The 121,896-nt window shown below is 41.4% G+C and overlaps 1 long non-coding RNA gene and 1 pseudogene across 4 annotated transcripts; one reads left to right on the top strand and one right to left on the bottom strand.

Annotated features, from left to right (window-relative positions):
• Nucleotides 1-1,421: 1,421 nt before the first annotated feature.
• LOC132683014 (uncharacterized) lies at nt 1,422-61,953 on the bottom strand. 4 transcript variants are annotated; one of them, XR_014138148.1, is made up of 7 exons: nt 61,834-61,953; nt 59,709-59,800; nt 55,158-55,258; nt 7,654-7,840; nt 5,223-5,366; nt 4,900-5,124; nt 1,422-1,687 (listed from the first exon to the last, which is right to left on the bottom strand). It is a non-coding gene; the product is annotated as an uncharacterized LOC132683014 (long non-coding RNA). The 4 variants fall into 4 exon arrangements; XR_009611999.3 differs by having other exon boundaries at nt 7,654-7,855; nt 55,171-55,258; XR_009612000.3 differs by having other exon boundaries at nt 4,900-5,052; nt 7,654-7,855; nt 55,171-55,258.
• Nucleotides 61,954-101,780: 39,827 nt separating this feature from the next.
• LOC132684141 (inosine-5'-monophosphate dehydrogenase 2-like) lies at nt 101,781-107,973 on the top strand (annotated as a pseudogene).
• Nucleotides 107,974-121,896: the final 13,923 nt, after the last annotated feature.

Below are 121,896 nucleotides of genomic sequence, written 5' to 3'. Positions count from 1 at the left end.
GTTGGTCACATACCTTGTTTAGAATTCTTCAGTGGTTCATAATAAAACCAGAACTTTATCACACAGCCCTATAAGTCTCATTATAATCTGTCTGCCTACTTCACTAGCCTCCCCCTCTGTGATTTCCTCTTCTTCTAGGGTCTAGCCAAGTTTAGCTGTTCATGGTTCCCCCAAATTCACTGCACTCTTGTGCTGCTTACTGGGATACTTCCCAGAAAGGATAACCCCAGGTTCTCCTTACCTTTTAGGTGTCTCTCACCAACATCCTCCCCAAATCACCTTTCCTAACTCACTAAGGACGATTTCCTTCCCATTTCCAATGCTCCCTACATACTGCCATATGGCTATAATCAAACTAGCATTTGCATGGTGAACTCAAGTGTGACCATCTAAAGGCTGAGACCATGTGTTGGATCTTCAACTCCCTAGCACCATACCAGACAAAAGGTGCTCAATAAATGTCTTAGGATGAGAAAGGAAAGAGCATTTTCTAAGCACCTAAGATACGACAGGCTCCGTGTTTGATTTCGGGGAGGTGCAGGACAGGAAGGGAAAGTAAGCAGCCTATGACTTACATCTGGGAGAGTGATAAAAATAATGAGAGGATGGGCAGAGATATTAATAATAATAAATCACGCATACCGAAAAGTCAAATAAGCCAGAAAGTCCTCAAGTCTTGGGTAAAATTTAATAAATCACGGAAAGGAAAGCAAACTAAGGGTAATATTAAGGAAATCAGAACTTTGACTCCAAATGACTCCCCCTCCCTCAGTGAATGAAAGGCCCCTGGAGTTCTCACCATTAAAGCCTCCTGGCATATTTGAGGATGGCCATGATAATCAAGCATCTAGCATAGGGGCTGGATTAGAAAATGTACATGTTCCATAACAGGGGAATCCTAGTAATCATTTCTCAATGATCTGTGGAGATATTGAAAGGAATTCTTAAGCAGATGGTTTTATACCTATAGAATTTAATCATAGGTCCCAGCAAAATCATTCTCTTATTCTCTGTAGCATTGAAGTCTGACTTTTAGTGGGTAGTGTTGGGAGGTGAAGCAGGACAAACAAGTAGCAGACAGGAAATTATAACGAAACTTGAAGACTGTATTACGGAGTTAATATTTTATCAGGAACCACTAAAGAGTTTTGAACAAAGTATATCACAGTTACATTTGCAGGCTAGGAGTCTGACGCTGTATGCAGGATGGATGGGCGGTGTAGAGGGGTGGGGATAGGGAGAGCATTTAGGACTCTAGGACAATATTCAAGGTGAGAAATATCAGTGTTTAGAATCAAGACAATAGAAGGGTGGATGGGGAGACATGTGCCTCTAGAAGGAGACAATTCTAAGGTCTAAGTTAAGTCATCTAATGCTATCTAAGTGACACATTATATGATGGACTCCAATTTCCCCTTCCACGTGCTAACTCAGTGGGGTGTCCCTAGCCCATCAAGATTTCTATGGCCAACAGAACCCCAGCCCCACTGTGACAAGTGCAGTTGGCTGCCCAACCAACTTTTCCTCCCCACCATTCTTACAACAGAGCCCATACCTCACTGTGGGAGCTGCAAACCTGCTTTCCCAGCAGACTTTGCAGTGAAGGATTAACATCACACATGGCTGCAGTCACTGGAAACTAAGGGGAAGCGTGGTGCCAGGAATTTTTTAGTGAAGGCCTTTTTCCCTATAAAAAAAGAATAACAAGAGGAGAAATATCCCTCTTCTTCTACTGATCATGCCCTTTGTCATGCCTGTGTGTGACGCCTAGAACTGTGGCAACCATCCTGAGACCATGAGAGAAAAGTGTGAAGACAGAAGCCATTATGTCAAGGATCGGAGAAGAAGAATGGAAAGAACCTGGTTCTTTATTGAAGTCATTTGAGCTTTTTAAACCCACCCTGAAACCACATGTCTCCAAACTTCTGTTATATGAAATAATACAAAGCCTAGTTTTAAAAGTTCTTGCTACTCAAAGGGTGGTCAGTGGACCAAGTCTCTCAATGTAAACTGGAACCTGTTATAACCAGAGAATTCTGTTGTAACCACAGAATCTTGGGCACTAGCCCAGAAAACCTGAATCAGAATCTGCATTTTAACCAGATCCCCAGTGTCAGTTTAAGCTCCTTTTCATTGAGTATTGTGTTACTTTCCTTGAAGCATCCTAATTAATATATCATTACATACAGCTCCCCCTATAACTAGAAGCAATTGTGTTTTGTCCTGTTATTCCACAATACTTGACCACCTCTCTGCCACAGCATGCCTTTTATTTTGTCATATATACGTAGTAGAGTTAGAACTATCTGTGGCAGTCTGATCGATACAACGTCATAAATTCCTTAAGAGAAGGCCCTATATCCTACTGGCCTTTCTACTCCCCCTTCTGCCCAGCATTAAACTCCGTGAAAGCAAATATTCAAGTATTTATTGAATGAAAGAATAAAAGGAGTAATAATTTCTTTGTAATTCTTCTTGCCAATGAGAATTTTAGAACCTCCAGTAGATAGACAAAATGGACTCAGAGGTATGCTCATGATCTGCCTCGGGCTATAAATGTATTTTGTTTTCTTATTCAACCATTTTTCCAGGTAGAGCCGTGCTCAACAGAGCTCTTCAGAGGCAAAATGCTCCATAAATCTGGTTTTTTCCTCATGGTGGGCCACATCCTTGCCGTCTTTCTAAAGCTTAATTGCCTTATTGTCATTGGAATAATGGAAGTCATCCCAGGGTTGGCCCTGTCCAAGTCGCCAGATGCAGCCCTCTGGGGACCACTTTTTCCATATGCTGATTAATTTATAGCAATCAATGCCATAAATTAATCCACCATTTAGCATCGAACGTTGACCACTGAATATGGCCTGGAAAGAAATTCCTGGCCATCTAGAAATCAGGAAAAGCCAAAAAGAGGCAGGCATATTTAGCTGACTCTGCTTTCCTTAAAAGGCTCTGGCGGTGGCCAAGCTTAGAGAAGCTAGAAGGCAGGGATAAATATAGAAAATTGATTTATCTTTTTCATTTAATAAAAAGCATCCATAGATTCTATAAAGTAGAAACTCTGCATATAGGTCACCCAAATAGAGGACGCACACGGGGAAGAGATTTTAGCCTTCTCACAACACATACAACAAATAGAGAGCCATGTGGTTTGACTTTCTGGTTTTTCCATGATTTTGTAAACACACCTTCACAGCCCACTGCATATCGGCATGCTGGCCTCCCCCCTCAATATCTGGCAAAACGGCAGTCACTGTAGGTGTAGTGAGCAAAACCCAAGACCTAAGGCAAAGAGGCTTAGGATCTGGTCCCAACTCCATACCAATTAAAGGTAAGAGGTGAGCCTATCCCAGCCTGTTGGTGCAAATGAGTGCCATCCGTTTGATTATGGACACTCCTCAATCCCAAATTTTAGGGTGGATAAGAAAAACCATATACTTATTTAAGGGAAATAGTTTCACAAAATTCACGGAGGTTGTATGAGATCATTTAGAAGAGGTCGTACTAAATTTTTCCATCTGTTCCAACAATTTCATTTATTTACTGACAGCCCTAATTGGGCAAAGGAGGGGAAGACGTGATGTAGCAAAATAATCCCTAGCAGTGCCTGCCATAATTCAACATTGTCCACTGAAAGCTAAACTTTATTGGACCAAATTGCCCAATAAGGCCCACAGAAAACCACACATGGACAGCTGTGGTTTTAAGTCCCCAATTGACTTTGCAAATAGGAAAATTGCAGAAGCTATTTCAGAATCTGGGAATGCTTATTAGCAAATTTTGCCTGTTCAAATTATGGCCTAGATTGAGAAAATCAGTCTTATAATTGTTGGGGGCATTTTTTCACTCCCAGAAGAAAAACTAATTTTATGTTTATATTAATAAGATTTTTTGAGACACTGTTCATTTCAAATTGAGTGGAAGTTAATTCCCCAGAAAGGAGTTGGTTAACCAATTTATAGACTTACCAATTTGGGTTAACAGACATCGTACTCATACTTCTGATAAATGCACAGCAAGAAACAGAGCCCTGAGCAGTTAGTGGCTTGCCCAAGGTCACTCAATTAGAGGCAGAGCTAGGACCACAGCCTCATTACCTCTTTTAGAGCAGTGGTACTCAACTGGTGGTAATTTTGCCCCCCTAAGAGACACTGAATAAGGTTTGGATACATTTTTGGTTTCACACTAGGAAGAAAGTATTACTCACATCTAGTGAATCGAGCACAGGAATCCTAGTACACATCCTATAACGCACAAAATGGCTCCCCAGCATAGTAGTGATGAGGCTAAGAAACCCAGGGGTGCAAGTATCAATTAAATAATAAGGCTTGCATACACACACACACACACACACACATGCAAACACAGAAATGACTAGAAGATAAGATAGCTAGCTACATTACTTCTAATACTTCTTTATAAGCAAAACGGGAACAGAAATGACAACAGAAAACCTTCGACTTTTCCATAACTTCTCCTCTTTCACCCATCTTACTTCCAACACCAGCCCATCCTGCCAGCTCCTCTTTCAAACAATATTCCCAAAAGCAACGGCTTTGGGCCACCTCCACTGATACCTCCCAGACCTGCCACCATTCTCTTTCCCCGGGTCTACTTCAACAGCGTTCTCAATGATTTATCTTCAACCTTCCACCTGTTCAATCTGCTTTCTGCTCGGCAGTCACGGTAACCTTAACAAAGCAAACCTGATGGTGTCACTTCTTGTCGTAAAGCTTAGTCTCCACTGGGACTAATTCCACACATAGCCCAGTGTGCTACTGGAAATAAGTAGGGACGTATGTTGGCTTGTCCTAGTAAGTGGGGAGCTACTAGCCTTTAGCACCTGGGGGGCGGAGGAAACGTATTGCCCCATAACAGGAGGGCTGTGAAGAACTGACTCACCCAAACTGTTGAGCGCCTCTGGTAAGATCCTGTGGCCTCACTGCCTCACCCGCTCGACAGGTCACTCTTGGTGCTCTAGCCAGCGCACTTGCCATTGCTCGAAACTTCCAGGTGTGTTCCATTCTCAGGGATCTGTCACTAGCTGCTCCCTGCCTGAAAAACACCGCCCAACATATCCATAGGTCTCGTTCCCTTGCTTCATTCAGGTCTCCACTAAATTGTCATCTGATCAGAGAAACATCACATCATAATCTTATCTAACTTAGCATCCTCCTCACTAAGGTGAGGAGTTATTCTAATCGATGTTTCTTCCTTTCACTTACCAACGTCCGACACCATTGTACGATGTATATTTTTCAGTCTCTTCTGTTTCCTCTCTGTCTCCCCTTTAGCAAGTGAGGTCCAAGAGGGCAGGAGGTTTTGTCTGTTTTGCTCCTCTTTGTATCTTCAAGAGCCTAGAACAGCACCTGGCACACAGAAGGCATTAGACAACATCTGAGAAATGAATAAATGAATGTATGTCTTTACTTAGCCAAAAACTATCCCTCTAGAAATGTGTGATCAGAATAGAGAGAAAAATCATACATTTCCCCTTAATTTGATGGCTGTATATATTTTTAAAAACCTAACATTACTGGGGGAAAAAAATAAGCCTGCATTCACCAAGGACTGCTTGGAAAATTATACTTAGGAAGCCGTCTTAACTGTTATTTTAACTATTTGGTCACCATAATCTGTCTTTGTGGACTGACTGGTATAAATAGGTCGAGCTATTTCTCAAGAACTTCAGGAATCACGGAAGAAAAAAGACCTATTCACATAAGATATCGTTGATAGCCTTATTAAGGGATGCAAAGATTCATGGGCTATTTTGTGCTGATGATCTTAAATGTATGAATTCAACAGGAATGGTGAAGTAGGAATCCCTCCCCACTAACTTTGATGGGAGCTGGGTGCCAGACAAAACCGCAATTGCCCTGAAGCCTAGTTTCCAGCCAAGAAACAAATGCTCCCCTCAGGGAGAAGGAGGAGTTTGGAGAGACAGTCCTTTGATGGGTAGGCAGAAATCGGCTTCCTCTCTCTGATCAGTTTCTGAGCTCTGACTAGCCCCGCCCCCTCCCCGGGCTAAAGAACAACAGGAATGTAGCAAAGCAAGGAGGATGTTATAGGAGAAGTACCTACAATACTCAACACCATTTGAATTTGCTGACCCCGTGTGTTTTGGGTCATGTTCCATAGGCCCAGAGCCCCAGTGGGTATTTCTGTGTAAGTGATTTATTGGGTGCTCCTCTCAGGAGAAGGGCAATATAGGAAGCCAGACAAATTAGGGGAAGAAATCTAAGCAAGGATGTCATTTTTGGCTGGAATTTAGCTTCAGTCTGATCCCCTGGGCAGATGTGGAATACGAAGTGTACCAAGGAGTTGATCCTCCTGAGGCAAGGGGACCCGATTTTCATAACCCTTTGTCGGTCCGTCTTGGGCCTTGGAGTGCTCAACAGGGTGGGGCATGAGCCCCCTGGGGGCAGCTGTGCACCCTGGCCAGCCAACAATCACAGAGGCTGAGAGTGGGGTGCCCCTATCCCACGAGGGAGATTTAGATGAGACACCAAGAGCATTTGCTTTATGTCTGCCAGAGTCCAAAAGAGACATGAATCACAGTTAAAAAAAAAAAAAACAACCCCAAAGCACTTCTCCAAGTATCACTGCCTGGCACAGCATAATTCATAGTGGCCTTGAGAATCATGTCTGGCATCTTGAGTTCCCTTCGGAGGGAACTCTGCTAACGTAGGGCAATGTGGACACGGTATTTGCAATGCCGAATAACAAACATCTCCTTTTCTCCTTGAAATGTTCCAAGCATTTTACAAACAGCCATATTAATGAGTCTCAGACAACAGTGGAAGAGGTTAAGAAGAGATGTTAAAACGTTGAACTTCAGGATTTAAAACAGGAATTCATTTTATCAGCAACGTTGAGTAATCATCAACTGAAACCACTGCAGCGAGTCCTTTAGAAATGTCATTTGCATATATTTTCTTTTCACTTATTTTCCTTAAACCGACAAAAATACCTCCGAAGCAGCATGGTCTAGTCCAGGGTTCTCAATCTTAGCACTATTTACATGTGGGGACAGATCATTTGGGGTTGTTCGGTGCCTTTTAGGATGTCTACCAGCATCCCGGCCTCTACCTACTAGAGAAGTCAGTGGCACCACTGATCCCCCTCCAGACCCCACAAGGCCAAATGTGTCCTAGGGGCAAAATTGCCCTCCCCACCCCTCCCCCGGGGAGAACCATTGGTAAAGCCAAAGAGACTCGGGATAATAATCTTTGGAATCACAGGAGGGCCATAGACTATGTGTCTTGAGCTAGCTTTTTAAAAAAGTTATCGTAAATCTTGGTTTAATCATACGTGAAGGGAGGACAATACCTGGCTTACGGGACCTGCTATAATGATTTCAATGAAGCACAGCAGTGTGGCCTGGAACCCGCCACACTGGTCAGTATGTGTGTTGAGTTCTCGTCCCCCCACTTCCGGAGTAAAATACTTCCAAAAGTGCTCTGCATTCTCACGTAAAAAGTGAAGGAAGGAACACTTTGTACAAATTAGGACACAGAGTATGGTTGTGTTCCAAAGATCTGAGGTTGGTAGAGGAAAAACTAATTGGAAAAGATGTCATTCCCACTTGTCCCGTTCAGTTTTTACTGAATATTCTTTGGCGAAAGCATATTGGAGATTTAAATAGGCACTTACCATAACTAACCTTTTCTAGGGGGCGCCTGGATGGCTCATTGGGTTAAGCATCTGACTTCGGCTCAAGTCGTGATCTTGTGGTTTGCGACTCTGAGCTCCGCGTTGGGCTCTGTGCTGACAGCTCAGAGCCTGGAGCCTGCTGTGGATTCTGTGGGTGTCTCTCTCTCTGCGCCTCCCCAATCACACTCTGTCTCTCTCTCTCCTTCAAAATAAATAAACATTAAAGAAAATAATAACTAACCTTTTCTTGATGCTTGAATGTATACCAGATAGTATTCTAAGAACATTTTGTGGATTATCTACTAAATAGATACGAGCATATCTGCTCAATTCGTAGCTGAGAAGTAGGAGAAGAGAAAGATGAAGTGATTTCCCCAAAATAACAGCAAATGGTGGCTCTGGAATTTACACTGAAGAGGTCTGTTGGAAAGTGGAAGAGCCAGGTCAGCATCAACAAGGCCAGTTGGTGGTTTGAGAAGGGGAATATGGCAAGAAGGGCATCCATAATAAGTTGCCAACCCTTTGTTGACCTGTCTCTCAAGTCAGTCCTGCAGGCACACTTCTTCCTTAAATTAAGAACTTCGAGGCCCTAAGCATGGAAGGGTTGCTGCCACAAACCATATGCAATTCAAATTAAAATAATAAACAATATGAAATTAGGAAACCCCAAGAAAGTACTCATTTTTCCCATGATGAATATCTTGATTTTTTTTTTGAAGCATTTAATATCACATTTTTTGAAAAATATTTTCCCCATGTTTAGCTTGTCTGTTGTGGGTATAGTACTGATCACTCTGAGTTTCTTCATCCTCCTGCAAATGTTTCAATATTGAATCAGTGATCTTGACCTTGACCTTGGACTGGAACACTTCGCTTTACTCTCCTAACCTTGGTTAGACCCCTTCATTGCTACCCTCCACGTTCCTTTTGAGCTAGGGCAGACACCAGTAGAATTTGTTTTTAAAGGGCCAGATAGTAAATGTATTAGGCTGTGTGGGCCATGGGGTGGGTCTCAGTCACAGATAGTCAGTTCTGCCACTGTAGTTCAAAAGCAGCCATGGGGCGCCTGGGTGGCTCAGTCGATTAAGCATCCAACTTCAGCTCAGGTCATGATCTTGAGGTTTGTGGGTTTGAACCCTGCATCGGGCTCTGTGCTGACAGCTCAGAGCCTGGAGCCTGCTTCGGATTGTGTCTCCCTCTCTCTCTGCCCCTCCTCTGATCATGCTCTGTCTCTCAAAAATAAATAAACGTTAAAAAAATTTTAGAAAAAGCAGCCACAGGTAGTAAATAAACAAACTGACATGGCTCTGTTCCAGTAATGTTATACATACACACACACACACACACACACACACACACACACACACACACACAAAAGCAATGGTCCAGATTTGGCCCAGGGGCCATAGTTTGCCAATCTCTGATTAAGGATCCTGTTTTGCAACATTGTGCAAAATTATATAATAAAAATAACAAGGCTTACGGGCAAAAATGGAATTAGGAGAACAATAGTCAAAAACCTCATCACATATGTCTCAAAAACACATAGAAAATGATGCCGACCTAATTCATGCAGTGTCACAATTTATACATGTTAAATGGTTAAGCAATACACACACAGTAGCACAAATGCTACAATAAATATTGAAAAATACCTGACGTTTGCCTGGAGAAAGATGCTTTGGAACCATCACACTTGGTGAGTGACTGTGAAGTGGTAGAAGGAGGGTCATGAGATGATTCAGAAAGTTGTAACACTAGACGTGGATAGGTGTAACTCCGGACACATGCGATTCAGCCCAAGGTAGCTGGTAGATGTGTGAGGCGTGGGGGGGGGGGGGGGGGGGCGGGGATCCCTTTGTGGCTTGGTTCAGCTGGGTACGGTTTTCTGCATTTGCCGAGTGCTTCTCGTGGATGAAATCACACATGAGCAAACACAAAATTCTTGTTTCGCTCAAATTGCTCCTTAATCTATTACTATCACTGGAACAAAGTCAGATGTCTCGCAGGCACGTCAGTGCCAACACGTCCTACCCTAAGGCGTCCAACTGCTTTCCTTCGCCAAGTCTTGCTTTCTCCATAAACCTGCTGACGCCATCAACAGCTATCCAACTGCCTTGAACAAAAACTTTGACGTGATCTTCAGCTACTTCTGTCTCACTCACTACATTCAACTAGGCATCAACTCTTGTCGGTGTTACCCGATAAATATGTCTCAAATTCATCTTCTGTTTCCATTGTGTACTTGTTCACACTTACATCTTTTCATCTCTTGCCAGAACTCTCACAAGAGTCTTTTTTTTTCTTCCATTCCCATCTCCCTACACCTGATCTTCTTTGTATTCTGTGTAACCATCATAGTGATCTTCCTTGGAGAAAGGCTTTCTAAGAGTAAGGGCCTCGAATTTCAGTCCTTACTTTGCCCTGCTATCTGTATGATCTAGAGTAACTTACTTAACCTTTCTACCCCCTCAGCTTCCTCATCTAGAAAATGGGAATGATAATAAGTCTTGTGTCATAGGATTGATGTGAGGATGAAGCGTTTAGCAGACTGTCCGGTATACCATCATTATTATATGTGCTCAGCAAATGGCAGTTCTGATCGATACCATTATTCTAGTCGTTAATGTCACTGGTATCGTCATTATTGTCACCATCAGGATAGCATCATGCTGGGAGCGTCTCCCCAAGCTGTAAAACTGGGCTTTTACCCTTTTTGTCATTCATTTGAACTCAATGCAAAGGAAGTGACATTTATTTAGTGACTACTGCATCCAAAGCAGCATCAGGATGGATACTCAGTTGAATGTTACCACCTAGGCTGAAAGAACATCGTATTAATATCTTTAATTTAGAGCAGATTGTCATGATGGCTATGTATAAAATGCAAAGGGAATATAGGCAAAGAGAGATTCTGGTGGAGGATTTGGGAAGCCTTTGGGGGAGATGATAGGATTTGACTGGTCCTGAAGGATGGGAAGGGTCTTGAGAGGCAGTTATGAGGGATACGTTCTCCTTTAGAACCATCCAGTATTGGGTGTGGCCATAAGAGGGAGGGTTTTGAAAGGGCAGGTCATCCACTGAGGCTGCCCTATGGATGAGGAGGGAGGAAATGGGATACAACATGGATCGCTGATGGACTGGGTGGCGGGGAGGGGTCGGCAGGTACTGCTCAGTGGACTTCCAAGTGAAGTCCACGTCCACTCATTCATTTTCATTTCCACCATTAGGAAGTAGACTAAGGTGTAACATTCTCTGGGGATAAGGCATTCCTGGTGGAGGAAGGCACAGGCCAAACCTCAGTGGTGGGGATGTGCTGTGACTCTTTGTAAGTTGCCGCCAAACTGGAGTGACTTGAGCGCAAGGTCCAGGGGTAGAAAAAGAGTATCTAGGAATAGGAAATATTATTATCTTTGTGATTTATTTGGCCTTTTAGAAGGAAGAGTAAATGCTGAGAAGACGACGTCACGCCTAGCTCTCTCCAAGCCAGGTGAGCCAGGACCATCCTATGACAACGAGTTTCCAAGGATAACGGTGTTGAGCTGACCTTGTGAGCTGCCCATGCCCACCCCAGTGAGTGTGCCCCAGCCTGAGAGCAGCCCCTATATCTTGCTTCCACCAGTTTTATGCTGAGCTCACCAGAAATGTCAGCCCCAGTTTTCACTCACTGGAGTCCTTCTCAGTTGAGGCTCAACTCTAAGCATTCCTGAAAATGTGTTTGACATCAGCAACTGGACTTCTAGTCTCTGACGTGTGCTTGCCCCATGGATGATGTTTACAACAGCACATGTGGGAGAGACCTACAGAGGACAGGTTGTTCACCCCGAGAGCCTGGGGAACACTCTGTGTGGGTCACACAGGTGTCAGTGTAGGGGCAGACAGGCTCTGGAAAACAAGTCTCTGGTAGTACGGCCCAAGAGCACTGCCCTTTTCCAGAACTTGCTCAAATTACTTTCTGAAACAACTGGAGATATGTGGCTAAATACTGACCAAATTCATCATCCTCAGGGTGCCCAGGGGGCTCACTAGGTTATGATTTTGGCTCAGGTCATGATCTCACGGTCCTGGGATCCAGCTCCTAGCTGGGCTTCAAGCTGAGGATAAAGCCTTCTTGGGATTCTCTCTCTCCCCCTCTCTCTGTCCCTGCCCCGCTTGTGGGCCTGCTCACGCTCTCTCTTTCAAAATAAATAAATAAAACTTAAAAAAAATCATTATCCTCTAATTCCTAACTTCGGTAAGCCAGAGCTATAATAAATAGTAACCAGGCACTGAAATATGACAGCGAAGAGACATATTGGCAACGTTGCTTCCTCACACTGGAGAGAGAAGCAGACACCGCTCCTGACAGGGGCTTGGTAGATAAACACCACCCAGCATTTGAACCCCTGTGCAGAGATAATTCTGAGGTGCCCTGCACTGTCTCCAGAGTTCCCAGAAGGGCAAGTTTTTCACAGCCGGGCCCTGATTGAGAAAGCGCCCTCTACTGGCTGCCTCACTTCCCCACTTGGCCCGTCCTTGCTTTCTGGTATCTTCTGCCAGATAAACTGCTTGCCCTCAAGCTCTTCTCACGTCTTCCAAGGGAATCCACCTCGGCCAGGAAACTTGTTAAGGGTAGAGGGAAGCTTTTATTGAAAACTTAATGGGAGCCCGGTTCTCTGCCTGACACTTGCTTTTGTATCCACATTCTTTACCCCCTCGGCACTCATGGAGATTGCTCACCACAAATTCCTTCCACGCTCTGCCCAACGCTGGACTTTTCCAGCCATAGGAGTGCTCTGCTACAAACTGGACTCAACTCAGGGCTGACACAGAATTAATGCTCCTGAAGCAGCCCTCAACCACTAAAAGATGGCGGCCAGTCCCACATGCTGAGGGCGACACAGCTTTCAGGTATGTCTCACCCTATTTCCCCAAGGTCCCCACAGGCTTGAGTCTCCAATGCCCATGGCAGTGACCCGACCACTAACACGCACTTTGACAGCTGCCTTTCCTTCCCTCTCCCACTTCCTGGGTCCCTACAGTACCTCCTAAGACCACCTCCCTGATACACATTTGCCAGAGGATCTGCTTCTGGGGGAGGCCAGCACAAGACAACACACACCGGATGCTGATAAACAACTGAGTGTCATAATGTACTACTAGTAATGATTATTCATTTTTCTAAGTGCTTTCCACATATTACCTCATATCATTCTCACATCACCATAATGATCTGGGTGTTAATATCACCCTCATTTATAGATGAGGAAAGCAAGGCATAAGACATTGATTACGATGAGGGAAACAAAGGCAAGAAAAACGTAGTTTAAATTAAATTCCCTTAGAGCCTGCAGCCCACTGATAGAGGCCAGAGACCTGTAGTGTGGAACACTCATCAAGAAGTTTATGGCTGCCTTAATGCCTTAATGTTTACATTTCCTTAAAAACTAAAAGCAACCTCATCTTGACAATAGCTAAATCCTCAGGGTCCTGTGAGACTCTGGTTTTTGGCATCCAGAAATTCCTTGGATACCTACGTTGTCTATACCTTTCCCCCCTCCACAAACTTAAAAGTATATAATCAGTCGCTCCTCACAACCCAATACAGCTCTTCCTGCCCACGGGTGCTGCCCCTGTGCTTTAATAAAATCACCCTTTTGCACCAAAGATGTCTCAATAATTCTTAGCCGTTTGCTCATGAATCCCACTTCAAATTTCAACAATTATGAGGACATATTTGCCCAAGGACACATGACTGGTTAGTAGAGCACCAGGTCAGGCAGCCTGGTCACATTTTCACACAAGGAACCTAGGCTCAGAGAGGTTAGTCAACCTGCCGAAGGTCACAAAGGTGGCAAGTGACAAGGCTGAGATCAGAACCCATGTCTGTCTGGGGCCAGTGCACTTCCTTGGCCAATTAACAAAAATCCTCCTGGAGGTCCCTGCATGCATTCAGTCTTCCACTTGATTCTCTGAAGGCACAGGCCTGGACATTTCACCTGGAGCCCCATCCGGTGGTACTCTGCCTCATTCCATTCCACAGTCTTGCGCTGAGAAAGATGTGAACCTAATGAGGTAGGGGAGGAGGGAACCCCCAAGCCACCATGTAGCCTGAAGCTACCCCAGCTTTCACCTGGATGCTTTCCAAAATGTGAAACTGCTTCACAAGAATTTGCTTCTTACACGTTTCTGATCCTTGATCCTACTCGAACAGCTGGCGTTTGATGAACGTATTGTTCTTCCAAAACAAGGGGAAAAAGAATAAGGTTTGGGCTTTGAGAGAACATCAAAGCCTTTGGTTTTCAGAATTCGTCTCTAAGTCGCCCCTAAATCAGTAGCCACATCAGTAAGAAGACAGCACTAAAGAATCAAACACATTGTAGTGGGATGCCTGGTTCAAGGTGGGGCTATGGCACTTCTCGGCTGTGTGAATTTATGGAAATGGCTTTACCACTCTGAGACTGACCTTTCACAAGATGAGGATAATAGTGCTGGCTCTGTCAGCCTAAGGTGAGGATCATACGGGGGCAAGGCATAGGAAAGATTTTGCAAATATTAAAATGCTATAACATACTAGGGATACTGCATTATTGCAAAGCAGGGTGTGTGTCTCTTCTTTTTTTTTTTTTTTTTTTTTTTTTTTTTTAATTTTTTTTTTCAACGTTTTTTATTTATTTTTGGGACAAGTCTCTTCTTTTAATGTTGCCAATATTAACGAATGCAATAAATATTTACGGAGTACATATGAGATGCCAGACTGTATTGTAGGCTCTGAGGACACAGGGTAAATGAAACAAACAGAATTTATTGCCACACATCCTAGTGTAAACAAAATAAGTAAATACTTAGTTTGTTAGAGGCTGGTAAGTCCTAAGGGGAAAAAGAAAGCAAGGAAAGGTAGAGGAAGTATTGGGTGGATTGTTGCATTTTTAGATATCGTGGTTAGGAAAGATCTCTCTGAGAAGGTTACATCTGGGTCAAGCCTTGGAGAAATGAGGGTACAGACCATGAAGGAATAACTCAGGACAGTAGGACATGCTGGGGTTCCAAGGAGCACACTTTGGTAAGCACTGCCCTGGTGGCCAGACCAGCCTCACTACATACTCTTGCACTCCATGACTGTGGCCCTTTGGAAGAAGCAGAATGTGTCTCAGTCCAGCAAAAAGAGAAGTGACCTTACTTGGCCTCCATTCCAAAGATGCTATTGTATATTATGAGGTTCAGGACATGCTACCCCCAAATATGACACCTCAGCATATTAAGTATTAAGCCAAAGGATTTTCTTTTTTTAAAAATGACAGGAGCAAAAAGGTCACTGTGACCCCCAACGCTTCGCCCTTCATCTCTGAAAGCATGAGATAAATCCCCCATGTGAAGGGTACCCGACCTGAACCTGGAGGGAGGGAGACACTCTTACCATCAGAGATGGAGAATTAAGGGCTGGGAAATCTGCACAAACCTGTGAAACTCACTCTTCTCTTTCTGGTTACTTCTTCACCATTTACTACCCCTGGCCCAAACACCTCTGTCTTGCCAATTCCTCACAAGTTCATTGTCCAGTTGTCTAAAAAAGTATAAAAGCTTTCTGCTCTGGTTGCCTTTGGGTCTTCATTCTCTTGTGAAGTTTCTCGTGTGCATGTAAAATTCAAGGACATGGATATGTTTTTTGCTAATCGATCTTTGTCAGTTTAATTTTCAGACCAAACCAGGGACCCTCAGGGAGCTGAGGAAATCATTTTTGTCATCTACATAAGCTACTTGCCATCCCATGGTTTCTCTTATCTGGAATCCCAGTTCAGGAAACCTGAGAAAATAGCCCAGAAAGTTTCCATGAACCGGCAGCTCGATAGAATCATCTGCAAAGCCTGCTAATTTTGCAGACGCTCAAGCTCCCATTAGGGCTGTAATCATGCGGGAACATTCGCCATGCGGAGGGGGAGTGTCCGGCTGGCAAGTCCTGCCCAGTCCAGGCTTCTCCTGCCATCCAAAAGTAGAAGGGACCTGTGAACCCTTTCAGAAGCCCAAATGGCACAAAGCGAAACAACTGCCATTAATTTATATGGAACAGTTTGTGAGCATTCCAGATTCCCCCCAAATAACCTCTTAGGCTTTTCTGATACCTGAGGACACATCTTGCTAATGGATGCACGAGATAAATCGAGAGAAAGCACAGATGCTCAGAGACGCAGTTCAAAGCTATGGTGGCCTGACGCTAAGGTGCCGTCGTGCCCCGGGGAAGGAACTGGCGGGGCCACTGCCGCTGCTTGGGGTACCTGCCGCATCCATCTCGGCTCACTCCCGAACAAATGCTGAGTGTTGCTTGCGCTTTCTGCCTTTTTCTCATAAGAGCAAAAACCCTTTCCAGATTTCTTTTGTTGGCAAAAAACAGGTACTAACGTTGGTCTTTTCTAAAAGCGAAGTGGTATAACGCGAACTTTCGAGAAAAGTGGGGGCTACTACTGCACTGTCTGCATAGGGAAGCCATGCTTTCTAGGCAACTGCTTCTGACAGGAGATAGTCAGCAGCGTCCCCAGTGCTCTAGGACCAGGATGGGTTCAGCAGCCTCCTCTGCCATCACAGAGGAGGCCCGCAGGGTCCCCAACGGCACAGAGGGAGGCATCAGGAGGTCAGTAGCGAGCCCGGAATGATGGAGCTGGCCCCACGTTGGCCAAAGACTGCATCTGGACCGCCTGAGGGTCAGTTAGACTTAGGGTGTTCGTCACGGCTAGAGCTCCGCATACACTGCCTTGCACGTGGAGAGCAAGAAGCCGAGCACTGGGCAGGATTCCCAGGCAACACGTCTGGCCTGAATTTTACTTAACGTGTATCGGGCTTCAAGTGCTACGCTCAGCTCCATAGTCCCATTCCTTCCAGTAGAGCAACACGAAGGGATTGGATGTGTCTCAGCTGCCCTGGGATGTGTTCCTGCCGCTCGGGGATGAGGTGAGAGACTCGGAGGTAGAGAGCAAGACATGTTTCCAATCCCAAGCATGTCTAGCCAGGGGCCTGTGGCAAAGGGGGTCGATGCTCTGAGCTTCAGTATTTCTACCTGTAAAACGGGAAACCATTTCTTCATCTCTAATAGGCATTTCCCTGAGGATACACCATCTTATTGTCAAGAATGATTATGTTGCTTAACATAGGGTTTGATGATCAGTCGTGTGCAGACACAAAATAACACCAGAGAGGCGTTCGAGAGCGAAAGAGATCTGTTACACTCACGAGTCATAGAAGAGAGAGGCGTGGCGGGCCGCCCCGGGGCCACACGGGAGGAGGGGGCAGGGAACAGGCTCCGCCAAGCAGGTGGGGAGCCGAGAGAGAGCGAGGACCTCTGGGCAAGTGCCTTTACTGGAGGTCAGGGTGTGGTGCACAACAAGCAAGAGAGGTGAGGAATTTCACTGGTGTGGTCACTGGTCACAACCAGGAGAGGGCCAAAGGGGGAGCTTTGGCAGGGACTAGCCTTACCACGCTGGTGCACCTGGTCACGTGGGTCAAATGCTTCCTGCCTGTTTGTTTGTGGATCTGTTGAGGTAGCAGGAAAATAGGAAGTCTTAAAAATCTATAATGCGACGTCTTCCAAGGGGAGAAGATGCTGTTTGAGTCTACCTATGAGGGACATCCCACCAAGGTACAAACCATCACGCAAAATATTTCCAGGTCCTTCCGGCAAGCCAAAAATCTCTCTGTGGGGATTTATATTAATATGCCAATTGGCAACCACATGGGCGGGGCTAGAGAGTAAGATGTTTAGTGGAATAAGTCAGGCAGAGAAAGAACAGATCCATACGATGTCACTCATATGTGGACTTTAAGAAACAAAACAAACGAGTAAAGAAAAGTGTGGGGCGGGGGGGAGAGAAGCCAAGAAATGGGCTCTTAACTATAGAGAAAAAAATGATGGTCAGCAGAGGGAGATGGGTGAAATAGGTGATAGGGATTAGAAGCACACTTCCCACGGTGAGCACTGAATAATGTATAGAATTGTTGAATTACCGTATTGTGCACCTGAAACTAATAGAACACTGTATGCTAACTGTACTGGAATTAAAATAAAACTGAATGAAATGTGCAAATGAGACAGGCCATGGGCCCCTTCTGGACCACCAGACAGCCAACATTTTTACCCCCCCCTCATCCATCTTATCTGTACTGCTCATTGGATCCTCATTGGTAAATATGTTTTCTCCAACCGCTTTCATTAGAAACTAGTTGTATACTACATGTAGATAAAAGGTGTGTTTTTTTAAAAAAAAAAATTAGATTTATATTAGATGTTTCTTTAAATTAAGTAAGAATTTTTTTTTTTTTTTTTTGCCATTTAATCCTATCTCTATGAGGCAGGAATCATGAAATGAAGTTGACATTTTTACATGAGAAACCGGGGGCTCAGAAGGGTAGGAACCCACAGAGGTCACCCAGCTAGAAAGTGGCAAAGCCAATCCCGGGTGGTTTGATTTCAATTCCCTGATCTAACTGTAAAGCTATACCAATTAATTATTTCTGCCCAACAAATTACCCCAAACCTTAGCAATTTAAAATAACAAACACTGATGATCTCACTCGGTGTCTGAGTGTCAAGACTCAGGGAGCATCTCAGATGAGTGGTTCTGGTTGAGGTCTGTCTTAATGCTGCAGTCAAGACGTTGCTTGGGGCCGCAGTCATCCCAGGGCTTTGTTGGATTAGAAGATCCAAACTTGTTCCCATGGATGTCCTCAAGAAGCATCAGTTCCTCACCACGTAGGCCTGCACACAGGGCTGCTTACAATGTGACAGCTGGCATCCCCAGGGTGAATGACCGAGAGGGAATGATACCCAGATACATGTCCTAGGAGGTATCTAACCTAATCTCAGAAGTGACATGTCATTATTTTTCTCATAAAATGCAACTGGTCACAGAGACCAACCCTAGGAGAATGTTGAGGGCACCATACAAGCGTATATCTTCCAGGAGACAGGGACTAATATGGGCCACCTTGGAGGCTGGACATAACTGTCTAGCAGAGTTTCGAGTTATCGCTCGCAAAGGACTCCACAGCCCCCTTGGCTCATGGTCTTCCTACCAGCTACACTTCAGCATAGAGGATGTAGGGGGAGGTCTTTCTAGGCATCTTCTCCTTAATATAGAGACCAGGAAAAAGGTTGAGAGAGGGACTGCATTATTTTTTCATCTTTCATCAGTGCCTTCAAAACATTGGACATGATACGTTGAGGATAGTTAACCCTTCTCAGGACATGCACACACTCATTGTTTTTTAATAAGAAACAGAAAGAAAGGGGGTGGGGGAAGGGGAAGGGGCTGACTTTTCCAGTCTTCCCGGACACAGAGTCCCCATCAGATTTACTGCTGTTTTTCTCATAACATGGCAGGACATAATCTAGCTCAGAAACTAAGAAAAGCTCATGGGGAGAGAAAGGGAGAAATGAGCCATAAATGTTGGCTATATTCCACAGCACCAACAGATGATAAACTCCCGCCACTCCTTGCATAGAGCTGTAACCACAACTGCACTTGCCCCTTTTAAAAATAGCAGTTGGGGGGCGCCTGGGTGGAGCAGTCGGTTAAGCGTCCGACTTCAGCCAGGTCACGATCTCGCGGTCCGTGAGTTCGAGCCCCGCGTCAGGCTCTGGGCTGATGGCTCGGAGCCTGGAGCCTGTTTCTGATTCTGTGTCTCCCTCTCTCTCTGCCCCTCCCCCGTTCATGCTCTGTCTCTCTCTGTCCCAAAAATAAATAAAAAATGTTGGAAAAAAAAATAATAATAAAAAAAAATAAAAATAGCAGTTGGTGGGGCACCTGGGTGGCTCAGTCGGTCGAGTGTCCGACTTCGGCTCAGGTCATGATCTCACAGTTCGTGGGTTCAAGCCCCGCATCGGGCTCTGTGCCGACCTCTTGCTCAGAGCCTGGAGCCTGCTTCAGATTCTGTGTCTTCTTCGCTCTCTGCCCCTCCCCCACTCACGCTTTGTCTCACTCTGTTTCTCAAAAATAAATAAATGTAAAAATAATAAAAAAAAGAAAAAAAATTAAAAATAGCAGTTGGAGTGGAGAGTGTTTCTAAGATAGTAGGGTGTCACCTTCATTTTTAAACATGAATAAGCTACACAAATTAAGCCTGTGGGGGCTACACCATCAGGCAAGAGAGAGTGAGAGCAGAGGAAGGGGCAGACTTTGTCGGGGGGTTCTAGAAAAGAGTTGGTTATTCATTCACTCTTTCAACTAGCATGTAGATAGCCTTTGTTATGAGATGTAAGCATTTGGGGGAATATTAAAATATATGGAGTACAGGCCCTGCTTTCCAGAAGTAGAATAGTATCGATTGATTCTCACAGATTTAGGAGACAGACGTATCCTCAATCACTTATTCTTTCACTGACCAAATACTGCTGGGTCAGACAGACACCGGGGTGGCAAAGATAAGTAAAATAAGGTGTCTGTTCTCCAGAGCCTACAGTCTCCTGGAGGGCCAGGATTCAGGTGGATCCAGAATAATCAGGAAAGAAAGAAGAAAGGAGGCACCTCATTCCATTTGGGAGAGAGGATGGAGAAGTTTCTAAGGGGAAGTGTTACTGCTGCTGAGTCTCAAAGAGTTTAAATCATTCTTTAGATGTATATAATGTAATCTGCATATAATGCACAACTGACTTGTATAACTGATTTTCCATCTGTCTGTCCGTTAAGGGGGTGTGGCTTAGAGGTGACAATATTGGGCTTTGGTTTGGATCCCACTCCTGCCACTTGCTAGTTGTGGAACCTTAGGTAAGTGACTCTCTTGGTGCCTCAGTTTCCTTACCTGTAAAAACAGGGATGATATTAGAGATTACTCCCTATGATCATCATGAGAATTAAATAGATGAGTTAATGTCTGCAAGGTGTTCAAAAGAATACCAAGCCCAAATAAGTGCCAAGAGTACCAAGCCCAAATAAGTACCAAGTTCTATGTAGGCATTACTTATTTCTATGTACAGAGAGAGGCAGCAGTAAACTTTTCCACTAGAATGCTTCCCAGTGATACTGCTGGGTCATGGGAATCAAAATCAAGACCCATGAAAAGGAAAGGCCAAGATGCTGGTTTCGAGAGCATTCCTAAAGACGAGGTGAGGAGTCTTTATGGCTATCCACTGGAAAAAGCCAGAGTTGCAAACTTTTTGGCAGGAAGCAGAGGCAAGAGCCAGGCATCTCAGATCTTCACAGGATCAGAGGCCTTGAGGTGGAATCTATTGTCCTGATCTCTCCCCGCACCCCCCCCCCCCCGCCCTGCCCCCGCGCCCCCCCGGCCCCCCCCCCGCCCCCTGCCCCCACCCCCCACGAGGTTCTGGCTTAACTGACTGCAAGAAGGAGGGGCCCAAGTGCTTGGTTGTGTCTCCGGCAGCCTCCTACCGGGTGGACAATGGCAAATAAAAAACCTGTGCTGCTTTCAATTTCCGTGTCCTCATTGTTTCTCCCCTTCCCCACTCTCTCGCTTTCGTTGGCCCAGAGACGGAACCCACTGGGGAAACGAAGGCTGCAATCAATGTATGGCTTGTATCCTAGTACCTGCTCTACGAAGTATGGAGTGGGAACCCTTATTTGTCGCATGAGAAGTAAAACCAATTGTTATGGTATTGTGTCTACATTGTGGTACCATGTTATATATGTATCATTCCGTATTTAGCTTCAAACCAGCCTCCTGAGGAAGCAGATACTATCGTTCCTGTTTTAGAGTGAGTAAAGACAGATGCAGAGCAGTCAATAACTTCCCCAATGTTATTATCAGTAATTGGAAGAACTGGGTTGTGAGCCTAGATCTGTCTGACTCTAAAGCAAGTGCGTGTAACCTCTGTGATATGTGGTGTCAGAACTAAGGAATTCTAGAATTTCAGAGAAGAGTAGAGGCGGACATAGTGAGGATTTCCCCAGAGACTATTTGGTTTGAGTATCAGACGTGGGTGGGGTTGCACATGTGAGAAAGATGGAGTAGGTCATTCTAAGCCAAGAAATGTGAAGGTTATGGTGGCATGAGGGTTACGAACTTCCCAGGGATATGGGGAGGAATCCAGTGTGGCTGACACTTGGGCATGTGGTGCACACAAAGCCGGCTAGGGTCAAGTTCAAAGAGGGTCATTTGTTCCCTCAACCTAATAAAAATGCAAGCTCTTCTTTAGAGTGAGGTTGTGGGCAGGGGCAATGGAGGGAGACGCTGTCTCCTGTGTCCTACCAGGCACCACAGGGAGGCAGCATTCTGTCCCAGCAGCCTCCTGCCCGTGGATGCCCAGTTTCTGCATCACTGTCTGAAGACAGTGGCACGACCTCTAGACACTGCAAGGGACCCAGCTGTCTGGATTGGACTTGATGATGTGAATGGAGAAGCAGAAGAGAAACCTGTAAGGAGCTGAACCTTAGACCCTAGCCTGATGGATCATGAAGCAGAGGGCTATGCCAGGAAGTAACCTCTTCTGGCTCCTGTGGGCAATACTAACGATTGCAGAGACGCCAGTTTGGATACAACCATTCCACAAAGAGCCCATGTTTTTCCAAATTGTGGTTCATGGAGATAACGAGCCTAGGATTTGTTTTTAATGATCCTATTCTCTCCCAAATGATCCTTGACTAGAAATCATCCCCAGGAAGCTAGCATGTCATTTTCAGAGGTACTGTGAATCCAAAACAACAAAATTCTGACTATTCACTACGAGAGTAGATATGGTATCATCAAAAAAAACAATAAAGTTGTAACCAACAGTTCAGATTCATACCCCAGCTCTTAGCACTAAGCTGTTCTGTGACCTTGGACAAAGTGCTCAACTTGCCCAAACCTCCATTTTCTTAACTGTAAAATAGGGCTAAGAAAGTGTACCTCACAGGGTAGATGTGAGCAGAAGTGAAATAATGTGCATGAAAACACACTGCTATTTTAAATTAAAAAAAATTTGTTTTAATGTTTATTTATTTTTGAGAGACAGAGTGCAAGTGGAGGAGGGACAGAGAGAGAGGGAGACACAAAATCTGAAGCAGGCTCCAGGCTCTGAGCTGTCAGCACAGAGCTCGATGTGGGGCTCAAACCCACAAGCTGTGAGATCATGACCTGAGCTGAAATCGATGCTCAACCGACTGAGCCACCCACGGGTCCCAACACGCTGCTATTTTAAAGCCTTGAGCTTTGGGACTGCAGGAGAGTTAACAGAGTCGTTAAAGAATCTGAGGGAAATGTAATGTGCTTCTAACATCAGGACCCCTAAGGTATCCTCTTGGACACTACTTTGTGCCCTGCCCTGTTAGGTCCCCCGCAAGTACAGTAGAGGCTTCCTCCCAGGGACCAGGCAGAAGAAAGAAGAGTTTCGGTCCTGCTTTAGACAAGGCCTCTCATCACCTTCACGTCCCTCTGTGTCCAAATGTTAGACATGGTGACAAACCAGGTGCATTTATGTTTAGATGTGTCTGGAACAAGAGCACAGAGCCAAAATGTATCCCTCGCCACTGCCCCCTGGCATGGCTAGTTACTCTCTGTTTGTGGTTCTGTAGTCTTGAGAAAGTTATTCGATCTCTTAATGCCTCAGCTTCCTCATCTGTAAAATGGTGATATTAATAGTATTTCCTTTGTCATACTATTATGGCGAACGATACTTAGGATACTATATGTAAGTGGAATGTCTGGCCCATAAAAAGCACTCAGTGAATATTAGCTACTGCAAACATTGTAATTACTGCACTACGTCGCAATCACCTCCTCCCTTTACGGCGGGGGGAGGGGGGGGGGTCTCAGCCCCACTGGACTGCATGTCTCCTGGCAGCCGGGCAAGGGCAGAGGGTCTGCCCTACAACAGATGATGAATAAATGAACCCAGAAAGGCCAGCCATCCCCGTGGACAGGAATGGGCAGAGAGCAGGAGAGGAGAACTACTTGGAGGGGCAGAACACTGAGCTGAGACTCAGAAACAGTGGGAGTCATTGCCAGGTAAGGAAAGGTGGCCGGTGCACTCATTCCAGCCAGGGCCCAGCGACTGACAGGAGGGCAGGACTCCACGCAGCCCACAGGATGACAGCGAGGCCAGGACACGCTGGTACTCAGGGCAGCTGGAAAGTGAGATGGGAACAGACAGTGGTGGCCTTGAGCGGCACGTTAAGCAGCAGGGATTAGGTCCCGTGGGGTCAGTGTTTTCCAAACTTCAGCCAGTGTCACCTGCACAATTTTTGCCAGATCTAAATAATGCAATATCTCTCACTTAACCTCTTAATGTTTTCCTTAATTTACCATTCTTTGTATTTATTTTATTTTATTTTTAATTTTTTAAAAATGTTTATTTATTTTTGACAGAGAGAGAGAGACAGAGCATGAGCGGGGGAGGGTCAGAGAGAGAGGGAGACACAGAATCTGAAGCAGGCTCCAGGCTCCGAGCCGTCAGCACAGAGCCCGACTCGGGGCTCGAACTCACAGACCGCGAGATCGTGACCTGAGTGGAGTTGGACGCTCAACCGACTGAGCCACCCAGGTGCCCCAACCCGTTCTTTTTAACTTAACTAAACCTGCCATCTAAGAAAACTCTATTACTATTGTAAATAATAATCCATGTCTTTTGCTGTAAACATAATGGTGAAACGAGTAAAGTAAAAACAAATTACTTTCATAAACCCTTGCTAGATACTTTCGCCTGCAAAGGCTCTGAGCCTACTGTCTCTTGGCTAAAAAGGGAAATCAGTAGGTTTTCGAGGAGTGTGAAAACCATCAAGCACATATGGCAAACTTTTCACTTAGAAAGATGGAGAGGAAGCTGGGAAGGGAATGCGCTTGGTGCTGTGGAATTTGATATCAGGTAATGCTGTCACCATGAGTTTCTAAAAGCATCCTGAGAGCTGCCAGTGGCAAAGGTCCCACAAGTAGGGGAGCCATCTTGGGGTGATGGGAACATCTCTTAATGGTTTTAGGGAAGCAAAGTTACCCTTTTGGAACACCTTTCTGGCGATATTGAGGGCTGTGGATTTATGGGGGCTGAGACTGGTGGCTGGGGGAAGGAAACAACCACAGCCCAGGTGAGAGGTAGTGAAGGTCTGAGGGAGAAATGCTGTGGGGCCGGAGAGGAGAGAAGCCACTGACAAGATATACACGGAGCCTGGACTGTGCTTGTTGACTGACTAGGCAAAGAAAAAGTCTAAGATGCCCCCCCCCAACCCCCCGCAAGGGATCAGCTTGGGCAACAGGGAATTTGATGGCACCACGGTGAAGGAGAATTCTTCAGACAATGTTCCCACTTCTCTTTTCTGAACTTGTCCATCATCTCCTTCCAGGTTCCCAGATTCTTCCAGCTGACTTCTAGGTACTCAGAACTTCAGGAAGCCCCTGGTCAGAAGAGTTTATTGTCTAAACCCGTTTTACTACCTAGGACTATCTAAGGTAGGGGTCAGGCTGACGACAAACCACTCTACATGTTGCTCTCCCCATTCCATTACTATTATACATTTGAGAACTAGTTAAAAGGAAAATCAAGCATGGGGGCAAAAAGACGTTCAAAAGTCACCCAGAGAATCCCCCAAATCCAGGCGTGGTTTCTAGGATTTCACAAATTTTCTTTTTCCACTTGGTGACTAGGTGGGGTAGAGAAAATCAGAGGCGAGTGCCTGGGTGGCTCAGTCAGTTAAGTGTCCCACTCTTGGTTTCTGCTCAGGTCATGATCTCACAGTTAGTGGGATTGAGCCCCACATCGGGCTCTGTGCTGACAGCATGAAGCTTGCTTGGGATTCTCTCTCTCCTCTCTCTGCCCTTCCCACCCCCCACCACTCTCTCTTTCAAAATAAATAAAATTTTAAAAAAGAAGAAAGTTAGAAGCTAAGTGTATGCATTTGTGTCTCAGATCATGTCTTAGAGCTGTTGGAGGAAGAATTTCCTTGACCCCAGGCTTCCCCACACTTCACTGCTCAGACAGACCCCTTTAATTCCAACAGTGGAATTCTTGCCCTGTCCTTGAGGGGCCAGTGGTCTTCACATCAATTTGCTCTATCCCGGAAATGAGACTATCCGTCTTATTCTCCCTGATCCAAATGAAAACATCAGCCGGCAGTCACAGCAGAAAGTGGCTAATGAACCAGCTCACGCTATGGTGTAAATGACCGTGAATAAGTTAACTGCCTAACATTTAGCAACAAATTAATCCAAAGGAATAAATATCTTCTGCCGAGTTTCAGATCCATGGGGCTTTATTTTGAAGTAGCAAATACATCTTTTCCCTCCTACGAGGCTACCTTAAATCAACAGACACCAAGGCACTAAAGCTCCATTGATTGGGTAAGAGTGGTCTATAAAAGACACTCCCAAGAGTGTCACTGGCTGTCTACTTCCAAGTCCGGCCATGGAGTCCATTAAGTTCCAAAACAAACACCTTCTCCTATTTCTAAGAATGATCGCACCTATTTCAAAACGAAAACTTCTCCTTTGGTGATGCTTTAAATTGGAAACACACTAAAGGTAGTGGCAGAATGCATAAAGGCTGTCAGTGGAAGATCCAAATATTTCCGTGTAACTTTGTGTGAGTGAGTGGACTAGAGATGTGATCTGACATTGTACAGGCCACTCAAACGTAGTATCTGAATAGGAAAATGGAAGGGAACACAGGTGGAAGGAACAAAGCTTCCAGGAATTATATAGGCAAACTATGGAGTTCGCTATTTTCAGAAAGTGATGATTTCTCCTTCCCTCATTATAAATATGTCAATTTCCTTTAAGTGGACTCCTTTCAATTTGCCCTTGTTGACAAATTTCCTATTTGAAGCTACTTGAAGAGATTGAATAAGTTGTTCCTAATTGGATTTAAAAATACTTCTTGACTCTGAGATGGGAGGCAATAGGTTTTGCAAACTGTGACCATTCAGAATCCATAAGGTCAATGTCAGCCAGCAGGTCTATTTCCTTTAACTTTTAGAAGGAGAGTAGCTTAAATATATAGCTGTATTATGGTCTGCTATGTCAGAGGATCAAAATTAATGATATGGGCTACAGAACATATTCTTTCTCCATCCACCAAGTCATGTTTTTCTAACTCAGAAGTACCTTCTTTGACATAGTACTTGATTATTCAGCCAAATCATAGATTCCTAAGACAGAAAGGAACTGAAACGTACATATACCCCATATTGTTACATCTAAAATAATGGTTTCCAACCCTGGATATTCATAAGAATTCCCTGGGGAGATTTTTTTTTAATGCACATGGCTGAGCCCCACTCCTCAGCTACAAATCATTATCTGTGGTAGTTTGAGCCCAGGCATCAGTATTTTTGAAAGCAACTCCGTGACTGTGATAATAGCCACGGTCAGGAACGACTGACTTGGAAATCAAACTCACCCCTAGTGTTGAGATTTTGCTTCTAAGTGGTCAAATTCAAGGAACACTCCATTCCCTAGAGAAAACAGTGAGTTTCCCTCTCTTCTTCAAGGTTCTACTAGCAACATCTGATGAAGACAACTCAGGTGTGAGCAAAGACTGGGAAACTAACCCACTAGATCTTGTATCAACCCAGACCAGCCTGGACTTTGTGCCCTATGGTTGCCATACCTTTGGCTTGGGCAATGTATTTCTGCCTGGGGAGTGAGCTACAAGGATCCCTCTTAGCCTATGTGCCTTGAGGCATGTGTTATTCTCAAAAATGATGATCTAGCTTTTCTTTAATTGATTGATTGATTGATTGATTGATTTTAAGAGAGAGAGAACATGAGTGGGGAGGGGAACAGAGGGAGGGAGGGAGAGAGAAACAGAGAGAGAGAGAGAGAGAGAGGGAGAGAGAGAATCTTAGGCAGGCTCCAAACCCAGTGCAGAGCATGACACAGGGCTGGATCTCACGACAGTGAGGTCATAACCTAAGCCAAAAGGAAGAGTTGGATATTTAACTCACTGAGCCACTCAGACACACCAATCTATTGAATATAATAAGTCAGTGAACAACTGTTGAACTTCTACTGTGCTTAACACTGTACCAGGCACGTTCGTGAACAGAGAGTAGGAGCTAAACCCTGTCTTCAGAGAACATCTGTTTTGTGCACCTATAAACCAGTGACAAACAAATTGTGACTTGAAAGAGCAGTGATCTCTCAGATTTTAGACACTGACCAAAATAGAAAGTACACATAGCAGAATAACAAAGAATAGACTTGGACCCAAATGGGGAGATATTAGAAAGCGTCGTGGGAATCCGACAGAGGAAATTACACTTGGTAAAGAGAGCCATGGGGGGATTTGGTCCTGAGGAATACCCCACTGGCACTGTGAGCCGTGGTGCCAGCAGAGAGAGGGGATGGGCTGGTGGAACACTCAGGAAGGTGTCTTCACATGACTTTGTGGCCATGGGATCCCATTTTAAATGGAAAAATGATAAGAATTAGTCTTCGGGAATGGAGAACAGTGAAGAAGAACGAGCCCAGATGCAAGGTTTCTAAGGTAAACGTGGGTATGGATATAAACAGTGATGCTGGAAAGGAACCAAAAAGTTGGCTTGTAAAGACATTGGGTTTGAAGCCATTCTAGAACATCTGAATAAAAACTCCCAGTTGGTAGTTGAGGATAAGAGGTTAGGGTCTGAATAAGGGAGAGCAGAATGATGGCTTCTTTAAGATTGAAGACATAAGGAAAAAGGAGCACAGAGCTGCACAGTCTGTGGAAGAGCCTTGAGAGAAGAGATACATTAGTGAGGTCTGTGCATGAGAACTATGCTTGTGTAGTTATTTATATGTGTAAATGCCTCCTACGTGGTTTGATTGAGATTGAAATCTCAGACTTTTGCCCAAAACAACTCCGTCTTGTGCCATCAGTTCAAAATCTTCCACACAGCATGAAGTTCCTTTTGTAGATTTGCTTATGCTGACCAATTAGCTGTAACAGAACATTTTGTCAGACAGAAAAAATATGTACAGAAAAAGGGTGAGACAGTTGCCTTTTAGAACTGACCTTTCATTTTTCATATTTTATTCATCCCTTGTTGCAGATAAGGTTAAACTCGCTGTTATTTAAACTGTGTGACTAATTCAGTGAATTCATGGGAAAACATTAAAACTTAATAGTATGGAGGATTTTAAGCATCTTATTTTTAATGAACCAATTATTACCTTTTCTCCAATTATCCATCAATCGTAGCTCTTTTTTGTTCCAGACTGTGAAATATGGAGTAGTCTAGTATTTAGCAGAGAATCTGTATGTAATGGGATTCAACAGGAAACGTACAAAATAATCATTATTTCTCTTTGGAACTCTGAGTAATATAACTAACCCATCTGGGACAATTTCACTTCATCTTTAAAATGGACCAGACTAGATCTGACTTGTTCATCTAGTAGGTTTTCTATGAAGGCTAACGCTAAAAAAATGGAATAGCATATGAAAGAACTTTCTAACAGTTTAAGCCTTAAAGGCACGAAATTTTTCACTGTTGTAAACTGTATGATGACCATGAAGAGAGTTCTCTGTTAGCATAATGCTAAGGCAGACGAAGGAGCATTTGGCTGGGCTCTGGGTGACACAGAATGTGGGTGCATCTGAGATTGTCCTCGTTTGGGTGGTTCACAGAAGGTGGCACTAAAGCAAGGGTTTTTATCCACGTGATTTATCTGGGAAGTGTTGCGAGGGAGCGGGGAAGGAACCCAGGGAGGAAAGGACAGCAATAGAGGATGCACACATGGGCAGGACCCTGTGGGCAACATGGGCCCGGTCCCATAGGGGATCCTCTGAAGGACTATATCCAGCACTCCTCAGAATGACCCACTGGGGTGATGAAGCACAGGTACTCAGTCACTAACTCCCATCCTACACTGGAGGGTTGTTCCTGGGGCCTTAACTCCTGACGTTTCCAGGCTGTGACATGTAGGGGCTGCAGGAAACCAGAATATGTCACCCCGAAATATACTTCTTTGACAAAAACTTATTTTGAGCCGAAAGCAATTAATAAGCAGCAAAATCAGAAGAGAAGCTCCCTCTGCCTTCCTCCTTTTCTGCCTAAAGGCAGGATGTAAATTCTGTTTTACAGGAGATGGCACCAGAGGAATCTACAAATAAACCTGACTCCATTAGTTTCTTTCTATATAGTTACTTTCCCACAACTTTGCCATCCTTGGAAGCCAGAAAACCACTTTCTTTTGTCCTGTCATTTTCCTGCAAAATTTATTGTTCTTTGTTGAAGGTGCTGTGTAACCCAGAGTTCTAAGCCACCTCTGTGTCACTCATGCCCGGGTTCTCCTGCGTGTTACATGTGCGATACACATGTTGACAAACTTGTTTTTCTCTTGTGAGTCTGTCTTTTGTTACAGGAGCCCCACTTAAGACACTGTAACATGTTTGCTCCCCTACGTAGCTAAGCCCACTCCTTCTGGCCAGAGAGCACCTCCAAGACAGAGCTCCCGGAAGCCACGGGCATGTGCAGAACGTCTGTTGGTGACCTCGAGGGGAGAACAAGGCCATACAGAGGGGGGCACCAAGCCTCTGCTTTGCAGCCAGACAGACTTGGTTTTGAATCCTGGGTCTGGTCCCCATAAACTATCCTGCTTCAGCACATCACTCAACTTTCCTAGCTTCAATTCCTCCAGCTGGAACTGGGGGCAATAATACTACCTTGCAGAGTATCAAGTAAGTTATTATGCATTCTTTTGATGGCACATACAATAACCACTGTTATTCAAAAATATTAAATGTCCTGGGACAAAGCTCCTGCTATCAAATTAAATGAATACAGGGGCACCTGGGTGGCTCAGTCGGTTAAGCAACTGACTTCAGCTCAGGTCATGATCTCGCAGTTCGTGGGTTCAAGCCCTGCGTCGGGCTCTGTGCTGACAGCTCAGAGCCTGGAGCCTGCTTCGGATTCTGTGTCTCCCTCTCTCTCTGTTCCTCCCCTGCTGGTTCTCTGTCTCTCTCTGCCTCTCAAAGATAAATAAACATTAAAAAATTAAAAAAAAAAATAAATGAATACAGGAAGTCACATTTATTTGCACGATGAGTCCACTTGTATAAAGTACATCCATTTTATGCATAAGGATAAATAATTGGGGCAAAACATACTAAAAGATTAAGAGTGCTTATTCTGGGTGGTAGGAAAATAGATAATTTCTTATGTACACTTTTCTTCATTTTTAAAGTTTTCTACAAAGAGTATATATTACTCCATAAGCAGATAAAGGCAAATTTCACAGAAACTATTCTTTGGGGCTCTTCAGGGAAACAACAGATAATTGTACCAAAAAAGTATTTATTATAGTACATGACACAGACTATGTGCTCAATATATGATCGTTATAAAGGCAAGAAAATGCTACTAATAAACATGACTGAGCGCTTACTGTGCATTTATTTCCTCTTTTAATTCTCAAATTAGTCTTATGCAGTATATACTGGCCTCACCACAATTGAACAGATGTAGGATACTGAGAATTATGAAGAATACTGAACCTTATTAAAGAAATACCTTTCTATGTATCAAAACCCCTCAGAATGGCGTTGACATCTTAAAATAAATCACTCGGGGGCACCTGGGTGGCTCAGTTGGTTGAGCCTCCAACTCTCGGTTTCGGCTCAAGTCATGACCTCGCGGTCTCGTGGGTTCGAGCCCCACAGCGGGCTCTGCACTGGCAGTGTGGAGTCTGCTCGGGATTCTCTGTCTCCTTCTCTCTCTACCCCTTCCCCACTCTCTCGGTCTCTCTCAGAATAAATAAAGACACTTAAAATTTTTTTAAACAAATAAATCGTTCAGAAAAAAATCACTTTCCTACTTTTTTTTTTTAACTTCAGAGATTAAATACAGTTTTAGTAACTGCTACTTGACCAGAACAGTGGTTAAGGGTAAATGTCAAAGAGTAGCTCCTATAGGTGACTTGCATGCCATGAGCAGATCGTGTGGCAGAAATCAGATGGACCCAGGAAGCTTTCGGCTTGTCCTGCAGGGTAAGAGTCCTATGCCTCTCTGACACACAGTTTTCTTTTCTAACAGCAAAGGAAAGCCGGAGACAGCATTTCAGCCTGCAAAGACCTCATACCCCGGAGATGAGAAGAGGCTGCTTCCTGGACAGTTCTGTGGCGGGCCACAGAACCAAAAAATACCCTGGATGTGCCCAATATAAGCACAGCCTGAGAAATAAAGAAAGGAAGATTTGTATTGGGCAGAATGGTGTTACTTCGTTGTATCTATTTTGCTGAGAGTAAAGCCAAGGCCCTTTTCTTGTTTCTTTGTTATTGTGGCTGGTGTGTATGTTCTACAGAAGCATTGAGGACTTAATTAAAATAGTTTCAATGGCCCTAGTCTGTCAAGCTTCCAATTCCCCTTGAAAACCTCTCTGATCTCCTTCTTAGTGAATTTCATTATAAGGAAATCAAAGAGAAAAACTCTGGAAATTGTCAAAAATAAATGGGGCAGGGGTGGTGGGGAGGGAAGGAGGTGCTGGCACCTGCTTGAGTTTGAATAACAGCAAAGCCATTCGTAATTTTCAGCTGAATTCTTTTCAAATGGCATAGAGCTTCAGCTACTATTTGTCAGAGGTGGAGGCCTTTGAAAATACACAGGAGAGCCCGAAGTCTATTTTCCCGGCACCTCTCTGCCTCTGTTTCTTGTCGGCAGGAGGGGAGTGGGGAAGGCGAGAGAAACAGCTTTGCCTACTGCCGTTTTGATTTGAGGTGGCACAAAAGTTTGCAAGCCCTTTGGATGCATGCTCCTATGAATTTGATGGAGGCTCTTGTGTGGACGAGCAGAAGACCTTGCGTCCCAGACAGAGGACAAGCACGGGTGTCTGGGGGCTGTGAATACCGGGGCTCCCACTAGTGAGCTTAGGTTTGTAGACTGACTCCCTTGTGGTATTAGAATTAAATGGTATTAGAATTAAATGGTATTCGAATTAAACTTAGAATTAAAATGGCCTGCTATATTGATTTTCGTATCATTCCTAACTTCGTTTTGTGACGCTTTCCTAGATTTTCCCTAGACTTTCATCACCTTTCTAAAAAATTTGTATTCTCATGTGTTATTTTATGCATTATTGTGAGCTACCTTAAGCCGTTTTTAGAAGAGAGTAAAGTATAAAGAATGTTAAAAGAATTGCTTGGGCAGGGCGCCTGGGTGGCTCAGTCTGTTGAGCATCTCACTCTTGATTTTGGCTCAGTTCATGATCCCAGGGTCATGGGATCAAGCCCCAAGTTGGGCTCTGTGTTGAGTGTGGAGCCTGCTTAAGATTCTTTTTCTCTCTCCCTCTGCCCCTCTCCCCAGCTCATGTTCTTTCTCCCTCTCTCTAAAATAAAATTAAAAAAAAAAATCAAAAATAACAGAAATTTTAGAAAAGAATAGTTAGTGGACGATAATGAGGGGTCCACTCAGTACGTGGAAAAAAGGTTGTCCTCTAGGAGTGAAAACAAAGGGGACACTGTGTCCCATGGCATGGCTATAGATTACTTGTTCCATCCGGAGAAGGAATGTTTCAGCTGAAAGGGATAATGTGGATAGAAAACTGGTTCCAATGTGCCAACTTGACAGTCTACCATTGTTTCAGAGAGAGTTCCTAAACCTGGGGGTGACAGGAATTCTGGCCATCAGCCAGGGGTGCCTCTAGTGTGGGGCAGAGGGGGTTTATCAGGCCTCACCACGGCCTGGATAGATAGCTCTGTGAACATCCATTTCCTTTTGCCCTGTATCAGTGCCGACCTGACACATTTCTGATTATTTTATTGAGCTTCAGGCACCCCGATGAAAGTACAATTGACAGAAGAGAAAAGCATACTGATTCCTGGAACAAACTCAGTCTTACTATGAGGTTCTCCAGTGAACTTCTGGCATTGAATTATTAGTCACGTGTACTTAGTTAAGAGAAGCTGAACTCTAAAACACTCATCACACCAGTGAACTGAAAGTCTAGTTTCTGTATCTGTATGGTTGCATCCCCAACTGAGTTTACCAATTGATCTAGGAAATCAAACCCTATTATGCTTTGAAGTGGTCAGGCCTCAGCACTCCCTTGGTTATGGCCTCATGCTAGGATCTGCCTGTCTTTGATGGGGTTCCCACAAAATCCCGAGATAATGATTTGTATTTGGAAGATGATCCTTAGGAGCGCTGGAAAGACAAAGGAGGAAGGAGGCAGAGATGGGAAGAAACCACCATGGTCCCCTGAGACTCCGTCCTTTTGGGAGGCTTTGGAAGATGATGTTGAATATTTCAACTTCATAGGAGAGGTATTTACCCTTGATCACATCCCTCATTGCTGAGGATTGTTCTAGGGGAATTAACTCCTGGGGACACTGCCTAGGTGGAGTAAACTTCTGTAGCCAGAGGAAGCCTCCACCATAGACACAGAGTTGTTGGCAGGGCGGTAGGAAGCCCTTGCGCTATATGGAACAGCGAGCTCTACCAAGATTATAGAGTGGGCTTTGCCAGTGTCTGCTATAGTCCCCTTTAATAATGACAGCAAATAGACTACACTCTTGCATTTCCTGCACCTGCCTACTGCTGCCTGATTTATTTGCTGTGTTCATTGATTTTGATTCTGAATTCTGTAGTAAACTTCATAAGAGTGGTCCATGTTGGATCACTAAAGAACACTAATTGAGGGCTTAGGGCACTAACAATGCTTAAGAAAAAACAACTTTCGGAAAAAAAGTATTGCAACTATGATCAAGGGAAATAACACAATTTTACTGACTTCTTTTCATTGATATTATGGTTAGAATTGTTTTCATTTTGAATCATACGTGGTGATTGGAGAACCATGGTAACCAGAACTCAGGGCTTCTAATGTTGTTAATATAGCCCTGAGGCTAAAGGTGAATCCAATCAGGGCATAATTAATTTCCTGGCCCTAAGTGTGCTGGAGTTGTCTCTCCAACAACCAAGGAGCTGCCTTTTCTAAGAATGGCTTCAGCATGTAGGAATGAAGTTGATCCTGCCCTTTTGTCATTGTGACTGGACATCTGATGCAAGTTGTATCAACCAGAGTTGCTCTCTAAAGAATCTGAAGTTTGGGATGAAGAAATACATAGTAAGAGGGATTGGACCTGAGTAACCTTAAGACGGTGGAACTTTGGAAGGAAAGTCCAAGTGCCCTTCTGGAATGAGATCTTGATTTTTAATTTCCATTCCAAAACCAAGGTCATTAACTAAGACTCCAAGATAGAGGGTGGTGGACATTCATTTGTTGCCTGGTTAATGTCTATCCCCTAATTCCCACTATCTAACAGGGCACTGGTTGACATTCAGGTGTCTGTCTTGTGGATAAGGTGATCCCACACTCAACCAGATATGGACATTAGTAAGACTAACCCAATCAGTTAACCCCATTTCCTTTATCACAGTGACTAGTTCAGGCAACCCAGATCAGGTCACTTCCCAGGCCACAGGGATTACTTAATTGTTGGTCACATCACCCGATTTAGACTCTTATCCTTCAAATAAAATGTATTGGTTCCTTGTATTGGCCATGTACTGAAGGGCACGAAATCATGGTGATAATGAGCCATGGTGTTTGGTTTTTTTTTACAAAGTTCAAGGAGTACTTTTATGTTAATGCTATAATAGCTGGGGAAATACTCTGAAGAACCCAAAGAATGATGCGGTCATCTGACTCTAGGGTAGCCTCCAAGGACTCTCCCCTTATGCTATTTTGTGCCTTTTTATAGTCTGTAAAACACTAAACAGAGCTGTCCTAGGCAGCAAATAAGACATCGCAGAAATGATGGAATGCCACTTATAAGATTAGGTCATAAAAATCACTGTAGCCTCTATCTTGTTGTCTCGTTTTCACTCACTCTTGGAGAAACCAGATGCCATGTCATAGGGAACTCATGAAGCTGAATGGAGGGGCCAACATGGTGAGGAACTGAGGCCTCCTACTAATAACTAGAATTACTCACATCTATGTGAGTGAGCTATTTTGGAAATGGATCCTTTAGTCCCAGCTTTAAAGATGATAGCTCTGGCTGACATCTTGCATATATATTTCATAAGCATTCCCAAGCCATACAATTCACTTATGCCATTATTGAATTCCTGACCCACAGAAACTGTGTGAGATAATGTTGTTTTAAGCTGCTAAGTTTGAGGGTACATTTTTATGCTGCAATAGATAACTAATACATATGGTAAACCACCCATATATAAACACACATTAATACAATGATATAATTTATATATATTATATATATTATACTTATTATTTATAAATATAATTTATATAATAACCACTAATATAATATAATATATAAATGTATATACACATACATATCTCACAAGTAGAAATATATTTTTCTGAAGAATCAATATATTTTCTTATTGGTTTTGCTCATCCATCCATCCATTCATTTATTCCCTCATTCATGGAGTGTTCACCATAAGCCAGGAAACGAGCTAGGCACCAGAGATACATGGTCCCAGCATTGCAGGTGTTCCATCTATAGCTACAAATTTCCTAAAAATCCTTGGGTTTGCCTCCGGTTTATCAGCTACCGGTCTCAATATTCACAGAAAACACAAAGCTGATTGGAAAAACAATTTGAACATTGAGCTAAAAGGCTGAGCAAAAAAGAAAAATGTTAAAGTGAAGACAGGCTCTCTAATCAAATGCACATGAACACATCATTTTATCAAAAGCCAGCGAAAATGTCTCAAAACTGATGTCCTACCTTAACCTAAAGGCGCTAGGAAAAAAGGTCACTACAGTGGTTGAGCGATTTTGTTTGTTTGTTTGTTTATTATTTACAAGACTTCTCAATTTTGACTGGACATGTTCTCAGAAACAGTAAATCCACAGAAGATGGAGATAATCATGTACAGGGCTAAACACGCTCTCTGTTCAGTATCTATTCCACACACACAAGCACTTAATGCCCTTTATTCGGATGAGAATGATGATCATAATCATCAGACCCAAGTGCAATACTCCAAAAACTCAAGAGCACAGTCAGATCAGAGGATTTGGAGGCTCTGATGTTAATTTTCCCAAATTTCTCCTCTCTGAATACAGAGTTAATGGGGAAGCCATAAAGAAAACTTGTCTCTCTAGAAATCGAATCTCCCCCCATTCCCACAATGTATGTATTTCTTTCATTCCCTACGTTAGGAAATGTAATACTAGAATTGAGCTCAAGAATCCTGCCTTTTTTCAGTCTAACTACTGATTGGTTTTGGATGATACGAATGGCATGTAGCCACTTATTAACGTGCGTGGTTTTAGGTGGTATGCATAATTTGATAAACATCAATAAGTACCAGCTAATCAAACATTTTAACAGTTTGCTAATATGCTAATATTTTTATGCATCATTTTTACAGCTTTCTAAAGGCATATTTGACATGTACTAATGAAAAATATTTAAAGTATACAATTTGATATTTTGACATACGTATACACGGGGGAAAACATGACCCCCAGGAATATAATGAAGGTGTCTTTCTCGCTCAAAGCCTTCTTTTGTAATTCTTCCTCCTGCCCCTCCCCACTAACCCTTAATGCTAAGTAACCACTGAGTCACTTTAGCATTATGGATTAGTTTACATTTTCCAGAATATTACATAAAGAGGATCATATACTATATATGTTCATGGTCTGGTTTCTTTCACTTAACACAGTTATTTTGAGATTCATCTTTTTTTGTTTTCCTTTCTTTTTCCCAAAGAAACAGCTTTTTGGTTTTTATTTTGTTTTGTTTTGTTTTCATTTTTGTTTCTTGCACAGTAATATTCCATTCTACGGATATAACACAATTTCTTTTTTTCTTTTTTGTTCTGGGGGTGTCTTCAATTTTTTACTATTACAAATGAGACTGCTATGCACATTTGTGAACAAGGCTTTGTGTAAATGTGCCATCGGTTCGCCTGGGCAAAATCCTAGAAGAATGGCTAGTTCATGTGATGGGTGTACATTTAACATGTTAAGAAATTACCAAAGTGTTGTCCAAGGCCGTTGTGCCATTTTGCCTTCTCATCAGGAATATATGGAAGTTCCAGTTGCTCCATATTTTTATCAAGACTTAATATGGTCCAGTTTTTTTAAAATTTTAGACACACTAATAGGTATTAGTGGTATTACACTGCTGTTTTAATTTGTATTTCTCTAACAACTAATGATGGTAAACCCCTTTTGGGAACTTATTTGCCATCTGATGCCTTTAAATATTTGCTCCTGTTTTGATTGGGTGTTTTGTTTTCTTATTGCTTTGTTTTGAGGGTTCTTTATATTCTGGTTAACAGTCCTTTAGTAGGTGATTTGCAGATACGTGCCTTTAATTCCCTAAGAATGTCTTTCAGAGAGAGATTTATTAAATTTGATAAAATCTACTTTATAAATGATTTATCTTACGGATTGTGATTTAGATGCATATAAGAAATCTTTCCTAACATAAAGTCACAGAGAGTTTTCCGGTGGTTGGTTTGTTTGTTTTAATAAGTTCTATAGTTTGAGGTTTTACATTTAGCTTATCGTGTATTTGAATTATTTGGGGGGCATGATTTAAAGTATGAACCAAGGCTTTTTGCATTTTTGGATATTAGTTTTTGTTTTTGTATTTTTGCATATTAAATTGTTCAGGTACCATTTGTTGAACAACATAGTTTTCTCCTCCTCTGAATTGCCTTTGCACATCGGTCAAAAATCAATAGACCATATACATGTGTAAGTCTACTCTGGGGCTTTATATTTTGTTCTATTGATGGTTTGGTCAACATTCATGCCAATATTACACTGTCTTGATTGCTGTAGCGATGTCATACATTTTGAAATCATACAGGCCAGCCTCTCTTTGTTTTCCTTTTCTTTTTTTTTTTGTTTTTTTTTGTTTGTTTGTTTTTTCAAAGCTGTTTTAGCTAATCCAGGTCCTTTGTATTTTCTTTTTTTTTTTAATTTTTTTTTTTTTAACATTTATTTATTTATCAGACAGAGAGAAAGAGAACATGAACAGGGGAGGGTCAGAGAAAGAGGGAGACACAGAATCTGAAACAGGCTCCGGGCTCTGAGCTGTCAGCACAGAGCCCAACGCGGGGCTCGGACCCACAGACCGCGAGATCATGACCTGAGCCGAAGTCAGACACTCAACCGACTGAGCCACCCAGGCGCCCCGGTCCTTTGTATTGTCAACTGCCTATTGAGTGAGGCAGCTTGTCAATTCCCACGAGAAACTCTACCAGAGTTGTGTGTGGTATTGCAGTGAATCTCTGCATAAATTTGAGAAGAAATGACATCTTGGTCTACCAAGTCTTCCAACCCATGAACAAGATCGGTCTCTCCATTTATTTCGACCCGTCTCTACCTTCTTCCAGCAACGTTGGGTAGTGTTCAACACTGCATGTCTTTTATCAAATTTATCCCTAAGTATTTTACGTGGTGCTGCTATTGTGAATGGTATTTTAAAATTTCAACGTCAGCTTGTTCGTTGCTAGTATATCTTAAGTTTAGTATGTTTTTCTTGATCCTACAAACTTGCTAAACTCACATATTGCTTCTCATAACTTATTTTTTGGTGAACCTTTTAAGATTTCCTTCAAAATCAGTCACGTCAATCTGTGACTAAAGATAGTCTTTTTATCTCCCTTTGCAAGCTGGATACATCTACATTTTTTCTAAAACAGTTTTAGAGTTACAGAAGAGTTGCAAAGATTATATTAAGTATTACTCATTATTCTTCACCTATTTTCCTTCAATGCTAACAACTTACATCTGTGATACATTTATCAAAAGACATTAATCTTGGCACAATATTATCGACTAACCTAGATATTAGTATAAAATGTACCACTTAGTCTCCGATAATATTCCTTATCTAGGAGTCTACTTCCTGTGATACTAATATAGCCTTTCCAGCTTTTTTAGACTTTGTGTTTGTAAGATATATACTTTCTACTTTCAATTTTTACTTGTGTGAATATAGTTAAAATGCTTTATATAGAAACTATATTTGGGTTTTGTTTTCTAACACAATATGATAATCTCTGCTTTTATTTGGACTGTTTAGATAATTTGTATTGATATCTGTATAAATATGAACACAAAGAGTAGACAATTAGGGTTTATATCTACCATTTTACTATTTTTTTTGTTTGTCCATTTCCTGCCCCCCTTCCATCTTTTTCTGAGATTCCTACCCGCCCCCCTCCCCCCAACTCCCACCCCTGCCACTTAGAAAATAGTTACTTAGAGAGCAGTCTGATTATTTGACGTTTGTTTTTAATAATATCTTTTTTTTAAATGTTTATTTACTTTTGAGAGAGAGACAGAGACAGAGCGTGAGTAGGGGAGTGGCAGAGAGAGAGGGAGACACAGAATCGGAAGCAGGCTCCAGGCTCTGAGCTGTCAGCCCGGAGCCCGATGTGGGGCTCAAACTCACGAACCGTGAGGTCATGACCTGAGCCGAAGTCAGACTCTTAACCGAGTGAGCCACCCAGGCGCCTCTGTTTTTAGTGATTCCTTAGGGAAACCTCTCTCTAGGGCTATTTTACCCCTATTATTAACATTGGATCCTCTTGGTGTCTCTACTAAATGCCCTGAACCTTCACTGAGATCTCATCTCTCTGGCTGGCCAGCGCTGGAAATTGCTCAGTTTGCAGTTGCCTAGTAACTGTTCTTTGCTTGAAATTTGTTCTTTTTCTAGTAGTTGTTCTGGCGCATGAAATTTTCCCCTACATGTTCACCATTTTGTCTTCAGCCAGAGACTTGAGGGGCCGCCGCTGCAAATTTGAGGAGTTCTTTTCTCTACACAGATCCCTTCCTTCTGGTACTCTGCTCAGACAACTTCTATCCATGTCAACTCCCCTGAACTTTGATCACCGTCTCCTGAACTTCGACCCCTGGGCTCTGCTTCTGTTTCCCCTTCCTCCGCGGCATCATCTATTTCTGCCCCTGGGCAGAAAGCCAGGGTGACAAGCGGGCTCAGCCGTTCTATCCCCTTTTCCCAAGGATCGCTTTCTTTTGCTTCCTGCTGTCCGATGCGATCATTTCGTTTATTTGTCTCGGTCTATACTTGCTTGTCGTCATTGAGCAGTGTTTTCGTTTGCTCCGCCCACTACAGCCAAATAACACCAACTGGGGGGACTTAACAACAGAAATGTACTGTCTCTCAGGCCTGGTGGCTAGAAGTCCAAGATGAAGGTTTAGAAGGGTCAGTTTCTGAGGCCTCTCTCTCTGTTGGCAGATGACTGCTTTCTCCCCGTGTCTTCACATGGTTTTCCCTCCGTGTCCATGTCCTGATCACTTACAAAAACATCAGTCACATTGGGCCACAGCTCACTCTAACGGCCTCTTTTTAGTTGAATTACCGCTTCACAGAGCCCGTCTCCAAATGCATTCACATTCTGAGGTTCCTGAGGTTAGGGCTTCGGTACATGAATTTGCGGGGTTGGGAGAAGGGTAGAACATAATTCACCTATAACAGGCCATCTACAAATGGCCACTCTTTTATGCCAGCAGCTGAATTTTTGAATTTCACTATTTGCCAGTTACTTTTTAAGAATGTTAAAGACTTTGGGGCGCCTGGGTGGCTCAGTCGGTTAAGCATCTGACTTCAGCTCAGGTCATGATCTCACGGTTCAGGGGTTTGAGCCCCGCATTGGGCTCTGTGCTGACAGCTCTGGGCCTGGAGCCTGCTTCCGATTCTGTGTCTCCCTCTCTCTCTGTCCCTCCCCCACTCACACTCTGTCTCTCTCTCTCTCTCTCTCTCTGTGTCTGTCTCTCTCAAAACTAAATAAACTTTTAAAAAAATGGTGCAGACTTTAATCCACTTAATTCTCCCAATTTCCCTGTCAGGGAGGCATTAGAAATCCTATTTTAGATCTAAAAACATTGAGCTCTGACACTTACGTAATTTGCCTAAGATTCTATACTGGAAGAGCCTGGAGTTGAATCCATGCATTACTTCAAAACTCTACCTCTTAACCACTGTGCTTTGCTTTCTTTTAGGACATGCGTGAAAGGCAGGACTAATGTCTCAGGATCACACTCTCAGAACCGGGGCAGGTATTTCTGAAATACTTAGCCTTGAAACATGACTGGATACAAAGTTTTACTTCTTAGCAAGCATGTCACAAATTTTCCCATGTCAGGAAACAGAGAAATTCTAGAGGACACCCCAGGACTCAAATGACATAATCATTTTTTACTTTGTTCAACTTTCCCACTTGAACTCTTATTTCATGTATGTTCGTGTAACTTTCCTTAGGATATTTTTTAAATAAGCAAAATCTTGGAATATTTATAAATTAAATGTCACAAACCATAATGATCTAATCATGCTGGGTGACGTTTACTTTCCATCTGAACTATCAGTTAGGTAGTGATAGCTGACAAAGAAAACTCTCATCCTGTTGGGGGATAACAATTTTTTCATCAGTCAAGTAAAAGGGTTCATTTAGGCACCAAGGGAAGTAGCATTGTTTAATGTCCTTCTATGGGCCCATTTTTGTCAAGGATAATTAATGCTCGTCATAATGTATTATGACAGCAATGTTTTCTATCCTGAATAATAGATTAGACTAACTCTTGGCATCTACATTTTAGTTTTTGAGATGTATCTTATGACAGCAAGAATAATCTGAGCAGAACAGAGAGTCCTTGCATGGGGCAGAAACAGACACAGTAGTATGTAGTGAGGATTCTAATGTCAGTATGCCGTTTGGGGGCACTGCAATGTGATTTCTAAGCAGATAATGCTGTCAGTGTATCTATGGCATTGATTGTCAAATGATAGTGGGCCCAAGGGCCCAACTTGGTTGGAGTTCCTCTTATAGAACCGATCCTGATTTTAAATATAAATATTTCCACATTCTCCTTGCTCAAGTAATGCTATTTTTAACCTGTGACTAAAATGCCACAATTTTACTTATGAAGGATTGGGAAATTAAAGGAAAAAATACCAACAATTTTTTAGGCATCAAGGTTTTCATCACTTCACTACCAAAACTCTTTGCTCAGCTTGCGTTATAGATCAACCTAGAAGCTAGATGTTGAACTTGTGCACACAAAGTGCAGATGTTGATGTGATAATGATGAGAACCAGAACTTGAGACAAGGTCTAAGATGAAGTTAACTCTATTTGGGAAGTCATTCCCGGAAGAAAGAATGAGGAACTGAGAAGAGGGAAAAGAGAACTTATCAGAGGCAGTCAGAATGCATAGCTTACCTGTTCACCACTACGCAATGAGGTTCATGCCCAGGTTACCTCTGAGGCATTGCCTAGAATGTGCCTCTCTGAAGCACTACAGAGCATAGGTAGCATGTACTCCAATTTCATTAATTGAGGGTTGCCCACAGGGCATTAAATCCTGCTCAGTTCTAGCCTGGGTGCTTGGTCACTGGCTGAGAGGGCTTCCTAGCATCTAGAGAAAACCCAGAGACAGAAAAACAAGTGAGCTAGAAGGGGGCATGTTTTCAGTGGCCAGTGCATGGCGCCTTCCACCATGGCTACTCTGGGGTCATGGTGGGATATGATATGGGGCCATGTAAAACCTCTGCCACAAATTGGGTGTTTGCTTTATTTTAATTTTTTTTTTTTTTTCAACGTTTTTTATTTATTTTTGGGACAGAGAGAGACAGAGCATGAACGGGGGAGGGGCAGAGAGAGAGGGAGACACAGAATCGGAAACAGGCTCCAGGCGCTGAGCCATCGGCCCAGAGCCTGACGCGGGGCTCGAACTCACGGACCGCGAGATCGTGACCTGGCTGAAGTCGGAGGCTTAACCGACTGCGCCACCCAGGCGCCCCTACTTTATTTTAAAAATGTAGATTCCTCTTTAAGAGTGAGCTTCCTGGTGAGCACACTTCTTTCCAGTGAGGCACACAGCACCTCCAAGTAGAGGCATTTGTCCAGTTTTCTAAAGACAGATGATGAAATTTAATCTCCCTCCAGACACAGTGCCATCTGGACCTGGGATTAATGACCACAAAGATGAGACCTTTAGAGAGTTAATCCCAATGCAATGGCAAACACACAAATATAAACACGTGTACAGATTCAGAGCTAAAGAGTCTTTAATGACATTGCTTTTAAAAGAAATCTGGAGAGAATAGATTAACCATGACCTTGCGAACAGATAAAATAGGTGGTCGTGTTGAACCTACATCTGAGAACTTCCATGCCTGGGGGAGAGAGGCTGCACTGGCAATTTCCCCATCCTTAATCAGGGGAATTTTCATCATGATGATATCTGTAATGGCTTTAATTGACACACAATAAATTGCATATGTTTCGATTGTACAGTTTGATCCGTTTTCACGGATGGATGCACCTGTGAAGCCACCATCACAATCAAGATAGTGAATAGATCCTTCACCACCAAAAGTTTCCTCAAGCCCTTCTGTAATCCCTCTCCCACCCCTCCACTCCCAGGCTGCCAATGATCTGCTTTCTATTGCTGTAGGTTACTTTGCATTTAGATAATTGCATAAAAATAGACTCATATAGTACGTACTCTTGTTTGGTCTGGCTTTTTTTAAAAAAATATTTATGTTTATTTATTTTTGAGAGAGAGGGAGACACAGAACCCGAAGCAGGCTCCAGGCTCTGAGCTGTCAGCACAGAGCCTCGAACTCATGAACCTCAAGATCATGACCTGAGCCAAAATCGGACGCTTTACCGACTGAGCCAACCAGGCGCCGCTGATCTGGCTTTTTAAACTCAGTACAATTATTTTAAGGTTAATTCATGTTGTTGCATGTGTCAATAATTTATCCTTTTTTTTTAGGGCTGAGTATTTTCCAATGCATTAATACAACACAAATTGTTTATCTGTTCATCTCCTGATGGACACTTCAATTTCTGGCAATTGCAAATAAAGCTGTTCTGAATATTGATATACAAGTCTTTGTATGGATGTATAATTTCACTTATCTGGCATAAAAGAGGAATGGCTGGGACATATGGTATGCGTATATTTAACTTCTTAAGAAACTGCCAAATTGTTTTCCAAAGCAGTTGTACCATTTTTCATTCTCACCAGCAGCGTATGAGAGTTCCAGATGTTCCACATCATTACCAACGCTTGGTGTGGTCAGTGGTTTTACTGTAAGTGGGCTATGTAGCAGTATCTCTTTGTGGGTTCAATTTGCATGTTCTTAAGGGCTAAGACATTCAGTATATTTTCATGGGCTCATTTGCCATCTATGCATCTTCTTTGGTAATGTGTCTACTCAGATCTTCTGCCTATTGTTTTCTTGCTGGTTTTCTTAGTACTGCGTTTTGAGTTACTTACATATTCTGAATACAAGTCCTTTATAAGTATCTGAGTCGCACATATTTCCACCCCGATGTGGTTTGTCTTCTCGTTCTTTTCATAGTGACTTACAAAAAGCAGAAGTTCTTTAATTTGATAACGCTCAATTTCTTCTATGTTTTTATCTATTATAGTTTGGGGTTTTATATTTAGATTTACAATGAATTTTGAATTTTTATGGGGTATGAGTTATAGATCGAAGCTCATCTTTTTTTTCAATTGTTCAATCACAATGTAATCAATAGTGGGGGCACCTGGGTGGCTCAGTCAGTTAAGTGTCTGACTCTTGGTTTCAGCTCAGGTCACGATCTCACAGTTCATGGGTTTGAGCCCCGTGTTGGGCTCTGAGCTAACATCACGGAGGCTACTTCCGATTCTCTCTCCCTCTCTCTCTCTGCCCCTCCCCTGTGTTCTCTCTCTCAAAATAAATACATAAACATTAAAAAAAAAAACACACAATGCAATCGGTAGTAGAAGACGCAATTGCAGCGATAGGCTAATTCACATGGGTTTCCTTGAGAATGGAAGGCGGTAGCCTTTGTCCTTTATAGTTAGACACTCTGCCAGATGCTTGGAGGTATCATCTCGAATCTTAATCAAATCTGGAAAAAACAGGTGTAGCTGGTTGGTCCCCAGTGGCATATCTCCTTGACTTACCTTCTATTTAAGTTGCTGCTGCCATGGGCATTGTGGGCTCAGTTTAGATTCATTTCCATTGCCATCTCCTACCTCGGCACACTCCGCATTCCAGCTCAGGGGTTTCTCTGAGGCCAAGGAGGCTGCTCTCACCCAGCATCGCAAGCGAGGCCTCAAAGGGCAGGGAAGCTAATGCTGCAGCGCAACCCTCAGCCAAAACAGACCAAGAACCGACAGATAAACGCTCCAGTCCCATGTCCTTCAGGTGAGCAATTCCGAGAGGCATGCTCTCAGGAGGTGTCCCAGGAGGCCATGGAAGAATCAGGCTCTCACCGACCCCAGTACAAACTTAACAACATACCCTGCTGCCTTTCCCTCGTTCTTTGTTTTATTCACCCCACTCCCTCCTTGCTGCTTCCTGGATTATCTTCCAAATAAAGCACCTACACTCAAGTCCTTATCTGGGCTCTGCTTTCAAGGGAACTCAAACTAAGTGAGTAGTTATTTTGTTCTCAATATTAGAGACAATTAAATACCACAGAGATAAAATAATTGCTGTATGCCACCATGCTCACAAAGCAGTGAAGCTGGGATTTGAACACAGATCTGTTCCCAGAACCTACATTCATTCCTCATCGGGATTAACCTGTCCATTCATCAGCACCTTGGCAAAGGCAATAATGTGTAGTAGTTAGGAGTAGGGATCCTGTCTCAGTCACCACTGGCTGTGAGGCCTTGAGCAAGTCACGTAACATCTTTGTGCCCCAGTTTTGTCAGATGTAAAATGGGCGTACTTTTTTACTTTTATCTCAAAGGATCAAATGAATTATTATTATAAACTGCTTAGAACAGTGCTTGGCATATGGTGCACATTACGTGTGCTATGATTGCTATTATTATCGTGTTGTTGCTGTTGCTATAACCAAGCCATACATAGCCAAGATATCTTCCCCAACATAGAACCTGCATGTAGTAATCTTCCCAGTGGGTATATTCCCAGTACAGTAGCTATATTCCAGAGACGTGGAGGGGAGGGCAAGCTTCGGAGTCTCTACTGGCACCCTAAATAATCAGAGGATGAAGACTTTAAATATTACTGGACCTTAGCAATACAATTGCTATGAAATGAATCCTGCCCCCACTTTCGAATTCATGTTGAAGCTCTAACCCCCAATGTGATGGTAACTGGAGACGGTACTTTTGAGAGGCAATCAGGTTTAGATGAAGTCATGAGGATGGGACTCTCATCATCATGAGAGGAGATTAATGCCCTTATAGGGAGAGATGCCAGAAAGCTTGTACTTACACTCCTCCCTCCCTCTTTCCACCTCTCACCCTCCCTCTTTCTCAGTGTCTTTACCAGGTGAGAGCACAATTAAGAAGATGATCGTCTGTAAACCAGGAAGAGGCCCACACCAGACCCAGCCATGCAAGCACACTGATCTTGGACTCCCAGGTTCCAGAATTGTGAGAAACAGATTTCTATTGTTTAAGGCACCCAGTATCTTGTATTTCGTTATGGCAGCCCAAGCTAGGACAGAAATCATGCAACTTGAGTTAGATAAAGTCAAACGGTTTTGCAAAGTGCTTACATCAATTTACACTCCCACGAGGAGTATGTGATAATTAAGATGGTCTGGGAAAACACATCTATGATAGCAGAAGCCGTATCCTTTGAGAAGCCAATAGGGGCCACTTAGCGCAAAGACCACTCCCCGCTACCAAGTCATTCTGTTACATTGTGAACACAGATAACAGCCCACAGTTGTACTGGCAGTACCTGCAACCTTGATACAACTGAAAACACACATTTTCACATTCTCAAATCAGAGTTTTCACAAACCTCATGAGATACTGTTTATGCTCATTATCACTTTGAAATTATAGTAATTATCAGACCCACTGCTAGATCTTATTATTTAATTCATGAATAAAGAAGAAAACATAATCCCATCATAATTTTTAAATGTTGGGATGACTATCTTTCAATAGAATTCATTTCCTTGGTGATTCTATGTGCTTTATTTTATGAATTTAAAAACATTCCGAGAAGAGATCCACTGATGTGACCCAATGATGAGAGGTCTATACCTCAAAAAAGGTTAAAAACCCATGTCTTAGCTCCTAAACTAGGCTGCTTTTGTTAGACTTCCTGGTACAAAATTTTGCTGGTTGATGTGGAAATATATTTTTACTTCACCAAGAGGTTCTACTTAGATAATGTTAAATATAATAACCCTCTCAGACCCCTAATCAGGAGCGGATTCTTGCAATCTGTCATTTATTTGGTGGGTTCAGTCATGGTGAGTGTTTCTTATGTGTAGTTGAGTATTTCTGCATCAAAATAGGGATTAAATGGATATTCTGTGCATTCTGAAGTTGGTCCAGAAATCATCGCTCTTCAGGAAGTGCATCTATCAGGTTTAATCTAATTAAATCGTGTTAATATTGGCAAATTAGCCTGTCATCAGTATTGCGGTGCTGGATGGATCCACACCTTACAAGGATTTCTGGGCCTCTTTGTGAATTATTTCTCCAAAATAAGTTTAAAGTTGATTTCTTTATCTACTTCTTTGTTTTTAATGGCTAGTAAAGCAGAAAGCAAAATTTTGGAATAACCTCAGCTCTTTAAAATTGAAGGTAGATGAATACAAAGTTTGAATACAGCCCCTGGACAGCAGTTGTATTTGTCTATCGAACATGAGCTTGTCACATGATTGGGTAGACGGATCAACAAAACTTCGTGGCTAAACTAGTTGTTTATTGGTTATACATTGTGTAAATATATGCCAGAGAAATATGTCAAACCGCGTTATTGTAGAAGAACTTTCCGATAAAAATCAAAAAATATTTTATACGTAGTTAAGAAAACATTTGAGTTTTACTCCATGTTGAAGAGAAAATTGTCTGTTCTTTAACCATAAAGCAGTTGATGACTCAGGATTGTCACTATCGCCAACTGTGTAGGATAATGTTGTTGTACGGTATTTGTAACCTACTCACAACTTTATATGCCCCAGCTGCCTGTAAACATGTCTTCCTTGTCATAACTGTGTGTGTTCATGCTGTAAAGAAGGGCTGAGTAGATAACAGTATACTTTCGGTGATCCGAACCAGCAGTTGAGGCAAAGGAAGATCACAGGGTGTGTTAGTTTGGATGTTTGGGGTTGCCACTAACCAAAAAAAAAAAAAAACCCCAAAACCCCAGTATCTGAACTGATAGAGGATGGTTACCTTGTCTATTCTGCTTTAATGTTTCTCATAACTGGAGATGGTAAAAAGGGCTTTAAGCCTGGCCTCGTCCAACACTTAAGCAATGGATGAAGCACCCAAATTCTCTTTTCCTTAAAGGCTTCTTCATCAATGATCACTTTCCTCATGTTGTCATGCAGTGGCTGTGCGCATTCAGAGGGCTACAGTTTTCTTTGATTTGAGGCTACCGAAAAGAAAAAGAGTTGCCCCTGATTGGCCTGGATCATGTGCTCATCCCTGAACCAACGCCTGAAGGAGGTGATGGAATAGGAGGATTAGGTAAAATCAATCACAGTCCATACTTGGAAAAGAGGATGAAGTCATTCCCTCCCAAACCAGTGAGCCTGAGAAATTCAAAGCCTACTGTAAAGGGGAAAGAAAGATACTGGTAAGCTTCTGAGAAGCATCACTTCTGCAAGGGAAGAGTGTTCTTAGGCAAAGCACAACGCCTAGGACTCAGGTTTTCCAGCTTGATGGAGCCTACTTTGGCTTCCTACACTGAAACTGGAATGGAGGTGAAGAGGTGAGGGATAGAAGTTTGGCCATGGGGGAACAGAGGCTGGGCTTAGGTTGGGGGATAGAGAATGGGGCCTGTGGGAGTTGAGAGTGGGGAGCTGTTATTGACAGAACTGCTCTTCATGTCCTTTAGTTCCCCAGCAGGTTGAGAAAGTTTTCTTGATGATGAGACAGATGGTATGCCTCTGATTACACTCCCCTGGATTTTTTTTTTTTAATGTTTATTTACTCTTGAGGGAGAGAGACAGAGTGTGCGTGGGGGAGGGGCAGAGAGAGAGGGAGACATTAGAAGCCGAAGCAGGCTCCAGGCTCTGAGCTGTCAGCACAGAGCCCAACGCAGGGCTCGAACCCATGAGCCTCGAGATCATGACCTGAGCTGAAGTCAGACGCTTAACCGACAGAGTCACCCAGGCGCCCCCACTCCCCTGGATTCTAAAAGGATTAGTTCAAAGTCAGCCCTGTTATGGTGGAATCCATCCTCAAGCCTAAGTCAAGTGTGTGAAGAATGAACCAAACACTAATCAAGTGGTAAGTGCACAGCTTCATGCATGCAGGCCCGTGTTAGGGCTGGGGGAACCTAGTCCATGGTGCTGGCCATGCTCTTTGGCTTCATCCTTTGTTTCCTGTGCTCAACTGGCAATTCTCAAATCGTGGTGGGTGTTTTCTTTCCTATGGGGATGTAGCAGCTGCCTCCATTGTTGCCTACTACCAACACGAGTTCATCTATAGCTATTGATATAGGCATTCTAGCCAATCTCCCACTCAGTCTGCTCATTCACCTCACATCATTCATAAAGTCACAACTACTTATATTTTCTTGCTCAAGATCATAACAGTAATGTTAGTCAACCTTTATTGTGAACTTGTTATGTGTCAGGTACTATTACAAAAACTTATTATTCATTCACTCATTAAAAAAAAATAGCATCTTTCAGGGTCTCTTCACTGTCTAAAAAATAAAAAATATCCCATTTAGCAGAGCATCCAAAACTCCCTGTGATCTGAAACATGTTCAGTTTCCTGGTCTGTTTCCACACCCTCCTATAGTTCAGACACATAGAAGATCTCTTCTTCTCGTGTTTGGCGTTTTCTTTTTTTTCTTTTTTTCTTTTTACATGTATTTATTTTTGAGAGACAGAGAGAAACTGAGCACAAGTGGGGTAGGGGAAGAGAGAGAATGAGACACAGAATCGGAAGCAGACTCCAGGCTCCGAGCTGTCAGCACAGAACCCGATGCGGGGCTCGAAGAACTCACAAACCGTGAGATCATGACCTGAGCCGGAGTTGGATACCCGACCGTCTGAGCCACCCAGGCGCCCCTCTAATGTTTTACATTTTCTAGCAATTTACTCACTCTGCCAATTCCACTTGAAAAAAATCTTCCCACTCCCCTCCTCTCGCCACCAAAACCACCGTCAAATGTCAAACTTTCCACAGAGCCTTTGTCAATAACCCCAAGTGAAAACATGTCCGTCTCCAGTGGGAATGTAACATTTGCTTGACCCTCTGATTGCCACACAACTGGAAGCGTGCTGATACATCTTACTATATACGGGCTCATTTAATTTAGCACTTTGCTACCTAGGTGCCTGTTCATTGCCAGGAGTACAAAGATGAACGAGGCATGGACCCTGGCCTCAAGAAGTGTGTGATCTAACATGAGGAAAAATATAGGTCACAATGTGGAAGAGTTGTGCACGTTGGGATGATATACAGTTGCGGAAGTACAAAACTGGTGCAGACTGATCGAAATACTTATCAGGGCACACTTGACATTGGAGGGAGGGCTGTGGCAAAGAAGAGAAGGTTACCAGCACATAGACATAAGAGGGAGGATTTTAAGAGAAGGCCCACCAAGCAAAGGCCAGGGCGTGTCAAATTTCCTACGATGCTTGGAAAATCTTGAGCAACGTGAGAATGGTTTGAGAAGAAGGCATACCGATGCTTACGAGCATGGACGGTAGAATAAATAAAACCTGGATTCAAATTCCAGCTTTGTGACCTAGGATCGTTTGGCATTGAGCAAGTTAATTTCTTTGATCCTAGCTTTCCTCGTCTATAACATGAGGAAACAGTAATGTTCATGCTTAGGTAGAGATCCAATAGGATAAAATGGGTCAGTACTTAGAACAGCGCCTCACACACAGTGGAGGGCTTCACAAATTGGAGCTCTGGAGGTTTTGTGTCTTTTGCGTCTTTTGCCTAATGCTTTAAGGAGGACTGTGTCAGTGCTCGGAGAATCTCCAGACCCTCTCAGATAAGTATTTGACAGGTCGCGTGCCCTCTCTGGCTTCCTTGGACTTTCCATGGCCAGAACTTGTGGCTATTCCTCACAGAACTTGCTTCCGGCTGCTGGACCCACATGTCTAGTAGGTGCAGGGAACAGGAAGAGCACCACTGGGGTGGCAGCTAATCAACGACTGGCCTGTGCAGAAGTGCTGGCTGTGGAGTAGCAGCAAACCTAGATCTAAGAGGGGGGGGGAATGGACGATACGTGGGGCCAGACGTTGTGAGGAGCACTGAGGAAGTGAGATTGGGGGGCAATGCAGAGGTTAGGAGATTCCACTGCTGGGATGTTCTTTCTGTCTAATGGAAAGTAATTGGTGCTTTAGGCCAAATCCGTTCCCCCATCTTAACACCATTAAAACATCATTTGCTGAGAGCACTGAGCTGTGTAAACGTGATGTTCTCTCTGAAGGGCCAGTTTCCTTGGTTCAGAGCAGGCAGTGGGCTGGCTGTTCCGAGGTGAGGATTTGGACAAATGCCCACCACAGCCAGAACTACATAGCTCTAACGCATGGGTGCTTCGGACAATACGCCAGCCTGGCTGCTCTCAGCACCTTTTCTGTCTTTTCTCCACGGGGCTCCAGTGCCCATCAGTTTAACTTAATTCTGCTGTTAGTTCATCATGCCATAATCAGCCTCATCCCCAGAAACTCCACCAATCAATTGGAGACCCAAAGCACTGTTGCTTTCGAGAAAATCCCTGCGCATCCAGGATAAATACCAGTACGAGTTAAATTTGTAACTTCGGCCATTCTCACCACCATAACTACAACAAAGAGGGCTGTTGTCATATTGCAGATATCTGTGCCTACATGTGTTGCTGGCTGATGTGAAAATCCCAAATCCAACCAACACTTCCAGTCCCTGGATGGGGACTTTTCTTAAAAAAAAAAAAAGGGGGATATTATGCTAAGCAAAATAAGTCGATCAGAGAAAGACAAATATCATATGATTTCATTCACCTGTGGAATTTAAGAAACACAACAGATGAACATAGGGGAAGGGAAGGAAAAAGAAGATAAAAATGGAGAGGGAGACAAACCATAAGAGCCTCTTCAATATAGAGAACAAACTGAGGGTTGCTGGAGGGGAGGTGAGTGGAGGGATGGGTTAAAGGGTGATGGGCACTAAGGAGGGCACTTGTTGGGATGAGCACTGGGTGTCATATGTAAGTGACGAATCACTGGGTTCTACTCCTGAAACCAATCCTACACTGTATGTTAACTAACTTGAACTGAGATAAATAAGTTTTTTAAATGGGAATTTCTTTAAAGGTTAGCAAGCAGGAAGGACTTGTTAAATTTAACTAATTAGATTAATTTTCAAGTTTCCACACACCATCGCAGACACAAATATCATAGATGAATCAGCATGAGGGCCTATGCTCTATATTTGACAGTACAGTATCTCGAAATAAAACAGATGTTCTCTGTTTTTTAAACAAACTATCACTTGATTTTTAGAGAATCGGAAGAGGACATTTTGGTTGGGGTAAAAAAACATGTTTTCTTTGGCTAAGCCTGGATCATTTTTAATTAAATAAGCGTATTTGTACATTCTGTAAATGAAACCATAAAATATATCGACCAGCAAGCCAGATTCCCCCCCTGTGCTTGGAAAGTGGACATTTGACTGGTACCAGTTAGCCTTGAACCATCAATTTCACTGCTCCCATCATATCCCTGGGATATGGGAGCTCCCAGGGATGTGGGGTTCCCATCATATCCCTGCTGTGTTATAGCAAAAGGAACAAGTAAGGCCACCAAAAGTACCACATTCAGAGGAAGCATGGATTTTTTAACAGTGACTACATTTAAGGCCATTACAGCTTATTCATTTTGTCAAGGCCAATACCCTATTCTTGAACCACTGGGTATAAGAGACATGGGAAACCAGAACCATTTCTAGGAAATAATCATAGCTCATAGATGGGAGTCCAGGGAACCTGATTTATCATCTTTGTTTAGCCGGGGTTTCCTGAGGGACTTCCTGTGTCCTTTTTGGTTTTACAGACATTAATTAACTATGTGATCGACTCTAATTTCTGAGCCTGGGTGAGAGAAGGACAGGGTCTACAAATATAGCCACATATACAGCCGAGTTCACCTGTTGCGTTCGTCAAATGGAGAACATAGTTCTACGGAAATACAGTATGTTACTAAGCCCCATGCCCAGTGGGGCAGGAATGTCTACATGAATCTTGCACTCATCTTGAGGAAACCAGAGAGCTCCTGTTCTCCTGCCACAGTGCTAAAGATGTGGGGATATTTGAAGACTGGAGAGAGCTCTGACATCATATGAAGCGGTATGTTGCCTTCACGTTTCGAAGCCTAGCTAGGATCTGCATTATCGATCTCCTCCCTGCTCCTGGATCAGTATTGTAAGCGTACAATCATACTCTAAAGAGGAGTTGGCAAACTCTAGCCCGTGAACTGACGCTGGCCCATTCACCTCTTTTGGTCAATAAAGATTTTTTGAAACTCATCCATGCTCATTCATTTATGTATTGGCTGTGTTCACTTTCATGCGCAACAGGAGAGTTTAACAGTTCCAACTGAGACCAAGTGACCCACACAGCCTAAAATATACGGTGCTTTAACAGAAAAAGTTTGCCTACATCTGCTCTAACATATGTCATTAAAGGAAAAGAAAAAAACTTAAATCTTTTACAGCACTAGGTCAAGAGAAAATGTATCAACACATTGAGAAATAGTAATACACATGTATTATTTAGAAATTTAAGGCAACGAGAAAATACAACCAAAAGAATTCAAAGTGGCTGCCTCTTGGGTGGGATCAGGGCACTACTGGGTTGTTTTTTTTGTTTTTTTTTTTAGGTTAAGTTTATTAATACTATTAAATTTTTCAAAATAAGAATGTAACTACTTTGATAAACAAACAAACATGTAATACCAGGAACAACCACAATACCCTTCCTTTATCCCACCTTTCTCCGTAGTCATCACTCCCTTTCTCTCCTTTCATACCACAATTTCTTGAGTTAAATAAAATCTGTCTTCTGCCCCCTCAGTCTAAGGAAACTGTTCTTGTTAATAGTATGGACATCCTCCGTGTTGCCAAATCAAATGAACGTCTTCTCCATCGTCTTATATGATTCTCAGCAGCACCCAACACAGTCCATTCTTCCTTCTGTCTTGAAATACTCTACATTTAGCCTCCTAATTTTCCTCTCCCTCAGAAGCTGTCCCTTGCCACTGTTCTATGCAGGCTCTTCTGTGCCACCTCAACCTTTTTGAATCAACTTGTCTCAGGCTTTAGCCAGCACCCTATTACACTATCAATACTCAAGACCCAGAGGTCTTATCCAATCCCAAGAATCCAGTCCAAATCTTTCCTTTCACCACTTCCTTGACATTCTGCCAGGTTTTGCAATACTTAGTTATTTATTTAGTTTATTATGACTAAAACCAGAGCCCCTGATAATTTCCTACAGTCCTCACCCCAGGCCTCCTTCCACCCTGCTTTGCTTCATTTATTAAACTGCACTCCCTGGTAGCTCAAACCCCAAATTCAGGAGTGATTCTTGATTCTTTATTTTTTTCACGACCTCCTCGAATCAATTACTAAATTCTAACCATTTTACCTTCAAAACATATCTGCAATCTGTTCACTTCTCTCCAAGACCACAGCCAGCATCTTAGTTCCACCAACCATCATGTCTTACCTGGTCCACCGCAATGGTTCCTAAGTGCTCTGTCAGCCTCTGTGCCTGCCCCACCACTGCTCATTCACCACACGGTGGCCAGAAAGATCTGTTTAAAATAAACCAGTTCATCTTTAACACACAGTCCAATCGATGACTTCCAACTGCTCACACAAGAAACTCCAAACCCTTTATCACAGTCTACAAGGCCCTGTGGGATCCACTCCTGCTTCCCGCTCCCCCTTCACCTCAACCTTCTTCTCACCCCTGGTGCTCTGGTCTCCAGTTCTGTGAACACTTCAAACCTCGCTCTGCCTCCGAGATTTGTACTCGTCCTTCCTGGAATGCTTTTTCCCCAACGCTACACAAGGTGGCTCCTCCTTCTGGCCCCAAGCAGGAATGTACTCTGACTGAGGCTAATGGGGTAGAGCGGGGACTGTGTAGCAAATCAATCCAAAGCTTAGGGGCTTACAACAGCAATGCACTGTTTTTCATAACTTTGTGGGTCAGGATTTCAGGCAGGTCCCAGGTGGGTGGTTTTTCTGCTCCATGTGATGTTAACTGGAGCCACCTCCTCAGCCTCGTTCAGCCGGCTGCACTGAGAGATGCAAGAGAACTTCACTCCCACGTCAATCCCAGGTCATCCCTGCAGTGTGGTCTGGGGCAAGGCATGTTTGCTCAGAAGAGCAAACATTGATTAAATGAGGCCAGGGAAGTTACTAACCCCACATGACTTGCACCTAACACAGATAGGGAACTAGAAAAAAAGTCAATTAAGTGGATTAAAATAATATCTTTTTCCAAATAAATATGTATGTTCATGCACATACTAATAAATACATTTCTGAATGAATAAATATGTCAGATTTAGAGACAGGTAAATTGCCTGTTCTTGCACCATTATTAACCAGCTCCAGTTGCCCTTTCTCTATAGCATCTCTGTCTCCCTCTTGGAAAGAGAGGTGATTAAAAATGGTTATGCAAGGGTAGAGATGCCAGGCACCTTAGAGACTCTATCAGTGGGCACATCTCCAACTTCTGCCAAATGTTCCCATCAAATGTTCAGACTATCTCTGTATATTAGCTCATGGCGCCTTTCTACCTGGAAATTGGCCTCGGTCCCAGTTGTCCACCTGGTGATGTTCAACACTTACCTCTAGATATGTGTTCTGATTTCATGTTCCCCTAGCACTAAGCACTGCCATCATAACTATTCCATACTTCAGAACTCATTTCATACTTTGTTCACTGAGGATCAGATTCCTTCTTTTATTTTAATCAACTGCACAGACCCTGACGTTGAGCGAATGCCTACAATTCTGACTTTTCTTTTGGGACACTCCAATACTGCATGTCGGACTCCCTATCACTGCTGGACCCATCACCTGCCACGTGCTCCTATCCCTTCATGGCTCCATTCTATCATTCAGTGGGGCTGCCTCTCATATTCTGACGCTGGTTCTTCTCCCCAGTACCTGCCCCGTGCCAGTGGATGAATCTAGATCCAAGCCTTTTCTTAGTGTGTCCCATCATGATGTAATGAACCTAATCAAAACTGGCCAAATTCTGACAATTAGTAGGTTTGCAGCATATTCTCCAGTATTTTTTCCAATATGGTGGTACTGACTACTTGGTCGCTTTGAATTTGTTGGATTGCCTGTGACCTCCGGTCTGATTTTTCAAACTTGGCCACCTATTGTCTAAACGTCACAATGATCTGGGGGGAGGTGAAGTAAGCAGGGGGATGGGAATTGAAGATGCCAAAATAAGGTTTTAGAGAAGAGCAGAGTATACTACTCATAACCATGGGAGCAACCCAGGTATCATCAAGACCAAAAATGGTGCAGAAGGTCAACCAAGCTACCCAAACAAGAAGACAAATAAGACAGTCAAATCCAGAAGAGGCAAAGATGAACTTAAAATCTGGCAGAAATACATGGCAGGTCCATCATCAAAGGCCTTGGCCTATTTATAGTACAATGCTTTTGATCTATTCAGTCTGGAGATACATTTAGCAGTATCATTACTAATACCAATGAATTTCCTCTGACTTTATGCAAAGAGATAATATGGTATTAAAAAAGACGTGAGCTTTATAAGCAGACAAACTTGTGTAAGATCCTTATTGTTGCTTACAGGTTAAGATTCTCTATAATGTTAGATGGTGATTACCACATTGTAAGGACTCCATAAATGGCAGTGACCATTAGGCAATACATTCTAATCTGCCTGAGGGAGAGATGAGTCTCACTTGGCTTATGTCCCCAGTGTGTGTCAAAATACTTAGCACATGGTAGGTGTTCAACACATGTTGAATGAAAGAGATACTTGAAAGAACTTGGCCAAGAAAAGGTGAACTGTACTTTCATTTCAACTCACATGTCTTTCACACAATTTTTCAGGATGGACATTCAGTCCTCTTTACAATTTCTCTCTCTCTTGATATTTAACTTGGGCTTGCTCTGTTCGGGTCTTTGGAAGTGGACACATCTAGTTTGTTCTTGGTTCTTAGAACCTCATTGCGATGTTCATGACCCAAGATTATGTTTATTTTGGGATAACGTGTTTTTCTTGTAAAACCTAGCATTTATTCCATTCACTATATTTTCAGTTGCCTTAGTTATGCTTAATTAAGGACAATGACTCATCAAGATCTGGTCCCTCCTACAATCTATCTTGCTTCCCTTTATTATAGTTGGTCTCCAAAATCAGTTGGTGTTATAGTTCAGTACTTCTCAAACTTGTGTCAGAATCACTCAGAGATGTGGGGGAAAACCCAGAATGCAGGGTCCTACTTCCAGAAATTTTCATCCAGGCAGTCTGGATTAGGATCCGATAAGCATTTCTATTAAGTTCCCAGATGTTGATGCTGATGTTGTTGGTCCACGGACTATACTTTGACTAGAAATGCTCTTGCTCTATGATATTATCCAACTTTCCCCCAACACATAAGCATATTTACAGTGCCAAATCTGTGATTTTTCTCTTCTATCTGCCTAGAATATCCTTCCCTGGTCTTTTCTTTCAGGAAATTTCTACTCATCTTTCGGAACCAAATTTAGTATTATCTCCTTGGCAATACTTTCTCTGTTCCATCTTTTATCCCAAAAGAATCAGTCCCTCTTCTTTAGCTTTATCCCTAGTCCCTTTCATCTAAACACAATTGAGCATCTTTCCTCATTGTGCTATAGTTTGCTTTTATGCATCTGTTTTTCCCACTAGATTGTGAGTTCACTGAGGTCAGAGACTCTATTTTGCTAGAGCCACATGTCCCTTTCACCGGCAGAGTTTTGTATACAAAGACATTTATTATGTATTTGTTATTGATTAAATTATCGCTCCTATTTCTTCCTTCCTTAGGTTAAACTGTAATTACATTGCAGCTTCATACCAGAGGTTTTGTTCATTTTTTTCCTTTTAAAAATATTATATACCAGATGGCACCAGAAAGCTTTAGTTTAATTCTCTAGGGGCCTTGGGGGTATTAGGTAACTGCTGTGTACAACAAGGATCACAAGATCACAAGGAGCACTGGCACAGTCTAACAATTACAACCCCCTTTAAAAGCCATTGTTGTCCTCAGAGACTCCAGACAGGCCAGTCATTAGTGACAAAACATCATCAACACACTTTCGAGATAGAAGGATGTAGCCTGCATGTAATGGAAGGAAATTGGACCAATGAGACTATTCACCTGACCTACCTGAGCTTCATTTAAGGTCGGAACCAATCAAAGCTTGTAAATTAGCTTGAGATTCATGGGGAGTTAAAAAAATATGTCTCGGCGGTGGTAAAAACATCTGATTTACTACTTCTGATTCCTTAAGCTATCACATTAAGGAGATCTCAGCGCAGCCCCACAAAGAAAAAGGATGTTTCCCTCAAAGAGTTTCATTTGCTTGGTTTAAATTTCTCATCTAAGCATTGGCATTTCTAGACAGAAGCAAGGAAGGGTTATAGGGAGCTGGGGGGAAATCATGCATATTAGTTTTACATAATCATGTACCCTTACTTTCAAAGGATGAGCCGTAATATCCTGTATCCTGTGCTTCGGTGAGAACACCTGCCCAAGACTGATGGCAACATACAACAGCAAGGATCCACTGAACTAGATCCCGTCACATAGTTATCCCCCACATCCAGGAAGTTTAGTACCGTTGGCTTAGCCAGCTTCTAGGGTGATTGGCCAACAGATTAGCCAAGTCTATGTTCAACAGGCATCAGTCTCTGGAGGACCAATACCTACTTGAATAGAGACTGTAAAGACAGGAGTTCAATATGAGGGCAAATTGTCTATCCAAGTCAGCCCTACGATGACCATACTTGATTTTGCAAGTTTAATGAAAGCATGGATATTTATATTATACTGTACATTATGATCAAATACAGCTTTACGTATTTGCTCAAATTGTTCCAGGTTTGGCAACTGAAACTTCCTTTGGTTGGCTCCTGTGACCCTTTGACATACCTCCCTATAGTTGGAGGTTTTTATTGTTGTTGTCTTAGCCCTTCCTTGCTTGCTGGCACTACAAGATTTTCTAGGCCATGTTGTGTATTACCTGTCTCGGTCCTAGAATCAGCCATTTTCCAAGGAGACCTGGTTCCCTTTATTGGTGAATGGCATTGGTCTTGTTGCTTCGGGTCTTTTCAGCTGACAAGGCAAGAAAGTATATTTGTAAATACCAATCTGCATATACGTGTATTTGTAAATGTTTCTATATGAAAATGTCTCTATCTGCATTAGCCTAAACATGAATTCATACCGATGCCTGAAACTCTAATTAATTACTACTTGGATCATTTTGACCTTATTCCCTTGCTTATCTGTAAACTGCCACTCCAACAGTGAGAAACCTGGCTCATACAAGCTGATATTAATTTATTTCATCAGTTCCAGTATACATGTATAGCAGTTTCGTAATTTTTAGCCCATACAGACATGGGAAACAACTTCATCAACGAGAGGACAGTGTTTACATACAGTCCACTTTGCCTTTAATCTTAACCGTCTCTACTCGTTTCCAGAGTGACTTAGTTCAGCACATTTTCCCCTCATCGTCTTTATACAGATTCTCCTGTAAACTTTCTGCATTCCATAATTGGTTCCCTCAACCTCCTAAGTGATCACCATTTATTTCATATATCAATGTTCACTCTTTGTGCCATAAAGTTCTATGGATGTTGGCAAAAGCATAGTGGCACGTATCTACAATTGTAATATGATAAACAGTTTTATTTGCCTAAAAAAATTTCCTTGTGCTTCACATATTCAATTCTTTTCCCACCCAGAACCCTGGCAATTACTGATATGTTTACTTCGTCTTAGTTTTGCTTTTGTTAAAATGTCACATTATTATAACAATATAGTATTTCACTTTTTTTCAGATTGGTTTCTTTAACTTAGTAACACGTTTAACATTACCTATGCATTGTGAGGTTTAGATAGATCATTGCTTTTTATTGTTGAATCGTTTTCCATTGTTTTAAATTTTTTTTTAACGTTTATTTATTTTTTTGAGACAGAGAGAGACAGAGCATGAACAGGGGAGGAGCAGAGAGAGAGGAAGACACAGAATCCGAAACAGGCTCCAGGCTCTGAGCTGTCAGCACAGAGCCCGACGCGGGGCTCGAACCCACGGACCGTGAGATCATGACCTGAGCCGAAGTCGGACGCTCAACCGACCGAGCCACCCAGGCGCCCCTGAATCGTTTTCCATTGTAAACATACACCAGAGTTTCTTTATAGATTCACATATTGAAGAACACATTGGTTGCTTCCAGTTTCTAGTCATTATAAAGTTACTATAAACACTGCATGCACATTGCATATGTGTATGAGTTTTCAAATTATCAAATACTTAGGAGGGTGATTTCTGAGTCATACAGTAAGATCGTGTTTAGCATTGTAACAAACTGCTAAACTATCTTCCAAAATGGCTGTACCATCAAAACTGAACGGGAGCTCCTATTCCTCTACATCTTTTCCAGCAATTGGAATTGTCAGTTTTTAATTTAAAAAAATTAGCCAAAAATAATAAGTGCACAGTGGTAAACTTGATACATAAAAGTAGATACGTGCTTTATGGTTAGATTTTTTAAAAATAATGTTCAAAGGTACATTGAAGTTTCTTTAAATACGAACCCTCCTAAGTGTATATATCTTTGCTTACATAAAGAAACCATCAGCTCCTCGATGCGAGAAGGAGCATTAAAGTTATTTAGTAGAGCTTTGGTTCATGCACCAACATCACTATCATCACCTGGAAGCTTCTTAGAAATGCAGTATCTTGGGTCTTAACCCAGACCTACTAATCAGGATCTGCATAATAGGACCTCCAAGTAAATTAGGTACAGGAAAGTTTAGGAATCATTACTCAAGAATCATAATATCACAGATTCATAAAGGTGGAAGGAATCTGCCATTTGGCAGGTGAGGAAACTCTCCAAGAGCTCTGTGCTCGGTGCGTGCTCGTATGTATGCAATACTGTGTCGCTGATCCTCTTGAGTACATATTTTCTCAAGGAAGGTGGTGACAGCTTGCTCAATTACTCAAAAAGAGTAAAAATAAGCTCAGGCTCATTACTCAGTAATACAAAACAATATAAATTTAATCCGAAGTCATGGTGAAAGTCATTGGGAAAATGATACTTACATGAAACAAATTCAGTGCAAGGATAACTTACAAAGCCCATCAGTTGTGTACGCGACGCAAGCCAGCAGTCATTCCTCGCTGAGCATTCACTGAGCAGAACTGTGCTGTCACTCACATTAAGGTAAAGCACCTGGTCTCCATCTGGCCTCCAGGAAAGCTAAAAATAATAATAAGGCATTTTTTATTTACCAATACCAGCCTTGCAGCTGTGAACTCTTAATCTTACAATAGCACTTAATCACCAGCTCACTAGAACATAAATAACCCCCCGGGCCGGGGATTGATGTAAACATTCTAAAATGTGAGCTCAAACCTGTAGCTGCCCCAGGAGAGTGGGGACAGTTACATCTCCCCCCTTCCTCAGCTGGGAACAAGTACCTGCAGAGAGTGCTGCCTTCTCAGCCCCAACTCCATGTCTTGATGAGGTCTGAGGTACAACATCTCAGGACCCGCCCAGCTAGCTAAGGCAGCGATGCCTTCGGGGACACCCAGAATTCATTCGACACTGTGAGTTTCAATCTGGGACGCAACACCTGAGATCCTTGCTACACGGATTTAGTAGAGATCCTACATGGATCCTTGCAACATGACCCCTAAGCCAGCACTTGGGAGCTTATTAGAAATTCAGACTCTCAGGCTGCACCCCAGATCTGCTGAATCAGAATCTGCACTTTCACAAAATACCCATGTGATTTATAGGCACACGAAGTTCCACTGGTAAGGAAGGAAATACAGTAAGGGACAAGTATCCAGGTGAGGGGAAGGAAAAGTTTTTCCTCTGCCCTTCAAGGTCTTCCAGTTGGACTAAGAATTAAATTAAACAGCAGGAAAAATAAAAAAATTAAACAGCAGGAGAAAAGTTTTATTGTATGTGCAAGGAGACCCAACAATGAAATTGAAACAGAAAAAAAAAAATGACAAAAGCAGGCAGTTTTTATACTTTTCAGATAAAGAGACAATAAACTTGTGAACAATTGACAGGACAAAGAAAACTTGTGTTTGGGAGTTTTAATTAGTAAGCAATTCTAAACAGAATGTGGTCTGTGGTAGTACATTAGCAAAAAGTGACAGAGTTGTTTATATAGCCTCCTTGGTTCTAAATTTCCTGTCTCTGCTAATATGGATGTTTCTTTACCTCCTAGTACAGGGAGGTTGGCTTTCACATGGGAGATTTATTCCTTGATCTTAGGGGACAGAGGAGGGTCTGAGGCCCTTCTTATACAAGCTGTCTCTTAAGTAACTTTTATTTAAAATAGCCAATATGCCAAAGTGGCACACTTTAGGATAGCCTGACCTTGGCCCCTAAACAGGCCATGCTTTGAGGGTGAGTAACTTACATTTCTACATTACATTTAGATCAGCCTTATATCTGAGAGCCATTAATATAGACATATATAGCAACATACAAACAACAACTTCCAAGGCTAAAGGAGATACACGTCCTTACTAGGAATATAGCTTAAGTGCTAATACAAAGATAGCTATTAGAATCGCTCGTTAGGGATAAGGTCAGCAAGGACTACAGCGAGAAATTCAAACAAACTGCGAGTCCTTGAGAACTGCTCTGTTCCTGGGAAGCCCACCGAAGTTACTCAAGGGAGCAGATGTCTGGGAACAAAGAAAATTGTAAAGTTTCAGGGCAATCGCAGGGGAAAACAAATGCCTTTTAGGTCATGCTTAAATGATTATACAGGTTTTGCGAAGTTCCGGCGGCTGCTTCCGACTATAAGAAAAACTGACCACAAGGTTGCTGGCTGCCAGTATAAAGCAACTCTGAAGTTTGTGTTGGTTCTCAAAGCCCTGAGAATGATCTTCCTGTCTCCTTACTTGCCATGAGTAATCAAAAGCCATTTGCTTAAAGCAAAACACTTGGTCTGGTCTCTTGGCTGATGCACCCGAAGCGGAAAGCCTTTTGCGTTCTGTGACAGCATCAGATTTAGCTCCAACACTAAACTTCAGCTTCTCAGGCTGAGCCGTAACTCCATCGGGTTTACAAAGGAATACATGACATAATCTAAGGCACTTAGCACAGTCCCTCACATGAAAGTGCTGAATACATATTATTTATCAAAATTCTCGTGTGAAGCGTCTCTTCTCCAAGAATGCAACGACGAACGATCTCTACTTTCAGAAGTTTTGTGTATCTTATGAAGTTTTATTCATATAAATACAAAAATGTATGATGGTGCAAGAAACTCCCACTTTGTTTTTCTTTTGATGGTTGCTGAAGTGGGACGCTGGGATCTGAGAATATATTGAATTCTTTTCACGGTTACTGAAGATTGGGGGGTTCAAGCAAAGATTAATTGTGGCAGGGCTCTAAGGGAGATGGAGAACATCTAGACTTCAGTAGAAGAAGCTGTCCGCACATCTCCTGTGCCCTCTCCTGGCTGGGAGGGTTGCTTTACCCTAGTGGGTTCCGCTGAGACTTATTAACTCCCAAACTGTGTCCCTAAGCCTTCTTAGGGAAGGGGAGTGGGGGGAAGGGTTGGGGGGGGAGGGGACGGGGTGGGGGGGGGACTATGATGGGTTCTCCCTCCTATCCTCAGCTCTTTCAACACTGGTTTGGGGGGTCTACTGAATATCCGTTTTGTTGCTGTTGTTGTTGTTGCTTTGTTGTTGTATTATCGTTATGATACAGACCAATGCTGTGGGATTCGACATAACCGGATTTAGATCACAATTCTTCTACTTGTTAGCTTTTTGACAGAAAATAAGTGTCTCAGACTCAGTAAGCTTCAGTGTCTTTGTCTGTTCAATGGGGATGGCACCATTCTCTGAAGTTGTAAAGATGAACTAAAATTACGTATGCAAAGTGCATGGCAGAATGGCTCCTAGAAAATGTTCAATAAAGGGGAGCTTTGTTAGGAGGATATGTTTCCTCCCTGAGGAAGCTGCCTTCTGGGCCAGCCTCTAAAAACTCCACACATGACGACGCCGAGCCACCGATGCCCTGTCCTAGTCTGAGATTGACCACTAGGACACAGCACATGGCCCTGATCTCAGGGCCTCGGGGACACACTTCTGGGTACGGTTGGTTTGAAGTGTGTGTACAGGGTTCCTTACACAATCATTGACCTTGGGGGCAAAAATAGGAAGTGAGTACTATATAGCTGAAAATATCCAAGATTTTAGAATAGCAATTTAGCATTAAGCATTAAGAGACACTGTCCCTGTTTATGGACAAATGTTAAGTTGCGGAAAGCTGTAGTTATCAGCCTATTTCCAAAGGAAAAGTAAGGCAGTTGAGCAAGTAGGCATACCCTTCATTTAATGGAACAATCTGAGGAGTAATTAACCCACACGGAAGTTAAGCCCCAGATTTTGATGGGGCAGCTTTAGAGTTGATGCACTATTGAGAAGATTGCTAATTAGAAATACATAGTTGTTCACTGCACCCCACCTTTCCTGGCACAGAGCTCCTAAAACCCTTGGGATTTTCAGGGTGATAAGTCTCTTTTTGTATACAAATGAGATGATTGATGGCTGAGGGCTCCTGGTTCAACCTCAGGTAACCCTGGGGGCTAGGTTACCAGGGGAACCAACCAAGTAATTAGAGGGTTGGAACTTTCAACCCTTGCCCTCCAAACACCATCCCTTTACCCTCAAACCTGCGCTCCAGACCTCCAGGCTCAGGGAGAAGGGCTGGAGACTGGGCTCAATCACCAACACCCAGTGGTATAATCAATGAGGCCTATGTAATGAATCCTCCAAAAACTCCTACTCAAAGGGGTTTGGTGCTTCCTAGTTGGTGAAGATGAGAAAGGGTTGGGAGGGTGGCGAAGTTGGAGAAAGCACGTAGCCCACACCCTTTCCCACATATCTTTCTTTTGGCATCTCTAACACCTGAAGGTTCCTGAGTTGTATCTTTTTATAATAAGCCAGTAATCTAGTCAGTAAACTGTTTTCCCCAGTTCTGGGAGTCACTCTGGCAAAATAATGAAAGTGAGGAAGAGACTGTGGAAACTCCTGATTTGTAGTCAAGTCAGATGGAAATTGTGGGTAACGTGTGGACCCACTACTTAAGATTGGTGTCTACGTGTGGGGGCAGGACAGTCTCATAGGACTGAGCCCTCAACCTTAACCTGTAGGATCTGACACTAACTCCAGGTGGATAGCGTCAGACTTGAATAGTAGGACCCAGCTGGTGTCTGTAGAGAATTAGAGAATTGCTGGGTATGGGGAAAAAAAATCCCACACGTTAGAAGTACAGAAGCATTCTGTGGGTAGAGTTGAGAGACTAAAGGAAGACACGGGGAGCTTTCTTTTAGTTGATATCAGTGTGCAGAGGAAACAGAGAATGGAACTTTTCTACACAAACGGTCCGTCTCTACTTTTGATGATGGGAGTCAAGGAAAAAGTACTGTAAGACTGGTCCCTATCACACACTGAGCTACAGTGGTCAGCTGAGCTTTCTTGTTCATTCGATGACGTCCTGAAATCCAGTCTTACATCATGACCTTCCCTTCCATGAGCTGGTTCGGTAGAAATGCAGCAGCAGCCCCGGCTGGCTGGGAGAGGATCCCTGACCCTCCACCCATCTTTAGTGACACCCACTCATATAGGACACACCTGAGTATCCTAGCTTGGTGGCTGGGGGTTGTGAGCCAAAGAAAGCAACAGCAGCTGTTTTGCCCATACATAGCTGATTTAACCATACTTCTGTTTTAGAAGCATAACTGTTTAACCAGGAGGGATTTGGGAGGAGAGGAAGTATAATTTTCTAAAGTTGAAGGAACTGGGCTTTTCTGTTATGTCCACACCTAATTTCAAATGAAGTGACCATAGTGGCATCCTGGGATGGCCCACTGGCTAATACTGACATATGTGACAGGGTAGTTGTAATACCAGCACTCAGAATGACTTCTCGATTATTCTGTGGTGCCCACTCAAAATCTCTTTGGCTACTGTATCTCTTTGGCCTGGATCATCTGGCTGCTGTTGAAATCTCCTGACCATAAAGCTAAGGACCCCTCTCTCTTATTCCTCTGGTCACTTGCTTTTTCAGTGGGAATAATTGGTCTGTTTGAAATAAAGTAATATAAAGAATTCGAGTAATGCTGCTTGATGACAAAACTAATATTCTGTGAACTCATGTTATTCTGTATCCCAGCACATTTTAAGCTTATTTTCTTTTCAGCACATAGAATAATTATAACACAGTGTAAAACCTTGAGAAACAATTACTATTCTAAATATAGATGAATAAAACACTACTGTCCACTCCTGGGAGCCAGAACATACATTATTTAAATGGAATCCTTCCCTGGAATGACATTGGCAATGATGGAGCTTTTCCACACTGCTGTGCTGTTCAGAATCCAGGAGTCAGGGGTCATGACCTACTATTCCAAATCCTGTATGTTGTCATTTTTTAAACACTGCAACACTGCCCACTGTTGAGGGGTAATGCTGTCACTTTCCCTTCCAACACTGTCAACCAATAAAATATGGCAGATCTCTCTAGGTGTCTAAATCCCTCCCCAGCTGGGCTATTCAGGATGGACTGTTCTCTTTGACTGCAAAATATCTGTACAATTATCTACCACTTGAACTTGGACTTTCACAGCTGGATCTTCATTCTAGTTCTGCTTTATATTGACTATGTGACATTAAACAAGTGGCCCAACTTCTTTTGGCCTCAGTCTCCTCCTGCGTAAAATAGGGTATAAGATTGTCTTGTAGAGATAACCGCCAATAGTTCCACCCATCCCTGTACACACACACACACACACACACACACACACACACCCCAGTCTTTCCTCCAAGAAATGGAGTCTCTTTCCTCTTGCCTTGAATCTGGCCTTCGAGTAGTGTTTTCCAAAAGGATTCGACAGAATTGAGGCTGTGTCACTAAGCACTTGTGAAGGAGTTGCAGAAAAACATGGTCAACGTTCAACATTGAAAAGAGCTTTGGCTTCAGATAAGTGGATAATTCTGACTCATCCGTTTATTTGTTGCACGAAGCTCAGTGTTGCACTCACTCTAGAGTCAGTTTTCTCATTGTAAAATGGGGTCACTGTAGTGGACCTCCCTGGGGCCTTGTGAATTGACCAGCACAGTGCCTGTCACTTAGCATACAGTCAAAAAATAATAGCTACTATTATAATTATTAAAGCATGCACCTCATCTCCTTGTTTCCTTCTCCTTCCCTGCCCTCAGTACTGTTCAGGGTGCCAGTATTTTATATACAAATTCTTGACATCTTAAACTAGTGTAATATAAAGTATTAGTTATACTACTACTAATTCTCTTCAGCTTAAACCACTTATAAGTTTAAAGGGGCTTCTAATATTTACTATTCGGTTTGATTTTTAAAAGGCCTTAGTAATTTGGGAAAATGCCATTACCTTCATGTGTCAGCTTCTGCTGATAACAAATCATTCCAAACTCAGTTGCCCAAGACAACATCATTTTGTTGCTTATGATTCTGTGGTTTGAGAAGGTGGGCTCAGAGCTTAGAGGAGAAGGTTCCTCTCAGTTAACCTCAGGATGCTTAAAACACAGATGCTGACCGGGCATCACTGAGGTTAGTAGAGCCAAGATGGCCTCACTCACATGCCTTGGCTTTGGTCTTAGCTGTTAACAAGGTGCCTTGATTCCCCTCCACATGGTCATTCTCCCTCCAACAGGATAGCCTAGGATCCAGAAGAACAAAATGTAGAGCTGCCGGGCTTCTTCAGGCTCAGGCTGGGGCTCACTGCTTTCCTGTGTTGTTGGTTTCTGAAGTGAGGAGGAAGGAAGCAGGAAGCAATGCCCCATGCATGGCTCCCTCCAACACCCGTTTATCGCCTCGTTTGTGCTCTTGCTGGGCAGGCCCTCACTTGCCCCTTCTGGGTATCATGAAGGAACAAGGGGCTGAGGAGGTCCAGACCCAGGCTCTGGGGAGCACAGACAGTGCAGCTTTTGACTGTGTACACAAGGTGCTTTATTCTCCACAAGGTGATCCATGCTAAACCTCCCCCACGGGTTCAGAAAGACAGATATTCAAGAATATAAGCAGTATAGTGAATTAGTGGACAGAAAGAGAACAAGCTTCAAATTTTCTGACTTTCCCATCCCCACGAAGAAAATTCACGCTGCTTCTCATTTACTTATGTCTTAAGCAGCCTGAGCTTAACCGGGGACTCCGATGGGAACCACTCAGAATACTGAAAGTATAATAAGGGACCGGCTGTGGTGCATTGCAGATGTGTGGACGCTGATCTCCAAAAGCAGAGGCAGCGGGTCCCATTCTGCTGGCCAAGCAACTCGTGAAAACCAGCAGATGATCTGAATATTGTGTTTGAACATAGCCTGTTTGGACAGCCTCTGAACATAATCTGAAACAGAAAGACAAAGTGAAAAAAAAAACCAAACAAACAGCTAATACCTGGTACATGGGATCCATAACTACTCAGAAGTTTCTGGAGATCCCAAATCTCTCTTTCCCTGAATAGTATGGTTTCTGTGTGAATTAGCTGGATACATTATCTTCTTTTTTTGTTTTATTTTGCCTTCGTGACAAGCCTAATGCTTGTCGTATTTTATAAATGTTATTAGTATCAATATCCTTAGAAACATAATTTGAAAATAATTCGTGAAAAATATTTACTGATACTTATAATCAAGGTATTCATGCATTAGTAAAGGTGAAAGAGGATATCATTTTCTTGACTTCATCTCCTTGGATTTGAATTTCATTACCTTGTAAAATTTGCACCTTTAGCCTTGCACTGTGTGTTTAATTCCTCCTTACTAAAAGCCAAGGATCCATTTTTAAAATCTCCCACAGAGAAGTGTTCAGATTTCTTTTTAAAATCCTTTGTGTTCAATTTCAGTTGTGGGGAAACATTCAGACACAAAACCAAAACAAGACATTTTCATTCACCGTGCATTTTAGAAAATCCATTTTGAACTCCTATTCTCTATTGCCAGCATTTCCTGAGGTAAATTTATTCTGTATGCTCCTTGGTCTGAAATAGCTTATCCCCTCCAAACATCTGCCAATATTCAAATTCATGCTGGGAGAGAAGAATATTTTGGAAGCAGGTGTACAAGAGGAGAACTTTTCCTTTCTTCCCTTTCAGGTTCTTTGGATGGTCTAATAATTAAATTGGCGCGAGACAGATTGACAGGAGGAAAATAAATTTCATCTTGTATTACAGGAACTCATAGAGACAGGAGACTCAAAGAAATGACCCAAGAAGGCAGCTTTTATGCCTTTTAGATGAAGAAACAACAAATTTGTGAAATTTCACAATTAGTGAAATTAGTGAAGAAGTAAAGTTTTGTTTACGCAGCCTTCTCATCCCTAAAATTCCTGATCTCTGGTGGTGGGGATCTTTCTCCTGGTACAGGGAAGGTACCTTTCACATGGAAAATGTATTTCCTGTTTTCAGGGGGACAAAGGAAAGTCAGTGTATCCTTGCACCTGTGGTTTCTTAATTAACTTTAATTCAAAATAATCAATATGCCAAAGTGGCATATTTGGTGATGACCTGCCCTAAACCCCATAACAGGTAACTTAACTGTTACTCAACTACTCTGAGAGGGTCCCACTTAAAACTCCTTTAATTTTTTCCTTTGGCATCACTACAACCCACAGACAGATTCAGGATCCAGTTGCAGAAAGAATCTGGGAAGGTGCTAACTGCATAGAGGATAAAGTTGGTAATGGGGAGGTTAGCCAGCACGTTGCATAGACAAAAGAGAGAACGGACAGCTACCCTCAGTAAACCGGCTGCTAATTAGCGTTCGGTGAAGCCACATCGAAATAAGCACTTTCAGGTAATTGCTTTCAGGAGTTGTCTGAGTGCATCCCTCAACAGTTGATTTCAATCCGCATGATGCTGGGTGTTGTTGGGGGACAGACCATACAGCTGAGAACAAAACACAAGCCACAAAAAATAGACAAGAAATACTTTGTAAACCTTCAAGTTCCATTTGAATTTATCACTAGCTCCTTTTAAACCAGTGTGCCAGGTGTCCCTGTTAGCCGGTGTGGTTTCTTGCCTGAGTTTTCACAGCCGTTAAATTGAGAAGGACTATTTCTCCTTTCAATTACTTGGTAATATGGTTTGAGGTGGCCAGTCAGTGCTCTTAGATGGAGAAACAAAGTACCGACGGATTACATAGCACACAGGCTCGGAGGGCACAAGCCTCAGGGAAGAGGAAAAGGAAAGGAAAGGAAATGAGATTAAGCTAATCCTACTTTATCTCCAATTTCACTAACGATTAGAGCTGAGTTGCAAACAGGAGGACACAGATGTATTTTCTTTGACCTACATAGTGCTTGAAAAAAATTGCTGTACATTGAAAACTTGGAAGATGTCTCATCAAAATCTGGATTTTTTTTTTTGGCTTCTCTAAAAGAACCCAGAAGATTGGGAACAGTGGGCCAAGCTCCCCGTTGGCATCAGGAAACGAGAGCTGTGTGAAGTTGGCTCCTTCCGAGGGACCACCTGTCTCCTGGAGTGTCAGAGGCCACACCTGATCTACTCTCTGCACCTGCGTTACCTGTCTGTGCTTTGCAGGTACTGCAGTGGAGACTCTTCGTTGTTTTGGTTTGGTTTTGTGTTTTGTTTTTTATAAAATACCAAGGTTAACCAGAGAAGACTACGATAATTCTGGGAGTCCTGGAATATACTAGAGTCATGGTGCCATCCCAGAATACTCCCCTACTTCTTTCTTTTTCTCCCGGGTTTCCTGTGCTACTTTGGGATGGTTCTTCTTGCGGGGTTGCTGCCAGTAAGGCTGGGACTCAGATGAGCTACTCTTATGAAGAGCTTTGGCCGTGAAAGCTGACCTAGAGGCTGTCACCACACGTCCCATCCCTGCCAGCAGCAGCAGCATGACAGACAGAAGTAAGAGGTCGTGGGGCACCGCTTGCCCTGGGGGACGCTGCAAGGCCAAGGAGCCCATCCCTCCAGCACAGGGCTATCTCCCTACGGCTCTCTCTGAACAAGGACAGAGAAAAACGTCTCTCTGCTCCCCTGGGTGATGCTAGTTTCTGTCCTGGAAATGCTGGCCTGCTGTTGGTCAGCTGCCCACCCCATGGCCTTTTGGCCATGGAGCACGCTCTCTCCCAGGCCAGCCTCCCTCAGTCACTTGTGCAGCTCCTCGAAGGCTGGGCTGAGGGACTTCTGTTTCAGCCGCCCAGATGGGCCTTTCTCCTCCAGACTCTTGAGGGGGGGAAGCCCTGCACACACACACACCTCCACGCCCGTTCTCATTTCTGGTCATAGAGTGACTATCTGCCTCTCTTGAGTAAAGCTCCATGGGCTGGTTATTACCGTATTGTCTCTTTGCTTCAGACCTACTCTTCTGAATGCTGCTCTGTGATGCCAGAATTGGGACTCTGCAAAGCACACGTGTCGGTCAGGATTTAACCAGAGAAGAAGAACTGGTAGGATACACACACACACACATACACACACACACACACACACACACACACACACACATACATATGTATATACATGATTATCATGTATATAATCTAATTGGCTTTATTAAATGATTCATGAATCAGATGGCATGATTCATGCCATAAGTAGAGGGGAGGCCCCACGTATATGTATATTTTTAATATTTACTTATTACAAGGAATTGGTTTATGCCATCGTGGGGACTGGCTAAGGAAGTCTGAAAGTCCAAACTCTACTCTGATGCAGGCATTCAGGAAAAGAAGTTCACAGCCAGACTGGAACCCAAAGGCATGAGCCAAATATCCACAGGTGTCTCTCTATTTGTGTCTCTGCTCTCATTCTCTTTCTCCCAGGAAGCCTCGGTGTAACTTTGAAGGGCTACCAAGATCATCCAGGATCACCTCCCTTACTTACAGCCGACTGATTAGGGTCTCTAGTTTCATTTGCGTAATCTCTTCAGAGTGACATCTAAATAATAATTCAGTTGAATCGTTGGAAACTATCACCTTTGCAAGTTTACATGTGGAAAAAGCTATCACGGTGCTAAGCTATCCCCCTTAGCAATTTGGCACCTACACACGTGTTCTTTTTTTTTTTTTAACGTTTATTTACTATTGGGAGACAGAGCGACACAAAGTGTGAGCAGGGGAGGGGTAGAGAGAGTGGGGGACACCGAATCTGAAGCAGGCTCCGGGCTCTGGGCTGTCAGCACAGAGCCCGATGTGGGGCTCAAACTCACAAACCGCGAGATCATGACCTGAGCCAAAGTTGGTCACCTAACCGACTGAGCCACCCAGGCGCCCCCACGTGTTCTTAGACCCTGCTTAAATCCCCAAGTAAAGACAATAAACACATGTCTGTCAGACTTGATACAAATGTTCTGCAAACAGCTAAAATCCTGCAAACCATTCTCCGGGAAGAAAATGCAAAGTTGTTCGGTGACGTTCAGTCTCATTCTCTTTGGGTATTCTGCAACTTAAATACTGAGGGATGTATAAAGTTGACTATGATTAGCCTATGTGGCTGAGCCTATACACAGCATACATTTCTTCCACCAGGGTGACTTTGCTCATGAGCCGGTTGACAATGGCAGAGGTTGCTGGGCGGGGGGAAGGGCTGACTGGTGTCCATAGAATGGGTCATCTTCTCCACTTGATTATTAATATTCTCCTCTGCTGAGGTGACCCTTTCAGAAGCATTCAAATTGTACACAAATATCTTCATGTCCTATGCCTACCTCCACAGCCTATCCGTATATCTTTTCCTCAGACTTCCTTGGGACCAACTTTCTAATTGTGTTCCTTCTAAGTCCCTGGCCAGTGAGCCAATCCATTAGCCACAGCCTATGAATTGACACAGACTCATACATCTGGCCATTTCTCCTCCCAAGCAGGATGAATAAAAGCTGGACACACTGCTCAAAATTCTGCATATAATAGAATGTTCTTACGACCCTACCCTTTTGAGCTGTCCCATCTCTTTTCTTTAAAAAAATTTTTTTTAATGTTTATTCATTTTTGAGAGACAGAACAGAGCATGAGCAGAGGAGGGGCAGAGAGAGAGGGAGACAGAATCCAAAGCAGGCTCCAGGCTCTGAGCTGTCAGCACAGAGCCTGACGCGGGGCTCAAACTCACAGACCGTGAGATCATGACCCGAGCCGAAGTTGGACATTCCACCGACTGAGCCACCCGGGTGCACCCCCCCCCCCCACCCCCCCATTAATTTCTTTTCTAGGAACATCGCGATCAGCTGGCCAACCACATAGGGATCTGTGAGTCAGAATATTCTGTTTACTACTTTGGCTACCATTACCATTGTAGTACTTTGGCTACTACATTACTACCATTATGATAACCACACCCACCTTGTCCTTAGTGATTAGTGCCTTTACTTTACCCTTGACATCCCAGGATCCCATCATTCCCATTGCATTTAGGGATTCTGGTTAAATAGAGTGGTTCCTACCGTAATTTATGACCTACAGAGAAGAGTCACCAAAGAACTTTTCAAGGAATGCTCACAAATTTATTCCTCACAGTCACGTGAGAAAATCCTATCATCCGGGCCCTCCAAAAATGAATGATCAGATCTTACAAGACGTATCCACTCTCACATTCCAATTACCTTGTCTTTGGATATTTTCCCCTACAGCATACCAAAGCAGTTCTGGCATTCTAACTTTATTTAGCACAGACCACCACTGGCTCCACATTTTAGAGAATCACTCCCCCAAAATGTTAGAGCCATCCCTAGCCTTTTGAGCCCAAATAATGAACCCAGAATCTTTGCTTAGTGGGCCCATAATAATAAATTGAGCCTGATTCAATTTTATATCCCTTCCACTATAATCCCATTCCTACAAACATTCTCCAGGTTTATGTCTATCTTGATTTTAAAAACCCTGTAGTTCTTAGGTGCATATTGACTTCCTCACAGGTAACTTTCTGTACCTCATCCTTTGTACCTCGTTCTTGCTGGGACATAAATCTAATTGTATGTCTGAAAGCAAAGAGGGTCATGAGAGTCGCTCTTGAGAAGGAGAAGGAGTGCCTTACAAGGAGAGGCCATTATAGATTCTTCAGACAAAGGAGGGTTGAGTTCCTCAGATAAGATGGAAGGGATACTTCTGTTGCCTAAAAAGACTCAGCATAATTTGGGGGTTGAAGATCCCAAGCTTTGTAAAGATCTTCCTACATGCTCCTATTCTAATTTTCAGGATCCCATTTCTTCCCAATCAGTACCCTCACCTTTCTTTTCTCCTCCAACTTTATTGAGACACATTTGATATATCACACTGTATACCTTCAACTCACACAGTGTGATTATTTGCTACATGTATATGTTGTGGAATAATTACCACTTAACACATCCTTCACCTCACGTAATTACCATTCTGTTGTTGTTATGGTGAGAACAGTTAAGATCTCCTCTCTTACCAATTTTCAAGTATACAAGACAGTATTGGGAACTCTATTTGCCATACTGTATCTTAGATCCCCAGAGCTTATTCCTCTTATAACTGGAAGTTTCTACCCTTAGACCAATATCTTCTCATCCTCCCCCCAACCACACCGCAGCCCTTGGCAACTTCCAATCAATTCTCCATTTCTAGGAGTTTGGCCTTTTTCAATTTTACCCATGAGTCAAATCATTCAGCCTTTTGTCTTTCCCTGACTTATCTCACTTACAGAATGTTCTCATGGTTTATCCTTGTTGTTGCAAATGGAAAGATCTTTTTTTTACGGCCAAATAATACTCCATTGTACATCGCACTACATCTATCCAATCATCCATCGATGTATATTTACACTGTTTCCATGTCTTGTGGGAATCATCTCTATTCATTGCTGAATTTGTATCTGGTAATAAAGGCTTGGACTTCGTTTATGCAACTGAATTTGTGTCAGCTGGGTTCCATTTTTGACAGGCATTTGATTTAATGCTATGCTGCCTTTTTAAGTTAATGCATTCCCTTATTTAGGAATAGGAAATAGATTTTACAAGTCAATGCTATGTGCTTCAGGTCAGCTCTAATCAATTGGCAGTGGCTGGTTGGGGAGCTGAATTAAGAGCTCTGAGGCTATGTCTGTGCTCAGTAAGAGAAAACGACAAACTGGTTAGCAATGTCCATGATGAATTCAGAGATGTGCAAACAGACGTACCACCGATCTGCCATTTCTGGCCTAATATTTAGTGCTTGGCGATGTTGCAAATTCATTGTTATTGTCTGATTGTTAGTGTGCATTTATCAAAGAGAAAAGAGCAGATTTCTGGTGGTCATCACCAACAAATACTGACATAAGTGCCTATATATGCATACAGTCGCATATATAATTGCATTTATACAGTTACAATAGCAAAGGAACTTTGCCTTCTCCCCTCCTCCAATACAGACAAAGGTCACAGATTTAAAGCATCATCTGAAATTAGGGTACTTTCAAGCACGTAGAAGTGAAATAACCATTCAGTACTTAATGGAAGAGTTAGGTCAAGTTGAGGGGAAACTCCTGGCCTTGGATTTAGGGAAACTGGCACTCTCTCCACATAGAAATCATTTGCAATGTTATCCAGGGGGCAAAAAATTTGTCTTTCATACTGGGGAGGGGAAACAACACCTGCTAATCATAACATCAGGCTCGTCCATCCACATTCTGGGTACACACAATGGACCACATCATATGTGTTCATCAATATGAATGGTAGCTTCCCCCTCTAGGACTCCAAACAATTTGCCTGGACAAATGACAAATGTGAACTGTTAGGTAAACACCTCTGTGTGTTTAGTCAGAGCACATTATTTGGAGGAGCAGGACACCAAGGAGGAAACAAAAACCCAAAACATTTAGGATATCCGCAGGGTTCTGAGGTGGCCTTCTTGCTCTCCGACAAACTGCTTCATTAAAAATTGTGTGTTCATGCCGATTTAGCTTCAGGAACGATGAGAAAACTTAGAAAAAGAGACGCCCCTTTTCCTTGGCTAAGCGGAGAGAGGGTGAGAAGGTAAGAAGAAAAGAGAAAAGAAAGCTACCAAGACAAAGAGCTGGAGGGAGAAATAGCTCTTCTGAGCCCCTTCCCAGTTTACAGATTTCGAAGGCAATATTTTGCATCAAGGAGAAAAGCATCTTGCCTTTGCACCGGTGGTAACTTTTCTTTGTGATACAGTTGCCATGGGGATGATGTGCCGGGTCATGCCACTTTATCATCTCTCTCTCACACATCCTATTATAAAGTAAGGACTTGGGATTCTAGACCATAAATATGCATCCACAAAATGTTAATCTGTAAACTAACCTGCCAACCAACTTCAGAGCCGTAATCGCTTCCCTGGCTGGCAGAACTGCTTCCCCCCCCTTTGAGAGCAACACAGGCAGCCAAGTGATGGGCACAGGCATCTGCAATTAGAGAGACTATTTCCTTTCTGGGCGTTGTGGCCTTTTGGGCCAAAGGCAGAAAATGAAAAAGAATGTAAATCGCTCTTGCAAGGAATGGAATTTACTAATGATATCCCCCGTTTCCGGGTTACCCGAAGCATTGCTATCTAATCCTTTGAAAATATTTTTTGAAGCCAGTCAGATTCTCTTTCAAACGTGTAGGTGAGAAATACCGCATGTAGATAAATCCCCAAATAGTGGCTTACTTCACGGATTTAAAAACGGAGCACGGTATGCCTCAGCAAAGTTCAGGTAATTGCGTGCGACGTGCCTCAGCAGTCCCCACTCCTTCCGAAGCCACTGACTGGCATGGGGGATATTTCTTCAGGGCTTCCGTGGGCTTCATTCATAGCTAAGCTGGAAATCCTAGAAGCCAGAACTGCACAAAGCCAACTGGAAAATAAAACCAACTTGTTTATAGTCCGGTTGCAGACCTGTCCGTCCCCTCAAACCAGTTGAGTTTCGGGAAGCAGCTGTCAATGCCAGCCATATTACTGAATTGGATGTAATACATATTTTCTATTTTCTATGCACTTCAACAAAAAGATTGAAGAGTTCCTTCAGGAAGAATTTAGCAACTTGCTGCTCTGTTCCAGACACCTCGCTCAACAGACTCGTTCTGCGGGGGTTACGTGTTCCTTTCTCAAGGAAGGAACCACGCTTAGTTAATTCTTTTGAAAGAGCATCTGGAATAATAGCATATGAAAACTATATGCGAATAACCCTCATAAAAGACACCACTTCTGCGATCTTGTGATTGTTCAGGAAATAAAAAGAGGGGTGCCCGGGTGGCTCGGTCGGCTGAGCATCCGACTTCGGCTCAGGTCATGATCTTGCAACTCATGAGTCTGAGCCTCGCGTCGGGCTCTGTGCTGATGGCTCAGAGCCTGGAGCCTGTTTTGGATTCTACGTCTCCCTCTCTCTCTGCCCCACCCCAACTTGTGCCATGTCTCTGTCTCTCAAAAATAAATGAACATTGAAAAATTTTATAAAAAAAAATGAAAAGACAAAATCAGTAATAATGCACTATTACCACAGACATCTTTTTCATGAGGGCTTATGTTATTACTCGAAATATTCATGGTTTCTCCCTGTGGAAGATGCTTTATTGATGCCAAGCATAGTCACTGAATTGCCTTGGCCAAAGAAACGTGAGCAGTAGAGACGCGTGCCATTTCCAGTTGAAGTGTGAGGAGCCATAGAGTTTCTACCATATTCTCTTTTCCCTCTTCCACACAACCCACCATGCCCAAAGAGTGTATGTCTCTTCAGTCTGGGTTCCAGAATGGTGACAACGTAGAACAGAGCTTTAACGCACCCAAGACAGACGGGATGTAAGATTTAGGGTTGTTACAACAATATAACCTAGCCTACACTGTTACACCTTATTTACAAAATGTATTCATTCTCTCAACATCCATTTATTAAATTCTGACATTGGGCCAGACACAGGACTAGGTCATGGGACTTTGAAGATGAGAAAGACCCAATTACATTATCCTTGAAGTTTCGCTGTATAGATTGCCTGAAATATGGCAATAAAACAATTTCTGTAAAATAAGTTCTACTCTCTTTTTTCAAAATACTAAGATCTTTCAGAAGACAGAATTTAACCGTTGGCGTACTGGATTAAAGATGGCAGTACGTTCTTTTTCACTTCCCTTGTCCGAATATGACGTTAATTTCTTTCACCCCTTGAACTGGAATAGAATATAGGGAGATTGCTACTGGACCCACTTTGGGTCCTGTTCTGGAAGTAGCAGTTTTGTCTTCTCCCGCTTGGTGGCCCTCACCCCTGCTGGATGATACTTGGAGAGGTCCCAGCTTGCCACGCTGTCTTGGCTGGGGGTCCAGTTATATGTATCAGGGAACAATATTCGATATTCCGACCCCAGCATATATCACGCGGAACAAGGATAAACCATTCCTGCTGTGCTCTGTCCCAATTTCTGCCCACAGAATCATGAGCATGCAAAACAGTTGTTGCTTAAGGTACTTAAGTTTGGGGGACTGCGTTATGCGGTAATAGATAACCAAGTGATGTAACCCAGAAAACCCAGAACTGCTTTCTGGGTTTGCTTTGAAACCCTTTCCTACTGATTCACTTCTAATCTCAGGATCTTCCTCTGCTTTTATAATCCCCTGACTCCTGGTAGTTTCTGTAGTTTCCAATAACATTTCTTTTTTGCAAACTATCCTTTGTTTGGAATTTATTATAAAGTACATTTATCAGCCTAAAATAGCACACTTCTCCAGGGCACCGTTGTCAAATTCTAGCATAATATATTCTATTCTAAAATTTCCTTAGATCAAAATTTAAGTGGGGTGCATGGGTGGCTCAGTCCACTAAGCATCTGACTCTTGGCTTTTGCTCAGGTCATGGTCTCACGGTTTTGTGAGTTCAAGCCCGGAGTCAGGCTCTGTGCACAGAGCCTCCTTGGGATTCTCTCTCTGCCCCCCACCCCATTCACACTGTCTCTGTCTCTCTCAAAATAAATAAATAAACTAAAAAAATATTTAAAAAAAACTAGAATTTAAGTAATAAGATGGCATGGGGAAAGTGAAAGGCAATAAAATGAATTGTTTTTTAATTTTAGAGAAAGAGTGAGAGAGAGAGCATGCATGTGAGCTGGGGAGGAACAAAGAGAGAGAGACAGAGAGAGAGAGAGAATCCCAAGTAGGCTCCACACTCTACAGAGACCAATGCAGGGCTTGATCCCATGACCCTGGGATCGTGACCTGAGCCATAATCAAGAGTTGAAGGCACAACCGACTGAACCACCCAGGTGCCCCTAAAATGAAATGTTTTTAATGGCAAATAAAATGAGGAACGTCCGCTAAGAAACACACAAGCAATTGCTGTTTAGGATTGTTCTATAAATTTAGGTAGTTTGATGACTGGCATTATTCCAACCCAGAGGTTTTCAACCCTAGCTTATAAATTTAAGTTGCCTGGAGGGCTTATAAAAAGATTGCTGGGCCCCACCCCCCACAGTTGCTGGTTCAGTATGAGTGGGCAGGACTTGATAATTTATATTTCTAGCAAATTTCCAGGTGCTGTTGCTGCACCAGAGACCGTGCTTTGAGAATCTCTGGGCGAATCTGTCTCCACAGACGTGTTTCCACTTTGTCATCTGTACCAGTGACAGACATTACTAATTAATCACTGGACTTTTTCTTGCTGAGCCTTGGAGCCAGTACAGCATTCAGGCAATATCAACTGATTTTAACTGAAAATCAAGAGAAAACCTTTTTGCTATGTAAGATAACTCTAGAATGCAAGTAGCTTCTATAATAGACTATTAATGTTTATCTTGTTTTTTCCTCATATTTACCTCCCCCTTTATTTTATTTTTTTATTTTTAAAAAATTTTTTTAACGTTTATTTATTTTTGAGACAGAGAGAGACAGAGCATGAACAGGGGAGGAGCAGACAGAGAGGGAGACACAGAATCTGAAACAGGCTCCAGGCTCTGAGCTGTCAGCACAGAGCCCGATGCGGGGCTCGAACTCATGGACCGTGAGATCATGACCTGAGCCGAAGTCGGACGCTTAACCGACTGAGCCACCCAGGCGCCCCCCCCCTTTATTTTTTTTTTAACTAATGTGACAAAAATGTCCAGTTTCCATGAATATTTTCAGCAAATTTCTGCTCAACAGATAAGGGCATAAAATCTATGTCTGTCCTTCCCTACGGCATTGTTTAAGAAACAGGTGGCATATAAAAAGAAATTAGCACTTTATGCTTGATGTAGTGATTGGCCAAGTCAAAGTAATATCAACAGACAGCTATAAGTTGTTTGTTTTTGCCAAAACCATATTGAATAAGAACCAGTAAATACCAGAGATGATCACAAAAAAAAAAAAAAAAAAAAAAAAAAAAAAAAGGCAGAGGGGTGGGCCTGGGTGGCTGAGTCATTAAGCATCTGACTCTTGATTTTGGCTCAGGTCATGATCTCAGCGTTCATGAGTTCAAGCTCCGTGTCAGGCTCTGTGCTGATGGTGTGGAGCCTGCTTGGGATTCTCTATCTTCCTCTCTCTCTCTCAAAAATAGATAAATAAACATTTTTAAAAAGTTTTAAAGGATGAAAAATAAAAGTGGCTTTTTAAAAAAATAAGAGTTTTACATCATCCATGTAAAATTGCAGTTTTGGGTTTACATTTGGGTTGTCTGTCTGTAAAAGATTTCCTTTGTGTAATAGCTTTTTCCATTGCAGCAGTAATTCCAAAACTGAATTTTGCTATGACCATTCTTTTGAAAGCATAAATTTAAATGCAGTGATATTCAGTACTGTTCAGTAATAAAGAACTGTGTGCATTCTTATGGGGAAGTAGAAAAATATGGTCTGCCTAAATCGTCATGATATATTTTCTTCAGAATTTGTTTCCTCATCTGCAGAGCAAGTTTCCACCTTTGACATATTTGAAGATTTCAGGGCATAATTTCATTCTTCTAGCCCTGAAAGTTCTGAAATATTCCTAATTTCTCTCGGATCATAAACAATAAATTATGACCTCTAGTTTTGAGGAAAATCTCTTGAGTAGAAATGAGACGTTTGAAAATGCTTGTTTCATTTTGAAATTCTTGAGAAAGAAATTTTATGACACGGAGTATGTGTTCAAGAAAAGTTATAAAGAGGTAAAGTTTCTCTTAGTAAATACCAACATTAGTATTTGCAATAACATTTATCAAATTTCATAATGTTTTGGTAAAGCTTCAGATCTTTTTAATTTCAGGGAATAGAGATCAACGAGGTGGATCGATGATTTTTTTTGACAAACTTTTTGCATATGGTGGCTTTATTTTTCGACTTCTGTCAAATTTTTGCACATGTAACACAATTTACAAAGAATTGACATATAGAAGATATTTTCAGATTTAATTCATGTACGAAGAGCTAATAACAGGCTCAATTTGTTGGGGACTAGCTCTAAACCAGGCATTGTACTGGGAACTTACACCCTTATTCAATTCTTAAGACAAATCTATAGATGTGTGTTACTAACTCCATCTTACAGATGAGGAAACTGTAGCTCAGAAAAGTTAAGTGACATCCACAGTCACAAAGCTAGTAAGAGAGGGAGCCAAGATTTGAGTCCAGAACTCTCTAATTACAGAACACTGTAATTTAACTGATAAATTGACATTCCAGAAAGTTCACTGATGTCATCACCCTTCTTAATTCCAGCTCTGGTCATGATCTCACGGCTCATAGGATTGAGCCCAGCATTGGGCTCTGTGCTAACAGCTCAGAGCCTGCTTGGAATTCTCTCTCTCCCTCTCTCTCTCTCTGCGTCTCCCCCACTCATTCTCATTCTCTCTCTCTCTATCTCTCTCTCTCAAAATAAAAAAAAAAAAATCACTGCTTTGAACTCTACCTACTCCCACGGAATAACTTGATCACAAACATTTAAGTCACAACACAAGCGTGCCCCTAGAAATATAACTCTCTTAGCACCTGCTCCGTAAAACTCTGTGACAATTCTATGACATTTCTGCCCTTGTTAGAGGCACTATCGTATTTAACTGATTTGCTCAGGCAAGTTTTGTTGCTATTGTTGTTAATTCTGTTTTGTTTACTCTGATCACAAAGTTTAATACATGATAGCTGCTATGAGTAAAACCAATACAGAAATACATACTGTTGACCGTGAAAACTTCCTGAAATCCATTGAAAGGCTTTGGTGTTTGCATCCTTCCACATTTTGATACAGGGTTTGGCATATATTTATATTTACATAAAATAGTGTGGTATCATATACACTTTTCTAAAACTTGTTTTTTCACTTAATATCTTTCTTTCCAGAGTCCTTTATCTCATGTGCTATAGTTAATGTTCCACAAAAACATCCTCTGTTTCTTCAATCACTTCTCAAACAGCCCCTCCAATGCCTTACTTCCGAGGAAGTAGGATAATCCCTGAAGACACGGCTTCCTTTTGACGCTTCTCCTTTGAGTCCCCTTTCCAAATTCATGTGTCAGTCATACTGGAGTCGGGGCCGCTCCCCTGCTCTTCCACAGTGATGCTTCCAGACCCTTACTCCTCCATGCCCTTGGACAAGCCTGAGCCCCTCCCACTCTGACTTCCTCCTGCCGCGACTCCAGCCACCTCTGCTCAGAACTACCTTTTCCCCACCGCTCACCACTCCTCACTTCATCAGGGCTGCAGGGTATCATCCCAACTCATGGCATCATTTCCAGCAACCCCATGTCCCTTCAGCTCACTACCCCTGTGTGCTTTCTCCCAATCCAATTTATAGTCTAGACTCGATTATTTTAATCCTGCTCTTGTCAGTCCTCCAATCTCTGCCTTCTCTTCACCTCCACCAACGCTCGGAGGGGACAGCTATTTTCCCTCTGTGAAAAACCACACGGTCCATTGGCTGGTTCGTCATGAGATTGCACATGGTCTTGGGGGTCACTGTGGAAGGTCACTTGGGGGTCACTGTGGATTCACACCTTTGGAATCTACTCTGTGTGAGGTTTTGAGCAAATGAGTGATGTGACTTGATTCATGGTTTAATAGAATCACTGGCTGCTCTGTGGAGAACAGAATTTAGAAGAACATGAATTGAAGTGGGGACACTGATTAGGAGGTAATTGCAAATTCAGACCAGGGAGGAAGTTGACTTTGACCAGGGTGGTAGCGGTGGAGAAAGTGAGAAGAAGCCAGTCTTCCTTCAGGGTGGGAAGGTTCTATTTTGTCACAGGGCTAGCAGTTACCTGGGGGCAAAGCTCGGGCTTTGCTTTTTCAAATTTCCCTGGCTCTCTCCACAGGTAGATCTCTCTTTTTACATGGAGAATCTATATTATGGCTTTGAGCTGAAGGAAAAATACTCTGAGGGTTTGAATCTGTTGAGAGTCTCTTTCTTATTTTTTAGTGCTACTAATGACTGATTTATAGTTTTATATTTCTTTTATTATTTCAGTGGGACTTTCGGGAGGATGAGTGGTAGAAAACATGTATTTTGTCATTTTGTCTATAAGGTTCTTCATGTTTCCCAGCTCTCGGTTTGATAGCAACACCGATGTGGGCCTACAGGTCCTGCAATGCAGCAGGCATCTAGCTAAAGAAAATACAGTGCCAGTGTCTCTTCCTTGGACACTCCCAATGCCAACGATTTATTTTCTTGGAATTCCAGACTTTATGGTGACCTAAACTGCTGGTCAATTCTTTCTGCACATGAGAGAGCTGGAGGGCCTTCAAGAATGAAGCCAAACTCAATGGCAAACTAAAAGGGTCAGAGACATGACCACACACAAGAGAAACTGCCAGAGAGGTGGTTGGAGACCTAGAGTCTCAGTAACTAGGGAGCAGAGGTTTTAAGAAGGAAATGAACAATTTTGACGTCACCCTCTATGACATTAGGGTGCTGTGGTAGGGTACCCAATTCGATACAACAATACAAATATTAGCTCCCTCTTCCAAAAACAAGAGCATAATCCCACATTGCTGCAAATAGTAGAACACCGATTGCCTACCTGGCCTTTCATATATGCCAAGAGTAGTCAGGGTAGTTAATTAACCTACTAAAGTCCATGGGAGGATACTTCTCATGTTTCATCTGTTATTTTTTTTTCCTGTTCAAATTATCCAAGGACTGTTAACATCTGCTTTACTTACTACAATATCAACAAAAGTCTGTCAAATCCAATAGATCATGGAAAATGAGGAACAAGAAGAAACAAGACATTATCGGATTTGACTAGAAGGTGATTCTGGTGTCCTTCTAACGAGTAGTTTCTGCCATGATGGTCGTGGGTGGGTGAGCCAAGTGGGAAAGCAACAAGCAAACAGGGTAGATATGTTCAGAGTTTGCATTCCAAGACAAGGAATGTGTGTTTCTTATGTGGGGGAGAACTGTAGGTGATTGCAGGCAAATGGGCAGGGGCCACACAGAGAGAAGGTGCTAGAAAAGAATGAGTTGAGTCAAGGCCTGATCCTTGAGGAGGTGGGATGGGGTGTAATTCAGATTACCAGAAGGATTCGTTTTACAAAAGTGAAAGAGCTAATCTTCCTCTTCCCAGTGTCTGGGTGAGCTAAGAGGAGGGATGCAGAGATAGGTGAATCTAGGATGGGATAACGAAAAGGAAAGATGGAGCAAATTATGCCGGCTGGGTTTTGTCTTCTACGTGAAATAGGGCCACTAACTGTAAGTTTTCTCAGAAACTCAGAACTTCAAAAGTAACATTAAAAGCCTTCTATTGGAACATCCGCCTAATATTTAAAGGCTGAGGAAAAAGTATCTAGTGGCTTGGGCATCAGGACAGTCCAGAGCAGCTTTGGTGGGAGGGGGCCAATGAGAGAGCCAGATTCAAAGATGGTGGAGAGCAGTAGCCAGGGCCATTTGGACAATATTGTTATGCAGTAGGACCTGTCTGCTCAGTAATGGAATTGCAAGTAGCTTCCATTTGGTTTTGTTCCATGGGCCTTCTGTGGGTTGGGAACAGGAACAAGAAAACCTGATAGGGGAGGTGAGCCATGAACTGACACATCGGAAGAACGTCCAAGTGACTGAAAAGAAGACTCCCTCTGAGATCAGGAAATAAAAGAAAACATTGGAAGTAGGTGATAACATAAGATAACTGTTAATTGCTCGATTAATGAGTGAATAAGCTCTTGAATATTATAACTGAAGAAAAAGTGAAGGGACAAAGTGAAAAGAATTCCCCCACCTAACTCCAGTTCCCAGGACACTGACCATTTACTCTTCATGTCAAATCAAAAGCAGGCTAAGATCTTTCCCCATGTTGAATCACCTCCCTGTTGCATAGATTCAATGCACGTGTGGCTCTTTTTCCCAGAAGGGGGGTGTTTAGGTGGACATTTATTATGGTTGCCCGAAGCCTAGACAAATGAGTATTTATCAATTCTCAAAAATCTTTGGAACAGAGAGCCAAACCTTATCTTTGCTCACATTTTAATCATGACAAGGACTGATACTGGGATGACTAAAGGCTCATAGGCTGGAGATGCACCCCGGTAGCACTCTGGGAGCTGTGGCTTACTCCGCAAAGGCAAGGATAGTCATTTGAGCTGGTAGCCACGGTTGGTGGCCACAGCGACTGCCCCAGTTCCTTGGGTCCACTCTTCAACATATATTCTTAAGGGACATAACTCACTCATAACAGCATGTATGAACATAGTGTTCCCATCAAATTTTACGACAAAAATGAGTAATATGCAATTTTTATCAATATTTTCTATCGATAATCTCCTTAAACCCTTGAGTTTACATTGAAGACAAAATCTGTTTGCCTAAATGATAGGAAAATTAAAACATTTTCAACCATCCAAAGTTGACAACAGTTGACAGTATATTGAAACAATCAAACACCCCATTTTCTTTCATTACAAAATGTAATGTCATTTTGTTGTGATGATGCAAATGGTTTTAGCCTCTGATCAAAACTTTTTTATCAAGTATATGAAGACGATGACGTTCTAAATGCACACATTATTAAGGCAGTCACTTGGCAGCTAGCTTGGACTGCACTAAGCGCATTCCTCAAAACAAATTGACAGAAGAATCGACGACAGAGATCCAGGGAGCCCATCAGAATCCCTCATCCAGGCTTTTCTGCTCATCCCCACCACTTGCTCCAGACCGCCTGGTTTGGGAATGCCTCCTGCTCTCCCCGAACGCCTGAAAGAAGAACTCATTCAACCACACCACAGACCTCTTGTCCCTGGAGAGCAGCGTGCCTTGCTATTGGCGGGTCATCTCCTCGAGGGCGTCTGTACGTGACGGCAAAGCAGCAGGTGCCAGAAGGTCACTAACGCTCAGTGCTGCAGAACCGTGGGGTCTGCCATTAGACACTGGTCCACCACGCATCTCGGGGTGTGAGATAATCGGCCTGAAAAGCCATACCTGGCTGTCCCAAAGCTGCTGGAAACCCAATCTGAACACCTGGAACCCAATCTCAGCCGGCCTGTGAAGTTCTGCTGTAGAACACGGCACTGAATAATAAACCACCTCAGCTTTTTCCAAGTTCCATCTTTACCTTGATGTGCTAATCAGTGTGAAGGTTGTCTGTTTGAAATTTAGATAATACGATATGACAACTCAGCTGTGGGATTCAAAGATTAAATGAACGGCAGACGCATCAATTATTAATATTATTATTACTCTCAGCCTACCATTTCTAAGTGTTCTTTTCACCTCACAGAACACCCCTGGGAAACGAATTGCTATAATAATCCCTGGTTCAAGCATGGATGTAAAAGCCTCCGCAGACCTTGAGACATGCAGCAGGGTACTTTGGGAGAGTAGTTCTCCAGGGTTCAGTTGACATAGAAGAAGAAGGATATGCTTCAGTTTGTCATTACATCACTCCAAGAGACTTCGAACTGTGCTTTCTGAACACACAAAGAGTTTGTGAGTCGGAGCTGTGCTGTAGCTGATGTTTGTACTTGGTCTGAAGTCTTTGCTCATCGTATCCCTATCTAGTACACAAAGTGGCTTCTACTTCCAAATAATAATAATTTTTGTCTTTCTTTTTTTTTACCATCCTTGAAAACAAATGATAAGTTTAATAGTTCTTGATTTAACCATTTCAATGCTCTCTTGAGTTTATTTAGGTTAGTATGAAAGGGTCATAATTTTATCAATTACTGGTGTGGTGCAAGAACCTTCTAGTCTGGAAGATATCATTTCTTGAAAAATCATCGTAAAATCTCGCAAATCAAACTTTTCTTTCATTTCAATGAATGGCATTATCATTAGCTTGAAGTTTCAGCCAGAAACATGAAAGCCATTTTTTATTGCCATCCTTTTCACACTCCTCCCTCTGTGTCACTCTACATTTGATACTTATATATCAACTTTGAAAACATATGTCAAATTAACCTATTCCTTGGCATCCCTGTTGCTATCTTCCTCACTCAAGCCGCCACCATTTTTTACCTGTACTATTGTTTTTAAAGTTTACTTATTTATTCTGAGAAAGAGAGAGAGAGAGAGTTGGGGGGAGGGGCAGAAGAGAGGGAGAGAGAGAATCCCAAGCAGACTCCGCACTGTTAGCACAGAGCCCCACACGGGGCTTGAACTCACAAACTGTGAGATCATGACTTGAGCTAATACCAAGAGTCAGACACTCAACAGACTAAGCCACCCAGGCGCCCCTTTATCTATACTATTATAGAAACCACCTCGCTGGTCTCCCAATTTCCATTCTTGTTCCCTCTCCCACTCTATCTTCTACCTTGTGGCCAGAGTGCTCATCTATACCTCAGGTCTGCCATATATATGGTCAGTTGGTAAATGAAAAAGGTGACAGTGAAGTGCAGTGAGTAGCACTGGGTCCATTAGATATCACAGGCAACAAACAAATTGGACCCCTACTTCACATCACTTTAAAAATCCACATGTATTGAAGATCTTAATATAAAAAGTGAGACAACAAACTGTTAAAAGGAAACACAGAAGAATGTTTTTATGAACTTGGGGTGAGCAAAGGTCTCTTAAGACACAAAAAGTATTAACTATGAAGGAAAATTGATAATTGTTGCAATATTAAAATGATGAACTTCTATTTATCAAAAGACACCATGATGAATATAGAAGAACAATACACAGCATGAGGTAAGATACCTGCAATACATATATCCAAAAGAAGACTTGTTTCTGGAGTATATAAAAAGCCTCAACAAATCGGTAAGAAAATGTTAAGTACCTAAAAAAAAAAATCAAAAGATGTCAATAGCCGTATTACAAAAGATTTCTAAGCATCCAGTAAATATATGTTATGGTGAAACATTTCGTTGATCACTAAGAAAGTACAAGTTAAAATCGCGGTACAATATTGGGGTGCCTGGGTGGCTCAGTTGGTTCAGCATCCAACTTCTGCTCAGGTCATGATCTATGTTTCGTGAGTTCAAGCCCCGCGTAGGGCTCTGGGCTCACAGGTCAGAGCCCGGAGCCTGCTTCGGATTCTGTGTTTCCCTGTCTCTCTGCCCTACCCCTGCTCATATCTGTCTCTCTCTCTCTTCTCAAAAATAAACAAACATTTAAAAATTAAAAAATAAAATAAAATCACAGTACAATATCATAACATGCCCAACAGGATGGGTAAAATTACAAGACAGGTAAACAGCAGAGGCTGGTGAATATGCAGAACAATTGAAACTTTCACACATTGTTGGCAGAAGTGTATAGAACTGGTTCAACTTCTTTGCCAAGTGTTTGGAAGTAGCTACTCAAGCCAAATTTATGCATCTCTTAAGATCCAATAGTTAGACTTCAATGTATATGCTTCCCCCCATATACATACATATCACCAAAAGACATATAGAAAAATGTTCATAGCAGCACAATTCCTAATAACTCCAAAGTCCACCAATAATAGAATGGATAAGTAAGGTGTGGTATATTCATAGAATAGAACACTATACAGCAACGAAAATGAACAAACTCAGGCCACAAGTAGAAACATGAAAGCAAAAACACATCTGATTCTGGGGGAGGGAATGAAAAAGAGCTCTAAAAGGACCTTTGAAGCATGGTGGTTTTTTTGTGTGTGGGGGGTGGGGTGCCTGGGTGGCTCAGTTGGTTAAGTGTTGTCTTCGGCTCAGGTCGAAACCATCATCTCATGGTTTGTGAGTTCTGGCCCCACATCAGGCTCTGCATTGACAGTGAGGAACCTGCTTGAGATTCTTTCTCCCTCTCTCTCTGCCCTCCCCTGCTTTCTTTCAAAATAAATACATAAACTTTTAAAAAAAAAGCTAAATGTGTTTTTTCCTACTACCAAAATTCCCTTGGAGTATTAGAAAATTCTATTTTATGATTCAAATGAGGTGCTGTTTTTAAGTGAGAAATCAACAACTTCATTTACCTTTTTTTTTAATGTTTAATTTTTCTCTCTCTATTCTGGGTATATCATGTCCAAATGTGCCTCCTGCTCTTTCTGAACTTCACTAGCCCTTTATTGAAAAACCAAGAAAACTGATGGTGAAGTCACTGAATCCATTCAAGGATGCTTTACTGGAGGAAGGGGTAGAGGAACACCACCGGTCTCAAAAACAGCCAGGCAATAAAAAAAAAGGTGGCTGCAAAATGCTCACAGGAGAGTGACCAAGTATAATCCAATGTATCTTAAAATACCTATGCTCATTAGCTGAGTAATTGTGAGAAATATATTAAAATGGGAGAAATTTGAAACTCAGGAAAAAGGTTTATGCACATAGATGCTTATTGCCATACTACTTACAATGTTAAAAAATAGGACGATAAGGAACGGAATAAATAGTCTAATATTTTTTTAAAAAAGCATGTTTAAATACATGTATATACTATGATATGCATCAATGAAAATAATGTTTTCAAGGCATTTTCAATAGATGGAGAAATATCTGTGTTCAAGGACAAAGTGACAATACCTGATTATACGGCTGTATATTAATATAAACTCAACTATGTAAAAAAAATGGGAACAAAAGCTCAAAGCAGAAAATGTAGGAAAGGAAACATTTTAACATAATGATAGCTGTTACATCTGGTGCTGAGATTACCTCCTTAAAATCTGCATAATCTGTATTTTCCACATAATCTACAATGAGCACACACTGCTTTTCCATCAGAGAAAGTAAACGAGCTATAAAAATTGCACGTATATGTAAAAACCAAATGTTATTAATGAAAATGTGAAGAGATGCGTAAGACATGCTATGGTCCATATGAGAATGGACAGTTTTTCAAAATCACACAGGTGCAGCTGTTCTGTAAAAGGTACAAAAACCCACTGAAGATATAACTCATATTGCTCCCTCTTTCATTTTGGTTCCATAGGGAGGGACCAGGAAGGAATTTATCTGCAATCCATAGATTTCCCCAAAATCACTATGCAAAGAGTTATTGTTTAATTATGGTATTGTCTATGCTGGTTAGGCTAAGTCAACAATTAAGATTCAAACTGAAAATTACTCAATCCTGGATGACATTAACAATTTTAGAACTTCTTTCCAAAATTTAACTTGAGGTTTGATGGAACACCATAACCACCTCGTAAACTCTCTAAAAACTGTACTTAAAGGCCACTTTAAAAAAAAATTAATGTTTATTTTTGAGAGAGAGAGAGAGAGACAGAGCCCGAGCTGGGGAGGGACGAGAGAGAGACAAAGACACAGAATCCGAAGCAGGCTCCAGGCTCTGAGCTGTCAGCACAGAGCCTGACGAGGGGCTCGAACTCACGAGCCGTGAGATCATGACCTCAGTCGAAGATGGATGCTTAACCAACTGAGCCACCCAGGTGCCCCTTAAAGGCCACTTTGTAAAGAGTTACAGGTCCTTTAATGGTAGCAATGCTGGCTTTCTGCAACACTGCAGTCTGATTATTGATAATACTCGGTGACTGGCAGGACCAACACTTAGGTTAATGACAAATATGTCTAACTGTTCAATAGTTTCCTATCTTTTATAATCATGAAAACCAAAGTATAAACAAAGCTCAGGAGAGCAATGGTTTAACATTCTATTATTCACACAACATTTATATTCGAGCCCAAGTCTTGTGCGCCAAGGGGGAATAATCTTATTTTTATTTGGAGCTCACTTCCAAAAATGCTAAATAATTCCCAGGAAAAAATGTAAATGAAGAGATACCAAACCAATGGCATGATAAAGAAAGTGCTGAAATGGGTCTTTGGACCATGAAACTGAAGTGAAAAACAAAATTCTTTCTACTTTGATATCTTTTCCTAAAATTAACACATATCTTTTTTTAGTGTTTATTTATTTTGGAGAGAGAGGGACAGAGGGTGAGTGGGGGAGGGGTGGAGAGAGGGGGAGACACAGAATCCAAAGCAGGCTCCAGGCTCTGAGCTGTCAGCACGGAGCCCGATGAGGGGCTCGAACTCAGGAACAGCAAGATCATGGCCTAGGCCGGAGTCAGACGCTTAACCAACAGAGCCACCCAGGTACCCCAACATGTATCTTTTTAATAATGAAAAATTATTAACAAATGGCCCATATGTGCTGCTAGGGTTATCTTGGTTTCATTCCTGCCATGAAACCATCCATTTAAGAATCAGCTATCACGCTGCCAAAAAGGAAGAATAAGTTTCTTCATGGTTAAATCCTTGTCCCTTTCAGGAGCTTTTGATAGTGGAAGACTTCAGGTACCTTTCAGGGCTTCAAAACTTCTATCGGCAGAATTTCTATAAGTAGTAGTTGGAAAATACAGAAAAGGAATCATATTTACTGAGGACTCGCTAAATCTGGCACAACGTTTATATCTTATCAGTTTTCATCTTAACAACTCCATCTACTGGGTAGATCCTTGGCAATTTTACACAGGAGGAAATGGAAGTTCAGGAAACTCAAAGCACGTTAGTCAGGAGGACTCAGCCCTTGAGTGGCAGAGGTAGTTTTGGGCACAGATGCATTTTGCCTCAGGGTCCATGCACTTTCCTTTTCACAACATGAGATCCCTTCCACATTGGATGAGAAAAATGTCAGAGGTGTAGAGGCCTTCCTAATGTTCTCCATCATGGTCAGTAGCTTTCCTGTTTCCCACCAATTCAATAGTGTTCTCAGAAATTACCTTATTTTGTGTCTGGAACACAAAGAATGATTCTTTACTTTAACATGGAGTTCCCACAAATTCCTGAATTGGGGTGTGTGTGTGTGTGTGTGTGTGTGTGTGCATTTCCTGTTAACCTCACCACATTTTTTTTTTCTTTTTTGGTGTTCTCTTTATTGTTTGAATCGGGAAAGAGTCACAGAAAAGAAAACATGATACAGTCGCTTTCAATTTGCGAGCAAAATCCCATGAACATAACGTTATGGACTTGGCGACCAAGACTGACAATTAGGCGTTACTTATGGGTTTCCATCATCTTTTACCTAATATAATTTTTTTCAAGAGTTAACTAGGTATTTTCCTCTTACTAAGGTACTAGGGAAGGTTAAATTTGACAAGTGATGCACCAAAAATGTAAGAAAACGATGTGATTGCACAACGTGGAAACTCATATAATTTGACAGCGTTTTTTAAAGCTGATGATCTTCAACAGCTACATTTTTTGAAAGATAACAGTCAAGCAAGATCAAAGTATAAACTGTCTATCATACACACCGTCGTTATTTTACAAAAGGTGTCAGGGTGATGCTTAAAACCCGTCCCATTTTTGAAAAGCATGCAAGATTAATTTCTGATAAAATTTCCAAATTCGAAGTGCATGGTGAAGTTTGAGATCACGTGGCGGATGAATCCACAATCGGGGTCCTCTTTGTCTCGTTTTGTCTGCAATTAGAATACGAACTTAGGCGTCTTTCCCATCTGACGCGTACACTCAAGCCTGTGTTGGCGTGCATATGCTGTGACGCCCCAGCCACTTCCCAAGGTAACTTGGATTGTAAGTGTATGAAATGCAAAAGCAAAAGCTTTGACATTGCTCTCTGTCAAACATCACAGCGTTGGTATACACCATTGTGTGGCACGCATGCCATTTATCAAATAGCTTCAATTTAGCAAGCAGCGAAATGGAAAACTCACTTTCATGCCAAAGCGCTGTCATAACGGGGATTAGCTGGAAAAGGGGGAAGCCTCGGGGCTTCAGACGGAGGTTTCTGCGATAATATTCCACATGAACAATTCTGCTTGCCCCAGTATTCAGGAAAATCACTGAAGTCTATCAGAGAGCATTGTCATTTAAAGAAAGCGAGTGGAAGACCTCAGACTTAAAGTGCCTTTCATGCTTCTCCACATAATGACAATCAGGAGTCCACTAGCTCTTTCTGATTTATGCTTCTTCAGTTTACTGCCATCCATAAATATTTCTTCCCATCAACTCTGAACCAAGGCAAGAGCCCAAAACCTCGCTGAAGGATGATACATATCTACTGCACCATCAACCTCGTGCTCTTTGCCTCAAATATCCTTGTCATTCAGGCTACAGTTTACCTTTCTTTCCCCAATAACTCCAACTAAGAACACCAGTTATGAGCATTCAAAAAACAACAACAACAAATTAATGCATCACCGACTGTCTGTCTGAACTGGAAGAAATCTTAGGTATTACATTCCTCTCCCTTTCTTTTCAGGATGGGATACTGAGAACTGAAGTGGGTTTTCACTGTAAAAAAAAAAAATCCATTTGGGAATCCATCCTATTAGAAGTGAGGTAATGGGTTGGCTATCACAAATGAGTTCCTTACCTCAAGTCATGATCTCCTTTCCCCTGTAACATTATGATCACTTTTGCCTGGAGCTCAGTCAGTGTATGTTCTTCTTTATCCCCGTTTGCCAGAAGGGACTTTAGAAAAGGTTCTGCAGAATGACTTTATTGTGTTTAATCAAATTAAGACATGTAGATAATCATAGGCATTTATTTTATTTCAAAGGGAAAACTGACTTAGTTTCAGAGAGAGAAATATCTAGACGAAAACAATAGTAGGTTGCTCACCAATCACCCTGCCATCTTAAAAGGTAAAGTGGGCTTGGGTCTAAAGCAGAAGTCCTTTCACTGTGACAGTCTCTATTAACAGAATTCATCAAAAGAACAATAATTTTAAAAATTAAATATGAGAGTTCAGTAAGTTTAAATTGGATGGATGATATTGTTTTTCAAACTTGCCTATATAGCAAATCAGTAAGATCCTTCAAAAATCTATAGGCTTAGGGAATATTACCTAACTCGTGGGTTCAAGCCCTGCATCGGGCTCTGTGCTGACAGCTCAGAGCCTGGAGCCTGCTTCAGATTATTTGTCTCCCTCTCTCTCTCTGCTCTTCCCCTGCTCTCGCTCTCTCTCTCTCTCTCTCTCTCTCTCTCTGTCAAAAATAAACATTAACGGACGCCTGGGTGGCTCAGTCGGTTGAGCGTCTGACTTCAGCTCAGGTCATGATCTTGTGGTTTGTGGGTTCGAGCCCCGCATTGGGCTCTGTGCTGACAGCTCGGAGCCTGGAGCCTGCTTCGGATTCTGTGTCTCCCTCTCTCTCTGCACCTCCCCCACTCACACTCTGTCTCTCTCTCTCTCCTTCAAAAGTAAATAAACACTAAAAAAAGAAATAAACATTAAAAAAAGAAATATTACCTAATATGACCAGTACTCCTTACAAGAATATAATAGTACTTAGTTTTTCAATATAATTATATCTCCACAGAATTTTCAGTGAGAGACTGTTTACCTGAGAATTAGATGTGCCCCAGCTTGCCCCAAATCTAGTGTTGATGATACACAGTTATCACTGTGGGTGATTGTGGAAGAAAATATTTACCATTTGTGGCTAAAGTAAATGAAAATTCTAAAATAAAGCCACTAAGCATTCCTCTTGGAAATAAAACCTTCTTGTGGAAGAAAATGTTCCACAAGGGAAAACAAAAACACTAAGACAGCCACGGATCAGTGTGTTGGTAAGAGAAAATAATACAGAGATATGTTTTACTTTCATAACTTGTCAAGTTCACTCTCAAGTTAATACTTAATAGGGAACTGTGAATGTATTGAAGTGTAAGATCTTTTTTCCTTTATCTCTTTTTCAAAATCATGTGAATTACCTCCTGTATACCCACTGTAGGCCGGGTGTTAGAAAAACCAGCTAACAAAAAAGTACACCACAAAATTCATTAATTTAAAAGTGAGCATGAAACAACTTATTTATTTGTGGTCACATAGTTAAACTCTTTCATTTTTCCCTTATAAAGTGATGGCTAAAAGAATTGGCTTTATAACGTTCAGAATAAAAGAATTCAATATTTTTCCAACAATGTAGTTAGTAAGCGATTAATTTAAGAGTGAGTGATAATGTTGCTGGATGATTCATAAGAAGGAAAACCCACCTGGCCTATATATTTCCATGATGTCTTTAACTCTTCAACAGTACTTTCTTTCTCATCACTGTAATTGTTCTAATATTATAGCTTCTAAACCTGTAATGTACCTCAAGAAATCATCTCAACAAGCTCTTTGCCCTTCAGCAGAGAACTCAATTCAACAAATTGTTATTGAAAGCCTGCCACATAAGAGTCACTGTCCCAGGTCCTGGGGCAGATTCCAGAAATGTGGCTCTTGGTCTTAAGAAATTCACATTCTTCTCAAGAACTGAGTTCTTTGCCCAAGGTCCCTCAGCACAGGGATCTTTAGAAAACACATTATCTTCAATGTATTCCCTTGCAGAGTTGGCAAATTCTTGATAATGTGACAAAACAGACTATGTGGTGATAGGAGGATAATTTGTTCCTTGCTTTATATTATATTATACACCCACACATACACTAACATCACTTGAATTCAAAGGTAAGAAAAAGAGAGAAAGCTGAAAACATACAAATTAGGAGCTGAGATATAACCATAGATGGAGAAGACTAATCTAGTAAAGGAAAACACCAAACTCTCCTTGAGAGGAATAATTTTCCAAGAAAATATGGATGCCAAAGGAAAACTGGAATATATCCAACAAAATGGAAGAAATAAGAAAATTGGCCAAAAGCTGCATGTGCTCTCCTCCACTCCCCCAAAATGCAGTCAGGCTAATTCTTTCAAACTTTCAAGGAACATATTCCACTATAATGTGTTCTCAAAAAGCCATCATATTTTTATTACTTATGCATATATCTCCAATATCCAGCACAGTACCTGGCATATAAAAATCTATAATATAGGTATTTTGGGAGAAAATTGAAATGGCATTTGCCATTGAAAATACTTCACAGAATAAAGAAAAGAATGGATGCTACCATATTTATTTTACCAAGCTAGCATAACTCCAATTGAAAAACCTAAGAGGATTACCAAGCAAAAAAACAAAACAAAACAAAACAAAAACCCAACCTATATAGACCTATAATCTTACTTATAAATATAAAGTCTAAAATATTCAACCAAACAGTAGCAAATCAATCCCAGTGTATATAAAAAGAAAAATGCTCCATGACAAAGTAGAGTTTACACTTTGAATGCAAGGGCAATTCAGTCTTATTAATACAAATCACCTTACCACTTACTTGAAGACTCATATGACCATCTCAAGACATGTCTATATGTTTTTGATAAAAGTTATTGCCTATTTCTGACAAAAAGGTTTTTTTATAAAATCAGAAGAAATAAGATACTCCTAATATGATTTTTTTAGAAAAACATCATAAATCTAATGCCAGCATTAAGATTAGTGAAATAAATTCAGTTAAAAAGGCAGAGATTTCCTTTTTCACTATGATTTTCTAACACTGTAGAGGTGTCCCATTGTTCCATTAGAAGAAACAAAAGCTATAAATATCAAAACTAAGAAAATTATCGTAATTTGCATACAACTTGATTATCTGGCTGAAAAAACCAAGAGAATCAACTGGAATATGTATGTGAATTAAAAATAACTATTAGGGAGAGTGCTAACAACAGAAATATTAATATCAATCACTTTCATATATATTAATAATCAATATTTTAATAAATAATTAATGTATACCGTAATGAATAAAGTAATAACGATCAACAAAATAATTCAATTCAAATTAGCAGCAATCATGCAAAATATATTAGGATTGAGTATAATAAGAATTGTGAAGAATATGTGAAAAAAATCCAACATTTGACGAAAGAATATAAAGACTTGAATAATGAAAATACCAACTTGCTAAAAATAAAAAGGAAAGTATTTAAAACAAATGTGGCAGACATGTTAATCGATTTTCTACATACAAAAATTTTTACATAGCAAAATTAATATGGACTAATGAAACAAACAAGTAATTTACAAAGGGACAGCTTCAAGTGGTGAACAGAATTATGGAACTATTGTGGGGCACCTGGGTGGCTCAGTCCATTAAGCATCCGACTCTTGGTTTTGGCTCAGGTCATGATCTCACAGTTGGTGGGTGTGAGACCCGCAGCAGGCTCCATGCTGACAGCACAGAACCTGCTTGGGATTCTCTCTCTCTCCCTCTCTCTATCCCCATGTCCTGCTCACGCTCTCTGTCTCTCTCTCAAAATAAATAAACTTAAAAAAATTCTTTAAAAAAAGAATTATGGAACTATGTTAAATTTTGTTTTTAAAATTTAAATTTAACTATGTTAAATTTTGTAGTTAAGTAAACATTAATAAAAATAGGTATTATTTAAGGCCAATAAAATTGTGATTAAAAAGAATGCTGCAGGGGCACCTAAGTGGCTCAGTTGGTTAAGCATAGGATTCTTGATTTTGGATCAGGTCATGATCTCATCGTTTGTGGGTTCGAGGCCATATGGGGCTCTGCACTGACAGCACACAGCCTACTTGGGATTCTTTCTCTTCCTCTGCCTCTCTGCCCCTCCCTCCTCTCTCTCTCAAAAATAAATAAACTTAGAAAAAAAAAAGAATGCTGCAGCCTGCTATTTGGGAGTTTGGGAATTGCACTCATATGCTGCTAGAGATGTATCTTGACACAGCATTTGGGAAGGCATTTTGTTAATCTATATCAAAATTGAAGATATGAATCACTTTTAACTTATAAATTAAACTCTGGGAATTTATCCTAAGGAAAATAATTTAACATGTGCACAAGATATGTACATAAAGATGCTTACTGCATCATTGTTTTTAAAAGAGAAAGCATGAATATAAACACCCACCAATAGGGGAATGGTTAAATCAACTAGGGCATTTATGTACAATAAAATTCCCTGCTGCCATTAAACATGATGCATGTTTATAATTATTGATGCATGAAGATGTCTATGAATACAGTTAAATAATCCAAAATAAGCAAACAAAAAACAGAAACACAAGTTGCAAAAGCTTTGTAAAGAAATGATTTTCATACACCTAGAACTCTCCCATGCGTAAATAGGTTCTGGAAACATATAATGAGAAAAGTCCATCAGAGTATGGGTCTTTATCCTCTCGTGTGCATTTTCCCGTGTTTTCTGAATTTTCTGCAGTGATATGGGTTTTTTTTTTAGTTTATTTATTTTTTTTTTAGGTTCACAGCTAAATTGAGGGGAAGGTATAGGGATTTCCCATATACCTCTCACCCCAACACATGCATAGCCTCCCCCATTTTCCATATATACTTTTCAATATGGAAAAAATAAAGGTTCAAAGAGAAAAGTATTATATAGGGTTAAGGGAGCTCTGAGAAGTAAGCTTGCCTTATATACTAAATTGCTTCCTGTATGAGCCGCGACCTTTCCTTCGTGTGTGTGTGTGTGTGTGTGTGTGTGTGTGTGTGTATAAAATTGAATTTGAAAATGAATCAGACGAGTAAGAAGTGCTCTTTCCTCTCTAGAGCACTTATGCCCTGCCTAAGTAACTATAGACAGACCACCCCATGGAAGCCACTGTTGAGAACGGCCTCTTGAAATACAATGCATGTTCTCTCACTTAAAAAGCCAGCCTTTAGGGGTGCCTGGGTGGCTCAGTCAGCTGAGTGGCTGACTTCAGCTCAGGTCATGATCTCACAGTCCGTGAGTTCGAGCCCTGTGTCAGGTTCTGTGCTGACAGCTCAGAGCCTGGAGCCTGCTTTGGAGACTCAGAGCCTGGAGCCTGTGTCTCCCTCTCTCTGCTCCTCCCCTGCTGTGTTTTATCTCTCTGTGCCTCTCAAAAACAAATAAATGTTAAAAAAAATTTTTTTAAAGCCAGCCTTTTGTATAAGAACATAAATCAGTACGATCATTTTTTAATATCTGGCAATGGCCACTAAAGCTAAATAAACCTATATCCTTTGACCCAGTAGCTTCACTCCTGGGTCTATTCCCAAGAGAAACAGATGCTTATGTTCATTGAAAGAACTATACAAGAATGCTCATGGAAGTTTCATTACTAAGAGTTAACTAGGAATGACCCAATGTCCATCAAAAGAAAATTATGGTATACTTCTACAGTGGGATACCACACTGGCAAGGAAAAAAGATAGGCTGGTGTTAAATGCACCAATGTAGATGAATCATAAAGACATAATTTTGAGTGAAGGAACCCAGTCACGAAAACATCACTACTATTTGATTGCATTTACCTCAGTTCAGAAAAAGAAAAAAGTCATCAACTGTAATAGAAATCAGAACAATAGGCAGCATAGGGTGGAGTTATTCCCTTAGAAGAGGACAAAGGACGTCCTGGAGGCCTAGAAATATCTCAACCTGGGTGGAGTTCAGATGGGCGTGCACAGATGTTTACCGAGCTACGCATTTAAATTTGTGAATTGAATTTATGTACGAGTTAGACTTCAACTAAAAAAATTTTTTTTTAATTTAACTAAAAACAAAACCCAATCTTTCCAGAAAGAAGAAGAAGAAGGAAAAAAAAAAACAAAAAAAAAAACAGGTCAGCACACTGAGCAGAGGCCATTTCAGGGTAAGTATTACAAAGTCAGCACATTTTCAAGAGTAGGTAAGATTATTGTATCATCTGAATACACCTAATTATTATAACCGGCCAGCAGTCATTTATAGAAATTGTTCATAAATATTTAAACATACTGCCTGGAAACATTTCTAAAGAGCTTTTAATACTTTTCAGTTAAGGTACATTGGTGTGATTTTCCAAGATCATGCTCTTGACATTGAAGTAATTGAAAAACCCAGTGCATTCTAACTAATCCCAGTAACAAAGAAATCTATTGTTTTCTTGCCCATTGTTTTATTGTATATTCATTTATTTTAGGCCCGTTGTATTCATTCTGCTTAATTGAGTCTCCAAATAGGGAATTCCTACCTGACCCTTCCCAATCTGCCCACCATTCTAATGTTGCCAAACTCCCTCCACCTGAGGGCTCTGAGTCAGGCTTCTGTTGGCAAAGCTGCTTGATGGTTTATCTGTAAGAGAGGGAGGATGGAGGAGAATTTGCCAAGGGCAAACTATAAAAATGTCACGAGCAGTCCTCACAATTTTAAGATCCCTTTTTAAAATTATTTCATTCTGTCCTTTCTATACTGAAATATTTTGATTTCCAGAAAGCATTCTGAGTACCAAAAAGCAAGCATTGTACTACAAAGCTGCAAAAGTGCATAGCATAGTTACAAATTTATGCATCTTGCTTTCAGGCATACAGTTTACTTATTCTCTAACACTGGCCCAAGCTTCCTTATAAGCCCTATTCCCCAGAGAAATGGGAACAACTCAGACCTGCCAATTAATGAAGTCACAGATTTTTACGATTCAACAGTTTCCTTGCAGTATAAACATTCGGTCCTTCTAAGTTGGACACTTAATCAGGTCTCTGAACATTCTAAATGGTCTTTTTTGGAAAGACTGTCTTTTCAGACAAGATGGCTATATACTTTTGTCTTTCCTCACCATTCCATTGCCTTTTTCCAAGATGGTCTTTGTGTATTTGGGGAGTGACATGGGAGAGGTGTCCCCAGTGGGAATTTACAGTTGGCGAGTGGAGCAGCTCTCGCATTGTAGTGTGTCTTCTTCCTCAGGTGTCTTTCTGAGGAGATGCCCTTTGTCTGGTAGCTTGTGTGATGTCCGACCTATTGCTATTTGCACCTAAAGTAGGTGGGTTGATCTCTCTCAGCTGGGTCTAGGTTCTGTTCTAATTGGTGTCACAAAGGTCTCTGAACACCTGCGCATTCTCCATCCAGCCCTTGGCCTACGTGTTCTACACTACAGGTCCCTTGACTCTCAGCTGGGTAGGCCCTAAGGCAGAGACACTTGACTTCAGCTTCACTGTCTGCCTTGGGGGACCTGTGGAAATTCCTGACCCTCCAATCAGGCCATAGGATGGTGGTCCTCAAGAAATTTCTGGAGGACTTGTCAGAACACAGGCTTCTGGGCCCCACCCTCAGAGTTCCTGACGCAGCAGGTCTAGAGTGAGGTCCAAGAATTTGCATCTCTAACACGTTCCCAGGTGATGCTGCTGCTCCTGTCATCCTTTGAGAAGCATTAGCCACAGGAGAGCTAAGCCAAGCTCAGGAAAGCTTCAGTTTCACTGCTTTTAACTTCATCTTGATGTGGCTTGATGACCACTTATGAGACTGTTATCTTCCGGAATCCCTAATGTGAATTTTAAAAAACAGCTCCCTGTTTCGGATGTTTCCTTCATCTAACACCCTGGTGTCTCTTTGGGCTGCTTATATTTCCCACTCCCTATCTTACTTCCCTACAGCCTTTCATTCTTTAACAAACCTTTCAAACCAGAATAACTGGATTTGGCTTTCTGATTTCCTATTTGCCGTATTCTCTTACCGTAGGCAACAAGCCAATGGCACAGCTGCCATAGATGGCTGGGTACTTTCTTTACACTTGATGGAAAATCTGGTTTTATAAATGGTCAAGGTATTTAGAAAATTCTGGTTTTCTGTCCAATTCCTCTATAGCAGCCGGCAGTGGGATGTCGCAGGTTAGCTGGAGGGATGGCTATGACCATGGAATTCCAAAGTACAGATGTCATTAATATTTTGATAAATTATCCTTGTTACAGATAATGTTCATTGAGGACCTTGTTCTAATGCTTTCTTTGAGGGACTAGTGCCCAAGGGCTCAAATTACAGAGCATGTCATCTATTATAAAGTAGAAAGCAAATATACCCCTAGTTCTAAAACAGTATTTATATTACTCAATTAGACATTATAGAACCAAAAATCTCTATATGCTGTAATCATTTTCAAATATTCATTTTCCTGCCAATAGCCACATTTTGCCAGGTTGTGGAGACAAAGCAAGTTGGCAAGATGACGAGAAACCTGTAATTTGCAGCACAGAAAATCTTTCTGCTGCCAATTTCATGGGCAGGTGCCTGGGACTTGATAAGATGTGAGAGAAAAATTTGTTGCTATGATTCTGAACTTTATAGAAAGCTACTTCCTGCTATTTTAATGTTCATGACCTCAAATCCATGCTGCTGAATTTTTTTAGGTAGTTAAGCTATCTTGGTGGGCCTAGCACCATAATACACTCTCTAAATCTGGGGAACAAACATGATATTTAAACAGGTGTAAGGTCTAGAAAACAAACCAGACTCCAGAGTAGCAAACTGCCTAAACTCTTTTGAGTATTCCTTATGCATGGGGCTCACTAGCAACTGATTTACTTGATGTCTTGGCATTGAATTTTGTTGAATTTCTTGAATTATCTTTTTTTTTTAAGGCTTATTTATTTTGAGAGAAAGTGCGGGCAGGGGAGGGGCAGGCAGAGAGGGAGACACAGAATCCGAAGCAGACACAGAAATCGAAGCAGAATCGAAGCTGTGCTGACAGCTCAGAGCCCGACGCGGGGCTTAAGCTCATAGACCGTGAGATCATGACCTGAGCTGAAGTCGGACACTTAACCAATTCAGCCACCCAGGTGCCCCTCTTGAACTATCTTTAAAAACAATCAATGTTTAAACCATACCAAAGGTATGATGGTTGGGGTATTTGCCGAGTATATCAGCCAGAAATGGAGTACAATCATTGACCCCTTACTGATAGAAGAAAATTCTTTCTAAGCCCTTGTTTACTTTTGGGTTTGGTCATATAACATTTAATTTCTATTAGTATGGGAACAAAGGAAATTTTTACAGTAAGAAAGAGGCAAAGGCAGCATTGTTGTGCATTGTTTATTGGTCCCCCGTTAAGGGTCTGACCGTGAACACCATCTCTGTTCAGTGAAATGTACCTCCTTCATAGACCTCATAAAGAACGGGCATCTGATTTTCCTAAAGTAGATCCTGGTACTCCCATTTTATCTAGTCTGTTTTTTTTTTATTTTTTTTTAACGTTTATTTATTTCTGAGACAGAGAGAGAGACAGAGCATGATCAGGAGGAGGGGCAGAGAGAGAGGGAGACACAGAATCTGAAACAGGCTCCAGGCTCTGAGCTGTCTGCACAGAGCCTGACGCGGGGCTTGAACTCAACGGACCGCAAGATCATGACCTGAGCCGAAGTCGGACGCTTAACTGACTGAGCCACCCAGGTGCCCCGTCTAGTCCGTTTTTATTGCAAGTTTCTATAGTTCCTTTCTCATTAGGGAGGGTCTTTACTGTGAGGACAGTTATTGAGAAGTGAAGAAAGCTATTTTCAGGGGAATCTACTTTGAGTAATATTTGTTTTTTAATCAGCCTAATATGATGGAAATATACAGGACCAAAAAATGAGGAAAACTGAGTGCAACTTCCATTTCAGGCACTAATATTGTGCATCTTAGAACAGGTGACCTTTCCTGTCTGAATTCCTTTTTAAAATAGAAAGCTCTACCAGAAGATGTCTATTCTTCCTTCTCCTACTGTTTTAACACTATGAAGATTTGTGTTAGGATGCTGTAGGAATTCTTGGCATGCTCACACTCCCTCTAAGCTGCCCACTACCATGCCAATTTGCTTCAGCCCAGCAAAGAACCTAGCAAGATGCTCACAGCTTGTGCTCATGTTGTGTGTGTGTGTGTGTGTGTGTGTGTGTGTGTGTGTGTATGTAAGGGATGGATTTACTGAAGCTACTTTTTTTTTTTAATGTTTATTTATTCTTGAGAGAGAGACAGAGGACAAGCAGAGGAGGTGCAGAGAGAGAGAGGAGACACAGAATCTGAAGCAGGTTCCAGGCTCTGAGCTGTCAGCACAGAGCCCAATGTGGGGCTTGAACCCACGAACCACGAGATCATGACCTGCGTCGAAGTCGGATGCCCAACCAACTGAGCCACCCAAGCGTCCCTACCGAAGCTACTTCTAAGACTTATGCAGGGTCTGCCTCCTAGGGTGCTCTCTAGAAGCACACCTTTTGGGGTACGCCATGAAAGAGACTAGCTACGGAAATGGAAGTATTTGGCCCAGGGGGTCTTATGGTAGAATGACTAGACTCCTTCTCTTGTAGCCACGATTTTTATTGTCAAACAAATGTGTTATCTAGAGATCAGGGCAACTTACATTACTCTTTAAAAGCTCTTGTCGGTCTGTTTCCTGCATTTTTGGCTTGGTAGGGGATGGTTTCAGCCCCTTCAGGAAGCTCCTTTCCCCTACCACTAACTTCATGATCTACTGCAGTTTTTAGAATTTATGTTGGATCATGAACAGTGCATCTCCAAGATGCATATCAAAGCCTGCAGGAAGTCTGAAAGCCAATCAAGACAATGGCCTGGAGACATTTTCCAAGATTGTGATTGTGCTTGGGGTCCTTAGCACTCCAAACCCTGAGAAACACAGAGATTTCATTCTACAAATTTGCAGGAGTCCATTAGTGGTCACCCAGCCATGATATATTCACTTGTCATCTATCACTGAGTCAAGTCCCTAAAATAGGACCCTTATGAAGCTTTAGTTATGTTTATAATTACCCTATCCTCATTGAATCTAATTTGAATACCTCCACATAAAATGCCAGGAAAGGAGTTATATGTACAAAGCAGCTTTTAATTAAGAGGGGAAGCACCTATGTGTACTTTCCTGCTTGGTGCTCTTTTAGTTTCCTTAATGTAGAACATGGCACATCAGCATTTAAATGGCTTCTGATTAATAAGCACTTGTTTCAAGGCTACAGAGACTGAAATAAGATAAACACATATTAACAGAGTGGGAACAATAATAAAAGGAAATAAGTGTCGCTGGTTTAAAATGTATATTGTAAGTGATTCTAAAAGTATGAAAATGCAGTTATTAAACCAGCATGGAGGACCATGGGCCTATTTTATTGAAGTAATTAAATACTCTCTTCAAGTTTATGGCTCCTTGGATCATTTTAGGCAAATGAAAATTGGAGGCGAAATGTTAACCGGTGCCTAATGGATGACAGCCAACTTGACTTCTTGATGTCAATGGACACAGTAGCTGGGTTTCTTGAGGCCCATTTGCTACAGAAAAGCATGGCCTGTTGAATTTGGGGTTGAAGTTGGAAAAGAGTTCAAAGAAATGGCATTGTAGCCAGTGGTTTCTTTCAGTTGCCACATAATTACAGGATTGACAATAAGAACAGAACTAATAATATTGGAGCCTTAGGAGCACTTAGTACATGATAGGCACTATTCCAGGCAGTTAATAGGTGTTAACTCATTTGAACTTGACCATAACAACACGTGTAAGAAGCATTCTGTCATCATACTGACCATTACATCACCCCCTTAGGACCCTCCAAATCAGAGGCGCTTTCTCATCCCTTGACACTCCGTGAACATGGATTTTCTCTCTTCTTACAGTGCCTCATGGTAGGCATCTTCATTTCCGTTTACTCCTCTCTGGCCCTTTCACTACTAGAATACAAGCTGACTGAGATCAGAGACTCTATCTCACTAACCACTGTATCTCATACTGTCTACGTCACTGATTTCTCCTTCACATATTTGTAGAACTGAGAATTTGCATAAATTAAGAAACACCGCCCTGCAGCCAGGTCCTCAGACACACATGGCTTTGTGCACACTGGCCGTGGCCCACTACCTGATTAGCAGGGCACATCTTACGTCCCAGACAGTAGGCTCACGGAACAGCAGCTGTTCAACTGTGGGGATGGCCTCACCCACAAGGACTTTCTCCTTCTTGCTGGGTACACTGACTTCACTGCAGACCAGGTAGGCAGGACTTCTGCTCTGATCAAAAACCTCATTCTGGGAGCACCTGGATGGCTGGCTCTGTCAGTAGAGTGTACAACTCTTGATCTTGGGGTTGTGAGTTTGAGCCCCACATTGGGTGTAAAGTTTACTTAAAAATCAGAGGCTAGCACGGCCATAACAATAGGCCTTACAGGTGGTATTGGCTTCATCCACCACAATTGTAAACCTGATTTCCAAGTCAACAAACTTCAGAAAGTGAAGAAAGATGAGCAGGGATTCATCATGGACCCTGTGACCTCAGCCCTGAGGATAGAATGTGGGATGTGTTTGAAGCCAAAGCCCAGCATGGCTTCTCTGGTATCCCAACCACCAACACATGGGCTGGATGGGGAGTTGCTTGGTGGGCAGTGATCTTCTCAAGGAGGAAGAACATGACTGGCTTTGGGAAGAGATCATGATGAAGAAGGAACACTTGGTGGTAGCTCCTGCAGGCATCACACTGAAGGAAGCAAATAAAATTCTGCAGCACAGCAAGAAGAGAAAGTTACCTATTGTAAATGAAGATGGTGAACTAGTAGCTATCATTGCTCAGACAGACCTGAAGAAGAACTGGGGTCACCTACTGGCCTCCAAAGATGCCAAAAAGTAGCTGCTATGTGGAGCAGCCATTGGCACTCACGAAGATGACAAGTATAAGCTGAGCTTGCTAAACCAGGATGCTGTGGACTTAGTGGATTTGGACTCTTCTCAGGAAAACTCCATCTTCCAGATCAACATGATCAAGTACATGAAAGGAAATACGCCAGTCTCCAAGTTATTGGAGGCAATGTGGTCATGGCTATGCAGGCCAAGAACCTCACTGATGCTGGCATAGATGTCCTGTGGATGGGCATGGGCAGTGGCTCCATATGCATCACACGGGAAGTTCTGGAATGTGGGTGGTCCCAAGCAAAGACGATGTACAAGGTGTCAGAATATGCATGGTGTATTGGTGTTCCTGTCATTGCTGATAGAAGAATCTAAAATGTGGGCCATATTGCCAAAGCCTTGGCCCTTGGGGCTTCCACAGTCATGATGGGCTCTCTCCTGGCTGCCACCACTGAGGCCCCTGATAAGTACTTCTTCTCCGATGGATTCCGGCTAAAGAAATATTGTGGTATGGGTTCTCTTGATGCCATGGATGAGCATCTCAGCAGCCATAAGTGATATTTCAATGAAGCTGACAAAATCAAGGTGCCCAAGGGGTGTCTGAGGCTGTTCAGGACAAAGGGTCCACCACAAAATTTCTCCCTTACTTTATCATTGGCATCCAGCACTCCTGAGAGGATACTGGTGCCAACAGTTTGACCCAAGTCTGAGCCAAGATGTATCCTGGGCAACTCAAGTTTGAGAACAGAATGTCCTCAGCTTAGGGAGAAGGTGGTGTCCATAGCCTCCACTTGTATAAGAGACTCTTCTGAAAAAGGACATAGCATATCCTCTTGGTTTTTCAATACAAGTTTGCAAAAAAAAAAAGAAATACTATGTAGCTTTCTTTTTCTCTCAAAGAATATTTCAGGATATGTTTAAATATTCATAGCTTTGATTTAAAAGTTAGAAAATATAGGGGCGCCTGGGTGGCTCAGTCGGTTAAGCGTCTGACTTCAGCTCAGGTCACGATCTCGCGGTCCGTGAGTTCGAGCCCCGTGTCGGGCTCTGGGCTGATGGCTCGGAGCCTGGAGCCTGTTTCAGATTCTGTGTCTCCCTCTCTCTCTGACCCTCCCCCATTCATGCTCTGTCTCTCTCTGTCTCAAAAATAAAAATAAACTTAAAAAAAAATAAATAAATAAAAGTTAGAAAATATAGTTACAAGGAAGTATACAAATTTTCAAAACTGTTGTTATGTATATAAGGGCATATAGATTAGAATATATACAAAATTGAAAGTTATCACCTCTGGACAGGAAGATGATGGATAATCTTTATTGCCTTTCTATTTTCTAAAACAAAGTTGTTATAAGACTATAGTAAATGTTGGTTTAAAATATTAACTTATTTTAATATAATTATGGTTTTGTCAAATAACTTTTGCTGAATTTTAATGGCATGGAGAATAAACAGAAAAAACAAACAAACAAACAAACACCTGACATCCAGTAAGTGTTTCATAGAAATTTCTAAGGGAGGATTTTATCTGTCTATTGAAAAAATCCTAGTTTTACTGATTAAAAGCTGAGTAAGGTATTATCGGGCCTTTTCTTATTTCTGTCTTCCACACAGGCTTAATTTATTATTTGTTTCCAAGAGTAAGATGTGGAAACCCTAGAACTCTCCGGCAGTCTGCATATAGAATCTTGCTTCAATATATCAGATGAGGGGCAAACAAGAAAAGAAGCTTTTTGGACAGCTATTCTTTCCTGAGACCCTCTAAAATTTTGGCAGGATTGGGATTACTCTAAATAACCTTTCTTTGAACAACTTGGAGTAGTCAGGATCCTTTAAAACCATACTTGTCAAGCTTCTTATTGATCAAAGCCTTTCTTCCCCTTCAAAGCTACGTGCCTGCTATGAAGAAAATACTTCCAACAGACTTCAGGTAAGTCTACATGGAAGACTTACCTGATGTAAAGAAGATGTAAAACTTCTGTTTTACAAACAATGGATGCTCATTATAGAAAAAATTGAACACACAGAAGAAAAACTGAATATAGATATAACTCATATTTCTGTTATTTTGAAATAGCCACTGTTAATATTTGGTATATACCCTTTTAGATTTTTCCCCATTTTGTAGATAGATACAAAGAGAGACGTATTTGTGGAAAAACATGATCATATTTTATATTCATATCTGTTTTCTATTTCTTGAAATAGCAAAAACATCTGTGTATGCTATTAATGTAATCCCACATTTAAATCTTTAAAGTCTTTTAAATAATAATATTCTTTATTTTAAAAATCTCTAAAATAATAATATTCTATTATTTGATAGTATCACAACTAAACAATCCTCATGTTTGGAGATTGAAGAGATTTGTAACTATTTGTTATTATAAATATTATTGTAAAGAATATCTTTTTCACTAAATTCCTAATCAGTTCCTTAGGTTACATTTTTGTGAATGTAATTTCTTCCTCAAAAGGTACATACATTTTAAAGCTTTTATGATTTATTGACAGATTACCCATTGATGCCACTTATGAGAGCACCATTTCTCCAAATCTTTTGCAATACTTAGTATTACTACCTTTAACTTTTAAATATCATGGCATTGAAATAACTATTTTGAATTTCTTTAATTATTAGTAAAATTAATTTTTTCATATATTTATTATTCAACTGTATTTATTCTTTTGTGAACTGTCTTATTGCACACTTAAGTGTGGTAAAATTTTTCATATTTACTCTTGAGGTAATTATATATTTAGGCTATTAATCCCTTTCTTTGCCATTTCTGAAAATAAGACTTTCTCCAGTTTTCATTTGTGTTGAATTTTATTCATGTTTTTAAATACATCTTTTTTTTAATTCTTAAAACACCCAAACTAACTCAAAAGAGGTATCAACATAAAATTATTCTTAGAAGTGTTAGGCTGGATCATACCAAAGTCTAACTTGACCCTTTTCCCCCAAGCTGGACAAAATCTAACTCCACTCTGAAGGAGTTATATTTGGTCCTTTCCTTAGCAACTTCAAACAAACAAACAAACAAAACAAACAAACAAAAACTTTAGTAAACAATTTTGACCCTGTATCTCAGGGTCTGTTATCAATAAGATAAGATAGTTACCCCAAAATGTTTTTGTCTCATATTTCTTCAAAGAATACTCACAGTTTTAAGGGAAACAATCAGCAAAACTAAAAGGCAACTGACAGAATGGGAGAAGATATATGCAAGTGACATATCAGATAAAGGTTTAGTATCCAAAATCTATAAAGAACTTATCAAACTCAACACCTAAAAAACAAATAATCCAGTGAAGAAATGGGCAAAAGACATGAGTAGACACTTCTCCAAGGAAGACATCCAGACGGCCAACCGACACATGAAAAAATGCTCAACATCACTCTATCATCAGGGAAATACAAATCAAAACCACAATGAGATACCACCCTACACCTGTCAGAATGGTTAACATTAACAACTCAGGCAACAACAGATGTTGGCGAGGATGTGGAGAAAGAAGATCTCTTTTGCACTGCTGGTGGGAATGCAAACTGGTGCAGCCACTCTGGAAAACAGTATGGAGATTCCTCAAAAAATTAAAAATAGAACTATCCTACGACCCAGCAACTGCACTACTACGTATTTATCCAGGGATACAGGTGTGCTGTTTTGAAGGGACACATGCACCCCAATGTTTCTAGCAGCACTATCAACAATAGCTAAAGTATGGAAAGAGCCCAAATGTCCATCGATGGATGAATGGATAAAGAAGATGTGGTATATATATACAATGGAATATTACTCATCAATCAAAAAGAATGAAATCTTGCCATTTGCAACTACGTGGATGGAACTAGAGGGTATTATGCTAAGTAAAATCGGTCAGTCAGAGAAAGGCAAATATCATATAGCTTCACTCATATGAGGACTTTAAGATGCAAAACAGATGAACATATGGGAAGTGAAGCAAAAATCACTTAAAACAGGGAGGGGAACAAAACATAAGAGACTCTTCAATATGGAGAACAAACAGAGGGTTACTGGAGGGGGTGTGGGAGGGGGGATGGGCTAAATGGGTAAGGGCCATTAAGGAATCTACTCCTGAAATCATTGTTGCACTATATGCTAACTGACTTGGACGTAAATTAAAAAAAATAAATTAAATTTAAAAAAAGGACAAAGCACAGAATGCAATACATATTTTGAAATTCATATCTGATAAGAGGCTTATATTCAGAATATGTAAAGAAACTCAACAATCAATAATAAAACAAGTCAATGTAGAATGGGCAAAAAAGAAAGAAAAAGAAAAAGAATACTCACAGTTTTGATGACTCTAGTCAACTGTGGGTAGTTATATTAACAATTGCAAATCCAGCTCCCGTGTAAAACCTAGATGGATTCCAACAAGACACTGATTTGTAGGTACCTAATGACAATGGCTGAGAATCACGTCTACTTTCTGTTAGATACGGAAGTTCTGGAATATAGGCATGAACAAAGTTGAATTGACACATGACAACTTGCAACAGATTTGGATTCTTGATGAACTTAGTGATTCACGTCGTTTGGCCAGAATAGTAGCACACTCACTGCATGGTCCTGCCACTTATGTACGCTATCCTATTTCTGTAACAAGGAACAGTTTTCTCTCCTAGGATAGCACATTGTACACACAACACCTGGGATCTCTAGTGCTTTTCAAAATGGTGTTCATGGGGTGCCTGGCTGTCGCAGTCAGTTAAACGTCCAACCTTGATTTCGGCTCAGGTCATGATCTCACAGCTCATGAGATCCAGCCCCATTGTCAGTATGGAGCCTACTTGAGATTCTCTTTCTCCTCTCTCTCTGCCCCTCACCCCACTCATGCTACTCTCTCTCTCTCTCTCTCTCTCAATAAATAAACATTTTTTTAAATGGTGTTCACAAAAATGTATCTTTTGCACCTCGTCTGTGATGCCCATTAGCAAAAAGAAAAATAAGGCCAATGGTTCACATGTTTGGAGAATTCAATTTTACTTGCCTATGTGTTATTTTTTGTGGGGGCAAAAAGGGCATAGAAACTTTGGAGATTCCATTGAAAGCTATGGAGTCTCACTATTAAAATGTACACATACACATAAAGAAAATATTTTGGACATAATATGAGGAAGCACAGACTTCCATCTGATGCCCACCTGTGGGTCTGTAAAGGGGTCAGAACTTTCTACTCCACAATGATATGATTGCTAATTCCTACTTGAGGATCTGAGAAACTGAGGTAAGAAAGGACCACATTCTCTAGGAGACCCCCTGTCCGATTCTGAATGTTAGGCTGTTATATGAACTGCGTCACTCATGACTTTGCCAACAGAATGCCCTCCTGTGTCAAAAAACTTTTGAAGACCAGAATGGACAGCTGGTCCAATTATGTTGTTCCAGAAGAGTTGACCAAGTGCTTTGTGAATGTACCAGTGTGTAATAAACAGCCTACCCTGTCTAAGATTATTTATCATTTCCAGCACCCAGAGGGAAGCCAGTCTTTCTCCTGATGAAAGCAGTAAGTGTCTGCTCACACAGAGCACATTATTCTTCATGAAGCATTGACCTGGTCAGTGACAAAACTGATGTGTCCTCTTTCTGGATCACATAGAGCCCCCCCCACCCCGCCCACTTGCTCACTTTCACTCTTGCTCTAGTTCTTAGCACTCAACTATAATATACAGTATACACCCTGATGATAGCCCAAACTATAAAAGGTGCCTTAATTCATGTTGTATTTGCTGACTATTTCACTGGGATCCAGAAAAGATGATAAAATGTTAAGAAACACTTATCATGAGAATTGTAAAAAGCATTATAGTAATCAGGCTGTAGGATGAGGTGGTGTCCCAGACGATCTGAAACTTTCCAGTTGGAACTAAAACTGATCAGAAAAAAGATGTAAATCACACACACACACACACACACACACACACACACACACACACACACACACACAGGTTTTCTGGCAATCTTTAGCATTCCTTGGCGTAGCGAAGCATCCTTACCTTTGTCTTCATATGACATTCTCTTTGTGTGCTTGTCTCTATGGCCAAGTTTCCCCTTTTTATAAGGACCCCAGTTATACTGGCTTAGGGTTGACCCTAATGACCTCATCTTAATTTAATTCATTACATCTGCAATGACCCTTTTTCAAATAAAGGCACATTCTGAGGTATTGGGGGTTAGGACTGAAACACAGGAATTGTGAGGGGCGTACAATTCAACTACATACTCTTATGAATATATTATTTATATACATTCACAATCTGTCTTCAATAAGGTGTAGCTTATGATAGGGGAGAACCCAAACACCACATACTTGGTAACCCATTATCTAGTTCACACCATCTGTCCTCAAGTTCTTTGGAATTCCTTGAAGCTATGGGATGATTCTGAAAAGCAACTTCCTTAGACACCAGAGGGTTTGAGATAGAAAAGTATGTGCCCTGAGACACTCTTTCTCCTCTGGTCCCATGACCCCAAACAGACCCCAAACCTTACTGGACAGAGGAACCCCTGGTTTGCTCTCCTGTACACGTGCCTGAATGTGTGAAAGCAGCCTAAGGAGAGCAAAGGAGGCAGAAAGATCTTGCAGTAAGACAGAGGATGTAAGAGAGTCTGAGTCAGACAGATGTATGTTCAAACCCTGACCTCAGTACTTACTAGTTGTGTGACCTTGGACAAGCTACTTAACCTCTCTGAAAAACAATTTGTGTGCTTCTAAATGGGCTTGGAAATACCCCTTCACAGGGCCATTTCAGCATTAAAAGAGGTAATAGATGTGAAAGTCTATAATGATTGGTCACGAAGCACATGCTTAGTACACATAGGTTTCTCTTCTTGTTCCACTGGGTTTGTGATAACAGATCCTGAGTCAGAGGAGTTTTCAATAACCTAGTGATCTTTGGGACCTTGGGCCCTGAGGATGTTGTACCAAAAAGGTTGTGCCTTAAAGAGATACAGCTTGAACTTATTTGCCCACATTACTTGCATCTAGAAAGCTCCAAAAAAAAAAAGTTCATTTTCTCATCTTTGCTCCCCTGTCTTCAAATCTGTCTTTTCAGTTTGTTTTTCTGAATTAGCACAATAATCTATTACCTTTTCTCACATGTCACTGAGTAAGAAAATACTCTACCTGAAATATTGATTGGGAAATATTGATTATACTTTTATTTTAATTTTTTAATAAGTAGTCACTTAGGGGTGAGATCTGAAGGACACAGAACTCTTCCCTATCCCCTCCCCGAAAACTTCCTTTAATCAACAGATAGGGTGATAAAGGTTAAGATTCCCAATATTTAGGGGCACCTGGGTGGCTCAGTTGGATAAGCATCTGACTCTTGATTTTGGCTCAGGTTAATTTCTCACAGTTTGTGAGTTTGAGCCCCAAGCTGGGCTCCATGCTGATTGTGCACAGTCTGCTTGGGATTTTCTTTCCCTCTCTCTCTGCCCCTCCCACCCCCCCCCCACCCCCATTGCTCAAGCTTTTGGTCTCTCTTTCAAAATAAATAAACAAACATTTTAAAAAATGTTTTCATGTCCATTAACTAATTCAGTAAAGTCTTGTTTTCCTTCATCCTTTTAACCAATTATCTCCAATACCATTCCCACATCGATGGATTGTCACGAAAGACAATATAACATAGTGAGTAACACAGAAGTCTGGTTGATAGGAGAATGAGAAAGTATCATATCTGGGTCTCAGTTTCCACATCTCTAAAATAAGGCTATTAAATCAATGTTTGTTAAGACTAGAGTCAACATTTAATTCTGTATGCTTACACATTAAATGTTTCATTTAACTAACATTCTGGAAGATAGGAATCCTGATTTAACCTTATCAATATAGTAAAATATTAGTATAATTTACAGGCAATACAATGTTTTAAAGTATGTTCAGAATTAAAAATAAAAGAACATATATGTATTTCACTGTTTGTGTTGATCATATTTTATTGTATTGATGAGAACCTGTCATCCATATATGATGTCACTTATGTGATACTCAGTGATATTTAGTTGATAAAAAATGTTTTTCATTTCAGAATAGCACACAATGAAGTTTATAAAAACAGTATGAAATTCTTCTAAGTTGCCACCCTTTGGCTTTGTTTAGAGCCCTCTGAAAGGCCAATTTCTAGATGTGTCTATCACCTATTCGGTTACTATTTTCATTCTTCCGACCTTCAAATGCTTTGCAGTTTAAGGGGTGTTTAGAAACAGATGTAGTCTCATTTCATGGAATACGTTGACGTGCAAATAATGCATCTAATTCGTTTTCCTCAGTATCAATCAATTTCATCCTTTTTTCATATCTTGACAGATTCCTTCCTGAGTTGAATTACTAGTTTCCTTAAAAAAAGAAAAGAAAAGAAAAAGAGCCCAAGAAGGATAGAGCATACACTGCCTCTCCAAACCTTTACAATCTCACAATGGCAAATATTCAGGCAGCAGCAAAAGAAAAGTAGATGTGCTCACTTTCAGATGCTCATACTTTCTGTTCTCCCAGCAGAGATAGGAAAATACTTTCTTCTGATGACCCCCAAACATGTGTCTCTCATGCTCTTTCTGCCAATATTAAGTCTACTAGCAAAGATGTTCTCTCCTGAGAAAACTCTCATCTTAATGGACTGGAGTATGGAGAAGTGGCATTACTCGACAGGTCACTGTTTTTCAGAGCATGTGTGTGAATAAACTGCTTTTTGGAGAGAAAATCACCGAAAAATGTGTAACTAATTTGGCTTCCAAATTTACTCCTAAATATTGAGATCAAAAGAAGCTCTTTGTGTTATTCTCTGCCTAGATTGGGATTGTAAAAAATAATAATAAAATAAAAACAGCTACTATGTTAAGAACTGCATGAAGGAAGGATACATCCATTCAAGTTTTGCAAGACGTAATTTGCATTGGAATAGAAATGATTTAATACCACTACAACCAAGTGAAAGAGAAGTGTTTTTATGGCAGTTCTTTATTCTATTTCTAACCACCTTTTCAGTGGAAAATAATTTCCCAAACAATGATCTACTAGGTGAAAATATTTTAGTTATTCTTGTCATAACTTTCCATTGCGACTTTATTCTATTTTTAATGAAGAAAAATCTTAATTAATTACCCTTCCTACCCTTTTACGCAGACATTTATAGAATGCCTTTCCAGTCTTTATTCAAAAATAATTCTCTGTAACATTTCTAATGAGCTTTGGAAACTTTTCACAAAGTTCAGTAAACCTTGGGAATTTAATTCTGTTTATTTCCCAGATTTCAAGCTGTAATCATAAATTAAGTTTGATCTAAATTTCAATAAACTGGAACAATGATTTATCCCATAAATAAGCCTCAAGTCATAAGTAGTGATTAGAATATGACTTTTTTAATTTTAAAATCATTTTTATCATTTTTAAGTTATAAAAATAAGATAGCCATATTAGGTTAGTTAAGAAAATACTTGAAAATTTCTAGTTAAAGCTGATGGTGTTTTGATCAATGATAATTTTATCCTATGTCTCTAAAAACTGAAAGGACAGAACAAAGTAGAAAAGAAATTTCTGGATTAATTAAATGATAAAAAGTAACTGTCATAAACTCAAATCATATTTATAGACTGCATCCCAATTAGAGTGAAGTTTGAATCACAAAGAAGTACAATGCCAAAAACTGACAGAAGCTCAAGAAAAACAAACATCTTTGTGAAAGTAAATGTTATAGTCCTGAAATCTATCTAACAAAACTTTGATTTCAAGAATAGAAAGGAGGGGCACCTGGGTGGCTCAGTCAGTTGAGGGTCCAACTTCAGCTCAGGTCATGATCTCGTGGTTCACGAGTTTGCATTCCATGTCGGGCTCTGTGCTGACAGCTCAGAGCCTGGAGCCTGCTTCGGATTCTGTGTCTCCCTCTCTCTCTGTGCCTCCCCCACTCATGCTCATTCTCATTCTCATGCGCTCTCTCTCAAAAATAAGTAAACATTAAAAAAAAAAAGAATAGAAAGAAATAGGTATGGGGCAGCCCAAAGAAGTAGAGATATAACTATACCGATCCAGATTTAAACCACAAAAAGAAATGAGGGGAGGAGGTGAAGAAGAGATATGATCACATCCTACTTTTTCAATGACCTGGCCTACAAGGTAAATAAAATGGCCATTGGTTAAGTGAGGAAGATGGTGGCTAAGGTGAGATCACTATGTGACGTCTGTGACTTAAGAGGATTCGCTGAGAACCACTGTAGACCTTTGAAATGTCTAACACTAAGAGAAGACATTACCTCCAGAAAGATAATATATTTTTTAGAGGGGGAATAAAGGTCAAATAAAGCAGAAAGTTGCCCTCATCCTTGTCTGCAGTATGTCAGCAAAAACTTGCATGACTAGACTTTCCCCCATCAAAAATTAGTGATAACCAGAAAATAATGTGTAGCTTAGTCTTATAGACTCATAATGTCACTACCTCTTCCCACACCAAAGAAACTGAAGCATGATGGGAAGGGAGAGAGAGAGAAATAAGAAAAGGCAAGGCAGTTGGCAATGTATTAGAAGTGGAAATACTCACCTCCCAAGAAACACACAATTAAGATAGACTCCAGAGTCTGAAAAAATGTATGGTAACTTATCATCTAGGAAATAATAGATCATAAAGAAAGGCTAAATAAATTGAAGAAGATAAACGAAAAAAAGAAAATTCCACTTATTTTATAGATGAAACACCCATTAGAAATTGCAACATGAAGGAAAGGAAAAAAAGAAAAGACAATGAAGATCTATCTTAGATTTCAAAATTGAGAAAAATCACACAAAAGGAAGGTATCAAGGAGATTTCAGATGATTAAAAGGAAGACAAAAGAGAAGATTAACAAAAAAAGCTGTTCCTAAAAAAAAAAAAGAAAGAAAGAAAGAAAGCAAGGAGCAGGGCAAATAGAAGTGAAAATATCTGTAACAGAAAGAAATAATTCGGAAAACTAAGTAAAATTTAATCATCTGATGAAAGCATTTACTGTGTAACTGTGTCATACGATAAAATTAACCGAATAATCAACAGCAACACATATTTGGTGAAATTGTTAAAAGCGATGCTTAAAATAATCATGTAGTAGGGGCACCTGGGTGGCTCAGTCAGTTAAATGTCTGACTCTTGATTTTGGCTCACATCATGATTTTGTGGGGGAGATTGAGCCCTGCATTCGTCAAGGCGCTGAGTGTGGAGCCTGCCTGGGATTCTCTCTCCCTCCCTCTGCTCCTCTCCACACCGCCCCCCTCAAAAAAAAAGAGAAAGTAAGTTCTGAGCATCTACTGTATAGCAAGGTGGCTATACCTAAGAGAACTATATTTGATATTTGATTTGCTAAGAGAGTAAATCTTAAGTATTCTCACCATACACATACACAAAAGGTACCTATGTGAGGTGATGGATGTGTTGATTAATTTAAGGTGGTAATCATTTCACAGGGTACACCTATACCAAATCAACACATTGTACGCTTTAAATATGTATACTTTACTTGTCAATATTATCTCAACAAAGATGAAGAGAGAGAGAGAGAAAGAGATTTCTACCTGAAGATTTAAAAAGGGTGCCACTGAGAAAGAAGGAGGAGGAGGAGGAGGAGGAGGAGGAAGAAGAGGATGAGGAGGACGATGTTTGCTTAAAAAAGAAAGCAAAATCCTGTCTCCGCTCCCTGTCTCCACCTCTCACTCCTTTGCAAGCAATATCCCACTCTATTCATTCTTTTTTTTAATGGATTCATACAATATGTGGCATTTTGAGATGGGTTTCCTTCACTTAGTATATTTTGAAATCCAACCGTATTATGACATGTATGAGTAATTCATTCATTTTTAAATTGCTGAATAATATTCTCTTATATATATAAATCACATTGTGTTTATGACCCCACCCCTAAAAAAAGAAGCGAAACAGAAAATTGTGTGCAAGACTTACCCAAGTCATTAGTCAAGGCCATAAAACTATGTAGTCATATGTAGGAAGGTCACAGGAAAAGAAAATGCAACACAAAAATCTTATACTCCCCTAACTTTGTCTTTAACTAGAAAAGAAAGTCACACTATCTCAAACATGCAGCAGTCCAGAAAATATAGGCTTCATGGCTTTTTTTGAAAAGCTCCTTGAAGACAAAAACTTCGTTCATTAAGAATAAATGATCAAAGATGAAGAAACTATGATAAAATAAAAAGAATTTTGATAAAAATGAATTCACTTAAATACAAAATTAAGACTAGATGACTGAAAACTATGGTTACAAAATAAAGTGTGCTATGAACCTACATGATATAAAATAAGTAACAGAAATCATAACTGACAGAGGAAAAGAAGCACCAAAAATGAGGTAGGTACTAATTTTCCCATCTTTAAAAAACAGGGATTCAATACATACAATCTAAAAATACATGGGCCCCAGGGTGGCTCAGTCAGTTGAGGGTCCAACTTCGGCTCAGGTCATGCTCGCATGGTTCATGGGTTTGAGCCCCGCATCGGACTCTGTGCTAACAACTCGGAGCCTGGAGCCTGCTTCGGATTCTGTGTCTCCCTCTCTCTCTGTCCCTCCCCGCTTGTGCTCTGTTTCTCTGTCTCTCAAAAATAAACAAACTGTAAAAAATAAATAAACAAATAAAAATATGTGAGGAGGGGAGCCTGGCTGGCTCCATTCATATAGCATGCAACTCTTGATCTTGGGGTTCAAGCCCCATGCTGGGCATGCAGCCTACTTAAAAAAAAATAAAGATGTATCCGGGCGCCTGGGTGGTTCAATTGATTAAGCCTCCAACTTTGACTCAGGTCATGATCTCACAGTTCATGAGTTTGAGCCCCATGTCAGGTTCTGTGCTGACAGCTCAGAGCCTGGGGCCTGCTTCAGATTCTGTGTCTCCCTCTCTCTCTGCCCCTCCCCTGCTCACACTCTGTCTCTGTCTCTGTCTCTCTGTCTCTCTGTCTCTCTCTCTCAAAAGTAAAAATTAAAAAAAAATAGATACAAAAATAAAGTTTAACTTAAAAACATTAAAATATGTGAGGATTAAAACATTTCTTAACTTAAAAACATTAAAATATGTGAGGATTAAAACATTTCCATCTATACCACAGGCATATTAGGAAGGACTTTACTATTTAAAGTCATACAAATGAGTATGAAAAACATCTTGTCAAGGTGCATAGGTGGCTCAGTCAGTTAAGCATCTAACTCTGGATTTCGGTGAGGTCATGAATTGCGGTGAGTTCATGAGTTCCAGGTGTGGGGCTCTGTGCTAAGAGCACAGAGTGTGCTTGGGATTCTCTCTCCCTCTCTCTCTGCCGTTTCCTCACTTGTGTTCTCTCTCTCTCAAAATAAACTTTAAAAAAGAAAAAGGAAAACATTTTGTCCCAAGTGAGAAACAAGCCATGGTAGGAATAACTGCAAAACTAAAGAATATTAAGATCCCATAAACAACGCAAACATTTTCAACTCGTTAATAGTCTAAGGAATGCAATTTTAAATGACATACCATTTTTGTCTCTCAGATTAACTAGATTTACAGATACACACAGACACACACACACACTCACACACATACACACACCATACCCACTTTATGGCCAGAAAGACAATATGAGACTCTTATATTTTCCTAGTAGCTATATATGGTATTAACAGAGTCTTTTGGAAAGCAAGTTAGTAAGTTAGTATTTATTAAGTATTTATTAAATGCCTTCACATGCCCTATTGTTTGATCCACTAGTTATATTTGTTAAAATATATCCCAAGAAAATATCATAATTAGAGAAAAACTCTAGGTGTGTCTAGAACGTTTATTCAGATACAACAGAAAAAAAAGCACAAAGTTTCAAGTTAATTGAAATGGCCAATTTTATCTACTATTTAGTGACTGTGATCATTTATATATTTCAGTCATTGTTTAGGAAGCAAAGACAAATTTAAATCTTGTGTTTTATTTACAAACGTGGTCACGTACTCACATGTAAGTTAACATTTTCAGTTTCCCAAGTTTACAATACAAAATGTGGTCCTGTTTCATATGATATTCGAATTAAAAGACTGGAGTCTCATAAGTATGGAAATGCTTATCTTTCATCTTTTGTTGCAACAAAAGTACTAGAATGGAGTCTAATGGACTCTGATTGGCTTTGCTGGGTCACGTCTCCCTCTGCCCAGCAGAATGACCAAAACACTGTAATACTCACTCAATAAATGTTTAACCAAAGTGAGTTTCTTGAGATGGGTGACTTTCACATTTGAGATTAATTGATTTTCAATCAACATCACATTTTTCTGCCTCTACACAATTACCATTTCTCTCTCATTTGACACATGTCTACATACAAGAGCTTTTTTATAGTATGCTAATTATCCTAAATTAGATCCTAAACTTCCACATGTTCTTAGTTATCAGTTCACCGGTTGGTATAATAACCTTTTATTCTCTATGCACCTTTACTTCTAAATCTACCATATCCCAAGAAATAGTTTTAATGCTTATATCTGCAAAGGTATTCCATATTTCTTTTTATGCTATGGTCTCAGGATACCTTTTATCTACTTTGGTTTTATGTCTTTTTATAGATCCTAATTTTTGATCAAGCAATAATACATCTTATTATTTTCCCCATCCCTTCTCTCTCCCTTGGGAAAAAAGAGACATTTAATTCCTAAATCTGTTGTCTAACTTATGTGTTGAATTAATTATTCTTAAAGGAAAGGCTCCTCTTTTTT

Source organism: Panthera onca, chromosome C2, assembly GCF_046562875.1.
Source record: "Panthera onca isolate mPanOnc1 chromosome C2, mPanOnc1 haplotype 2, whole genome shotgun sequence".
NCBI lineage: Eukaryota > Metazoa > Chordata > Mammalia > Carnivora > Felidae > Panthera > Panthera onca.
This window is presented reverse-complemented; position numbering and strand designations above follow the sequence as displayed.